Source organism: Nelumbo nucifera, chromosome 8 (genome assembly GCF_055504915.1).
Source record: "Nelumbo nucifera cultivar China Antique chromosome 8, China Antique-T2T, whole genome shotgun sequence".
NCBI lineage: Eukaryota > Viridiplantae > Streptophyta > Magnoliopsida > Proteales > Nelumbonaceae > Nelumbo > Nelumbo nucifera.
In genome coordinates, this window is record NC_142656.1 from 36492314 (window position 1) to 36636492 (window position 144179).

The 144179-nt window shown below is 42.3% G+C and overlaps 1 pseudogene; it reads right to left on the reverse strand.

Moving 5' to 3' along the window:
• Positions 1-34494: 34494 nt before the first annotated feature.
• On the reverse strand, positions 34495-105450 carry LOC148789868 (uncharacterized; annotated as a pseudogene).
• Between the last annotated feature and the right edge of the window lie 38729 nt (positions 105451-144179).

Sequence of the window (144179 nt, forward strand, 5' to 3'; positions counted from 1 at the left end):
ATTACATTCAAGATTTTAGATCTGATAAGACTCTCTCCTTGGAGATTACATTCGAGATTTGAACTCTTAACTCTTGAATTCGAGTTGGGCTGCTTTAAAACTTGGGCTGCTTCAAGGTACTTCTGCGAGTTGGGCTTAAGTTGTGAAATGGGCCTGGCTGCGAACTTGCTCCGACTTTGGGCTCATTTTCGTACTCGATTCGGACCTAATCTGTCAAAACCCAAAACATAACAGGCCTTTCTTTCATCTTTCTAATGCTTCTTGACTTGTCCAATTCAGAGTCAGGAATTGAGAGTTAGGCCCAGATTACTGATTGTCGCTGAAACTGTGCAAAATCACCCGATTTGCCCTATTTTCTTCCTATTGACCTGAATTGAAATACAAGAGTAATGAGTCCATTTGAGTGCTAAATAAATGTAAAAGAGTGAATATTAGGGGAAGGCAAAAACTCAAGTAACACAAAAGAAACCAACTACTGATTTTCAATCTTTCTTTTTCTGTACATGAGGCCTAGTTCATTGCATGTTTTAGTCCAGACTTGGTAACCTTCCCTCATTATATCTCTTTCTCCCCTTCCTCTCATCCAAGAGTGATTGCAAATCATCATTCCCCATGGTCCCAGGTTAAATCGATAGTCTAGGAGACAAGCCTTCCTGACTGAAGCATCCTTAGCTGAATGGGTACCCATTGCCTTAACAAACCAATACAGCTAGATTCACTTACCTTTCTTTGTTTCTTAAGCCAAAACAAGGTGTGCTTATTGCCATAAGCTTGCTATGTCACACATCTCCACCACTTAGTATGAATTCCTAGGATCTGAAGGTGAGAATGGGGTTGGGGTTCTAGGGTGAGTGCATTTTATGCTCCATCTCACCCTTGCCTTCATTTCAAGATGTGGGTGCATTTTATGCTCCATCTCACACTTGTTTTTGTTTCTAGATGTGAGTGCATTTTATGCTCCATCTCACATTAGTCACGATTTTATTTTCATTTTTTTTTTTGCACAAGAATCACAGGGTTTTGCCGCCTGATCCATGAATTCATTGATTGTAGTTTCAATATGCCTAACACAGCAAGTTCTAGAATAATCAACCCATGTTTGTGTTAGACAGTTGTATGCCCTTAGCTTCAATCAGAATTATGTACATTATGAATTTATCGTAAATGAATAAAGTACACATTTGATTCATGTTCCTATGGTGTGTTTTTTTGTAATACCCTTAAACTGGACACTTAATGAGACTTGTGCTAATTTAGAATGTTCACAGCCATTGGGTAAATTTGGGAGATTTATCCTGCCAAGGCTGACACTGGTGTGCAGCCATCTTTTGGGGTGGCTTGTCTCAGCTACCAGGGTGAGACCCGAAGCACATGCAGTGTAGGATTAATAGAACTTTTGAACCGGACCAGATTTCCAGTATTGCCATGGACCTTGGAGATAGATGGGAAAAATTGGAAAGTTACACCTAACCCCTAGAATCGATTATGATACTGAAGGGATGGGATATCCATCATGTGGATGCCCAAGTCTTGGGGAAGGGACAGGGCGAATTTCAAAAATTTCTCCCATCTTTGCAGGGAATCAAATTCCATATATTTGAAAAACATGTTTTTCAAGGATCAATCTTGAATCAAGAACCAAACCAGATCAGAACCAAAAGGAGTAGGAGGAAGGATGTACCTGATACAGAGAAGCAATATCTCCCAATGGAGGTGTTTACGCCCAAGGAAGGATCCAAAATCTGCTCCCACTGAAGATGGCGCAGTGCAGGATGGAGCAGAATCAGCAATGTTCTTCCAAAAGAACTTGACCCTTCACAAGAATCAACTGGATGGCTTGTGAGTACAGCTCCAACCAATCTTTTCCCAAAAGATTGGAATCAAGATCAGATCTTGATTTCTCCCAAGAATTGGAGATCAAAATGAAGGTGATGGTGGCGGCAGGAAGGAGGTGGCAAGAGAGAATTCGCAGGGTGCAAAAATCTCTCTTCTTGTGATCTTCACCTCTGAAGAGAATTGAACATCAATCACTAACTATGTATCGCCCCTTTCTTTCTTTCATAATCTTAAAGGGATCAGCTCCTAATCCCATTAGGAGTTGCTAATCCAAATCATATTTGGATTAGAAGTCCCTTTAAGTGATAAGGGATAACCCTTATCTTATCTACAGATCAGATCAGCCATCTCCTAATCTAATTAGGAGGTTTCCAGATCTAAATCTCATTTAGATCTTGGACTCTCTAAGTGGATAGGGTCTAGGCCTAATCTTATCAGCTGATCCATCTCAGAATTTGCCCCTTTAAGTGATTGATCAAATCAGCCCAGTTCGAAATGGGATTAAGGCCCATTTAAGGTTGTGTACTCACTTAGCCTTCCAAACTGCTGCCCAGTTGGGCTTCCTTGTATGGCGTGGGACCCAAACATTGATCTACACATCAGCCACATGGGTTTAGCCCAGCCTTTGTTACAAGGCCTGGCCGAATATACTGTTATGGGTAGTGCACCCCGTGAAACCCATCTTGAGGGCTCTATGAGAGAGTGCATCCCCGATCATTACCTTTGTCCAACAAAGGGGCTGATCCTGTCACTATGATCACCCACTCAGATGAATTCTCAGACTGTCCCAACATACCCAATCAAAGATTGGTACATCAAAGACAACCCAATCCAATACCTAGTGTAGTATCATAATCGAGTCTAGGGGTCAGGTGTAACTTTCCAGTTTTGCCCATCTATCTCAAAGGTCTAGGGCAATACTAGAAATCTGGTCCGGTTTAGAGGTTCTATTAATCCTACACTGCATGTGCTTCGGGTTTCACCTTAGTAGTTGAGACAAGCCACCCCAACAGTTGGCCGCACATCAGTGTTAGCCTTGGTAGGAAAAATCTCCCCAGACTTACCCAATGGATATGAACATTCTAAACTAACACAAGTCTCATTAAGTGTCTAGTTTAAAGGTATTACACAGAAACACACCACATGAACATAAGTCAAATGTGTACTTTATTCATTTACAACTGTCTAACAGCTCCCACTTGCACTTAGGTCCAATCTGGTATAAGTCGGAGTCCCATACATTCCACGTGTTTCTCGAACACATTCTGTGTCAGTGGCTAGGGGTCTGCCACATTCTCTGCTGATGCTACCTCTTAACATCAACTTCCCGTAGGTCCAGTGTTGTCACAGAATAGTGGAATGGGTGATGTGCTGAATTCAATATTCAGGAATGAATACCTTCATTCATAAGGCAGCCTCACTTTTGGCAATGTGTTCAGCTTGAGTTGTGGACTGTTAATTTGCTACTTAGGACCCCTATTTGCTGAAATTCAAGAAATAGCACACGATCCTATTGTGAAAACATATCCAGATGTAGACTTTCTATCATCCGGATCCGACTGGAAATCCGCATCTGTATACCCTTGGATCTGTAGTGAACTACCATCGAATACCATACAAAACTCGTTTGTCCTTCAAAGGTACTTAAGTATGCATTTCACAGCAGTCCAATGCTCCTGCCCTAGGTTGGCTTGGAATCTGCTTACTACACTCACTGCCTGAGAGATGTCAGGACGAGTGCACAGCATGGCATACATGATGCTCCCTACAGCTGAAGCATAGGGAACGTCATTCATGCTCTCGATCTCCTCAGTGGTCTTTGGAGACATCTTCTTGGAGAGATTGACTCCATGCCTGAAAGGAACATTTCCTTTCTTGGAGTTTTCCATGTTGTATCTCTTGACTATTTTGTCAATATAAGCAGATTGGGATAATACTATTATCCGCTTCGATCCATCTCTATAGAGTCGAAGACCCAGTATATAGGAGGCTTCTCCAAGGTCTTTCATGGAGAATTGCTGTGATAGCCATACTTTTATTGTAGTTAACATTCCTACATCATTCCCAATGAGTAGAATGTCATCTACATATAGACCAAGAAGGTAACCTTATCTCCACTGAACTTCCTGTAGACACACGGTTCATCCGGATTCTGCTCAAAGTCAAACGATTTGACAGTAGAGTCAAAACGGATGTTCCAACTTCTAGAAGCTTGCTTAAGTCCATAAATGGATCTATTAAGTTTACATACCATGTTTTCTTGACCTGCAGCAATGAAGTCTTGCGACTGCTGCATATAGATATCTTCAGTAAGATCTCCATTCAGGAACGCAGTTTTGACATTCATCTGCTAAATCTCATAGTCATAGTAAGCTGCTACAGCTAACAGGATCCTAATGGATTTAAGCATGGCCACGGGCGAAAAGGTTTCCTCATAATCCATGCCTTCTTTCTGAGTGTATCCTTTCGCCACCAAACGAGCTTTGTAGGTCTCAACCCTGCCATCGGTGCCCTTCTTCCTCTTCTAGATCCATTTGCAACCAATTGCTTTTACCTTGGAGGGCGGATCCACTAGAGTCCAGACTCCATTGGTCTCCATTGAGTCCATCTCAGCTTTCATGGCATCTACCCATTTAAGGGAGTCTATGTCCAACATAGCTTCCGTATAAGTTACGAGATTCTCTTCACTAGTCAAGGTTTCGACCAAGTAACTATCCTAATCATAACCAAAACTGACTGGTGGCCTGGACACCCGGGTAGATCTTCTAGGTTGGTCACTAACTGGAACTTGTGGGACACCTCCCATTGCATCTGGGCTCTCCTCATCAAGAACAATTTCCTGAAGAAGATTGTCCAAGATGTAGTCATTTTCCACGAATTGCGCATTCCGACTGCAGAACACCTTCTGCTCACTTGGATCATAGAATAGGTAGCCCACTAAGCCCTTTGAGTAGCCTACGAATAGGCAACGACTGGTCTTGGATTCCAATTTGTTCGGATTAGTTCTTTTAACGTGAGCCGGACAATCCCAAATCTTCAAGTGTCGTACACTTGGTTTCTTTCCGATCCAAAGCTCATAGGGAGTCTTAGGAACTGATTTGGTTGGAACCCGGTTCAACACGTATATCGCAGTCTCTAATGCGTATCCCCAAAAGGATGTGGGAAACTTTGAATGGATGAGAAGTGACTGGACAATATCTAATAGGGTCCTATTCCTCCTCTCTGAAACACTGTTAAGTGGTGGTGTAGCAGGAGGAGCTAACTGTGATATTATCCCGTTTACCTTCAAGTAGTCCCTAAATTTGCTAGAGAGATATTCGCCGCCTCGATCTGATCGAAGGGACTTAATTTCTCTCCCTTAACTATTTCTCGACCTCTTGTCTAAACTCTTTGAACTTTTCAAAGGATTCAGATTTATGTCTCATTAGGTACACGTAACCATACCGAGAATAGTCATCGGTGAAAGTAATGAAATACACGTGTTGGTTACGGGTCCTAACACTCAGGGGACCACATACATCAGTATGTATAAGGTCAAGCATGCCTGTACATCTTTCAGGCTTACCGATAAATGGCCTCTTTGTCATCTTACCCTGAAGGCAAGGCTCACAAGTGGGACGATCTTCTACAGTTAGAAAATCCAAAGGACCATCCTCTACCAGTCTTGTGATTCGGTCAATACCGATATGGCCAAGTCGGTATTGCCACAGGCACGTGGGATTAACTATATCGCGTGCTCTTTTCTTGGGGATTTCGGCCGACGTAGTTTCGGCTATGTTAGTTTCTAGAGAAGGATGTAGAACATAGAGACCATTCTCCAGTTCCCATACGCGATGAATTTATTATTTCTTTTAATAGTAATCGTATTACTGAAAAAGATAGAATATCCATCTGCACACAGTTTTGAGACAGAAATCAAATTTCTTCTTAGATTTTGCACAAAAAGACAATCTTTAAGTACAATATTTCCTTCTCTAAATTTTAATTCTACGGTGTCTATTGTCGTACCTGCAATGCTTGCAGAAGTCCCCAAGTAGAGCATCACTTCTCCATCATTCAGCCTTCTGCTTGCCTTGAACCCCTGTAGTGAGTTACACGCATGAGTTGAAGCCCCAGAGTCAACACACCAGGACGTAGAAGCCACCAATAAGTTAGTTTCTATGAAACAAGATTCGAAATTACCTTTCTTGGATTCTAGGTACTGAGGACAGTTCCTCTTCCAGTGGCCGGTGTGTTTGCAGAAGTGACATGCATCTGCTGTCCTGTCCTTCTTCTGCTTCTTGGGCTTGGTAGTCTTTTTCTGGGGCTTCTTTGCCTTTCTCTTCTTCTTGCCCGTTTTGTTAGCTTCAACAAGCATCACCACAGGCTCATCCTTCTTAAGTAAGTCCTCGGCCCTTTGCAACATGTTGCTCAGCTCTTGGACGCTGACATTCAGCTTGTTCATATTGTAGTTTAATATGAACCCATTGAATTAAGAGGGCAAGGAGTTCAGAATGGCATGTACTTGAGTGCCAACATCTGAGTGTTCATGAACATTTTCAAGACCTTCTACCGAGTAGAACGGTTCTGCTCGTCGTACATTATTTTCAGACTATCCAATATGTCCTTAGCGAGTTCGATCTGATCGAACTGCCTCTGTATTGATTTGTCCAAAGAAGCAACGACATAGCAGCAGGCTAGGGAGTTTTTATCCTCCCAAACTTGGAATTCTCTCCTACGAGCTTCAGAAGCCCATGTTCAAATCATAGACATGGATTTTAATCTATGTTCCATTCCCATTTGTTCATCTCTGATTTTTCCCTCCTGCTCAGGGACGGAGACAGCGACTTGTCTCTAGAAATGTGGGGAACCACATAGGGTGCATGGAGCCAACTGTTTCAGCTGCCAAACCCCACCACCTTTCTGTTAAGGATCATATCCACTCATCATATGAGTTTTCCCTTTGGCCTCTGTCAGACAAGGTTCAAAGCCGTTTTCAAGTAAACCTTTCTGTCCAGTGAGTGCTCACCCATCATATTCGTGAACGCCAAGGTACCGTGAGAGAGTTTCCATTTTCTGGTGAAGTCGCTCCCACATCGGTCTATGACACCCCTATCATCTTATGAAACACTTAGACAAGCCCAACAGCAAATGGATAGCCCATTTTTTGGTGCGTTTCCTCATTACTGAAGAACCCTTCCTCATGCTAATGATGGAAGGCCTTTAGAGAGTTCATCACATGAATCTCCCTATCACGTGCACTCATATTTACTGGAGGGAACAAGAATTACGCCCTAGTTTATTTTAGGTCAAGCCAGAGCGGCTCCCACTGACTTTCACAAAGCCAGATTTTGGTGGGCCTTAAACGGCTAGGGTTCCGCATGTAACCTCTTCAGGAGGTGTGGGGCCCACCATTGAAGGAGGTCATCCAATGAACAAAAGGGACACCATGGCAATGATGTGCAATCAGCCATGGTGTGCACAAGAGCCACTATCGAATCTGCATGGGCCAAGCACTTATGGCCCATGAACGTAGCACTTCACACATCCATACATCACATGCAGGGAGGAATTGATCCAATCAATTAATTATCTGTGAAAGCCCATTTGAAGCCCATTTTAATCCATAATATTAACAATTAATATCAGGGTTACCCAGTTCGGCCCATATAGTTTGTTCTTTTGAAGTGGGCTTTTAGCAGTTTTAAGAATTTAAAACTGGGCCTTATAGGTTGGGCCAAATTAAATATCCAATTAATTATCAATCCTTAGGCCCATATGAACAAAAATGAGGGCTGATATACAGCCTTAATCGAACCCTAGATTCGGTTCAAACAATTTGAACCAATATTGGTTCGAATGGGTCTAGGGTTTGATTTTTAATTAAATCTTAAATTCAAGAAAATAATTTCAAATTAAAGAACTGATAAAAGAAAACAAGAATGAATCAATCCAGGGTTGTTCGTACAATCCATCCTGCAAAACAGAGGTTAGATCACAAAATGCAGTTTCACAAACTGCAAATCGCAGGTAGCGAATGTCCCATCTGCGAAATCTCCTTCCTTGTGCCGCCATCTTCGATCCAAAAAGAAAATGAATAGAAAACCTAATTTCTATTATATTTACATCAGATTGAATACCTAATACTTTTAGTCTAAAAATAAAAAAAAATTATTTACAGACCAAATGTAATGAATAAGTCAAGAAACTGCAAATCTTGCAGGTTCCCAGTGCAAACCAAGAATTCAATCTCCTTTTGTACGAACAACCCATAAATCAAGAAAATCATAAAGAACTATTCTAAACAATAATCAAATTTATATAAAATTAATTTCAGATTATTCGCCCATTAACTTTGGGTACAAATTTCCCAAAACCCATATTTGCGCAAATCGGGTAGAACACCTTCTGCCCATTTGCGTAGGTTCAGATCTGAATTAAATTGATTCAAGATTTGAACCAAGGCTCTGATACCACTGAAGGGATGGGATATCCATCACATGGATCCCAAGTCTTGTAGAAGGGACAGGGCGAATTTCAAAAATTTCTCCCATCTTTGCAGGGAATCGAATTCCCTATATTTGAAAAGCATGTTTTTCAAGGATCAATCTTGAATCAAGAACCAAACCAGATCTAAACCAAAAGGAGTAGGAGGGAGGATGTACCTGATACAGAGAAGCAATATCTCCCAATGGAGGTGTTCACGCCCAAGGAAGGATCCAAAATCTGCTCCCACTTAAGATGGCGCAGTGCAGGATGGAGCAGAATCAGCAATGTTCTTCCAAAAGAATTTGACCCTTCACAAGAATCAACTGGACGGCTTGTGAGTATAGCTCCAACCAATCTTTTCCCAAAAGATTGGAATCAAGATCAGATCTTGATTTCTCCCAAGAACTGGAGATCAAACTGAAGGTGATGGTGGCGGCAGGAAGGAGGTGGCAAGAGAGAATTCGCAGGGTGCAGAAATCTCTCTTCTTGTGATCTTCAGCTCTGAAGAGAATTGAACATCAATCACTAACTGTGTATCGCCCTTTTCTTTCTTTCATAATCTTAAAGGGATCAGCTCCTAATCCCATTAGGAGTTGCAAATCTAAATCATATTTGGATTAGAAGTCCTTTAAGTGATAAGGGATAACCCTTATCTTATCTACAAATTAGATCAGCCATCTCCTAATCTAATTACGAGGCTTCCAGATTTAAATCTCATTTAGATCTTGGACTCTCTAAGTGGATAGGGTCTAGGCCCAATCCTATCAGCCGATCCATCTCAGACTTCGCCCCTTTAAGTGACTGATCAAATCAGCCCAGTTCGAAATGGGCTTAAGGCCCATTTAAGGTTGTGTACTCACTTAGCCTTCCAAACTACTACCCAGTTGGGCTTCCTTGTATGGCGTGGTACCCAAACATTGATCTACACATCAGCCACATGGGTTCAGCCCAGCCTTTGTTACAAGGCTTGGCCGAATACACTGTTATGGGCAGTGCACCCCCTGAAACCCATCTTGTGAGCTCTATGGGCCCAACACTTACCCTAAATGGTCCCTGGGCCAAGCCACCTTGTAACACCCAGGGACTGTGGTCTGATGCAAGATTAGCCCATTTCGAACTGGGCTATTTTATTAGTTAATAAAGGGGTGAATTCTGAGATGGATTAGCAGATAGGATAGGGTCTTGACCCTATCCACTCATAGAGTCCAGATCTGAATGTGATTCAGATCTAGAAACCTCCTATTGAGATTAGGATAAAGCTAATCTAATCTGCAAATAAGATAAGGGTTTATCCCTATCACCTAAAGAGAAGTCTTATCCAAATATGATTTGGATAAGCTGCTCCTAAATGGATTAGGAGCTGATCTTTTAGGTTAACAAAAGAAGGGGGCGGCAGCCTAAGAGACACATCAGATTTCCTTTAGTGCTGAAAACAAGAAGAGAGAATTCTGCACCCTGCGAATACTCTCTTGCCGCCTTCCTGTTCTTGCCGCCCTGTTTGCTAGTTTGATCTCCAGTTGTGGGAGAAGACAAGATTGGATCTTGACATCAGTTCTTTAAGAAAGGATTGAAAGGAAGTTGTGCTCACGTACCATCCTGCTGATTCTTGAGATGGACAGAGTTCTTGGAGAAGAACACTGCTGATTCTACTCCATCCTGCACTGCGCCATCTTCAGTGGAAGCAGTTTTTGGATCCTTCCTTGGGCATGAAGACCTCCGTTGGGAGATACTACTTCTCTGTATCAGGTATAATTCTCTCCTACTCCTTTTGGTTCAGATCTGATTCAGTTTAAGGTTCAAGAATGATCCTTGAAAATATGATTATCTAAATAGGGAATGCGATTCCCAGTTGAAGGGAGAAAATTTTTGAAATTCGCCCCCTTATTCCGCAATCTTTGGGCGTCCATAGGATGGATCTCTCATCCCTTCACAATCTCCTCAGAAGTCTTGGGAGACATCTTCTTGGAGAGAGTGACTCCATGCCTGAAAGGATCATTTCCTTTCTTGGAGTTTTCCATGCTGTATCTTTTGACTATTTTGTCAATGTAAGCAGATTGGGATAATCCTATTATCCGCTTCGATCTATCTCTATAGAGTCGAAGACCCAGTATATAGGAGGCTTCTCCAAGGTCTTTCTTGGAGAATTGCTGTGAAAGCCATACTTTCACTGTAGTTAACATTCCTACATCATTCCCAATGAGTAGAATGCCATCTACATACAGAACCAAGAAGGTAACCTTATCTCCACTGTACTTTCTGTAGACACAGGGTTCATCCGGATTCTGCTTGAAGTCAAACGATTTGACAGAAGAGTCAAAATGGATGTTCCAACTTCTAGAAGTTTCCTTATGTCCATAAATGGATCTATTAAGTTTACATACCATGTTTTCCTGACCTGCAGCAATGAAGCCTTGCGGTTGCTGCATATAGATATCTTCAGTAAGATCTCCATTCAAGAATGCAGTTTTGAAATCCATCTGCCAAATCTCATAATCATGGTATGCTGCTATAGTTAATAGGATCCTAATGGATTTAAGCATAGCCACAGGCGAAAAGGTTTCCTCATAATCGATGCCCTCTTTTTGAGTGTACCCTTTCGCCACTAGACGAGCTTTGAAGGTCTCAACCCTACCATCAGGGCCCTTCTTCCTCTTGTAAATCCATTTGCAACCGATTGCTTTTACCCCGGAGGGCGGATCTACCAGAGTCCAGACTCCATTGGTCTCCATCGAGTCCATCTCTGCTCTCATGGCCTCCACCTACTTATGGGAATCTATGTCCAACATAGCTTCCACATAAGTCACGGGATCCTCCTTACTAGTCAAGGTTTCCACCAGGTAACTATCTTGGTCATAACCATAATCGGTTTCCAAGAACTGTGCATTTCGACTGCAGAACACCTTCTGATCACTTGGGTCATAGAATAAGTAACCCACAGAGCCTTTTGGGTAGCCTACAAATAGGCAATGGCTGATCTTGGATTCCAACTTGTATTCACTTGTTCTTTCAACATGTGCCAGACAACCCCAAATCTTCAAGTGTCTGACACTTGTTTTCTTTCTGGTCCAAAGTTCATATGGAGTATTCGGAACCGATTTTGTTGGAACCTGATGCAGCATGTAAATTACATTCTCTAATGCGTAACCCCAAAATAATGTGGGTAACTCTGAGTGTATGAGAAGTGACCGGACCATATCTAATAAAGTCCTATTCCTCCTCTCTGAGACACCGTTAAGTTGTGGTGTAGCAAGAGGAGATAACTATGCTACTATCCCATTGTCCTTTAAGTAGTCCCTAAATTCACAGAGAGATACTCGCCACCTCGATCTGATCGAAGAGCTTTAATTTCTCTCCCTAACTGTTTCTTGACCACTTGTCTGAACTCTTTGAACTTTTCAAACGATTCAGATTTGTGTGTCATTAGGTACACGTAACCATATCGTGAAAAGTCATTGGTGAAGGTGATGAAATACACGTGTTGATTCCGTGTTCTAACACTCAGGGGACCACATACATCAGTATGTATAAGGTCAAGTGTGTCTGTACATCTTTCAGGCTAATCGTTAAATGGCCGTTTCGTCATCTTGCCATGCAGGCAAGGCTCACAAGTGGGAAGATCTTCTACAGTTAGAAAATCCAAAGGACCATCCTTTACCAACCTTGTCATTCGGTCAACACCGATTTGGCCAAGTCAGTAATGCCACAAGCATGTGGGATTAACGGTATCTCGGGCTCTCTTCTTGGGGATTTCAGCCAACGTAGTTTTGGTTATGTTAGTTTCTAGAGAAGGATGTAGAAAATAGAGACCATTCTCCAGTTCCACGTATGCGATGAATCTGTTATTTTTTTAATAGTAATCATATTACTAAAGAAGACAGATTAACCATCTGCACATAGTTTTGAGACAGAAATCAAATTTCTCCTTAAATTTTGAACATAAAGACAATCTTTCATTTCAATAGTTCATTCCCTAAAATGTAACTCAACGGTTCCTATGGCCGCGGCTGCAACAGTTGCAGTAGTCCCAAAGTAGGGCGTGACTTCTCCTTCACTCAACCTTCTGCTTACCTTGAACCCCTGCAGTGAGTTACACGCATGAGTTGAAGCCCCAGAGTTAATACACCAGGACATAGAAACTACCAATAAGTTGGTTTCTATAACACAAGATTCGAGATTACTTTTCTTGGATTCCAGGTAGGCAGGACAGTTCCTTTTCCAGTGGCCGGTCTTCTTGCAGAAGTGACAACCATCCGATGTCTTGTCCTTCCTCTACTTCTTGGGTTTGGCAGCCTTCTTCAGGGGCTTTCTCTTTGCCTTCCTTTTCTTGCCTGATTTGCCAGTTTCAACAAGCATGGCAAAGGGCTCATCCTTTTTAATCAATTCTTCGGCCCTCTACAACATATTGCTGAGTTCCTGCAAGCTGACGTTCAGCTTGTTCATGTTGTAATTCATGATGAATGGATTAAATGATGGAGGCAGAGATTTGAGAATAGCGTCGATCTATGTTACCAGATCCAGCCCGGATCCAAGAGCCTCTAGTTCATTGATATAACCCATCACTCGGAGACAATGGTCGTGAACTTGTTGTCACTTGGACATCTGCGCGGTCATGAATGTTTCAAGACCTTCTACCGAGTAGAACAATTATGCTCTTCATACATTATCTTGAGACTGTCCAATACGACCTTATCAAGTTCGATCTGATTGAACTGCCTCTGAATTGGATTGTCCAAAGAGGCAATGATATAGCAGCAGGCAAGGGAGTTTCTCTCTTCTCATTCTTGGTATTCTCTTCTCCGGGCCTCAGAAGCCCTATCTCCCGGATGATCCAAGGCAAATTTCTTGGATACCTTGTCCAATTTCTCAGAGGTTAAGACCAACATAAGGTTCCTGTACTAGTCGGCATAGTTTGGGCTCTTCAGCTTGTTGTCATCAAGCAGCTTTGCAAATTTTCCGTTTGTCATTTTCTGATAAAAGAGCAAACATTAGTCCACAACCTAATTTGATTCATTTTCATTACATAGATATGGATTTTAATCTACGTTCCATTTCCATTTATTCATCTCTGAGATTTCCCTCATTTCTCAGTGACGGAGACCATGGGTTGTCTTTGGAAATGTGGGAAATCACATAGGGTGCATGGAGCCAACTGTTTCAACTACAAAACCCCCCCACCTTTCTATGAAGGATCATATCCACTCATCATATGAGTTTTCCCTTTGGCCTCTGTCAAACGAGGTTCAGAGCCATTTTCAGGTAAACCTTTCTGTCCAGTGAGTGCTTACCCATCATATTCATGAATGCCAAGGTACCGTGAGAGAGTTCCCATTTTCTAGTGAAGCCCCTCCCACATCGGTCTATGACGCCCCGATCATCTTATGAAACACTCCGACAAGCCCAACAGCAAATGGATAGCTCTTTTTCTAGTGCGTTTCCTCATTACTAAAGGACCCATCCTCATGCTAATGATGGAAGGCCTTTAGAGAGTTCATCATATGAATCTTGCTATCACATGCATTCATATTAGCTGGAGGGAACAATCAATTACGCCCTAGTTTGATCTTGGTCAAACCCAAGTGGCTCCCACTGACTTTCATAAAGTCAGATTTCGGTGGGCCCAAATCGGCTAGGGTCTCGCACGTAACCTCTCCATGAGGTGTGGGGCCCACCACTGAGGGAGGTCATCCAATGACCAAAAGGGACACCATGGCAATGATGTGCATTCAGCCATGGTGTGCGCAAGAGCCACTGTCGATTGATCATGGACCATGTATGTAGCATATCACACATCCATACATCACATGCAAGGATAAATTGATCCAATCAATTAATTATCTATAAAGCCCATTTGAAGCCCATTTTAAATACATAATATTAACCATTAATATTATCTTGGTATATGGGCCGAATTAGGGTTGATGGGTTCGGCCCATATAGCTTTATCCGTAGAGTGGGCTTTTAGCGGTTTTAACCATTTAAAACTGGGCCTTCATAGGTTGGGCCGAATTAACCATTTAACTAAATATCAATCCTCAAGCCCATTAGTGGGAAAATTAGGGCTGACTTTCAGCCTTGATTGAATCCTAGATTTGGTCCAAACAATTTGAACCAATCTCGGTTCAAATGGGTCTAGGGTTTGATCTTTAATTATGTTAGACAGTTTTTGTATGCCCTTAGCTTCAATCCGATTTGATGTACTTTTGTTATTTAGTGGAAATAAATAAAGTGCATGTTTGATTCATGTTGTTTGGTTTAATTCTATGTAAGACCCTAAAACTGGACACTAATAGAGACTCATGTTAGTTTTAAATGTTCATAGCCATTGGATAAGTCTGGGGAGATTTATCCGGCCAAGGCTGATACTGGTGTGCCACCAAGTGTTGGGATGGCCTGTCTCGGCCACCAGGGTAAGACCCAAGGCACATGCAGTATGGGATTACTCGAAACCTTGAACCGGACCAGATTTCCAATATTGCCCTGGACCTTGGAGATAGATGGGCAAAACTGGAAAGTTACACCTGACCCCTAGACTCGATTATGACACTTCACTAGATGTCGGATCGGGCTGTCTTTGATATGCCAATCAGTGAGATCCTTAGATGGGGATCAAAACCTGGGTATGTTGGGACAGTTTAAGAATTCATCTGAGTGGGTGATCATAGTGACAGGATCAGCCCCTTTGTCGGACAAAGGGTAATGATCGGGAATGCACTCTCTCTGATGGAAACCAAACTACCGGCAGTTGATTTCAATCGTTGGAATTTTGTTTTGCAAAATTAATATATATATATATATATATGTACGGTTTCGAATTGTTTGCAAATGGTTTTAATTCCCGGGATCCATGTGAGTGGAGAGTGCGGCACTATTCCTTGCAGCCGAGGGAGAGGTTAAGTGTAAGACCATTAAGGGCCGAGGGAGAGGTTAATTGAAATCAATTCCCGGGATCTTGTCGGGCAGTGCTTGATCATTAAGGGCTGAGAGGTTAAGTGTAAGACCATTTAGGGTAGTACCTGATGGGCTAATCTTGCACCTGCCCATAGTCCCTGGGTTTTTATAAGATGGCTTGGCCCAGGGACCACTTAATGTAAGTGTTGGGCCCATAGGGTCCATATGATGGGCTCAGGGGTTTACTGAGTCTTTCAGTGAATTTGGCTAGGCCTTGTATTAAAGGCTAGGCCGAACCCATGTGACTGGTGTGTAGATCAATGCTTGGGTCCCATGCCATACAAAGAAGCCCAACTGGGCAGCAGATTGGAAACTAGTTAAAACACTGAACATCTAATGGGCCAAAAGTCCATTTCGAGCTGGGCTGATATGATCACCCATCTATGGGGCGAATCTGAGATTAATGTCAGTAAAAGGATTGGGCCTTTAACCTTATTCACTCCAGGAGACCAAATTCAAATTAGATTTGAATTTTGTAACCTCCTGATTAGATTTGGAGTAAACTAACTTAATCTACAGATAGGATTAGGATAATCCCCTATCCAAATACAGATTTGGATAGAGATAACTCCTAATTATGAGGTTTCTTAATCAAGAAGAAAGGAGGAGAAAAACAAGAGAATATACATCAGAATTCAAACTAGGGTTTTGGTGAAAGAAAACTCCCTACAAATTGAGATTAGATCTCATTCATACTCCGAAGAGAAGAAAAGCAGTTCAGCCATCTTCATCCCTGGAGTTCTCCTCCTGCCGCCACCATTAACTATTGCAAGATTCGATCTTTGTAACAATAGGAAGTCAAGAAATCAGTTCTTGACATCAGTCTTGCAAGAAAGACTAAAGAAGATTCGGTGTTCCGGAGGATTCTTGCGAAGGATCCAATGTGTAGGACGCACCCTACTAGTTCCGTTCCATCCGCAGCTGTGTCATCTGCAGTAGGAGCGGATCTTGGTTTCTATTTTGGGCATGAACACCAATTTTGGGAGATACTGCTTCTCTGGATCAGGTATAATCTTCCCTTTTACCTTGTGGTTCAGATCTGGTTTGATTATGGTTCAAATAAGATCCTTGAATATGGTATTCTAAATTTAGGGAATACGATTCCCAGTTGGAGGAAGGTAGGAAATTTTTGAAATTTGGCCACCCATTCCGCAACCTTTTTGGCGTCCATTAGATGGATCCTACCATTCCTTCAGTGTATCAGAGCCACAGGTTCGAATCTTGAACCAAAAGAAAATCAGATCTGACCCTGCGCAGATGGATAGAAATTGTTCTTACAAGATTTGCACAGATTACTTTCTTTTTCTTTTCAAGAAATTGTTTCTTGTTAAGGGCGATTGATCTGAAATTAATTTTGTTAAATCCAAAATTTATTTAGAATTGTTCTTTATTTATTTTGATTTAATGGACTGTTCGAACCTGGAGATCGCAGTGCAGATTTGGCGCAGATGGTCTGCGCACCCTTTTTCCTTTCTATTTATTTATTTCATATAATTCGGTTTGTAAATAATTTTTTTTATTTTCTAGACTGAATGTATAGGATTTGATCAAGAATGTAATTAATTAATAGAAATAGGATTTCTGTTATTTATTTTATTGATTAAAGAAGAAGGAAGAAGATGGCGGCGCTGGAGATTTGTAGATGGAGAAATCGCTTCCTGCGATTTGCAATTTGTGAAACTGCAACATTGGAGATTAACCTCTGTTTTGCAGGTGGTACAAACAGTCCATAATTGATTTGTGTTTGTTTAAAATTCAAGATTATTAATTTCAGATCTTTCATGAATTAATTCTTGAATTGAAAATCAGTTTTGGACCATTTTCGGACTGGATTGGACCAAAACTGTTTGGACCGAATCTGGGTTTCAAAGGGGACTGTTTTTCAGTCCATATTTCTCACACTTGCTGTTCCAAATCTGATGTTCAATTACAGGGATTAATTCGGCCCACCTGTAAAGCCCAGTTTTAAAGGGTTAAAACTACAAAAGCCCATTATTGTGAGATAAGCTGTATGGGCCGAACTGCTAATTGTGATTCAGCCCATACACCTAGTAAACATTAATTGTTAATGATTTAGATTTTAAATGGGCTATTCGATCGGCTTTACAGCAGTTAATTGATTGGATCAATTCCTCCTTTACATGCGATGTATGAATGTTTGATGTGCTGTGACCATGAGCCATAAGCACTTGGCCCATGAAGACTCGTTAGTGGCTCTTGCGCACACCATGGCTGAATGGACATCATTGCCATGGTGTCCCTTAAGGTCATTAGATGAACTCTCTTTGTTTGGTGGGCCCCACAACCCTGAAAAGGGATGCGTACGGAACCCCTAGCCGATTAAGGCCCACCAGAAATTTGACTTTATGAAAGTCAGTGGGTGCCACTCTGGTTTGACCTAAATTAGAACTAGGGCGTAATTTCGTTCCCTCTAGCAAATATGAATGCATGCGATAGGGAGGATAAGAACCGGGTGATAGGGCTTCTGAGGCCCTATCCCGGAACATCCGGGTGATAGGGCTTCTGAGGCCCGTAGGAGGGACTACCAAGATAGGGAGAATAAGAACTCCCTAGCCCGCTGCTTTGTCATTGCCTCATTAGACAACTCAATACAGAGGCAGTTTGATCAGATCGAACTAGCCAAGGACATATTGGACAGTCTAAGAACAATGTCTGAAGAGCAGAACCGTTCTACTCGACAGAAGGTCCTGAAATTGTTCATGACCGCGCAGATGTCCAAAGGGCAGAAAGTTCATGACCATTGTCTTCAGATGATGGGATACATTAACGAACTAGAAGCTCTTGGATCCGGGCTAGATCTTGGCACGCAAGTGGATGCCATCCTAAATTCTTTGCCCTCTTCCTTCAATGCGTTCACAATGAACTATAATATGAATAAGCTGAATGTCAGTGTCCAGGAACTCAGCAATATGTTGCAGAGAGCCAAGGATCTACTCAAGAAGGATGAGCCTGTGGTTATGCTTGCCGAACCTAACAAATCGGGCAAGAAAAAGAGAAAGGCAAAGAAGCCCCAGAAGAAAGCTGCCAAACCTAAGAAGCAGAAGAAGAACAAGGCATCTGATGTCTGTCACTTCTGCAAGCAGACCGGCCACTGGAAGAGGAATTGTCCTACCTACCTAGAATCTAAGAAAGGTAACATCGAAACTTGTGTCATAGAAACTAATATGTTAGTTACTTTTGTGTCCTGGTGTGTTGACTCCGGGGCTTCAACTCATGCGTGTAACTCACTGCAGGGGTTCAAAGTTAGCAGAAGATTGAGTGAAGGCGAAGTGACACTATTTCTGGGAACAACTACAAGTGTTGCAGCTGCGCAATAGGAACCATAGAATTAGTTTTTAGAGAAGGAGTACTTGTGCTTAAAGATTGTCTTTATGTACAGAACTTGAGAAGAAATTTAATTTCTGTTTCTAAACTGTGTGCTGATGGATATACTGTTTATTTTAGTAATATGATTACTATTAAACGGAATAACAAATTCAATGCATGCGGGGAACTAGAGAACGGTCTCTATGTTCTACATCCTTCTCTGGAAACTAACTTAACCGAAACTACGTCGGTCAAAAATCCCAAGAAAAGGAATCGTGATACAGTAAATCTCACGTGCCTCAAGCATTACCGACATGGCTATATCGGTGTTGACCGAATCACAAGGTTGGTAAAGGTTGGTCCTTTGGATTTTCTAACCATAGAAAATCTTCCCACTTGTGAACCTTGCCTTCAAGGTAAGATGTCTAAGCGGCCATTTGACGGTAAGCCTGAAAGATCTGAAGGCACACTTGACCTAATACATACTGATGTATGTGGTCACCTGAGTGTTAGGACATGGAATCGACACGTGTATTTCAACACTTTTACAAATGATTTTTCACGATATGGTTATGTGTACCCAATGAGACATAAGTCTGAATCCTTTGAAAAGTTCAAAGTGTTCAGACAGGAAGTCGAGAAATAGTTAGGGAGAGAAATTAAGGCCCTTCGATCAGATCGAGGTGGCGAGTATCTCTTTGACGAATTCAGGGACTACTTAAAGGACAATGGGATAGTGCCACAATTAGCTCCTCCTGCTACACCTCAACTCAATGGTGTTTCAGAGAGGAGGAATAGGACCTTGTTGGACATGGTCCAGTCACTTCTAGTACGCTCAGAATTACCCACATCCTTTTGGGGATACGCATTAGAGACTGCTATCCATGTGCTGAATCGGGTTCCAACCAAATCAGTTCCGAAAACTCCATCTTCGTCCCTGGAGTTCTCCTCCTGCCGCTGCCATTCACTATTGCAAGACTCGATCTTTACAACAATAGGAAGTCAAGAAATCAGTTCTTGGCATCAGTCTTGCAAGAAAGACTGAAGAAGATTCGGTGTTCAGAGTTTCCAGAGGATTCTTGCAAAGGATCCAGTGTGTAGGACGCACCCTGCTAGTTCCATTCCATCCATAGCTGTGTCATCTTCAGCAGGAGCGGATCTTGGTTTCTTCTTTGGGTGTGAACACCAACTTTGGGAGATACTGCTTCTCCGGATCAAGTATAATCCTCCCTTTTACCTTGTGGTTCAGATCTGGTTCGATTATGGTTCAAATAAGATCCTTGAATATGGTATTCTAAATTTTGTAATACGATTCCCAGTTGGAGGAAGGTAGAAAATTTTTGAAATTCGGCCACCCATTCCGCAACCTTTTTGGCGTCCATTAGATGGATCCTACCATTCCTTCAAATTAAATCTTTAATTTAAGAAAATAATCTGAAATTAAATACAGATAAAGAAAAGCAATAATCAGTCTCATAGGGCTGTTTGCACATTCCATACTGCAAAACAGAGGTTAGATCACTAGTTGCAGTTTCATAAACTGCTAATCGCAGATTGCAATTCTCCCATGTACGAAATCTCTTTCTCTGCGTCGCCTTCTTCGGTCCAAAATAAAATAAATAGAAATCCTAATTTCTATTAATAATTACATCAGATCGAATACCTATACATTCAGTCTAAAAAATAAAAAAAAAATATTTTACAGACCAAAAGTAATAAAACAATCCATAAACTGCAAAAATGCAGGTTCCCTGCGCAAATAAAGATTTCGATCTCTTTTTGTACGAACAGCCCATAAATCAAGAAAATCATAAAGAACAATTCTAAACAATAATTAGATTTATATAAAAATTAATTTCAGATTACTCGCCCATAATTTTGGGCTGATCCTGTCACTATGATCCTGTCACTATGATCACCCACTCAGATGAATTCTCAGAACGTCCCAACATACCCAGGTTTTGACCCCCGCTAAGGATCTCATTGATTGGTACATCAAAGATAGCCCAATCCGACACCTAGTGCAGTATCATAATCGAGTCTAGGGGTCAGGTGTAATTTTCCAGTTTTGCCCATCAATCTCCAAGGTCCAGGGCAATACTGGAAATCTGGTCCAGTTCAAAGATTCAAATAATCCTACACTGTATGTGCCTAGGGTCTCACCCTAGCAGCTGAGACAGGCCACCCCAACCGACTTGGTGGCACAACAGTGTCAGCCTTATCATGATAGGTCTCCCCAGACCAACCCACTGGCTGTGAACATTCTAAACTAACACGAGTCTCATTAAGTGTCCAGTTTAAGGGTATTACATAGAAACATATCAAGAGAACATGAATCAAATATGCACTTTTATTCATTTACAATAAACTCATAAAGTACATCATTCTGATTGAAGCTAAGGGCATACAAAATTGTCCAACAGCTTCTAGATGTTGAAAAGTCTGATTTGATTCAACGGTCAAACAATTTGATTTTGAGCAGAATCTAGATGAACCCTGTGTTTATAGAAAGACAGTGGGACATAAAGTTACATTTATGATTCTATATGTAGATGACATTCTACTCATTAGGAATGACATAGGAATGTTGACTACTGTGAAGGTATGGCTTTTGTAGCAATTCTCTATGAAAGATCTTGGAGAAGCCCCTTACGTCTTGGAACTTCGACTCTATAGAGATAGATCGAAGAGGATAATTCAATTATCCCAATCTACTTATGCTGACAATATCATCAACAGAGACAACATGTAGAACTCCAAGAATGGATTCATTCCTTTCATGCATGGAGTCACTCTCTCCAAAGTAATGTCACCTACGACCCTTGGAGAGATAGACGATATGAGAAAGGTTCCCTATGCCTCAAACATAGGGAGCATCATGTATGTTGTAAACTCGGTCAGACATTGCTCAAGCTATTAGTGTCAACACCTAATTTTTGCTCAGCTCCTTTACCTTACATCTTTGTTCTTGTTCCCAAACTTAAAAATCATTGAGATATGTCATCTACCATACCCCATCCCAAAATCATGACATACAATCATAGAAACCTAAATTCCTTACAAGATTTAACAACTTAATATTCCAACCGCACAAAGAATTATAATCCTAATGATCAAATCTCTCTCAGTAATTCCAAAACCCTAAATTAACCCACCCATTCAATTTCAACTATAAATTCCCTCATTTCCTTCCGAAACTAGCAAGGTTCCAAGTTGAAACCTTAATCTATGTTAAATCTTTCAATTCAAATTTCTGATCAAAGATCCATTTTTTCCATAAAATTAGAGATGATTAGTATGAAGGGATGGGAGATCCATCATATGAATAGCCGAATCCTGTAGGAAGGTTGGGCGAAATTGAAAAAAATTCTTTACTCCCACTTGGGAATCCTATTCCCAATTTAGAAAAATGCATTTTCAAGGTTCGTTCTTGTAACCAAACCAGACAAAATCTGAAACCAAAATAAGGGAGAGATATACTTGATATGGAATCCATGCAAGAACGCTCCTCATAATGTAGGTGTTCATGCCCAAAGAGGGTACCAAAGCCTCCCTCCACTGAAGATGATAGCTTAGGGTGAGGCAGGATCAGCAGGTAGTTCTTCACCAAGAACTTGTGATTCTTCAGCAAGAATCGAATAGGACAGTGAACACAACTTCTAGATTGTTTCTTCTAGAAAGAAACAATATCAAGATCCAATCTTGATCCAATCCAAGAACAGGAGATCGAATAGGGTGGGGCGGCAAGATCTGGAAGAAATAAAGCAAAAGGCAAGAGCAGTCTAACTGTGTTGTCTTCTCTCTATATTCAGCGAATGTATCTTTGAAGGTTCGCCTAGCTCTCTTATTTATATCCTTAAAGAGAAAATTTCCTAATCCCATTAGGTGTTTCCTAATCCAAATCTTTTATTTGGATCTGGACTCTTTAAGTGATAAGGATAATACCTTATCTTATCTACAGATAAAGATCAGCCTTCCTAATCAAATTAGTAGTTCCTTTGATCCAAATCCTTATTTGGATTTGGACTGTTTAAGTGGATAAGGATAATCCCTTATCTTATCTGCTGATCCAAATCCCAGATCCACCCCTATTTAATTAATCTAATTAACCTAGTTCGAAATGGGCTTTTAGGCACATTAAGCTTTCAGGCTCACTTCCTCTTTAATGCTGGCTAGCTTGCCTCTATTTGTATGGCGTGGGACCCTATCATTGATCTACACATCAGCCACATGGGTTCAACCTAGCCTCTGTTACAAGGCCTAGCCGAATTCACTGCTGAATGTAGTGAACCCCTGAGTCCATCACTATGGGCTCTTAATGGGGCCAACATTTACACTAAATGGTCCTTGGGTCTAGCCATCTTATGAAGGCCCAAGGACTTAGGGCAGATGTAAGATGAGCCGATCAGGTATAACCCTCAATGGTCTTACACTTAACCTCTTAGTCCATAATGAGCAAACCCTATCCGACAAGAAAGGACCTCTCCTTCGGCTGCAAGGTACAGTGCTGCACAACCTTAGCAACCTTGTCTAAAATAAAACCTAATTTTTTCTATAGAAAAACCTAATTTTTCTATTATTACATCATATCAAATTCCTATACAATTTGTCTAAAATAAAAAATTTTTTACAAACCAGAATTGAATAGAATAGAAATCGCAGGGTGTGCCAACCTTGGCACCATAAAGATTCAATCTCCATCACATGTGCAGCCCAAAAATTCAAGAAAAATTCATAGAACAATTCTATAAGTTTCAGAGAATAATAAAGTCTTATTTTCTAGATCAACTGCCCATAATATGGGAACCAATTCCCAGAAAAAAGTGTTAATTGCACAAATCGAGTAGAACGCCTTCTGCCCATTTGCGTAGATTCTGATCTGTTCTCTTTTGGTTCAAGACTTGAACCTGGCTCTGATACCACTGAAGGGATGGGAGATCCATCATATGGATGGTCGAACCCTATAGGAAGGTTGGGCGAAATTTCAAAAATTTCTTTACTCCCACTTGGGAATCCTATTCCCAATTTAGAAGACTACATTTTCAAGGTTCATTCTTGTAAACAAACCAGACCAAATCTGAAACCAAAATAAGGGAGGGATATACTTAATATGGAGTCCAGGCAAGAATACTCCTCCCAACATAGGTGTTTACACCCAAAGAGGGTACCAAATCCTCCCTTCACTGAAGATGACACAGCTTAGGGTGAGGCAAGATCAGCATGTAGTTCTTCACTAAGAACTAGTGATTCTTTAGCAAGAATCGAATAGGACAGTGAGCATAGCTTCTAGATTGTTTCTTCTGAAAAGAAACAATATCAAGATCTAATCTTGATCCAATCCAAGAAATGGAGATCGAACAGGGTGGGACGGCAAGAGCCGGAAGAAATAGAGCAAAAGGTAAGAGCAATCTAACTGTGTTGTCTTCTCTCTGTATTCATCGAATGTATCTTTGGAGGTTCACGTTGCTCTCTTATTTATAGCCTTAAAGAGAATTTCCTAATCCCATTAGGAAATCCTAGGGTTTTGACAGGCGCCAAGATCACTTTAGCTCTCCCAATCTCGTTCCTAACTCATAGATAAGTATAAGCAACTCTAAAATATATGTTTCCTACCATCCAAGAACACTTGGAATCGAACTACCAACGAGGATCACCTTCAACATGCATTTTGGAGTCCATCTTAGTTGTTGGAAATTGTTTGTCAAGGATACACTCGAGAGGTAATCCTCTCAGCTTATCTTGTTTTTGTTTTTGCTTGATATTTAGTAATTTTTATTTGATTTCTAAGTCATTTCTTTGATTTTTGTTATGGTAAGGTTAAGGGATTTTAAGGTTCATGGAAGGATTCTTTGGTTTTATCAGTGATAACTTTGTATTTTGATGCCTTTAGAGCATCATTTCAGGGGTATTTTAGACCTTAGACTAGATAATCTGCACCATTTTTCTAGTTAAATTCAATATTGTGACCTCTAAGGGTCCCTATGCAAATTCTTAGTAAAAACTAGGAAAATTATAGAGTTTCCTGCAGATTTTGGGAAGCTGGTGCAAATTCCAACTAAGAGATCGGGTGTTTCTATGAAAAACTGAGCACAGGAGAGCGCTTCCTATCTACTAAACCCAGATAGGCGCCATTCCTATAAAATAACTCTCTTTGAAGCCCCAGGCACCTCCCCCTCATCTCTTTATCTCCTAGCCATCCCCACCTTTCACTGCAACCTCTTTCTAATCTCAACCATCCAAGCCTTAGCAGCCCTTCATACCCTTAGATCTCTCTATAGACAGCATCCTAGCCTTACACCTCACTCCTTAAACCTTAACCAATCACCTTAGGGCATTAGACAATAATGCCCTTAACTCCAATCAGATTGATGTATCTTTTGACATTTATTATAAATGAATAAAGTACATAATTGATTCATGTCATTGTGGTGTGTTTCTGTGTAATACCCTTAAACTGGACACTTATGAGACTCGTGTTAGTTTAGAATCATCATAGTCGTTAGATAGATCTGGGGAGATTTATCCTACCAAGGCTGACACTGATGTGCCGCCAAGTTGGTTGGGTTGGCTTGTCTCAGCTGCCAAGGTGAGACCTGAGGTACATGCAGTGTGGGTTTTCTTGAAACCTTGAACCAGACCAAATTCTAGTATTGCCCGGGACCTTGGAGACAGATGGGCAAAACTGGAATGTTACACCTGACCCCTAGACTCGATTATAGTACTGCACTAGGTGTCGGATTGGGCTATCTTTGATATGCCAATTAGTGAGATACTTAGAGGGGGTCAAAACCTGGGTATGTTGGGACAGTCTGAGAATTCACATGAGTGGGTGAATATAGTGATAGGATCATCCCCTTTGTCAAACAAAGTAAATGATCGGGCAATGCACTCTCTTTGATGGAAACCTAAACTGCCGGTAGTTGATTTCAAACGTTGAAATTTGTTTTTGCAAAATATATTTATATAAAGATATACATATATATATATTTTGATTTCAAAATGTTTGCAAAAAGGTTTTAATTCCCGGGATCCATATGAGTAAAGAGTGCAGCTGTTCCTTGTAGCCGAGGGAGAGGTCCTCTCTTATCAGGCAGTGTTTGATCATTATGGGCTGAGAGGTTAAGTCTAAGACCATTGAGAGTAATGCTTGATAGGCTAATCTTGCATCTGCCCACAGTCCTTGGGTTTTCATAAGGTGGCTAGACCCAATGACCATTTAGTGTAAATGTTGGGCCCATTAAGAGCCCATGGTGATGGACTCAGGGGTCCACTATCTCCTACAGTGAATTCGGCCAGTCCTGTTAGACAGTTTTGTATGCCCTTAGCTTCAATCAGAATGATGTACTTTATGAGTTTATTGTAAATGAATAAAAGTGCATATTTTGATTCATGTTCCCTTGGTATGTTTCTGTGTAATACCCTTAAACTGGACACTTAATGAGACTCGTGTTAGTTTAGAATGTTCACAGCCAGTGGGTCGGTCTAGGGAGACCTATCCTGACAAGGCTGACACTGTGGTGCCATCAAGTCAGTTGGGGTCCCTAATTTCCGGGAGTAGAAATTTCAAGAAGGTAAGGTATCCCAAATTTTCATCAGATTTCCCTAATCCCCCCACACTTAAGTTATAAATTGTCCCCAATGTATGTGATTATGCAAAGTAGAAGGATTTGGGGGTACTTGCCTGTTTGTCTTGTTGGGTTCCTACTAAACACAAAAAACAAAACCAAACAAAATAACAAAATTAACTAAACACAATGGGTTGCCTCCCACAAGTGCAATTGTTTAACGTCGTTATGCTCGACGTCCTCTTTTTGCTCCTTTAATCCAATGAATACCGAGGAATGTCCAACGAGATGTCTACCATAGAGAGGACATTTGCATCATCGTGGAACAACTTCAATCGATGTCCATTCACCAAGAAGATCTTACCTGTGTCAAGATTTTTGATCTCTACTGCACCATAGGGAAAAACATTAGTCACAGTAAACGGACCCATCCACTTGGAACGCAACTTACCTGGCATGAGTTGAAGTCGAGAATTATACAATAAGACCTTTTGTCCAATTTTAAATTGTTTTCTTAAGAGTGCATTGTCATGGAACGATTTGGTCTTTTCTTTTTAGATTCTTGAATTCTCGTATGCCTCTAACCGCAACTCTTCCAGCTCTTGCAACTGGAGCTTCCTTTCCTTCCCGGCTTCTTCCATATTCATGTTGCATTGCTTGATTGCCCAATAGGCCCTATGTTCAATTTCCACCGGCAAGTGGCAAGATTTGCCAAAAATTAACTTGTAAGGGGACATACCTATTGGGGTCTTGTAAGCTGTCCGATATGCCTAGAGAACATCATCTAGACGTAGGTTCCAATCCTTCCTTCCTGGATTCACCATCTTTTCCAAGATGGACTTTACCTCTCTATTGGAAATTTCAGCTTGCCCGTTAGTCTAGGGATGATAAGCAGTGGCAATTCGGTGATGCACCCCATATCTTCTCAACAAGGCTTCAACTGTTCTATTGCAAAAATGGGTCCCTTGATCGCTTATGATGGCTCGAGGAATGCCAAACCTACTGAAGATGTTAGACATTATAAACCCTACAACACATTTAGAATCATCAGTTTTGGTGGCTTTGGCTTCCACCCATTTTGAGACATAATCGACTGCCAAAAGTATGTAAGAAAAACCAAAAGAGGGGGGAAAGGGTCCCATGAAATCAAAGCCCCAAACATCAAATATTTCACATATAAGAATGGGGGTTTGGGGCATCTCATTCCTGCGAGATAGTGTACCTATTTGTTGACAATTTTCATAGTTTTTACAAAACAAGTAGGCATCTCTAAATAGGGTGGCCCAATATAGCCCACTATCCAAGACTTTTCGAGCAGTCCTCTTTGGCCCAAAATGGCCCCCACAAGCATAATTATGACAAAACCTTAAAATCGATATCTGCTCCTCAGGGACACATCTCCTAATCATTTGGTCAGAATAAAGTTTCCATACGTAGGGTTCGTCCCATACATAATATTTTGCCTCATACCTGATTTTATTCTTTATGGATCTACTAAGGTCATTAGGCAAAATTCCCATGACCAAGTTATTCACAATGTCAGCATACCATGAAGTCATACCTCTCATGTGGATCAACTGCTCTGATGAGACCAAAAAGACCCCTATTTCTATCATCTAATATTCACTCTTTTATATTTATTTAGCACTTAAATGGACTCATTACTCTTGTATTTCAATTCAGGGCAATAAAGAAGGAAATTGGAAAAAAATAGGGTAAATCGAGTGATTTTGCACAGTTTCGGCGACAGTCAGTAATCTGGGCCTAACTCTCAATTCTGGAATCCAAATTGGACAATTCAAGAAGAATTAAAAAAATGAAAGGAAGGCCCACAACTTTAATGTTCTGGGTTTTGATAGATTCAGCCCGCATCAAGTATGAAAACGAGCCCAAAGTCGGAGCAAGTTCGCAGCCAGGCCCATTTCACAACTTAAGCCCAACTCGCAGAAGTACCTTGATGCAGCCCAACTCGAATTCAAGAGTTAAGAATCCGAATTTCGAATGTAATCTCCAAGGATAGAGTCTTATCAGATCTAAAGTCTTGAATGTAATCCTAGAGAGATAAGAAGATTGATAATAGATCATTAGATAAGAGATAGGATAGGATTAGTTCAAAGAAGATCAAGACTCCCTAAAGATAAGGTGATCTCCTAGGAGTTGGAAAACAGCCCTCTTCTTTGGCTTTATAAAGAGGGGGGTGAACCAGCTCTAGCATCACTCACTCTCAGATCCAAGAGATCATCAAGAAGACCAAGAAGCTCAAGAAGGCAGTTCGGCTATGAAGAAGAAAAGCATGGAGATTGCGCAGATCATGAACAGCTAAGCTTCTTTTTCTGGTTCAAGGGGGGAGGTTCGATTGTGTCATTGTGAGGTTCTATAGGTAATTTACTTTCTTGCTTTTTAATTCAAGTATTCATTGATTCTTGTGTTGATTTTTATTGGATGTTGATGTTAATTAGTTTGATAAACTTATATTCCTATCACTATCCATGATTTCGGTGTTCCGTAATTGTCACGAATAATGGTACAAGTAGCAATTAGGTTGATATCTTTTTGGGTCAATTGTTCGTGACAGCCTTTGGCCAATGTTTTAACATGGTTCAACCTAAAGGAATCGATGGAACAAAATTCAGTAATTGTAGCTATTTTGGTTTAACTATTTTCACAAATCTTAATGCTATCATTATTTAACATGGAACGCTATCATACCTAGTTGAGTGGTGATAAGTGTTGATCGAATGCTAGGTTTGGTCAACTGAATTAGGAAAACACAAGGTTTATTATGGCTATCCTAACAAATCTACGGTTAAATGCTTGAATTGCAAGAAGGCTGAAATGTACCTAGGATCGATGGCCAATCGATTCAACCCGAACCCTTGAACCAAAATTCGGTAAGACTAATTTTCTCTTGTTTGTTTAGTTTGTTAATCTTTTAATTTTAGTTATTAAATTTTCCCACACAATTACTTTATCCATTTGGCTAAGAGATTACTGATTTACTCCCTGTGGAATTCGACCTAGTACCACTTTCACTACAAATATTTTATTGTGGGACTAGTACTAATTTTGAGGGCTTCGACAAACCCGTCAAAATTTTGGCGTTGTTTCCGGGGAGCAACTTTAATTTCTTAGCTATTACCTTCTTTTTGTTAACCTTCTTGTTTTATGACTCATGCTTCTCAACGAGGTGAACTCAAGTACAACCTCGAAATTGAGAGGACCACCCATCGTTTAAGGAAGGAGGCAAAACAAAGGAAGGATTGTTCACCTAAAAGGGTGAACTCAGATTGTGATTTATCTGCTTGTGATCTACCCATCTTCGAAGAAGAAGAAAGAATGGCTGACAGAGAGAGGACATTAAGGGAATTGGCTGCACCGATTATGAACCAACAACCCTTATGCATAACGTATCCCACTTTTGAGGTAGCCTTTGAACTCAAATCTGGTTTGATTCAACTATTGCCTATATTTCATGGTTTTCTAGGTGAGGACCCTCATAAGCATCTAAAGGAATTCCATGTCGTCTGTTCAAGCATGAAGCCCTAAGGTATGACCGAGGACCAGGTAAAACTCATAGCCTTTCCATTTACTTTAAGAGATAAAGCAAAGGATTGGTTGTATATTCTTCCTCCCAGTTCAGTACGCACAAGGGATGAGATGAATAGGATATTCTTGGACAAATATTTTCCTGCATCCCGGGCTGCAAATATAAGAAAAGAAATATGTGGAGTTTGGCAATTTGCTAGTGAGACACTTTATGAATATTGGGAAAGATTTAAACAACTTGTTGCTAGCTGTCCACATCACCAAATACCCGAACAACTGTTAATCCAATACTTCTACGAAGGGCTGCAGCCCATGGATAGAAGTATGGTCGATGCAGCCAGTGGAGGAGCCTTGGTGAACAAGACACCTGAAGCGGCCAGGGAGTTAATCTCCAACATGGCCAAAAATTCACAGCATTTCAGTGCAAGGACAGATGGTACCATTAGAAGGGTTAATGAGGTAAGCCACGTAAATTTAGAAAATCAGATTTCTGACCTAGTTGCTTTGGTAAGACAACTCGCTGTAGGACAATTTCAAACTGCCAGGGTGTGTGGTATCTGTTCGATTCCTAGACATCCTACGAACATGTGTCCATCACTACAGGATGGGTCGATTCAGCAAGTGAGTGCCATAGGAGGATTCCCGGGCCAGCCCCAACGAAAGTATGATCCCTACTTCAATTATTATAATCCGGGCTGGAGAGATCACCCAAACCTAAGCTACGGGAACCAAGGAGGACAGCAGCAATACCAGCCCCATTTTTTCAGTCGACAGCCCGAGTTTTCAACACCCATCACAGCGCAAGGCCAACCCCCGAATTCAGGTACGTCATTAGAAGATATGGTTAAGGCTCTAGCTACTAATACTCAGCAATTTCAGCAGGAAACAAGAGCCAGGATTCAGAATTTGGGGAATCAAATCAGCCAACTTGCCACTTCCATTGGCAAGTTGGAGGCGCAGAGATCCGGGAAACTACCATCACAAACGGTAGTCAACCCCAAGGAGAATGTAAGTGCAGTGGTGCTGAGAAGCGGGAAGGAACTGCAGGTAGAACCCACCTCACCAAGGAAGGTGGATAAAAGACAAGAAGAAGAGGAGATATAGGACTCAAACGAAAGCCCCATTAAGGTAGGAGTTGGAGAGAACATTTCAGCTGTGATCAAGAGGACCTTACCAGAAAAACATGTTGATCCAGGTTTGTTCACCCTACCTTGTGTGATTGGCAATAAGCAAATCGAGCATGCCATGCTAGACTTAGGTGCATCTATCAATGTCCTGCCATACTCGATTTACTATGCTTTGAGATTAGGTCCTTTAAAGGAAACTAAAGTTGTTATCCAATTAGCTGATCGTTCTAACGCCTACCCAGAAGGAATTGTTGAGAATGTAATGGTGCAGGTTAACAATTTAATTTTCCCAGCTGATTTTTACATTCTGAAGATGAAGGAGAACACGATCGAAGGTTCAGCCCCACTTCTATTAGGCAAGCCATTCATGAAAACGACCAAGACCAAAATAGATGTGGATGAGGGTACCCTCTCCGTCGAATGGGATGGAGAGACTGTTAAATTTAATATTTTTGAAGCTATGAAGAAGCCAATTGAAGACCATTCGATCTATTCGGTTGACACTTTTGATCCAACTGTGCAGGAAATTTTTGAAAAAGAGGAGTTAGAATCGAGTGCACAATTGGATACGAAGGCCCCTATTCCAGATTTGAACCCGTCCATGATGGATGGAAGGGGAGCACACCGGAGGCTGCAACCACGAGAGTTAGGGTAGCAAGGGAGAACGTCGAGCATAACGATGTTAAACAATTGCGCTTGTGGAAGGCAACCCATTGTGTTTAGTTAATTTTGTTATTTTGTTTGGTTTTGATTTTTGTGTTTAGCAGGAACCCAACAAGACAAATAGAGAAGTACCCCCAAATCCTTCTACTTTATGCATAATCACATACATTGGGGACAATGTATAACTTAAGTGTGGGGGGATTAGGGAAATCTGATGGAAATTTGGGATACCTTACCTTCTTGAAATTTCTGCTCCCGGAAACTTATTCTTGAACGATTTCAACTTATCAGGAATCATGTGCTTAGGCTGAATAGATAAGATAGGATGCAAGCATGACTAACTGAATCTTTCTTGGCTGCATATGGTACCTCATGATTTTAATCGATCAATAGGCAAGATGCATAAGGGTTTGATTGATTTTCACATAATTATCTATCAAACATGGGTTGATTATTCTAGAACTTGCTGTGTTAGGCATATAGAGACCACGATCAATGAATTCATGGATCAGGCGATGAAACCCTGTGATTCTTGTGAAAAAAAAAAGAGGGGCAGTTTGAAACTAAAATCGTGACTAATGTGAGATGGAGCATAAAATGCACTCACATCTAGAAACAAAAACAAGTGTGAGATGGAGCATAAAATGCACTCACATCCAGAAATGAAAGCATGTGTGTGATGGAGCATAAAATGCACTCACATCTAGAAACAAAAACAAGTGTGAGATGGAGCATAAAATGCACTCACATCTACAAATGAAAGCAAGTGTGAGATGGAGCAAAAAATGCACTCACATCTTGAAAAGAAGGCAAGGGTGGGATGGAGCATAAAATGGACTCACCCTAGAACCCCAACCCCATTCACACCTTCAGATCCTAGGAATTCACATTAAGTGGTGGAGATGTGATACATAGAAAGCTTATGGCAATAAGCACACCTTGTTTTGATTCAAAGAAAAGTAATTGCATCTGGCTGAATTGGTTTGTTAAAAGCAATGAGCACCCGTGTAGTCCAAGGAGTTTCAGCCCTGGAAGGCTTGTCTCCTTGACTATAGATTTAACTTGGGACCATGAGGAATGGTGATTTGCGATCACTCTTGGACAAGAAAAAGGGAAGAAAGAGATGAAAAGGGAAAGGTTACCAAGTCTGAACTAAAGCATGAAATGAACCAGGCCTCATGTAGAGAAAAAGAAAGATTGAAAATCAATAGTTAGTCTCTTATGTGTTACTTGAGTTTTTGCCTTGCCCGAGGATGGTCAAAGTTTAAGTGTGGGGGGATTTGATGAGACCAAAAAGAACCCTATTTCTATCCTCTAATATTCACTCTTTTATATTTATTTAGCACTTAAATGGACTCATTACTCTTGTATTTTGATTCAGGGCAATAAAGAAGGCAATTGGAAGAAAACAGGGCAAATCGGGTGATTTTGCACAGTTTCAGCGACAATCAGTAATCTGGGCCTAACACTCAATTCCGGACTCCGAATTGGACAATTCAAGAAGCATTAAAAAGATGAAAGGAAGGTCCACAACTTTTATGTTCTGGGTTTTGATAGATTCGGCCCGAATCGAGTACGAAAATGAGCCCGAAGTCGGAGCAAGTTCGCAGCCAGGCCCATTTCACAACTTAAGCCCAATTCGCAGAAGTACCTTGATGCAGTCCAAGTTTTAAAGCTGCCCAACTCGAATTCAAGAGTTAAGAGTCTGAATTTCGAATATAATCTCCAAGGATAGAGTCTTATCAGATCTAAAGTCTTGAATGTAATCCTAGAGAGATAAGAAGATTGAGATTAGATCATTAGATAAGAAATAGGATATGATTAGTTCAAAGAAGATCAAGACTCCCTAAAGATAAGGTGATCTCCTAGAAGGAGTTGGAAAACAGCCCTCTCCTTTGGCTATATAAAGAGGGGGGCGAACCAGCTCTAGCATCACTCACTCTCAGATCCAAGAGATCATCAAGAAGACCAAGAAACTCAAAAAGGCAGTTCGGCTATGGAGAAGAAAAGCATGGAGATTGCGCAGATCATGAACAGCTAAGCTTCTTTTTCTGGTTCAAGGGGGGAGGTTCGATTGTGTCATTGTGAGGTTCTGTAGTTAATTTACTTTCTTGCTTTTTAATTCAAGTATTAATTGATTCTTGTGCTGATTTTTTTGGATGTTGATGTTAATTAGTTTGACAAACTGAATTAAGGTTGATATTCCTATCGCTATCCATGATTTCGGTGATCCATAATTGTCACGAATAATGGTACAAGTAGCAATTAGGTTGATATTTTTTTGTGTCAATTGTTCGTGACAGCCTTTGACCAATGTTTTAACATGGTTCAACCTAAAGGAATCGATGGAACTAAATTTAGTAATTGCAGCTATCTCAATTATTGTTATTTTGGTTTAACTGTTTTCACAAATCTTAATGCTATCATTGTTTAACATGGAACGCTATCGTACCCAGTTGAGTGGTGATAAGTGTTGATCGAATGCTAGGTTTGGTCAACTGAATTAGGAAAACACAAGGTTTATTATGGCTATCCTAATAAATCTAAGGTTAAATGCTTGAATTGCAAGTATGCTGAAATGTACCTAGGATCGATGGCCAATCGATTCAACCCGAACCCTTGAACCAGAATTCGATAAGACTAATTTTCTCTTGTTTGTTTAGTTTGTTATTCTTTTAATTTTAGTTATTAAATTTTCCCACACAATTACTTTATCCATTCGGCTAAGAGATTACTGATTTGCTCCCTATGGGATTCGACCTAGTACCACTTTCACTACAAATATTTTATTGTGGGACTAGTACTAATTTTGAGGGCTTCGACAAACCCGACATGCTCATTAGGAAACAACTCATAGATGGGAGAGGAGTCCTCATCTTTCACCAACCTACTTAGGTGATCAGCCACCGAATTCTCAGCTCCCCTTCGATCCTTGATTTCTAGATCGAACTCTTGGAGCAAGAGTATCCACCTTATCAGCCTCGGTTTTGACTCCTTCTTTGCTAGTAGGTATCTCAAAGCTGCATGGTCAGAAAAAACAATCACTTTAGAGCCAAGCAAATATCACCTAAATTTGTCTAAAGCAAACACAATAGCTAATACCTCTTTTTCAGTGGTTGTGTAATTGCTCTGTGCAGCATTCAACGTTTTGGAAGTATAGTGAATGACATGGCTCTTCCCATTTATTCGCTGCCCTAGATCAGCCCCTACTGCATAATTGCTTGCATCCGTCATGATCTCAAAAGGCAAGTTCCAATCAGGTGGTTGAATGATGGGTGCAATGGTTAATAAATTTTTAAGCTTGTTAAATGCTTCCTTGCACTCATCATCAAAATCGAAAGGCACATCTTTTTGTAGCAAACTGGACAATGGCAGGGCAATTTTTGAAAAATCTTTGATGAACCTATGATAAAAGCCTGCATGTCCAAGAAAAGAGCGAACCTCCCTAACATTTGTAGGGTAAGGTAAACTCACAATCAAATCAATTCTTGCCTTGTCGACTTCTATTCCTCTGTCTGAAACTACATGTCCCAACACAATAACCTCCTTCACCATAAAATGACATTTTTCATAGTTTAAGACAAGATTTGTTTCCACACACCTATTCAGAATTTTACTTAAACTATTCAAGCAGTCATCAAACGAATCACCTTTAACAGTAAAATCATCCATGAACACTTCAATGCATTTTTCAATAAAATCAGAAAATATGCTCATAATGCATCTTTGAAAAGTGCCCGGAGCATTACACAAACCAAAGGGCATTCGTCTGTAGGCGAAGGTGCCGAATGGACAAGTGAATGTCGTTTTCTCTTGGTCCTCCTGCGCAATAACAATCTGATAATACCCAAAGAATCCAATGAGAAAACAGAAGAAAGCCTTACCTGCCAGCCTCTCTAGCATCTGATCAATGAAGGGTAGGGGAAAATGGTCCTTTCGAGTGGCCAAGTTGAGTTTTCGAAAATCTATTACCATTCGCTTGCCACCTTGTACCCTCATGGGAATTAGTTCATTATTTTTATTTTTTACTACAGTCATCCCAGTTTTCTTAGGCACAACATGAATAGGACTTACCATTTGCTGTCTGAAATTGGATAAATTATCCCTTCATCTAATAATTTAAGCACCTCTTTCATTACTACCTCTTTCATTATCGGGTTGAGTTTTTTTCGTGGTTCTCTAACCGGTTTGGCATCATCTTCCAAATGGATCCTATGCATGCAAATCGAGGGGCTGACCCCTTTTATGTCAGCTAGGGTCCAGCCAATCGCCTCCTTATGGTCCTTTAGGACTTCGATGAGTCTCTCCTCTTGCTCCTCAGTCAACCCTTTTGCAATGATCACAGGCAGTGTCTCTTTTTTGCCCAAGTAGGCATATTTTAGGTGATTAGGTAGGTTCTTTAGTTCCAGCTCCAGAGCCTGCAAAATAGAGGGCAGCAGCTGTTAGACAGTTTTGTATGCCCTTAGCTTCAATCAGAATGATGTACTTTATGAGTTTATTGTAAATAAATAAAGATACATATTTGATTCATGTTCCCTTGGTATGTTTCTGTGTAATACCCTTAAACTGGACACTTAATGAGACTCGTGTTAGTTTAGAATGTTCACAGCCAGTGGGTCGGTCTGGGGAGACCTGTCCTGACAAGGCTGACACTGTGGTGCCACCAAATCGGTTGGGGTGGCCTGTCTCAGCTGCTAGGGTGAGACCCTAGGCACATACAGTGTAGGATTAATTGAATCATTTAACTGGACCAGATTTCCAGTATTGCCCTGGACCTTGGAGATTGATGGGCAAAACTGGAAAGTTACACCCGACCCCTAGACTCGATTATGATACTGCACTAGGTGCCGGATTGGGCTATCTTTGATGTACCAATCAGTGAGATCCTTAGCGGGGGTCAAAACCTGGGTATGTTGGGACAGTCCGAGAATTCATCTGAGTGGGTGATCATAGTGACAGGATCAGCCCCTTTGTCGGACAAAGGTAATGATCAGGGATGCACTCTCACTAATGGAAACCAAGACTGCCGGCAGCCGATTTCAACCATTGAGATTTGTTTTGCAAAATATATTTTATATAAGATATAAAAGTATATATATATGGTTTCTAAAAAGTTTGCAAAAGGTTTTAATTCCCGGGATCCATATGAGTGGAGAGTGCAACACTGTTCCTTGCAGCCGAGGGAGAGGTCCTCTCTTGTCGGGCAGTGTATGATCATTATGGGCTGAGAGGTTAAGTGTAAGACCATTGACGATAATACCTGATGGGCTAATCTTGCATCTGCCCACAGTCCCAGGGTGTTACAAGGTGGCTTGGCCCAGGGACCTCTTAGGGTAAGTGTTGGGCCCGTAGAGCCCATTTGATGGGTTTCAGGGGGTGCACTGTCTTTAACAGTGTATTCGGCCATGCCTTGTAACAAAGGCTGGGCTGAACCCATGTGGCTGGTGTGTAGATCAATGCTTGGGTCCCACGCCATACAAGGAAGCCCAACTAGGCAGCAGTTAAGAGGGTTAAGTGAGCACATAAGCTTAATGGGCCTAAAGCCCATTTCGAACTGGGCTGTTTCTTTAGTTAATAAAGGGGCGAAATCTAACGTGGATCAGTTAATAGGATTGGGCTTAGACCCTATCCACTTAGAGAGTCCAAGATCTAAATAAGATTTAGATCTGGAAACCTCCTAATCAGATTAGGAGATGGCTGATCTGATCTCCAGATAAGATAAGGATTATCTCTTATCACTTAAAGGGACTTCTAACCCAAATGTGATTTGGATTAGCAACTCCTAATCTCATTAGGAGCTGATCCCTTTAAGACTATAAAAGAAGGGGGCGGCAACCTAAAAAACACACAGATCATCAGGTTTCCTTTAGTGCTGAAATCAAGAAGAGAGAATTCTGCTCCCTGCAAATACTCTCTTGCCGCCTCCCTATTCTTGCCGCCCTATTTGCCAGTTCGATCTCCACTTGTGGGAGAAGTCAAGATTGGATCTTGACATCAGTCCTTTGAGAAAGGATTGAAAGGAAGTTGTGCTCACGTACCATCTTGCTGATTCTTGCGAAGAACACTGCTGATTCTGCTCCACCTGCACTGTGCCATCGTTAGTGGGAGCAGTCTTTGGATCCTTCCTTCGGTGTGAACACCTTCGTTGGGAGATATTACTTCTCCGTATCAGGTATAATCCTTCCCACTCCTTTTTGGTTCAGATCTGGTTCAGTTTATGGTTCAGAATTGATCATTGAAAATATGTTTTTCTAAATGGGGAATACGATTCCCAGTTGAAGGGAGAGAAAAATTTTTGAAATTCGCCCCTTATTCCGCAATCTTTTCTGTGTCCATAGGATGGATCTCTCATCCCTTCAGCAGCCTTGTGTGAGAAACCTTTGATTGAACATCAGAAGTACTTACCTCCTATTCAGGTTCCGGAGTATCATAGGATGCATCGATCTCCTCCTCCCTGTCTGATTGTGCCTTATATTCCAGCTCATCGTCCAAGTCCTCCTCTCCAAAGACTTCCTGCACAATCGAATCGATAGTATCAATAGAGCAGATCGAATGACACTCACTAGGATATTTCATTGCATCAAAAATATTAAATTTTACAATCTCTCCGTCAAACTCGACGGAGAGGGTAGCCTCGTCTACATCTATTTTGGTCTTGGCCGTTTTCATGAATGGCTGACCTAATATAAGTGGGGCTGAACTTGTGGCTGTGTCTTCTTCCATCTTCAGGATGTAAAAATCAGCTGGAAAGATCAAATCGTTAACCTGCACTAATACATCCTCAACAATCCCTTCTGGGTATGCATTAGAACGATTAGCCAATTGAATAACAACTCTAGTCTCTTTTAAAGGACCTAGTCTCAATGCACAGTAAATCGAGTATGGCATGACATTAATAGATGCACCTAAGTCCAGCATGGCACGCTCGATTCGTTTATTGCCAATCACACAGGGTAGGGTAAACATACCTGGATCAGCACGCTTTTCTGGCAGGGTCCTCTTGATCACGGCTGAAACGTTCTCTCCCACTCTTACCTTTTCATCAATTCTTAGCCTCCTCTTGTTAGTGCATAACTCTTTCAAAAATTTTGCATATTTAGGGATTTGTTTTATTGCATCTAGAAAGGGAATGTTGATCTCCACCTTCCTAATGGTTTCTAATACTTCTTGTTCATATTCCTCTTTCTTTGAACTTGCCAACCTGCTAGGAAAAGGTGGTACAACATTAGTAACCTTAGGGAGAGGGGGGTCCGATTTTATCTCAAAGGGGTTGTAGTTTGACCCTTGTCCTTCCTCTTCTTTGGCTGCCTTCGTTGGTGAACTTGGTTGGGACTGCAACTCTCTTCCGCTTCTCAACACCACCGCACTTGCATTCTCTTTCAGATTAACTACCATTTGTGAGGGTAGTTTCCTAGAGTTCTGCGCCTCCAACTTGCTGATGGAAGTGGCAAGTTGGCTAATTTGGTTCCCCAAATTCTGAATGCTAGCTCTCGTTTCCTGCTAAAATTGCTGAGTATTAGTAGCGAGAGCCTTAACTATATCATCCAAAGACATACCTGAATTCGGGGGTTGGCCTTGCACTGTGATGGGTGTTGAAAACTGGGGCTGTCGATTGAAAAATTGGGGCTGCGATTTCTGCTGTGCCCCGGGAATCCTCCCACGGCATTGACTTAGGATGTCCAGGGATCGAAAAATTGGGGCTGCGATTTCTGCATCGGGCCATCTTGTAATGGTGGACACATGTCCGTAGGAAGTCCAGGGATCGAACAGATACCACACACCCTGACAATTTGTAACTGTCCTGCTGTGAGCTGCTTAACCAAAGAAGTTAAATCAGAAATCTGGTTTTCTAAATTTGCATGGCTTACCTCGTTAACCCTTCTAATGGTACCTTCTGTCCTTGTACCGAATTACTGAGAATTTTTGGCCATATTGGAGATTAATTCCCTGGCCGCTTCAGGTGTCTGCTTCACTAGAGCTCCTCCCCTGGCTGCATCGACTATACTTCTACCCATGGGCTGAAGCCCTTCATAGAAGTATTGGATTAACAATTGTTCAAGAATTTGGTGGTGTGGACAACTAGCAACAAGTTGCTTAAACCTTTCCCAATATTCATATAATGTCTCACCACCAAATTGCCGAACTCCACATATTTCTTTTCTTATATTCGCAGCCCGGGACGCAGGAAAATATTTATCTAAAAATATCCTATTCATTTTATCCCATGTGTGTATAGGACATTGGTGCAGCCAACTCCCTTAATGTCCTCTCTCTGTCAGCCATTCATTATACTTCTTCGAAGATGGGAAAATCACAAGTGGGTAGATCAAAATCTGAGTTCACCCTTTTAGGTGAACGATCCTTCCTTTGCTTCGCCTCCTTCCTTAAACGACGGGTGGTCCTCTCAATTTCGGGGTTGTACTGAATTTCACCTTGTTGAGAAGCACGAGTCATAAACAAGAAGGTTAACAAAGAAGGTAATAGCTAAGAAATTAACGTTACTCCCCGGCAACGGCGCCAAAATTTTGACGGGTTTGTTGAAGCCCTAAAAATTAATACTAGTCCCACAATAAAATATTTGCAGTAAAAGTGGTACTAGGTTGAATCCCACAGGGAGCTAAACAATAATCTCTTAGCCGAATGGATAATATAATTTGCAGTAAAACAGTTAGACAGTTTTGTATGACCTTAGATTCAATCAGAATGATGTACTTTATGAGTTTATTGTAAATGAATAAAGATACATATTTGATTCATGTTCCCTTGGTATGTTTCTGTGTAATACCCTTAAACTGGACACTTAATGAGACTCGTGTTAGTTTAAAATGTTCACAGCCAGTGGGTCGGTCTGGGGAGACCTATCCTGACAAGGCTGACACTGTGGTGCCACCAAATCGGTTGGGGTGGCCTGTCTCAGCTGCCAGGGTGAGACCCTAGGCACATACAGTGTAGGATTAATTGAATCTTTGAACTGGACCAGATTTCCAGTATTGCCCTGGACCTTGGAGATTGATGGGCAAAACTGGGAAGTTACACCTGACCCCTAGACTCAATTATGATACTACACTAGGTGTCGGATTGGGCTGTCTTTGATGTACCAATCAGTGAGATCCTTAGCGGGGGTCAAAACCTGGGTATGTTGGGACAGTCCGAGAATTCATCTGAGTGGGTGATCATAGTAACAGGATCAGCCCCTTTGTCGGACAAAGGTAATGATCGGGGATGCACTCTCTCTGATGGAAACCAAGACTGCCGGCAACCGATTTCAACCGTTGAGATTTGTTTTGCAAAATATATTTTATATAAGATATAAAAGTATATATATGGTTTCTAAAATGTTTGCAAGAAGGTTTTAATTCCCGGGATCCATATAAGTGGAGAGTGCAACACTGTTCCTTGCAGCCGAGGGAGAGGTCCTCTCTTGTCGGGCAGTGTATGATCATTATGAGCTGAGAGGATAAGTGTAAGACCAGTGAGGATAATGCCTGATGGGCTAATCTTGCATCTGCCCATAGTCCCTGGGTGTTACAAGGTGGCTTGGCCCAGGGACCACTTAGTGTAAGTGTTGGGCCCATAGAGCTCATTCGATGGGTTTCAGGGGGTACACTGTCTTCAACAGTGCATTCGGCCAGGCCTTGTAACAAAGGCTAGGCTGAACCCATGTGGCTGATGTGTAGATCAATGCTTGGGTCCCACGCCATACAAGGAAGCCCAACTGGGCAGCAATTTGGAAGGTTTTTGAGTACATAACCTTAATGGGCCTTAAGCCCATTTCGAACTGGGCTGATTTGATCAGTCATTTAAAGGGGGCGAATTCTGAAGTGGGTCAGCTAAAAGGATTGGGCTTAGACCCTATCCACTCAAAGAGTCCAAGATCTAAATAAGATTTAGATCTGGAAACCTCCTAATTAGATTAGGAGATAGCTGATCTGCTTTGCAGATAAGATAAGGATTATCCCTTATCACTAAGGGACTTCTAACCCAAATATGATTTGGATTAGCAGCTCCTAATCTGATTAGGAGCTGATCCCTTTTGAGATTATAAAAGGGGAAGGGGGCGGCAGCCTACTACACAACAACATCAACAGCATTCTTCTCTTAAAGAAAGAGAGATTGAGAGATTTCCTGCATACTGCGAATTCTCTCCTGCCGCCACCTTCCTGCCTTTGCCATTCCTTCAGTTCGATCTCCAAATCTTGGGAGCAATCAAGATTGGATCTTGATTTCAATCTTTTAGGGAAAAGATTGGTTGGAGCTATACTCAAGTCGTCCAGTTGATCCTTACGAAGGATCAAGTTCTTTTGAAGAACGTTGCTGATTCTGCTCCACCCTGCACTGCGCCATCTTCAGTGGGAGCAGATTTTGGATCCTTCCTTGGGCGTGAACACCTCCATTGGGAGAAAGTATTTCTCCGTATCAGGTATAATCCTCTCCCACTCCTTTTGGTTCAGATCTGGTTCAGTTTATGGTTCAAGATTGATCATTGAAAATATGATTTTCTAAATAGGGAATACGATTCCCAGTTGAAGGGAGAGAAAAATTTTTGAAATTCGCCCCTTATTCCGCAATCTTTGGGCGTCAATAGGATGGATCTCTCATCCCTTCAGTGGTATCAGAGCCAGGTTCAAATCTTGAACCAGTTTGTTTCAGTTCTGAACCTGCGCAAATGGGCAGAAGGTGTTCTACCCGATTTGCGCATATATGGGTTTTGGGAAATTTTGTTCCCAAAATTAATGGGCGAATAATCTGAAATTAATTTTATATAAATCTGATTATTATTTAGAATTGTTCTTTATGATTTTCTTGATTTATGGGCGGTTCGTACAAGAGGAGATCGAAATCTTGGTTTGCGCAGGGAACCTGCAAGATTTGCAGTTTCCTGATTTATTTATTACATTTGGTCTGTAAATAATTTTTTTTTATTTTTAGACTCAATGTATAGGCATTCGATCTGATGTAATAATTAATAGAAATAGGATTTCTATTTTATTTTATTTTGGATCGAAGATGGCGGCACAGAAAGGGAGAATTCGCAGAGAAGAAGATTTCGCAAATGGGAGAATCGCTATCTACGATTTGCAGTTTATGAAACTGCATTCTGTGATCTAACCTCTGTTTTGCAGGATGGATTGTGCGAACAGCCCTGATTTACTGATTGTTGTTTTTCTTTTATCAGTAATTAATTTCAGATTATTTTCTTGAATTATAGATTTAATTAAAAATCAAACCCTAGACCCATTCGGACCAAGACTGGTTCAAACTGTTTGGACCAAATCTAGGGTTTAATCAAGGCTGAAAGTCAGCCCTAATTTTCCCACTAATGGGCCTAAGGATTGATATTTAATTGAATGGTTAATTCGGCCCAACCAGCAAAGGCCCAGTTTTAAACAGTTAAAATTGCTAAAAGCCCACTTAACCCTTAAAGCTATATGGGTTGAACCGTTCGGCCCATATACCTAGATAATGTTAATGGTTAATATTATGGATTTAAAATGGGCTTTACAGATAATTAATTGATTGGATCAATTTATCCCTGCATGTGATGTATGGATGTGTGATGTGCTACGTACATGGGCCATAAGTACTTGGCCCATGCTCAATCGACAGTGGCTCTTTCGCACACCATGGCTGAATGCACATCATTGCCATGGTGTCCCTTTTGGTCATTGGATGACCTCCCTCTGTGGTGGGCCCCACACCTCATCATGAGGTCTCATGCGGAACCCTAGCCGATTTAGGCCCACCAAAATCTGGCTTTATGAAAGTCAGTGGGAGCCACTTTGGTTTGACCTAAAGATAAAACTAGGGCGTAATTATCTGTTCCCTCCAGATAATATGAGTGCATGTGATAGGGAGATTCATATGATGAACTCTCTAAAGGCCTTCCATCATTAGCACGAAGATGGGTCCTTCAGTAATGAGGAAGTGGGAGGGGCTTGTCTAAGTGTTTCATAAGATGATAGGGGCGTCATAGACCGATGTGGGAGGGGCTTCACCAGAAAATGGGAACTCTCTCACGGTACCTTGGCGTTCACGAATATGATGGGTAAGCACTCACTGGACAGAAAGGTTTACCTGAAAACGGCTCTGAACCTTGTCTGACAGAGGCCAAAGGGAAAACTCATATGATGAGTGGATATGATCCTTCACAGAAAGGTGGTGGGGTTATGCAGCTGAAACAGTTGGCTTCATGCACCCTATGTGATTTCCCACATTTCCAGGGACAACCCGTAGTCTCCGTCACTGAGAAAGGCGTAATTATCCATTTGCTGTTGGGCTTGTCTAAGTGTTTCATAAGATGATAGGGGCGTCATAGACCGATGTGGGAGGGGCTTCACCAGAAAATGGGAACTCTCTCACGGTACCTTGGCGTTCACGAATATGATGGGTAAGCACTCACTGGACAGAAAGGTTTACCTGAAAACGGCTCTGAACCTTGTCTGACAGAGGCCAAAGGGAAAACTCATATGATGAGTGGATATGATCCTTCACAGAAAGGTGGTGGGGTTATGCAGCTGAAACAGTTGGCTTCATGCACCCTATGTGATTTCCCACATTTCCAGGGACAACCCGTAGTCTCCGTCACTGAGAAAGGCGGGAAATCTCAGAGATGAATAAATGGAAATGGATCGTAGATTAAAATCCATATCTATGAAATGAACATGAATCGAATAAGGTCGTGGACTGATGTTTGCTCTTTTATCAGAAAATGGCAAACGGATCTTTTGCAAAGCTACTTGATGACAACAAGTTGAAGGGCCCAAACTATGCTGACTGGTATAGAAACCTTATGCTGGTCCTTGCTTCTTAAAAACTTGATAAAGTGGCAAAGAATCCTGCCCCGGAGCGTCCGGGAGATAGGGCTTCTGAGGCCCGAAGGAGAGACTATCAAGAATGGGAGGAGAAAAACTCCCTTGCCCGGTGTTATATCATTGCCTCCTTAGACAATCCAATTCAGAGGCAGTTTGATCATATCGAACTTGCTAAGGACGTGTTGGACAGTCTTAGGACAATGTACGAAGAGCAGAATCGTTCTACTCGGCAGAAGGTCTTGAAACAGTTCATGACCGCGCAGATGACCAAGGGCCAACAAGTTCACGACCATTGTCTCCGGATGATGGGCTATATCAACGAACTGGAGGATCTTGGATCCGGGCTGGATTTGGTAACTCAGATCGATGCTATTCTCAACTCTCTGCCTCCATCCTTTAATCCATTCATCATGAATTATAACATGAACAAGCTGAACGTCAGCTTGCAGGAACTCAGCAATATGTTGCAGAGGGCCGAAGAATTGATTAAAAAGAATGAGCCCATTGCCATGCTTGTTGAAACTGGCAAATCGGGCAAGAAAAGGAAGGCGAAGAGAAAGCCCCAGAAAAAGGCTGCCAAACCCAAGAAACAGACGAAGGACAAGGCATCAGATGCCTATCAATTTTGCAAGAAGACCGGCCACTGGAAAAGGAATTTTCCTGCCTACCTGGAATCCAAGAAAGGTAATTTCGAAACTTGTGTTATAGAAACCAATTTGTTGGTAGCTTTTGCGTCCTGGTGTATTGACTCCGGGGCTTCAACTCATGCATGTAACTCACTGCAGGGGTTCAAGGTAAGCAGAAGGCCGAGTGAAGGAGAAGTCACACATTACTTGGGGACTACTGCAACTGTTGCAGCCGCGGCCATAGGAACCGTGGAACTATTTTTTAGAGAAGGAATAATTGTACTGAAAGATTGTCTTTACGTACAAAATTTAAGAAGAAATTTGATTTCTGTCTCAAAACTGTGTGCAGATGGTTATTCTGTCTTCTTTAGTAATACGATTACTATTAAAAGAAATAACAGATTCATCGCATACGGGGAACTGGAGAACGGTCTCTATGTTCTACGTCCTTCTCTAGAAACTAACATAACCGAAACTACATCGGTTGAAAACCCCAAGAAGAGAGCCCGTGATACAATTAATCCCACGTGTCTGTGGCATTACCGACTTGGCCACATCGGTGTTGACCGAATGACAAGGTTGGTAAAGGATGGTCCTTTGGATTTTCTAGCTGTAGAAGATCTTCCCACCTGTGAGCCTTGCCTACAAGGCAAGATGACGAAACGGCCATTTGACGGTAAGCCTGAAAGATGTACAGGCACACTTGACCTAATACATACTGATGTATGTGGTCCCCTGAGTGTTTGGACCAAATCTGGGTTTCGAAAGGGGCTGTTCTCAGTCCAACTGTCTCACACTTTTGTTCCAAATCTGATGTTCAATTACAGGGATTAATTCGGCCCACCTGTAAAGCCCAGTTTTAAAGGGTTAAAACTGCAAAAGCCCATTATTGTGAGATAAGCTGTATGGGCCGAACTGCTATCTGCGATTCAGCCCATACACCTAGTGGACATTAATCGTTAATGACTTGGTTTTTAAATGGGCCGTTGAATGGGCTTTACAGCAATTAATTGATTGGATCAATTCCTCCATTACATGTGATGTTTGGATGCTTGATGTGCTGCGACCATGGGCCATAAGTACTTGGCCCGTGATGACTCGTTAGTGGCTCTTGCGCACACCATGGCTGAATGCACATCATTGCCATGGTGTCCCTGAAGGTCATTGGATGACCCCCCTCTTTGCCTGGTGGGCCCCACAACCCTGAAAAGGGATGCGTACGGAACCCCTAGCCGATGAAGGCCCACCAGAAATCTGACTTTATGAAAGTCAGTGGGAGCCACTTTGGTTTGACCTAAATTAGAACTAGGCCGTAATTTTGTTCCCTCCAGCAAATATGAATGCAAGTGATAGGGAGATCCATATGATGGACTCTCTAAAGGCCTTCCGTCATTAGCACAATGATGGGTCCATCAGTAATGAGGAAACGCACCATAAAATTGGGCTATCCATTTGCTGTTGGATCTGTTAGAGTGTTTCATAAGATGATAGGGGCGTCATAGACCGATGTGGGAGGGGCTTCACCAGAAAATGGGAACTCTCTCACGGTACCTTGGCGTAACCTGAATATGATGGGTGTGCACTCACTGACAGAAGGGTTTACCTGAAAACGGCTCTGAACCTTGTCTGACAGAGGCCAAAGGGAAACTCATTTGATGAGTGGATATGATCCGTCACAGAAAGGTGGTGGGGTTATGCAGCTGAAACAGTTGGCTTCACGCACCCCATGTGATTTCCCACATTTCCAGAGACATTTCGTCGTCTCCGTCACTGAGATAGGAGGGAAATCTCAGAGATGAACAAATGGGAATGGAACATAGATTAAAAGCCATATCTATGTAGGTAAACATGAATCAAACTAAGGTTGTGGACTAATGATTTTGCTGTTTTATCAGAAAATGGCAAACGGTCAATTTGCAAAGCTTCTAGACGATAACAAGCTTAAGGGCCCAAACTATGCCGACTGGTACAGAAATCTTATGCTGGTCCTAACTTCTGAAAAGTTAGACAAGGTAGTGAAAAATCCTGCCCCGGAACGTCCGGGTGATAGGGCTTCTGAGGCCCGTAGGAGGGACTACCAAGATTGGGAGGATAAGAACTCCCTAGCCCGCTGCTTCATCATTGCCTCATTAGACAACTCAATACAGAGGCAGTTCGATCAGATCGAACTTGCCAAGGACATATTGGACAGTCTAAGGACAATGTATGAGGAGCAGAACCGTTCTACTCGACAGAAGGTCCTGAAATTGTTCATGACCGCGCAGATGACCAAAGGGCAGAAAGTTCATGACCATTGTCTTCGGATGATGGGATACATCAACGAACTTGAAGCTCTTGGATCCGGGCTAGATCTTGGCACGCAAGTGGATGCCATCCTAAATTCTTTGCCCTCCTCCTTCAAAGCGTTCACTATGAACTACAATATGAATAAGCTGAATGTCAGCGTCCAGGAACTCAGCAATATGTTGCAGAGGGCCGAGGATTTACTCAAGAAGGATGAGCCTGTGGTTATGCTTGCTGAAGCTAACAAATCGGGCAAGAGAAAGAGAAAGGCAAAGAAGCCCCAGAAGAAGACTACCAAACCCAAGAAGCAGAAGAAGAACAAGGCATCTGATGTCTGTCACTTCTGCAAGCAGACCGGCCACTGGAAGAGGAACTGTCCTACCTACCTGGAATCTAAGAAAGGTAATATCGAAACTTGTGTCATAGAAACTAATATGTTAGTTACTTCTGTGTCCTGGTGTGTTGACTCCGGGGCTTCAACTCATGCGTGTAACTCACTGCAGGGGTTCAAAGTTAGCAGAAGGCTGAGTGAAGGTGAAGTGACACTATTCTTGGGAACAACTGCAAGTGTTGCAGCTGCGGCAATAGGAACCGTAGAATTAGTTTTTAAAGAAGGAGTCCTTGTACTTAAAGATTGTCTTTATGTACAGAACTTGAGAAGGAATTTAATTTCTGTTTCAAAATTGTGTGCTGATGGATATACTGTTTACTTTAGTAATATGATTACTGTTAAACGGAATAATAAATTCATCGCATGCGGGGAGCTAGAGAACGGTCTCTATGTTCTGCATCCTTCTTTGGAAACTAACTTAACCGAAACTACGTCGGTCGAAAATCCCAAGAAAAGGACTCGTGATACAGTAAATCTCACGTGCCTCTGGCATTACCGACTTGGCCACATCGGTGTCGACCGAATCACAAGACTGGTAAAGGATGGTCCTTTGGATTTTCTAACCGTAGAAAATCTTCCCACTTGTGAACCTTGCCTCCAAGGTAAGATGACTAAGCGGCCATTTGGCGGTAAGCCTGAAAGATGTGCAGGCACACTTGACCTAATACATACTGATGTATGTGGTCCCCTGAGTGTTAGGACACGGAATCAACACGTGTACTTCATCACCTTTACAGATGATTTTTCACGATATGGTTACGTGTACCTAATGAGACATAAGTCTGAATCATTTGAAAAGTTCAAAGAGTTCAGACAGGAAGTCGAGAAACAGTTAGGGAGAGAAATTAAGGCCCTTCGATCAGATCGAGGTGGCGAGTATCTCTCTGACGAATTCAGGGACTACTTAAAGGCCAATGGGATAGTGTCACAACTGGCTCCTCCTGCTACACCTCAACTCAACGGTGTTTCAGAGAGGAGAAATAGGACCTTATTAGACATGGTCCGGTCACTTCTCGTACGCTCAGAATTACCCACATCCTTTTGGGGATACGCATTAGAGACTGCTATCTACGTGCTGAATAGGGTTCCAACCAAATCAGTTCCGAAAACTCCATATGAGCTTTGGACCGGAAGGAAGCCAAGTGTGAGACACTTGAAGATTTGGGGTTGTCCTGCACACGTTAAAAGAACAAGTGCGGACAAGTTGGAATCTAAAACCAGCCGTTGCCTGTTTATAGGCTACCCAAAGGATTCGGTGGGTTATCTATTCTATGACCCAAGTGAGCAGAAAGTGTTCTGCAGTCGAAACGCCCGATTCTTAGAATCCGATTACATCCTGGACACCCATCGTCAGGAAATAGTTCTTGATGAGGAGAGCTCAGGAGCAGTGGGAGATGACCCACAAGTTCCAGGTAATGACCAACCTAGAAGGTCCACCCGGGTATCCAGACCACCAGTCCGATATGGTTATGACCAGGATAGTTACCTGGTGGAAGCTTTGACTAGTGAAGAGGATCCCGTGTCTTACGCGGAAGCTATGTTAGACATAGACTCCCAGAAGTGGGTGGGGGCCATGAGAGCCGAGATGGACTCAATGGAGACCAATGGAGTCTGGACTCTAGTGGATCCGCCCTCCGGGGTAAAAGCAATTGGTTGCAAATGGATCTACAAGAGGAAGAAGGGCCCCAATGGCAGGATTGAGACCTTTAAAGCTCGTTTGGTGGCGAAAGGGTATACTCAGAAAGAAGGCATCGACTATGAGGAAACCTTTTCACCGGTGGCCATGCTTAAATCCATTAGGATCCTGCTAGCTGTAGCAGCGTACCATGATTACGAGATTTGGCAAATGGATGTCAAAACGGCGTTCCTGAATGGAGATCTTAGTGAAGATATCTACATGCAGCAGCCGCAAGGCTTCATTGCTGCTGGTCAGGAACACATGGTATGTAAACTTAATAGATCCATATATGGACTTAAGCAGGCTTCTAGGAGTTGGAACATCCGTTTTGATTCTGCAGTCAAAACGTTTGACTTTGAGCAGAATCCGGATGAGCCCTGTGTTTACAGGAAATCCAGTGGGGATAAGATCACCTTTTTAGTCTTGTATGTGGACGATATCCTACTCATTGGGAATGATGTAGGAATGTTGACTTCGGTCAAGGTATGGCTATCACAGCAGTTCTCCATGAAAGATCTTGGAGAAGCTTCATACATACTGGGTCTTCGACTCTATAGAGATAGATCGAAGAGGATAATTGGATTATCCCAGGCTGCTTACATTGACAAAATTGTCAAAAGATACAGCATGGAAAACTCCAAGAAAGGAAACGTTCCTTTCAGGCACGGAGTCACTCTCTCCAAGAAGATGTCTCCCAAGACTTCTGAGGAGATTGAGAGCATGAGAGACGTTCCCTATGCCTCAGCTGTGGGGAGCATCATGTATGCCATGTTGTGCACTCGCCCGGACATAGCTCAGGCGGTGAGTGTGGTAAGCAGATTCCAGGCAAACCCAGGACAGGAGCATTGGACTGCTGTGAAGAAAGAGTTTTGTCTGGTATTCGATGGTAGTTCACTGCAAGTTCTAGGGTATACCGATGCCGATTTCCAGTCGGATCCAGATGATAGAAAGTCTACATCTGGGTATGTTTTCCCGATAGGATCGTGTGCTGTTTGCTGGAAAAGCAGCAAACAGGGGTCCACTGCAGACTCCACAACCGAGGCCGAGTACATTGCCGCAAGTGAAGCTGCCAAGGAAGCCGTGTGGATGAAGAAATTCATACACGAATTGGGAGCGATTCCATCCAGCACATCACCCATCCCGTTGTTGTGTGACAACAATGGAGCGATCGCCCAGGCTAAAGAGCCTCGGGCCCACTCGAAGTCAAAGCACATCGAGAGGAAGTACCATGTACTGCGGGAGATCGTTGGTAGAGGGGACGTCCTAATTCAAAAGGTAGCATCAGCGGATAATGTGGCAGACCCATTGACTAAGCCACTGACACAGAAGGTGTTTGAGAAACACGTGGAAAGTATGGGACTCCGGCTTGTACCAGATTGGACCTAAGTGCAAGTGGGAGCTGTTAGACAGTTTTGTATGCCCTTAGCTTCAATCATTTTGATGTACTTTTGTTGTTTAGTGGAAATAAATAAAGTGCATGTTTGATTCATGTTGTTTGGTTTAATTCTGTGTAAAACCCTAAAACTGGACATTTGTAGAGACTCATGTTAGTTTTAAATGTTCACAGCCGTTGGATAAGTCTGGGGAGATTTATCCTGCCAAGGCTGATACTGGTGTGCCACCAAGTGTTGGGATGGTCTGTCTCAGACATCAGGGTAAGACCCGAGGCACATACAGCATGGGATAACTTGAATCCTTGAACCGGACCAGATTTCCAGTCTTGCCCTGGACCTTGGAGATAGATGGGCAAAACTGGAAAGTTACACCTGACCCCTAGACTCGATTATGACACTTCACTAGGTGCTGGATCAGGCTGCCTTTGATATGCCAATCAGTGAGATCCTGAGTGGGGATCAAAACCTGGGTATGTTGGGGCAGTTTGAGAATTCATCTGAGTGGGTGGTCATAGTGACAGAATCAGCCACTTTGTCGGACAAAGGGTAATGATCGGGAATGCACTCTCTCTGATGGAAACCAAACTGCCGGCAGTTGATTTCAATCGTTGGAATTTTGTTTTTGCAAAATTAATATATTTACATATATATGTACGGTTTCAAAATGTTTGCAAATGGTTTTAATTCCCGGGATCCATGTGAGAGGAGAGTGCGGCACTGTTCCTTGCAGCCGAGGGAGAGGTCCTCTCTTGTCGGGCAGTGCTTGATCATTAAGGGCTGAGAGGTTAAGTGTAAGACCATTTAGGACAATACCTGATGGGCTAATCTTGCACCTGCCCACAGTTCCTGGGTTTTTATAAGATGGCTTGGCCTAGGGACCACTTAATGTAAGTGTTGGGCCCATAGGGTTCATACGATGGACTCAAGGGGTTCATTGAGATTTTCAGTGAATTTGGCTGGGCCTTGTATTAAAGGCTGGGCCGAACCCATGTGGCTGGTGTGTAGATCAATGCTTGGGTCCCACGCCATACAAAGAAGCCCAACTGGGCAGCAGATTGGAAACTAATTAAACACTGAATACTTAATGGGCCTAAAGCCCATTTCGAAGTGGGCTGATATGATCACCCATCAATGGGGCGAATTTGAGATTGAAGTTAGCAAAAAGGATTGGGCTCTTAGCCTTATCCACTCTTAGAGACCAAATTCAAATCAGATTTGAATCTGGTAACCTCCATATAAGATCAGGAGTAAGCTAACTCTATCTGGGAAAAGGATTAAGATTATCCCCTATCCAAATACTGATTTGGATTGGGATAACTCCTAATTAGGAGATTTCTTAATCAAGAAGAAAGGAGGAGATTTCGAATGTACCAAGAGGGAGAGAAATCAGATTTCGATCCAAGGGGTTTTGGTAAGCAAGAAGGGTTCCTGCGATTTGAGATTAGATCTCATACTCTCCAGAAAAGAAAACAGTTCAGCCTTTTCGTTTCTGGAGATCTCCTCCTGCCGCCGCCATCTGCATTGTTGCAAGATTTGATCTTTGCAGAAAAGAAAGTCAAGAAACCAGTTCTTGACATCAGTCTTGCAAGAAAGACTGAAAGAATTCAGTGTTTAGTACATCCAGGGGATTCTTGTGAAGGATCCAGTGTGTAGGACGCACCCTGCTGGTTCTGTTCCATCCACAGCTGTGTCATCTTCAGCAGGGACAGATCTTGGAGCATTCTTTGGGCGTGAACACCAACTTTGGGAGATACTGCTTCTCCGGATCAGGTATAATCCTCCCATTTATCTTTTGGTACAGATCTGGTTTGATTAGGGTTCAAGTAGATCCTTGAATATTGTATTCTAAATTCAGGGAATATGATTCCCAGTTGGGAGAAGGTAGGAAATTTTTGAAATTCGCCCCACCCATTCCGCAACCTTCATGGTGTCCATTAGATGGATCCTACCATTCTTTCAGTTACTTGGTGGAAACCTTGACTAGTGAGGAGGATCCCGTGACTTACGCGGAAGCTATGTTGGACATAGATTCCCAGAAGTGGGTGGAGGCCATGAGGGCAGAGATGGACTCAATGGAGACCAATGGAGTCTGGACTCTAGTAGATCCGCCCTCCGGGGTAAAGGCAATCGGATGCAAATGGATTTACAAGAGGAAGAAGGGCCCCGATGGTAAAGTTGAGACCTTCAAGGCTCGTCTAGTGGCGAAAGGGTACACTCAGAAAGAGGGCATCGATTATGAGGAAACCTTTTCGCCTGTGGCCATGCTTAAATCCATTAGGATCCTGCTAGCTGTAACAGCATACCATGATTATGAGATTTGGCAGATGGATGTCAAAACTGCATTCCTGAATGGAGATCTTGCTGAAGATATCTATATGCAGCAGCCGCAAGGCTTCGTTGTTGCAGGTCAGGAAACCATGGTATGTAAACTTAACAGATCCATTTATGGGCTTAAGCAAGCTTCTAGAAGTTGGAACATCCGTTTTAACTCTGCTGTCAAATCGTTTGACTTCGAAAAGAATCCGGATGAACCCTATGTCTACAGGAAGTACAGTGGGGATAAGGTTACCTTCTTGGTTCTGTATGTAGATGACATTCTACTCATTGGGAATGATGTAGGAATGTTAACTACGGTGAAAGTATGGCTTTCACAGCAATTCTCCATGAAAGATCTTGGAGAAGCCTCCTATATACTGGGTCTTCGACTCTATAGAGATAGATCGAAGCGGATAATAGGATTACCCCAATCTGCTTACATTGACAAAATAGTCAAGAGATACAGCATGGAAAACTCCAAGAAAGGAAACGTTCCTTTCAGGCACGGAGTCACTCTCTCCAAGAAGATGTCTCCTAAGACTTCTAAGGAGATTGATGGCATGAAAGACGTCCCTTATGCCTCAGTCGTAGGGAGCATCATGTATGCCATGCTGTGCACTCGTCCTGACATAGCTCAGGCAGTGAGTGTAGTAAGCAGATTTCAGGCCAACCCAGGGCAGGAGCATTGGACTGCTGTGAAAAACATACTTAACTACCTTCGAAGGACAAAAGAGTTTTGTCTGGTGTTCGACGGTAGCTCACTACAGATCCAGGGGTTTACAGATGCCGATTTCCAGTCAGACCCAGATGATAGAAAGACTACATCTGGATATGTTTTCATGATAGGATCATGTGCTGTTTGCTGGAAAAGCAGCAAATAGGGGTCCACTGCAGACTCCACGACCGAGGCCGAATACATTGCCGCAAGTGAGGCTGCCAAAGAAGCTGTGTGGATGAAGAAGTTCGTTCACGAGTTGGGAGTTGTTCCGTCCAGCACATCACCCATTCCATTGTTGTGTGACAACAATGGAGCCATTGCTCAGGCTGAGGAGCCACGAGCACACTCGAAGTCGAAGCACATCGAGAGGAAGTACCACGTACTGCAGGAGATTGTTGGTAGAGGGGACGTCCTGATTCAGACGGTAGCGTCAGCGGAAAATGTAGCAGACCCATTGACAAAGCCACTATCACAGAAAGTGTTTGAGAAACACGTGGAAAGCATGGGACTCCGGCTAGTACCTGATTGGACCTAAGTACAAGTGGGAGCTGTTAGACAGTTTTGTATGCCCTTAGCTTCAATCAGAATGATGTACTTTATGAGTTTATTGTAAATGAATAAAGATACATATTTGATTCATGTTCCCTTGGTTTGTTTCTATGTAATACCCTTAAACTGGACACTTAATGAGACTCGTGTTAGTTTAGAATGTTCACAGCCAGTGGGTCGGTCTGGGGAGACCTATCCTGACAAGGCTGACACTGTGGTGCCACCAAGTCGGTTGGGGTGGCCAATCTCAGCTGCCAGGGTGGGACCCTAGGCACATACAGTGTAGGATTAATTGAATCTTTGAACTGGACCAGATTTCCAGTATTGCCCTGGACCTTGGAGATTGATGGGCAAAACTGGAAAGTTACACCCGACCCCTAGACTCGATTATGATACTACACTAGGTGTCGGATTGGGCTGTCTTTGATGTACCAATCAGTGAGAACCTTAGCGGGGGTCAAAACCTGGGTATGTTGGGACAGTCCGAGAATTCATCTGAGTGGATGATCATAGTGACAGGATCAGCCCCTTTGTCGGACAAAGGTAATGATCGGGGATGCACTCTCTCTGATGGAAACCAAGACTGCCGGCAACCGATTTCAACCGTTGAGATTTGTTTTGCAAAATATATTTTATATAAGATATAAAAGTATATATATGGTTTCTAAAATGTTTGCAAGAAGGTTTTAATTCCCGGGATCCATATAAGGGGAGAGTGCAACACTGTTCCTTGCAGCCGAGGGAGAGGTCCTCTCTTGTCGGGCAGTGTATGATCATTATGAGCTGAGAGGTTAAGTGTAAGACCATTGAGGATAATGCCTGATGGGCTAATCTTGCATCTGCCCACAGTCCCTGGGTGTTACAAGGTGGCTTCGCCCAGGGACCACTTAGTGTAAGTGTTGGGCCCATAGTGCTCATTTGATGGGTTTCAGGGGGTACACTGTCTTCAACAGTGCATTCGGCCAAGCCTTGTAACAAAGGCTGGGCTGAACCCATGTTGCTGATGTGTAGATCAATGCTTGGGTCCCACGCCATACAAGGAAGCCCAACTGGGCAGCAATTTGGAAGGTTTTTGAGTACATAACCTTAATGGGCCTTAAGCCCATTTCGAACTGGGCTGATTTGATCAGTCATTTAAAGGGGGCGAATTCTGAAGTGGGTCAGCTAAAAGGATTGGGCTTAGACCCTATCCACTCAGAGAGTCCAAGATCTAAATAAGATTTAGATCTGGAAACCTCCTAATTAGATTAGGAGACAGCTGATCTGCTTTGCAGATAAGATAAGGATTATCCCTTATCACTAAGGACTTCTAACCCAAATATGATTTGGATTAGCAGCTCCTAATCTGATTAGGAGCTGATCCCTTTTGAGATTATAAAAGGGGAAGGGGGCGGCAGCCTACTACACAACAACATCAATAGCATTCTTCTCTTAAAGAAAGAGAGATTGAGAGATTTCCTGCATACTGCGAATTCTCTCCTGCCGCCACCTTCCTGCTTTTGCCATTCCTTCAGTTCGATCTCCAGTTCTTGGGAGCAATCAAGATTGGATCTTGATTTCAATCTTTTAGGAAAAAGATTGGTTGGAGCTGTCCTCAAGTCGTCCAGTTGATCCTTACGAAGGATCAAGTTCTTTTGAAGAACGTTGCTGATTCTGCTCCACCCTGCACTGTGCCATCTTCAGTGGGAGCAGATTTTGGATCCTTCCTTGGGCGTGAACACCTCCATTGGGAGAAAGTATTTCTCCGTATCAGGTATAATCCTCTTCCCACTCCTTTTGGTTCAGATCTGGTTCAGTTTATGGTTCAAGATTGATCCTTGAAAATATGATTTTCTAAATAGGGAATACGATTCCCAGTTGAAGGGAGAGAAAAATTTTTGAAATTCGCCCCTTATTCCGCAATCTTTGGGCATCCATAGGATGGATCTCTCATCGCTTCAGCTAAACAATAATCTCTTAGCCGAATGGATAATATAATTGAGTGGGAAAATTTAATAACTTAATTTAAAAGAAAAAGAAAGCAATAACAAACTAAACAAATAAGAGAAAATCAGTCTTACCGAATTCTGGTTCAAGGGTTCGGGTTGAATTGATTGGCCATCGATCCTAGGTAAATTTCAGCATTCTTGCCATTCAAGCATTTAACCTTAGATTTATTAGGATAGCCATAATAAACCTTGTGTTTTCCTAATTCAGTTGACCAAACCCAGCATTCGATCAACCCTTATCACCACTCAACTGGGTACGATAGCATTCCATGTTAAACAGTGATAGCATTAAGATTTGTGAAAACAGTTAAACCAAAATACCAATAATTGAGATAGCTGCAATTACTGAATCTTGTTCCATCGATTTCTTTAGGTTGAACCATGTTAAAACATTGGTCAAAGGATGTAATGAATAATTGACACAAAAAGATATCAACCTAATTGCTACTTGTACCATTATTCATGACAATTACGGATCACTGAAATCATGGATAGCAGTAGGAAAATCAACATTAATTCAGTTTGTCAAACTAATTAACATCAACATCCAATAAAGATATGCATAAGAATTAATGAATACTTGAATTAAAAAGCAAGAAAATAAATTAACTACAGAACATCACGATGACACAATCGAACCTCCCCCTTTGAACCAGAAAAAAGAAGCTTAGCTACTCATGATCTGCGCAATCTCCATGCTTTGCTTCTCCATAGCCGAACTACTTTCTTGAGCTTCTTGGTCTTCTTGATGATCTCTTGGATCTAAGAGTGAGTGATGCTAGAGCTGGTTCGCCCCCCTCTTTATATAGCCAAAGGAGAGGGCTGTTTTCCAACTCATTCTAGGAGATCATCTTATCTTTAGGGAGTCTTGATCTTCTTTGAACTAATCCTATCCTATCTCTTATCTAATGATCTAATCTCAATCTTTTTATCTCTCTAGGATCACATTCAAGACTTTAGATCTGATAAGACTCTATCCTTTGAGATTGCATTCGAAATTCGGACTCTTAACTCTTGAAGTCGAGTTGGGCTGCTTTAAAACTTGGGTTGCTTCAAGGTACTTCTGCGAGTTGGGCTTAAGTTGTGAAATGGGTCTGGCTGCGAACTTGCTCCGACTTCGGGCTTGTTTTCGTACTTGATGCGGGCTGAATCTATCAAAACCCAGAATACAAGAGTTGTGGGCCTTCCTTTCATCTTTTTAATGCTTCTTGAATTGTCCAATTCGGAGTCCGGAATTGAGAGTTAGGCATAGATTACTGACTATCGCCGAAACTGTGCAAAATCACTCGATTTGCCCTATTTTTTTCCAATTGCCTTCTTTATTGCCCTGAATCGAAATACAAGAGTAATGAGTCCATTTAAGTGGTAAATAAATATAAAAGACTGAATATTAGATGATAGAAATAGGGTTCTTTTTGGTCTCATCAGTCGAGCAGGGTATGATCATTATGGGCTGAGAGGTTAAGTGTATGACCATTGAGGATAATACCTAATGGGCATCTTGCATCTGCCCACAGTCCCTGGGTGTTACAAGGTGGCTTGGCCCAGAGACCACTTAGGGTATGTGTTGGGCCCAAAGAGCCCATTTGATAGGTTTCAGGGGGTGCACTGTCCATAACAATGTATTCGGTCTGGCCTTATAACAAAGGCTGGGCCGAACCCATGTGGCTGATGTGTAGATCAATGCTTGGGTCCCATGCCATACAAGGAAGCCCAACTGGGTAGAAGTTAGGAAGGTTAAGTGAGCACATAAGCTTAATGGGCTTAAAACCCATTTTGAACTGGGCTATTTAATTAGTCAATTATGGGGCGAATTCTGAGATGTATTAGCAGATAGGATAGGGTCTTGACCCTATCCACTCAGAGAGTCTAGATCTGAATGTGATTCAGATTTAGAAACCTCCTAATGAGATTAGGAGGAAGCTGATCTAATCTTCAAATAAGATAAGGGTTTATCCTTATCACCTAAAGTGAAGGCTGATCCAAATATGATTTGCATAAGCAGCTCCTATTTGGATGAGGAGTTGATCTTTCCAGGTTAACAAAAGAAAGAAGGGGGCGGCAGCTTTAAGCAGACATAGATTGAGATCCTCTTGAGTTCTGAAATCACAAGAAGAGAGAATTCTCCACCCTGCAAATACTCTCTTGCCGCCTCCTTACTGCCGCCGCCATTACCTTCAATTCGATCTCCAGTTCTTAGGAGAAATCAAGATCTGATCTTGATACCAATCTTTTGGGAAAAGATTGATTGGAGCTGTACTCACAAGCCATCCAATTGATTCTTGCGAAGGGTCAAGTTCTTTTGGAAGAACATTGCTGATTCTGCTCCATCCTGCACTGTGCCATCTTCACTGAGAGCAGATTTTGGATCCTAACTTGGGCATGAACACAACCATTGGGAGATACTATTTCTCCGTATCAGGTACATCTTCCCTCCTACTCCTTTTGGTTCAGATCTGGTTTGGTTCATGGTTCAAGATTGATCCTTGAAAAATATGTTTTTTTAAATAGGGAATGTGATTCCCAGTTGAAGGGAGACAAAAATTTTTGAAACTCGCCCCCTTATTCTGCAAGATCTGGGCGTCCATATGATGGATCTCTCATCCCTTCATTGGTATCAGAGCCATAGATAGAGTCCAGATCTGAATCACATTCAGATCTAGAAACCTCCTAATGAGATTAGGAGAAAGCTAATCTAATCTGAATGTGATTCAGATCTAGAAACCTCCTAATGAGATTAGGAGAAAGCTAATCTAATCTGCAGATAAGATAAGGGTTTATCCCTATCACCTAAAAGGGGTCTTATCCAAATATGATTTGGATAAGCAGCTCCTAATTGGATTAGGAGCTGATCTTTTAGGTTAACAAAAGAAGGAGGGGGCAGCAGCCTTTAGGAGACACACAATCAAATTTTCTTCAGTGCTGAATTCACAAGAAGAGAGAATTCTGCACCCTGAGAATTCTTTCTTGCCGCCTCCTTGTTCTTGCTGCCTTGTTTTGCCAGTTCGATCTCTACCAGTGGGAGAAGTCAAGATTTGATCTTGACATCAGTTCTTGGAGGAAGAATTGATAGGAAGCTATGCTAACGTTGTTAGACAGTTTTGTATGCCCTTAGCTTCAATCCGATTTGATGTACTTTTGTTATTTAGTGGAAATAAATAAAGTGCATGTTTGATTCATGTTGTTTGGTTTAATTCTGTGTAAGACCCTAAAACTGGACACTTATAGAGACTCGTGTTAGTTTTAAATATTCACAGCCGTTGGGTAAGTCTGGGGAGATTTATCCTACCAAGGCTGATACTGGTGTGCCACCAAATCTTGGGATGGCCTATCTCAGCCACCAGGGTAAGACCCAAGGCACATGCAGTATGGGATTACTTGAATCCTTGAACCAGACCAGATTTCCAGTGTTGCCCTGGACCATGGAGACAGATGGGCTAAATTGGAAAGTTACACCTGACCCTAGACTCGATTATGACAATTCACTAGGTGTCGGATCGAGCTGTCTTTGATATGCCAATCAGTGAGATCCTTAGATGGGGATCAAAACCTGGGTATGTTGGGACAGTCTGAGAATTCATCTGAGTGGGTGATCATAGTGAGAGGATCAGCCCCTTTGTCGGACAAAGGCTAATGATCGGGAATGCACTCTCTTTGATGGAAACCAAACTACCGGCAGTTGATTTCAATCGTTGGAATTTTGTTTTGCAAAATTAATATATTTATATATATATGTACGGTTTCGAATTGTTTGCAAATGGTTTTAATTCCCGGTATCCATTTGAGTGGAGAGTGCGGCACTGTTCCTTGCAACCGGGGGAGATGTCCTCTCTTGTCGGGCAGTGCTTGATCATTAAGGGCTGAGAGGTTAAGTGTAAAACCATTTAGGGTAGTGCCTGATGGGCCAATCTTGCACCTGCCCACAGTCCCTGGGTTTTTATAAGATGGCTTGGCCCAGGGACCACTAAATGTAAGTGTTGGGCCCATAGGGTCCATATGATGGGCTCAGGGGTTTATTGAGTCTTTTAGTGAATTCGGCTGGGCCTTGTATTAAAGGCTGGGTCGAACCCATGTGGCTGGTGTGTAGATCAGTGCTTAGGTCTCATGCCATACAAAGAAGCCCAACTGGGCAGCAGATTGGAAACTAGTTAAACACTGAACATCTATTGGGCCAAAAGCCCATTTCGAGCTGGGCTGATATGATCACCCATCTATGGGGCGAATCTGAGATTAATGTTAGTAAAAGGATTGGGCCTTTAACCTTATCCTCTCCAGGAGACCAAATTCAAATTAGATTTGAATCTGGTAACCTCCTAATAAGATCATTAGTAAACCAACTTAATCTGCAGATAGGATTAAGATAATCCGTTATCCAAATACAAATTTGGATTGGGATAACTCCTAATTAGGAGGTTTCTTAATCAAGAAGAAAGGAAGAGAAAAACTAGAGAAAATACATCAGAATTCGAACTAGGGTTTTTGAAAAAGAAAACTCCCTACGAATTGAGATTAGATCTCATTCATACTCTAGAGAGAAGAAAAGCAGTTCAGCCATCTTCGTCCCTGGAGTTCTCCTCCTGCCGCCGCCATTCACTGTTGCAAGATTCGATCTTTGCAACAATAGGAAGTCAACAAATCAGTTCTTGACATCAGTCTTGCAAGAAAGACTGAAGAAGATTCTGTGTTCAGAGTTTCTAGAGGATTCTTGCGAAGGATCTAGTGTGTAGGATGCACCCTGCTGGTTCTGTTCCATCCACAGCTGTGTCATCTTCAGCAGGAGCGGATCTTGGTTTCTTCTTTGGGCGTGAACACCAACTTTGGGAGATACTGTTTCTCCGGATAAGGTATAATCCTCCCTTTTACCTTGTGGTTCAGATCTGGTTCGGTTATGGTTCAAATTAGATCCTTGAATATGGTATTCTAAATTTAGGGAATACGATTCCCAGTCAGAGGAAGGTAGGAAATTTTTGAAATTCGGCCACCCATTCTGCATCCTTTTTGGCATCCATTAGATGGATCCTACCATTCCTTCAGTGGTATCAGAGTCAGGTTCGAATCTTGAACCAAAAGAAAATCAGATCTGACCCTGCGCAGATGGATAGAAATTGTTCTTACAAGATTTGCGCAGATTACTTTCTTTTTTTTCAAGAAACGGTTTCTTGTTAAGGGCGATTGATCTGAAATTAATTTTGTTAAATCCAAAATTTATTTAGAATTGTTCTTTATTTATTTTTATTTAATGGACTGTTCGAACCTGGAGATCGCAGTGCAGATTTGGTGCAAATAGTTTGCGCACCCTTTTTCCTTTCTATTTATTTATTTCATTTAATTCGGTTTGTAAATAATTTTTTTTATTTTCTAGACTGAATGTATAGGATTTGATCAAGAATGTAATTAATTAATAGAAATAGGATTTCTGTTATTTATTTTCTTGATTAAAGAAGAAGGAAGAAGATGGCGGTGCTGGAGATTTGCAGATGGAGAAATCGCTTCCTGCGATTTGCAATTTGTGAAACTGCAACATTGGAGATTAACCTCTGTTTTGCAGGTGGTGCGAACAGTCCATATTTATTTGTGTTTGTTTAAAATTCAAGATTATTAATTTCAGATCTTTCATGAATTAATTCTTGAATTGAAAATCAGTTTTGGACCTTTTTTGGACTAGATTGGACCAAAACTGTTTGGACCGAATTTGGGTTTCAAAGGAGACTGATTTTTCAGTCCATATTTCTCACACTTGCTGTTCCAAATCTGATGTTCAACAACAGGGATTAATTCGGCCCACCTGTAAAGCCCAGTTTTAAAAGGGTTAAAACTGCAAAAGCCCATTATTGTGAGATAAGCTGTATGGGCCGAACTGCTAACTGCGATTCAGCCCATACACCTAGTAAACTTTAATTGTTAATGATTTAGTTTTTAAATGGGCTATTCGATGGGCTTTTACAGTAGTTAATTGATTGGATCAATTCCTCCTTTACATGCGATGTTTGGATGTTTGATGTGCTACAACCATGAGCCATAAGCACTTGGCCCATGAAGACTCGTTAGTGGCTCTTGCGCGCACCATGGCTGAATGCACATCATTGACATGGTGTCCCTTAAGGTCATTAGATCACCCCTCTTTGTTTGGTGCACCCCACAACCCTGAAAAGGGATGCGTACGGAACCCCTAGCCGATTAAGGCCCACCAGAAATCTGACTTTATGAAAGTCAGTGGGAGCCACTCTGGTTTTGTTAGACAGTTTATTATGCCCTTAGCTTCAATCAGAATGATGTACTTTATGAGTTTATTGTAAATGAATAAAGATACATATTTGATTCATGTTCCCTTGGTATGTTTCTGTGTAATACCCTTAAACTGGACACTTGGTATGTTTCTGTGTAATACCCTTAAACAGTGCAGCCAACTCCCACAACCCTGAAAAGGGATGCGTACGGAACCCCTAGCCGATTAAGGCCCACCAGAAATCTGACTTTATGAAAGTCAGTGAGAGCCACTCTGGTTTGACCTAAACTAGAACTAGGGTGTAATTTCGTTCCCTCCAGCAAATATGAATGCATGCGATAGGGAGATCCATGTGATGGACTCTCTAAAGGCCTTCCATCATTAGCACAATGATGGAAATCTTGGTTTGCGCAGGGAAATCCAACCACATGGACTCTCTAGAATTGTTCTTTATGATTTTCCTGATTTATGGGCTGTTCGTACAAGAGGAGATCGAAATCTTGGTTTGCGCAGGGAACCTGCAAGATTTGCAATTTCTTGATTTATTTGTTACATTTGGTCTGTAAATAATTTTTTTTATTTTCTAGACTCAATGTATAGGTATTCGATCTGATGTAATTATTAATAGAAATAGGATTTCTATTTATTTTAATTTTGGATCGAAGATGGCGGCGCAGAAAGGGAGATTTCGCAGAGAAGAAGATTTCGCAGATGGGAGAATCGCCATCTGCGATTTGCAGTTTGTGAAACTGCATTCTGTGATCTAACCTTTGTTTTGCAGGAAGGATTGTGCGAACAGCCCTGATTTACTGATTGTTGCTTTTCTTTTATCAGTAATTAATTTCAGATTATTTTCTTGAATTAAAGATTTAATTAAAAATCAAACCCTAGACCCATTCGAATCAAGATTGGTTCAAACTATTTGGACCAAATCTAGGGTTTAATCAAGGCTGAAAGTCAGCCCTAATTTTCCCACTAATGGGCCTAAGGATTGATATTTAATTGAATGGTTAATTCGGCCCAACCTGTAAAGGCCCAGTTTTAAACAGTTAAAACTGCTAAAAGCCCACTTAACCCTTAAAGCTATATGGGTTGAACCGTTCGGCCCATATACCTAGATAATGTTAATGGTTAATATTATGGATTTAAAATGGGCTTCAAATGGGCTTTACAGATAATTAATTGATTGGATCAATTTATCCCTGCATGTGATGTATGGATGTGTGATGTGCTACGTACATGGGCCATAAGTACTTGGCCCATGCTCAATCGACAGTGGCTCTTTCGCACACCATGGCTGAATGCACATCATTGCCATGGTGTCCCTTTTGGTCATTGGATGACCTCCCTCAATGGTGGGCCCCACACCTCATCATGAGGTCTCGTGCGGAACCCTAGCCGATTCAGGCCCACCAAAATCTGGCTTTATGAAAGTCAGTGGGAGCCACTCTGGTTTGACATAAAGAACTAGGGCGTAATTATCTGTTCCTTCCAGATAATATGAGTGCATGTGATAGGGAGATTCATATGATGAACTCTCTAAAGGCCTTCCATCATTAGCACGAAGATGGGTCCTTCAGTAATGAGGAAACGCACCAGAAAATGGGCTATCCATTTGCTGTTGGGCTTGTCTAAGTGTTTCATAAGATGATAGGGGCGTCATAGACCGATGTGGGAGGGGCTTCACTAGAAAATGGGAACTCTCTCATGGTACCTTGGCGTTCACGAATATGATGGGTAAGCACTCACTGGACAGAAAGGTTTACCTGAAAACGGCTTTGAACCTTGTCTGACAGAGGCCAAAGGGAAAACTCATATGATGAGTGGATATGATCCTTCACAGAAAGGTGGTGGGGTTATGCAGCTGAAACAGTTGGCTTCATGCACCCTATGTGATTTCCCACATTTCCAGAGACAACCCGTAGTCTCCGTCACTGAGAAAGGAGGGAAATCTCAGAGATGAATAAATGGAAATGGATCGTAGATTAAAATCCATATCTATGAAATGAACATGAATCAAAATTAGGTCGTGGACTGATGTTTTCTTTTTTATCAGAAAATGGCAAACGGATCATTTGCAAAGCTACTTGATGACAACAAGTTGAAGGGCCCAAACTATGCTGACTGGTATAGGTACCTTATGCGGGTCCTTGCTTCTGAAAAACTTGACAAAGTGGCAAAAATCTTGCCCCGGAGCGTCCGGGAGATAGGGCTTCTGAGGCCCGAAGGTGAAACTATCAAGAATGGGAGGAGAAAAACTCCCTTGCCCAGTGTTACATCATTGCCTCCTTGGACAATCCGATACAGAGGCAGTTCGATCAGATCGAACTTGCCAAAGACATATTGGACAGTCTCAGGACAATGTATGAAGAGAAAAATCGTTCTACTCGACAAAAGGTCTTGAAACAGTTCATGACCACACAAATGTCCAAGGGTCAACAAGTTCACGACCATTGTCTTCGGATGATGGGATACATCAACGAACTGGAGGCTCTTGGATCCGGGTTGGACCTTGCAACCCAGATAGATGCTATCCTTAACTCTTTGTCTCCTTCCTTTAATCCGTTCATCATGAACTATAACATGAACAAGCTGAATGTCAGCTTACAAGAGCTCAGCAATATGTTGCAAAGAGCTGAAGAACTGATTAAAAAGGATGAGCCTGTAGCCATGCTTGTTGAAGCTGGCAAGACAGGCAAGAGAAAGAGGAAGGCAAAGAAGCCTCAGAAGAAAGCCACTAAAAGCAAGAAGCAGAAGAAAGACAAAGCATCGGATGCCTGTCACTTCGGCAAGAAGACCGGCCACTGGAAAAGGAATTGTCCTGCCTACCTAGAATCCAAGAAAGGTAACTTCGAAACTTGTGTTATAGAAACCAATTTATTGGTAGCTTCTGCGTCCTGGTGTATTGACTCCGGGGCTTCAACTCATGCGTGTAACTCACTGCAGGGGTTCAAGGTAAGCAGAAGGCTGAGTGAAGGAGAAGTAACACTCTACTTGGGGACTACTGCAACTGTTGCAGCCGCGGCCATAGGAACCGTGGAATTATGATTTAGAGAAGGAATAATTGTACTGAAAGATTATCTTTATGTACAAAATTTAAGAAGAAATTTGATTTCTGTCTCAAAACTGTGTGCAGATGGTTATTCTGTCTTCTTTAGTAATACGATTACTATTAAAAGGAATAACAGATTCATCGCATACGGGGAACTGGAGAACGGTCTCTATGTTCTACATTCTTCTCTAGAAACTAACATAACCGAAACTACGTCAGTTGAAAACCCCAAGAAGAGAGCCCGTGATATAGTTAATCCCACGTGTTTGTGGCATTACCGACTTGGCCACATCGGTGTTGACCGAATTACAGGGTTGGTAAAGGATGGTCCTTTGGATTTTCTAGCTGTAGAAGATCTTCCCACCTGTGAGCCTTGCCTACAAGGCAAGATGATGAAATGGCCATTTAATGGTAAGCCTGAAAGATGTACAGGCACACTTGACCTAATACATACTGATGTATGTGGTCCCCTGAGTGTTAGGACACGAAATCAACGCGTGTATTTCATCACCTTCACAGATGATTTTTCACGATATGGTTACGTGTACCTAATGAGACACAAGTCTGAATCCTTTGAAAAGTTCAAAGAGTTTAGACAAGAGGTCGAGAAACAGTTAGGGAGAGAAATTAAAGCCCTTCGATCCGATCGAGGTGGCGAATATCTCTCTGACGAATTCAGGGACTACTTAAAGGACAATTGGATAGTATCACAATTACCTCCTCCTGCTACACTACAACTTAACGGTGTTTCAGAGAGGAGGAATAGGGCCTTATTAGATATGGTCCGGTCGCTTCTCAAACACTCAGAGTTACCCACATCCTTTTGGGGTTACGCATTAGACACTGCGATTTACGTGCTGAATCGGGTTCCAACCAAATCGGTTCCGAATACTCCATATGAACTTTGGACCGGAAAGAAACCAAGTGTCAGACACTTGAAGATTTGGGGTTGTCCAGCACACGTTAAAAGAACGAGTGCAGACAAGTTGGAATCTAAGACCAGCCGTTGCCTATTTGTAGGCTACCCAAAAGGCTCTGTAGGTTACCTTTTCTATGACCCAAGTGAGCAGAAAGTGTTCTGCAGTCGAAATGCGCAATTCATTGAAACCGACTATATCCTGGACACCCATCGTCAGGAAATTGTTCTTGATGAGGAGAGCTCAGGAGCAGTGGGAGCTGTCCCACAAGTTCCAGGTAGTGACCAACTTAGAAGATCCACTCGGGCATCCAGGCCACTAGTCCGTTATGGTTATGACCAGGATAGTTACCTAGTGGAAACCTTGACTAGTGAGGAGGATCCCGTGACTTACGCGGAAGCTATGTTGGACATAGATTCCCAGAAGTGGGTGGAGGCCATGAGGGCAGAGATGGACTCAATGGAGACCAATGGAGTCTGGACTCTAGTAGATCCGCCCTCCGGGGTAAAGGCAATCGGTTGCAAATGGATTTACAAGAGGAAGAAGGGCCCCAATGGTAAAGTTGAGACCTTCAAGGCTCGTCTAGTGGGGAAAGGGTACACTCAGAGAGAGGGCATCGATTATGAGGAAACCTTTTCGCTTGTGGCCATGCTTAAATCCATTAGGATCCTGCTAGGTGTAGCAGCATACCATGATTATGAGATTTGGCAGATGGATGTCAAAACTGCATTCCTGAATGGAGATCTTACTGAAGATATCTATATGCAGCAGCCGCAAGGCTTCATTGCTGCAGGTCAGGAAAACAGGGTATGTAAACTTAACAGATCCATTTATGGGCTTAATCAAGTTTCGAGAAGTTGGAACATCCGTTTTAACTTTGCTGTCAAATCGTTTGACTTCGAGCAGAATCCGGATGAACCCTGTGTCTACAGGAAGTACAGTGAAAGTATGGCTTTCGCATGTTGATGACATTCTACTCATTGGGAATGATGTGGGAATGATGTGGGAACTTTAACTACGGTGAAAGTATGGCTTTCGCAGCAATTCTCCATGAAAGATCTTGGAGAAGCCTCCTATATACTGGGTCTTCGACTCTATATAGATAGATCGAAGCAGATAATAGGATTATCCCAATCTGCTTACATTGACAAAATAGTCAAAAGATACAGCATGGAAAACTCCAAGAAAGGAAATGTTCCTTTCAGGCACGGAGTCACTCTCTCCAAGAAGATGTCTCCCAAGACTTCTAAGGAGATTGATGGCATGAAAGACGTTCCTTATGCCTCAGCCGTAGGGAGCATCATGTATGCCATGCTGTGCACTCGTCCTGACATAGCTCAGGCAGTGAGTGTAGTAAGCAGATTTCAGGCCAACCCAGGGCAGGAGCATTGGACTGCTGTGAAAAACATACTTAAGTACCTTCGAAGGACAAAAGAGTTTTGTCTGGTGTTCGACGGTAGCTCACTACAGATCCAAGGGTACACAGATGCCGATTTCCAGTCAGACCCAGATGATAGAAAGTCTACATCTGGATATGGTTTCACGATAGGATCGTGTGTTGTTTCCTGAATGTCAGCAAACAGGGGTGCTAAGTAGCAAATTAATAGTCCACAACCCAAGCCGAAAGCATTGCCGTAAGTGAGGCTGCCTTATGAATGAAGGTGTTCATTCCTGAATTTGGAATTCAGCACATCACCCATTCCACTGTTGTATAACAACGCTGGACCTACGGGAGGATAGTGTAAAGAGGTAGCGTCAGCGGAGAATGTGGTAGACCCATTGACTAAGCCACTATCACAGAAAGTGTTTGAGAAACACGTGGAAAGCATGGGACTCCGGCTAGTACCTGATTGGACCTAAGTGCAAGTGGGAGCTGTTAGACAGTTTATTATAACCTTAGCTTCAATCAGAATGATGTACTTTATGAGTTTATTGTAAATGAATAAAGATACATATTTGATTCATGTTCCCTTGGTATGTTTCTGTGTAATACCCTTAAACTGGACACTTAATGAGACTCGTGTTAGTTTAGAATGTTCACAGCCAGTGGGTCGGTCTGGGGAGACCTATCCTGACAAGGCTGACACTGTGGTGCCACCAAGTCGGTTGGGGTGGCCTGTCTCAGCTACCAGGGTGAGACCCTAGGCACATACAGTGTAGGATTAATTGAATCTTTGAACTGGACCAGATTTCCAGTATTGCCCTGGACCTTGGAGATTGATGGGCAAAACTGGAAAGTTACACCCGACCCCTAGACTCGATTATGATACAACACTAGGTGTCGGATTGGGCTGTCTTTGATGTACCAATCAGTGAGATCCTTAGCGGGGGTCAAAACCTGGATATGTTGGGACAGTCCGAGAATTCATCTGAGTGGGTGATCATAGTGACAGGATCAGCCCCTTTGTCGGACAAAGGTAATGATCGGGGATGCACTCTCACTGATGGAAACCAAGACTGCCGGCAGCCGATATCAACCGTTGAGATTTGTTTTGCAAAATATATTTTATATAAGATATAAAAGTATATTTGTATGGTTTCTAAATTGTTTGCAAGAAGGTTTTAATTCCCGGGATCCATATTAGTGGAGAGTGCAACACTGTTCCTTGCAGCCGAGGGAGAGGTCCTCTCTTGTCGGGCAGTGTATGATCATTATGGGCTGAGAGGTTAAGTGTAAGACCATTGAGGATAATACCTGATGGGCTAATCTTGCATCTGCCCACAGTCCCTGGGTGTTACAAGGTGGCTTGGCCCAGGGACCTCTTAGGGTAAGTGTTGGGCCCGTAGAGCCCATTTGATGGGTTTCAGGGGGTGCACTGTCTTTAACAGTGTATTCGACCAGGCCTTGTAACAAAGGCTGGGCCGAACCCATGTGGCTGATGTGTAGATCAATGCTTGGGTCCCACGCCATACAAGGAAGCCCAACTGGGCAACAGTTAAGAGGGTTAAGTGAGCACATAAGCTTAATGGGCCTAAAGCCCATTTCGAACTTGGCTGCTTATTTAGTTAATATAGGGGCGAAATCTGAAGTGGATCAGCTAATAGGATTGGGCTTAGACCCTATCCACTTAGAGAGTCCAAGATCTAAATAAGATTTAGATCTGGAAACCTCCTAATCAGATTAGGAGATGGCTGATCTGATCTCTAGATAAGATAAGGATTATCCCTTATCACTTAAAGGGACTTCTAAACCAAATATCATTTGGATTAGCAACTCCTAATCTGATTAGGAGCTGATCCCTTTAAGACTATAAAAGAAGAAGGGGGCGGCAGCCTTTAGTGACACAATACACACAGATCATCAGGTTTCTTTGGTGCTGAAATCTAGAAGAGAGAATTCTGCTCCCTGCAAATACTCTCTTGCCGCCTCCCTGTTCTTGCCGCCCTGCTTTCCAGTTTGATCTCCACTGGTGGGAGAAGTCAAGATTGGATCTTGACATCAGTCCTTTGAGAAAGGATTGAAAGGAAGCTGTGCTCACGTGCCATCTTGCTGATTCTTGCGAAGGACAGAGTTCTTGGAGAAGAACACTGCTGATTCTGCTCCACCTGCACTGCGCCATCTTCAGTGGGAGCAGTCTTTGGATCCTTCCTTGGGCGTGAACACCTTCGTTGGGAGATATTACTTCTCCGTATCAGGTATAATCCTTTCCACTTCTTTTTGGTTCAGATCTGGTTCAGTTTATGGTTCAGAATTGATCCTTGAAAATATGATTTTCTAAATGGGGAATACGATTCCCAGTTGAAGGGAGAGAAAAATTTTTGAAATTCGCCCCTTATTCCGCAATCTTTTGGGCGTCCATAGGATGGATCTCTCATCCCTTCAGGTTTGACCTAAACTAGAACTAGGGCGTAATTTACTATTCCCTCCAGCTGATATGAGTGCATGTGATAGGGAGATTCATATGATGAACTCTCTAAAGGCCTTCCATCATTAGCATGAGGATGGGTCCTTCAGTAATGAGGAAACGCACCAGAAAATGGGCTATCCATTTGCTGTTGGGCTTGTCTGAATGTTTCATAAGATGATAGGGGCATCATAGACCAATGTGGGAGGGGCTTCACTAGAAAATGGGTAAGCACTCACTGGATAGAAAGGTTTACCTAAAAACGGCTCTGAACCTTGTCTGACAGAGGCCAAAAGGGAAACTCATTTGATGAGTGGATATGATCCGTCATAGAAAGGTGGTGGGGTTATGTAGCTGAAATAGTTGGCTTCACGCACCCAATGTGATTTCCTACATTTCCAGAGACATTACGTCGTCTCCGTCACTGAGAAAGGAGGGAAATCACAGAGATGAACAAATGGGGATGAAACATAGATTAAAATCCATATCTATGTAAGTAACTTGAATCAAACTAAGGTTGTGGACTAATGTCTTTGCTGTTTCATCAGAAAATGGCAAACGGTCAATTTGCAAAGCTGCTAGACGATAACAAGCTTAAGGGCCCAAACTATGCTGACTGGTACAGAAATCTTATCCTGGTCCTAACTTTCGAAAAGTTAGACAAGGTGGTGAAAAATCCTGCCCCGGAACGTCTGGGTGATAGGGCTTTTGAGGCCCGTAGGAGGGACTACCAAGATTGGGAGGATAAGAACTCCCTAGCCCACTGCTTTGTCATTGCCTCAATAGACAACTCAATACAGAGGCAGTTCGATCAGATCGAACTAGCCAAGGACATATGGGACAGTCTAAGAACAATGTATGAAGTGTAGAACCGTTCTACTCGACAGAAGGTCCTGAAATTGTTCATGACCGCGCAGATGTCCAAAGGGCAGAAAGTTCATGACCATTGTCTTCGGATGATGGGATACATTAACGAACTAGAAGCTCTTGGATCCGGGCTAGATCTTGGCAAGCAAGTGGATGCCATCCTAAATTCTTTGCCCTCTTCTTTCAATACATTCACAGTGAACTATAATATGAATAAACTGAATGTCAGCATCCAGGAACTCAGCAATATGTTGCAGAGAGCCAAGGATCTACTCAAGAAGGATGAGCCTATGGTTATGCTTGCCGAAGCTAACAAATTGGGCAAGAAAAAGAGAAAGGAAAAGAAGCCCCAGAAGAAACTTGCCAAACCTAAGAAGCAGAAGAAGAACAGGGCATCTGATGTCTGTCACTTCTGCAAGCAGACCGGCCACTGGAAGAGGAATTGTCCTGCCTACCTGGAATCTAAGAAAGGTAACATCGAAACTTGTGTCATAGAAACTAATATGTTAGTTACTTCTGTGTCCTGGTGTGTTGACTCCGGGGCTTCAACTCATGCGTGTAACTCACTGCAGGGGTTCAAAGTTAGCAGAAGATTGAGTGAAGGCGAAGTGACACTATTTTTGGGAACAACTTCAAGTGTTGCAGCTGAGGCAATAGGAACCGTAGAATTAGTTTTTAGAGAAGGAGTACTTGTGCTTAAAGATTGTCTTTATGTATAGAACTTGAGAAGAAATTTAATTTATGTTTCTAAACTGTGTGCTGATGGATATACTGTTTTTTTTAGTAATATGATTACTGTTAAACGGAATAACAAATTCATCGCATGCGGGGAAGTGGAGAACGGTCTCTATGTTCTACATCCTTCTCTGGAAACTAACTTAACCGGAACTATGTTGGTCAAAAATCCCAAGAAAAGGAATCGTGATACAGTAAATCCCACGTGCCTCTGGCATCACCGACTTGGCCATATCGGTGTTGACCGAATCACAAGACTGGTAAAGGATGGTCCTTTGGATTTTCTAACCGTAGAAAATCTTCGCACTTGTGAACCTTGCCTTCAAGGTCAGATGTCTAAGTGGCCATTTGATGGTAAGCCTGAAAGATCTGAAGGCACACTTGACCTAATACATACTGATGTATGTGCTCCCCTGAGTGTTAGGACACGGAATCAACATGTGTATTTCATCACTATATGGTTACGTATAACTAATGAGACATAAGTCTGAATCCTTTGAAAAGTTCAAAGAGTTTAGACAGGAAGTCGAGAAACAGTTAGGGAGAGAAATTAAGGCCCTTCGATCAGATCGAGGTGGCGAGTATCTCTCTGACGAATTCAGGGACTACTTAAAGGACAATGGGAGAGTGTCACAATTAGCTCCTCCTGCTACACCTCAACTCAACGGTGTTTCAGAGAAGTGGAATAGGACCTTGTTGGACATGGTCCGGTTACTTCTCGTACACTCAGAATTACCCACATCCTTTTGGGGATATGCATTAGAGACTGCTATCTACGTGCTGAATCGGGTTCCAACCAAATCAGTACTGAAAACTCCATAAGAACTTTGGACCGAAAGGAAGGCAAGTGTAAGACACTAGAAGATTTGGGGTTGTCCTGCACACGTTAAAAGAACAAGTGCAGACAAGTTGGAATCTAAAACTAGCCGTTGCCTGTTTATAAGCTACCCAAAGGATTCGGTGGGTAATCTATTCTATGACCCAAGTGAGCAGAAAGTGTTCTACAGTTGAAACGCCCAATTCTTAGAATCCGAATACATCCTGGACACCCATCATCAGCAAATAGTTCTTGCTGAGGAGAGCTCAGGAGCAGTGGGAGATGTCCCACAAGTTCCAGATAATGACCAACCTAGAAGGTCCACCCGGGTATCCAAACCACCAGTTCGATATGGTTACGACCAGGATAGTTACTTGGTGGAAGCCTTGACTAGTGAAGAGGATCCCGTGACTTACGCGGAAGCTATGTTAGACATAGACTCCTAGAAGTGGGTGGAGGCCATGAGAGCTGAGATGGACTCGATGGAGACCAATGGAGTCTGTACTCTAGTAGACCCGCCCTCCGGGGTAAAAGCAATTGGTTGCAAATGAATGTACAAGAGGAAGAAGGGCCCCGATGGCAAGATTGAGACCTACAAAGCTCGTTTGGTGGCGAAAGGGTATACTCAGAAGGAAGGCATCGATTACGAGGACACCTTTTCGCCCGTGCCCATGCTTAAATCCATTAGGATCCTGCTAGCTGTAGCAGCGTACCATGACTACGAGATTTGGCAAATGGATGTCAAAACCACGTTCCTGAATGGAGATCTTAGTGAAGATATCTACATGTAGTAGCCGCAAGGCTTCATTGCTACTAGTCTGGAACACATGGTATGTAAACTTAATAGATCCATATATGGACTTAAGCAGGCTTCTAGGAGTTGGAACTTCCGATTTGATTCTACAATCAAAACGTTTGACTTTTAGCAAAATCCGGATGAGCTCTGTGTTTACAGGAAATCCAGTGGGGATAAGATCACCTTTTTGGTGTTGTACGTGGACGATATCCTACTCGTTGGGAATGATGTAGGAATGTTGACTTCGGTCAAGGTATGGCTATCACAGCAGTTCTCCATGAAAGATCTTGGAGAAGCTTCATACATACTGGGTCTTCGACTCTATAGAGATAGATCGAAGCGGATAATTGGATTATCCCAAGCTGCTTATATTGACAAAATTGTCAAAAGATACAGCATGGAAAACTCCAAGAAAGGAAACGTTCCTTTCAAACACAGAGTCACTTTCTCCAAGAAGATGTCTCCCAAGACTTCTGAGGAAATTGAGAGCATGAGAGACGTTCCCTATGCCTCAGCCGTAGGGAGCATCATGTATGCCATGCTGTGCACTCGCCCGGACATTGCTCAGGCGGTGAGTGTGGTAAACAGATTCCAGGCAAACCCAGGGCAGGAGCATTGGACTACTGTGAAGAACATACTCAAATACCTTCGAAGGACAAAAGAGTTTTGTCTGATATTCGATGGTAGTTCACTACAAGTTCTAAGGTATATTGATGCCAATTTCCAGTTGGATCCAGATGATAGAAAGTCTACATCTGGGTATGTTTTCACGATAGGATCGTGAAATGTTTGTTGGAAAAGCAGCAAACAGGGGTCCACTGCAGACTCCACAACCGAGGCCAAGTACATTGTCGCAAGTGAAGCTGCCAAGGAAGCCGTGTGGATGAAGAAATTCACACACGAATTGGAAGCGATTCCATCCAGCACATCACCCATCCCATTGTTGTGTGACAATAATGGAGCGATCGCCTAGGCTAAAGAGCCTCGGGCTCACTCGAGGTCAAAGCACATCGAGAGAAAGTACCATTATTGCGGGAGATCGTTGGTAGAGGGGACGTCCTATTTCAGAAGGTAGCATCAGTGGATAATGTGAGAGACCCATTGACTAAACCATTGACAGAGAAGGTGTTTGAGAAACACGTGGAAAGTATGGGACTCCGCTTGTACCAGATTGGACCTAAGTGCAAGTGGGAGCTATTAGACAGTTTTGTATGCCCTTAGCTTCAATCCGATTTGATGTACTATTGTTATTTAGAGGAAATAAATAAAGTTTATGTTTGATTCATGTTGTTTGGTTTAATTCTGTGTAAGACCCTAAAACTGGACACTTATAGAGACTCGTGTTAGTTTTAAATATTCACAGCCGTTGGATAAGTGTGGGGAGATTTATCCTACCAAGGCTGATATTGGTGTGCCACCAAATGTTGGGATGGCCTGTCTCAGCCACCAGGGTAAGACCCAAGGCACATGCAGTATGGGATCACTTGAATCCTTGAACCGGACCAGATTTCCAGTATTGCCTTGGACCTTGGAGACAGATGGGCAAAATTGGAAAGTTACACCTGACCCCTAGACTCGATTATGACATTTCACTAGGTGTCGGATCAGGCTATCTTTGATATGCCAATCAGTGAGATCCTTAGATGGGGATGAAAACCTGGGTATGTTGGGATAGTCTGAGAATTCATCTGAGTGGGTGATCATAGTGATAGGATCAGCCCCTTTGTCGGACAAAGGGTAATGATCGAGAATGCACTATCTCTGATGGAAACCAAACCGCCGGTAGTTGATTTCAATCGTTGGAATTTTGTTTTGCAAAATTAATATATTTATAATATATTTATATATGTACAGTTTCAAATTGTTTGCAATTGGTTTTAATTCCTGGGATCCATGTGAATGGAGAGTGCGGCACTGCTCCTTGTAGCCAAGGGAGAGGTCCTCTCTTGTCGGGCAGTGCTTGATCATTTAGGGTAGTACCTGATGGGCTAATCTTGCACTTGCCCACAGTCCCTGGGTTTTTATAAGATGGCTTGGCCCAGGGACCACTTAATGTAAGTGTTGGGCCCATAGGGTCCATATGATGGACTCAGGGGTTTACTAAGTTTTTCAGTGAATTCGGCTGGGCCTTGCATTAAAGGCTGGGCCGAACCCATGTGGCTGGTGTGTAGATCAATGCTTGGGTCCCACACCATACAAAGAAGCCCAACTGGGCAGCAGATTGGAAACTAGTTAAACACTGAACATCTAATGGACCAAAAGCCCATTTCGAGCTAGGCTGATATGATAACCCATCTATGGGGCGAATTTGAGATTAATGTTAGTAAAAGGATTGGGCCTTTAACCTTATCCACTCCAGGAGACCAAATTCAAATTAGTTTTGAATCTGGTAACCTCCTGAAATTCGGCCACCCATTCCGCAACCTTTTTGGCGTCCATTAGATGGATCCTACCATTCCTTCACAATCTTGAACCATAAACTTAACCAGATCTAAACCAAAAGGTGTAGGAGAGGATTATACCTGATACGGAGAAATAATATCTCCCAACGAAGGTGTTCACGCCCAAGGAAGGGTCCAAAAACTGCTCCCACTGAAGATGGCGCAGTGCAAGATAGAGCAAAATCAGTAGTATTCTTCTCCAAGAATTCTATTCTTTGCAAGAAACAACAGGATGGCACGTGAGCACAGCTTCCTTTCAATTCTTTCTCAAAGAACTGATGTCAAGATCAAATCTTGACTTCTCCCACAACTGGAGATCAAACTGGATGTCTGGTGGCTGCAGGAAGGAGGTGGCAATAAATATCTTTACAGGGATTGCAGAAATCTTTCTTCTATGATTTTAGCTCTGAAGAGGATCTGATTATGTGATCCTTCTAAAGGCTGCCGCCCCCTCCTTCTTTTGTAACCCCAAAAGATTAGCTCCTAATCCAATTAGGAGCTGCTGATCCAAATCATATTTGGATCAAACCTCTCTTTAGGTGATAAGGATAAACCCTTATCTTATCTGTAGATTAGATCAGCCTTCTCCTAATCTCATTAGGAGGTTTCTAGATCTGAATCATATTCAGATCTGGACTCACTGAGTGAATAGGGTTAAAACCCTATCCTATCTGCTGATCCATCTCAGAATTTGCCCATATTTAACTTATTAAATAAGTCTAGTTCGAAATGGGCTTTAGGCCCATTAAGATTATGTGCTCAGTAAACCTTCCTAACCGCTGCCCAGTTGGGTTTCCTTGTATGGCATGGGACCCAAGCATTGATCTACACAATTGCCACATGGGTTCGGCCTAGCCTTTGTTACAAGGCCTGGCCGAATATAATGTTAAGGACAGTGCACCCCCTGAAACCCATCACCCAACACTTACCCTAAGTGGTCCCTGAGCAGTGGGAGATGTCTCACTCGGCTGTAAGGAATAGTGTTGCACTCTCTACTTATATGGATCCCGGGAATTAAAACCCTTTTGCAAACATTTTTAGAAACCATAATATATATACTTTTATATCTCATATAAAATATACTTTGCAAAACAAACCTCAACGATTGAAATTGGCTGCCGGTAGTCTTGGTTTCCATTAGTGAGAGTGCATCCCCAATCATTACCTTTGTCTGACAAAGGGGCTGATCCTATCACTATGATCACCCACTCAGATGAATTCTCAGACTGTCCCAACATACCCATGTTTTGACCCCCGCTAAGGATCTCACTGATTGGTACATTGATGAGACTTAGAAGAACCATACTTTGTCCCCTTAATTTCATCATTTTACACTACTTTAGCACTTAAATGCACTCATTACTCTTGTATTTCGATTCAGGGCAATAAAGAAGGCAATTGGAAGTAAACAAGCCAATTCGGGTGATTTTGCACAGTTTCGGCAACAGTCAGTGATCTGGGCCTAACTCACAATTCCGGACTCCGAATTGGGCAATTCAAGAAGCATTAGAAAGCAGAAAGAAAGGCCCACAACTTTTATGTTTTGGGATTTGACTGATTCGGTCCGCATCGAGTACGAAACCGGGCCCGAAGTCGGAGCAAGTTCGTAGTCAGGCCCATTTAACAGCTGAAGCCCAACTCGCAGAAGAACTTGGAAGCAACCCAAGTAGCAGAGAAGCCCAACTCGGATGCAAGAGTCTAGAGTCCTAATTCGAATGTAATCTCCCAAGAAGGAGAGTATCTTATTAGATCCAAACTTTGAATGTAATCCTATAAGGATAAGAAGGTGGGGGATTAGATAAGAGATAGGATAGGATTAGTTCAAAAAAGATCAAGACACCCTAAAGATAAGATGATCTCCTAGAAGGAGTTGGAAAGAAGCCCTCTCCTATGGCTATATAAAGAGGGGGGTGAACCAGCTCTAGCATCACTCACTCTCAGATCCAAGAGATCATCAAGAAAACCAAGAAGCTCAAGAAGGTAGTTCGGCTATGGAGAAGAAAAGCATGGAGATTTCGCAGATCATGAGCAGCTAAGCTTCTTTTTCTGGTTCAGGGGGGGAGGTTCGATTGTGTCATTGTGAGGTTCTGTGGTTAATTTATTTTCTTGCTTTTTAATTCAAGTATTCATTGATTCTTGTGCATATTTTTATTGGATGTTGATATTAATTAGTTTGACAAATTGAATTAATGTTGATTTTCCAACTGCTATCCATGATTTCGGTGATCCATAATTGTCACGAATAATGGTACAAGTAGCAATTAGGTTGATATCTTTTTGGGTCAATTGTTCGTGACAGCCTTTGGCTAATGTTTTAACATGGTTCAACCTAAAGGAATCGATGGAACAAAATTCAGTAATTGTAGCTATTTTGGTTTAACTGTTTTCACAAATCTTAATGCTATCATTATTTAACATGGAACGCTATCATACCTAGTTGAGTGGTGATAAGTGTTGATCGAATGCTGGGTTTGGTCAACTGAATTAGGAAAACACAAGGTTTATTATGGCTATCCTAATAAATTTAAGGTTAAATGCTTGAATTGCAAAAATGCTGAAATGTACCTAGGATCGATGGCCAATCGATTCAACCCAAACCCTTGAACCAGAATTCGGTAAGACTGATTTTCTCTTGTTTAAGTTGCTATTTATTTTCTTTTCTTTTAATTTCAGTATTTAAATTCTCTCACTCAATTACATTACCCATTCAGCTAAGAGATTATTGATTTGCTCCCCGTGGGATACAACATAGAACCACTTTTACTGCAAATATTTTATTGTGGGACTAATATTAATTTTGAGGGCTTCGACAAACCCGTCATGCATCAAAGATAGTCCAATCCGGCACCTAGTGCAGTATCATAATCAAGTCTAGGGTTCGGGTGTAACTTTCCAGTTTTGCCCATTAATATCCATGGTCTAGGGCAATACTGGAAATCTGGTCCAGTTCAAAGATTCAATTAATCCTACACTGTATGTGCCTAGGGTCTCACCCTGGGAGCTGAGACAGGCCACCCCAACCGACTTGGTGGCACAATAGTGTCAGCCTTATCTGGATAGGCCTCCCCAAACCGACCCACTGGCTGTGAACATTCTAAACTAACACGAGTCTCATTAAGTGTCCAGTTTAAGGGTATTACATAGAAACATACCAAGGGAACATTTATCAAATATGCACTTTTATTCATTTACAATAAACTCATAAAGTACATCATTCTGATTGAAGCTAAGGGCATACAAAACTGTCCAACATATATATCATATATAAATTTTGCAAAACAAAATTCCAACGATTGAAATCAACTGTCGATAGTTTGGTATGAATTTCTTCATCCACATGGCTTCCTTGGCAGCTTCACTTGCAGCAATGTACTCGGCCTCGGTTGTGGAACTGTAGTGGACCCCTATTTGCTGCTTTTCTAGCAAACAACACACGATCCTATCATGAAAACATACCCATATGTAGACTTTCTATCATCTGGATCCAACGGCAAATCGGCATCAGTATACCCTAGAACTTACAATGAACTACCATCGACTACCAGACAAAACTCTTTTTTCCTTCGAAGGTATTTGAGTATGTTCTTCACAGTAGTCTAATGCTCTTGCCCTGGGTTGGCCTAGAATCTGCTTACCACATTCACCGCCTGAGCAATGTCCGGGCGAGTGCACAACATGACATACATGATGCTCCCTATGGCTGAGGCATAGGGAACGTCTCTCATGCCCTCAATCTCCTCAGAAGTCAAACATTTTGATGGAAGAATCAAAATGGATGTTCCAACTCCTAGAAGACTGCTTAAGTCCATATATGGATCTATTAAGTTTATATACCATGTGTTCCTAACCAGCAGCAATGAAGCCTTATGACTGCTCCATGTAGATATCTTCACTAAGATATCTATCTGCCAAATCTCGTAGTCATGGACTGTTGCTACAGCTAGCAGGATCCTAATGGATTTAAGCATGGCCACGGGCCAAAAGGTTTCCTCATAATTGATGCCTACTTTCTGAGTATACCCTTTCGCCACCAAACGAGCTTTGTAAGTCTCAATCATGCCATTGGGGCCCTTCTTCCTCTTGTAGATCCATTTGCAACCAAATGCTTTTACCCCAGAGGGCGGATCTACTAGAGTCCAGACCCCAATGGTCTTCATCGAGTCCATCTCAACTCTCATGGCCTCCACCCACTTCTGGGAATCTATGTCTAACAAAGCATCTGCGTAACTTACGGGATCCTCCTCACTAGTCAAGACTTCCATCAGGTAACTATCTTGGTCAAAACCATATCAGACTGGTGGCCTAGATACCCGAGTGGATCTTCTAGGTTGGTCACTCCCTAGAACTTGTGGGACATCTCCCACTGCTCCTGGGCTCTCCTCATCAAGAATTATTTCCTAACGATGGGTGTCCAGGATGTAATCGCTTTCTAAGAATTGGGCATTTCGAGTGCAGAACACTTTCTGCTCACTTGGGTCATAGAATATTTAACCCACCGAATCTTTTGGGTAGCCTATAAATAGGCAACGACTAGTTTTGGATTCCAACTTGTCTGCACTCGTCCTTTTAACGTGAGTAGGACAACCCCAAATCTTCAAGTGTCTTACACTTGGCTTCCTTCCGGTCCATAGTTCATATGGAGTTTTTGGAACCAATTTGGTTGGAACCCGATTCAGCACATAGATAGCAGTCTATAATGCATATCCCCAAAAGGATGTGGGTAATTCTGAGCGTACAAGAAGTGGCCGGACCATGTCCAACAAGGTCCTATTCCTCCTCTCTGAAACACCGTTGAGTTGAGGTGTAGCAGGAGGAGCTAATTGTGACACTATCCTATTGACCTTCAAGTAGTCCTTGAATTCGTCAGAGAGATACTCGTCACCTCGATCCGATCGAAGGGCCTTAATTTCTCTCCCTAACTATTTCTCGACTTCCTGTTTAAACTCTTTGAACTTTTCAAAGGATTCTGACTTGTGTCTCATTAGGTACACGTAACCATATCGTGAAAAATCATCTGTAAAGGTGATGAAATACACGTGTTGGTTCTGTGTCCTAACACTCAGGGGACCACATACATCAGTATGTATTAGGTCAAGTGTGCCTACACATCTTTTAGGCTTACTGTCAAATGGCTGCTTAGTCATCTTACCTTGGAGGCAAGGCTCACAAGTGGGAAGATTTTCTATGGTTAGAAAATCCAAAGGACCATCCTTTACTAGTCTTGTGATTCGGTCAACACCGATGAGGCCAAGTCGGTAATGCCATAGGCACGTGGGGCTTACTGTATCATGAATCCTTTTCTTGGGATTTTTGATCGACGTAGTTTCGATACATAAAGAGTAATTCTAAAGACTAATTCTTTGGTCTTTAGAAACAGAAATTAAATTTCTTCTCAAGTTCTGTACATAAAGACAATCTTTAAGTACAAGCACTCCTTCTCTAAAGACTAATTCTGTGGTTCCTATTACCGTAGCTGCAACACTTGCAGTCATTCCCAAGAATAGTGTCACTTCGCCTTCACTCAATCTTCTGCTAACTTTGAACCCCTACAGAGAGTTACACGCATGAGTTGTAGCCCCGGAGTCAACACAGCAGGACACAGAAGTAACTAACAAATTAGTCTCTATGACACAAGTTTCAATGTTACCTTTCTTAGATTCCAGGTAGGCAGGACAATTCCTCTTCCAATGGCCGGTCTGCTTGTAGAAGTGACAGACATCCTTGGCTCTTTGCAACATATTGCTGAGTTTCTAGATGCTGACATTCAGTTTATTCATATTATAGTTCACTGTGAATGTATTGAAAGAAGAGGGCAAAGAATTTAGGATGGCATCCACTTGCTTGCCAAGATCTAGCCCGGATCCAAGAGCTTCTAGTTCGTTAATGTATCCCATCATCCGAAGACAATGGTCATGAACTTTCTGCCCTTTGGACATCTGCGCGGTCATGAACAATTTCAGGACCTTCTGTCGAGTAGAACGGTTCTACACTTCATACATTGTTCTTAGACTGTCCCATATGTCCTTGGCTAGTTCGATCTGATCGAACTGCCTCTGTATTGAGTTGTCTATTGAGGCAATAACAAAGCAGTGGGCTAGGGAGTTCTTATCCTCCCAATCTTGGTAGTCCCTCCTACGGGCCTCAAAAGCCCTATCACCCAGATGTTCCGGGGCAGGATTTTTCACCACCTTGTCTAACTTTTCGAAAGTTAGGACCAGGATAAGATTTCTGTACCAGTCAGCATAGTTTGGGCCCTTAAGCTTGTTATCGTCTAGCAGCTTTGCAAATTGACCGTTTGCCATTTTCTGATGAAACAGCAAAGACATTAGTCCACAACCTTAGTTTGATTCAAGTTACTTACATAGATATGGATTTTAATCTATGTTTCATCCCCATTTGTTCATCTCTGTGATTTCCCTCCTTTCTCAGTGACGGAGACGACGTAATGTCTCTGGAAATGTAGGAAATCACATTGGGTGCGTGAAGCCAACTATTTCAGCTACATAACCCCACCACCTTTCTATGACGGATCATATCCACTCATCAAATGAGTTTCCCTTTTGGCCTCTGTCAGACAAGGTTCAGAGCCGTTTTTAGGTAAACCTTTCTGTCCAGTGAGTGCTTACCCATCATCTTCAAGTTACGCCAAGGTACCGGGATAAAGTTCCCATTTTCTGGTGAAGCCCCTCCCACATCGGTCTATGATGCCCCTATCATCTTATGAAACATTCAGACAAGCCCAACAGCAAATGGATAGCCCATTTTCTGGTGCGTTTCCTCATTATTGAAGGACCCATCCTCATGCTAATGATGGAAGGCCTTTAGAGAGTTCATCATATGAATCTCCCTATCACATGCACTCATATCAACTGGAGGGAATAGTAAATTACGCCCTAGTTCTAGTTTAGGTCCAACCTGAAGGGATGAGAGATCCATCCTATGGACGCCCAAAAGATTGCGGAATAAGGGGCGAATTTCAAAAATTTTTCTCTCCCTTCAACTGGGAATCGTATTCCCCATTTACAAAATCATATTTTCAAGGATCAATTCTGAACCATAAACTGAACCAGATCTAAACCAAAAAGAAGTGGAAAGGATTATACCTGATACGGAGAAGTAATATCTCCCAACGAAGGTGTTCACGCACAAGGAAGGATCCAAAGACTGCTCCCACTGAAGATGGCGCAGTGCAGGTGGAGCAGAATCAGCAGTGTTCTTCTCCAAGAACTCTGTCCTTTGCAAGAATCAGCAAGATGGTACGTGAGCACAGCTTCCTTTCAATCCTTTCTCAAAGGACTGATGTCAAGATCCAATCTTGACTTCTCCAACAAGTGGAGATCGAACTGGCAAACAAGGTGGCAAGAACAGGGAGGCGGCAAGAGAGTATTTGCAGGGAGCAGAATTCTCTCTTCTTGATTTCAGCACTAAAGAAAACCTGATGATCTGTGTGTGTTTTAGGCTGCCGCCCCCTTCTTCTTTTATAATCTTAAAGGGATCAGCTCCTAATCAGATTAGGAGTTGCTAATCCAAATCACATTAGGGTTAGAAGTCCCTTTAAGTGATAAGGGATAATCCTTATCTGGAGATCAGATCAGCCATCTCCTAATCTGATTAGGAGGTTTCCAGATCTAAATCTTATTTAGATCTTGGACTCTCTAAGTGGATAGGGTCTAAGCCCAATCCTATTAGCTGATCCACTTCAGATTTTGCCCCTTTATTAACTAAATAAACAGCCCAGTTCGAAATGGGCTTTAGGCCCATTAAGCTTATGTGCTCACTTAACCCTATTAACTGCTGCCCAGTTGGGCTTCCTTGTATGGCGTGGGACCCAAGCATTGATCTACACATCAGTGACATGGGTTCGGCCCAGCCTTTGTTACAAGGCCTGGCCGAATACACTGTTAAAGACAGTGGACCCCCTGAAACCCATCAAATGGGCTCTACGGGCCCAACACTTACCCTAAGAGGTCCCTGGGCCAAGCCACCTTGTAACACCCAGGGACTGTGGGCAGATGCAAGATTAGCCCATCAAGTATTATCCTCAATGGTCTTACACTTAACCTCTCAGCCCATAATGATCACACACTGCCCGACAAGAGAGGACCTCTCCCTCAGCTGCAAGGAACAGTGTTGCACTCTCCACTCATATGGATCCTGGGAATTAAAACCTTCTTGCAAACATTTTAGAAACCATATATATACTTTTATATCTTATATAAAATATATTTTGCAAAACAAATCTCAATGGTTGAAATCGGCTGCCGGCAGTCTTGGTTTCCATCAGTGAGAGTGCATCCCCGATCATTACCTTTGTCCGATAAAGGGGCTGATCCTGTCACTATGATCACCCACTCAGATGAATTCTCGGACTGTCCCAACATACCCAGGTTTTGACCCCCGCTAAGGATCTCACCGATTGGTACATCAAAGATAGCACAATCCGACACATAGTGCAATATCATAATCGAGTCTAGGGGTCGGGTGTAACTTTCCAGTTTTGCCCATCAATCTGCAAGGTCCAGGGCAATACTGGAAATCTGGTCCAGTTCAAAGATTCAATTAATCCTACACTGTATGTGCCTAGGGTCTCACCCTAGCAGCTGAAACAGGCCACCCCAACCGACTTGGTGGCACTACAGTGTCAGCCTTGTCAGGATAGGTCTCCCCAGACCGACCCACTGGCTGTGAACATTCTAAACTAACACGAGTCTCATTAAGTTTCCAGTTTAAGGGTATTACATAGAAGCATACCAAGGGGACATGAATCAAATATGTATCTTTATTCATTTACAATAAACTCATAAAGTACATCTTTTTGATTGAAGCTAAGGGCATACAACACTATCTAACAGCTCCCACTTGCACTTAGGTCTATTCAGGTACTAGTCGGAGTCCCAGGCTTTCCACGTGTTTCTCAAACACTTTCTGTGATAGTGGCTTTGTCAATGGGTCTGCTACATTTTCCACTGACGCTACCTTCTGAATCAGGACGTCCCCTCTACCAACAATCTCCCGCAGTACGTGGTACTTCCTCTCAATGTGCTTCGACTTCGAGTGGGCTCGTGGCTCCTTAGCCTGAGCAATGGCTCCATTGTTGTCACACAACAATGGGATGGGTGATGTGCTGGACGGAACAACTCCTAATTCGTGAACGAACTTCTTCATCCACACAGCTTCTTTGGCAGCCTCACTTGCGGCAATGTATTCAGCCTCGGTCGTGGAGTCTGCAGTGGACCCTTGTTTGCTGCTTTTCCAGCAAATAGCACACGATCCTATCGTGAAAACATATCCAGATGTAGACTTGCTATCATCTGGGTCTGATGGGAAATCGGCATCTGTAAACCCTTGGATCTGTAGTGAGCTACCGTCGAACACCAGACAAAAGTCTTTTGTCCTTCGAAGGTACTTAAGTATGTTTTTCACCGCAGTCCAATGCTCCTGCCCTGGGTTGGCCTGAAATCTGCTTACTACACTCACTGCCTGAGCAATGTCAGGACGAGTGCACAACATGGCATACATGATGCTCCCTACGGCAGAGGCATAGGGAACGTCTATCATGCCATCAATCTCCTCAGAAGTCTTGGAAGACATCTTCTTGGAGAGAGTGACTCCGTGCTTGAAAGGAACATTTCCTTTCTTGGAGTTTTCCATACTGTATCTTTTGACAATTTTATCAATGTAAGCAGATTGGGATAATCCTATTATCCGCTTCGATCTATCTCTATAGAGTCGAAGACCCAGTATATAGGAGGCTTCTCCAAGATCTTTCGTAGAGAATTGCTGTGAAAGCCATACATTCACCGTAGTTAGCATTCCTACATCATTCCCAATGAGTAGAATGTCATCTACATATAGAACCAAGAAGGTAACCTTATCTCCACTGAACTTCCTGTAGACACACGGTTCATCCGGATTCTGCTCAAAGTCAAACGATTTGACAGCAGAGTCAAAACGGATGTTCCAACTTCTAGAAGCTTGCTTAAGTCCATAAATGGCTCTATTAAGTTTACATACCATGTTTTCTTGACCTGCAGCAATGAAGCCTTGTGGCTGCTGCATATAGATATCTTTAGTAAGATCTCCATTCAGGAATGCAGTTTTGACATCCATCTGCCAAATCTCATAATCATGGTATGCTGCTATAGCTAGCAGGATCCTAATGGATTTAAGCATGGCCACAGGTGAAAAGGTTTCCTCATAATCGATGCCTTCTTTCTTAGTGTACCCTTTTGCCACAAGACGAGCTTTGAAGGTCTCAATCCTGCCATCGGGGTTTCAACTAGGTAACTATCCTGATCATAACCATAACAGATTGGTGGTCTGGATGCCCGAGTGGATCTTCTAAGTTGGTCACTACCTGGAACTTGTGGGACATCTCCCACTGCTCCTGAGTTCTCCTCATCAAGAACAACTTCCTGACGATGGGTGTCCAAGATATAGTCGGTTTCCAAGAATTGTGCATTTCGACTGTAGAACACTTTCTGCTCACTTGGGTCATAGAAAATGTAACCTACAGAGCCTTTTGGGTAGCCTACAAATAGGCAACGGCTGGTCTTAGATTCCAACTTGTCTGCACTCGTTCTTTTAACGTGTGCTGGACAACACCAAATCTTCAAGTGTCTGACACTTGGTTTCTTTCCGGTCCAAAGTTCATATGGAGTATTCGGAACCGATTTGGTTGGAACCCAATTCAGCACGTAAATCGTAGTCTCTAATGCGTAACCCCAAAAGGATGTGGGTAACTCTGAGTGTATGAGAAGTGACTGGACCATATCTAATAAGGTCCTATTCCTCCACTCTGAAACACCGTTAAGTTGTGGTGTAACAGGAGGAGCTAATTGTGATACTATCCCATTGTCCTTTAAGTAGTCCCTGAATTCGTCAGAGAGATATTCGCCACCTCGATCTGATCGAGGGGCATTAATTTCTCTCCCTAACTGTTTCTCGACCTCTTGTCTAAACTCTTTGAACTTTTCAAATGATTCAGACTTGTGTCTCATTAGGTACACGTAACCATATCGTGAAAAATCATCTGTGAAGGTGATGAAATACACGTGTTGATTTCGTGTCCTAACAATCAGGGGACTACATACATCAGTATGTATTTGGTCAAGTGTGCCTGTACATCTTTCAGGCTTACCGTTAAATGGCCATTTCGTCATCTTGCCTTGTAAGCAAGGCTCACAGGTGGGAAGATCTTCTACAGTTAGAAAATCCAAAGGACCATCCTTTACCAACCTTGTGATTCGGTCAACACCGATGGGGCCAAGTCGGTAATGCCATAGACACGTGGGATTAACTGTATCACGGGCTCTCTTCTTGGGGATTTCAGTCGACGTAGTTTCGGTTATGTTAGTTTCTAGAGAAGGATGTAGAACATAGAGGCCGTTCTCCAGTTCCCCGTATGCGATGAATCTGTTGTTTCTTTTAATAGTAATCGTATTACTAAAGAAGACAGAATAACCATCTGCACACAGTTTTGAGACAGAAATCAAATTTCTTCTTAAATTTTGTACATAAAGACAATCTTTCAGTACAATTGTTCATTCTCTAAAATATAATTCCACGGTTCCTATGGCCGCGGCTGCAACAGTTGCAGTAGTCCCCAAGTAGAGTGTGACTTCTCCTTCACTCTGCCTTCTGCTTACCTTGAACCCCTGCAGTGAGTTACACGCATGAGTTGAAGCTTCGGAGTCAATACACCAGGACGTAGAAGCTACCAACAAATTGGTTTCTATAACACAAGTTTCGAAGTTACCTTTCTTGGATTCCAGGTAGGCAGGACAATTCCTTTTCCAGTGGCCGGTCTTCTTGCAGATGTGACAGGCATCCGATGCTTTGTCTTTCTTCTGCTTCTTGCTTTTTGTGGCTTTCTTCTGAGGCTTCTTTGCCTTCCTTTTTCTCTTGCCTGTTTTGCCAGCTTCAAAAAGCATGGCTACAGGCTCATCCTTTTTAATCAGTTCTTTAGCTCTTTGCAACATATTGCTGAGCTCTTATAAGCTGACATTCAGCTTGTTCATGTTATAGTTCATGATGAACGGATTAAAGGAAGGAGGCAAAGAGTTAAAGATAGCATCTATCTGGGTTGCAAGGTCCAGCCCGGATCCAAGAGCCTCTAGTTCATTGATGTATCCTATCATCCGAAGACAATGGTCGTGAACTTGTTGACCCTTGGACATTTGTGTGGTCATGAACTGTTTCAAGACCTTTTGTCGAGTAGAACGATTATGCTCTTCATACATTGTCCTGAGACTGTCCAATATGTCTTTGGCAAGTTCGATCTGATCGAACTGCCTCTGTATCGGATTGTCCAAGGAGGCAATGATGTAACACCGGGCAAGGGAGTTTTTCTCCTCCCATTCTTGATAGTCTCTCCTTCGGGCCTCAGAAGCCCTATCTCCCGGACGCTCCGGGGCAGGATTCTTTGCCACTTTGTCAAGTTTTTCAGAAGCAAGGACCAGCATAAGGTTTCTATACCAGTCAGCATAGTTTGGGCCCTTCAACTTGTTGTCATCAAGTAGCTTTGCTAAGGATCCGTTTGCTATGGATTTTAATCTACGATCCATTTCCATTTATTCGTCTCTGAGATTTCCCTCCTTTCTCAGTGACGGAGACCACGGGTTGTCTCTGGAAATGTGGGAAATCACATAGGGTGCATGAAGCCAACTGTTTCAGCTGCATAACCCCCCCACCTTTCTGTGAAGGTTCATATCCACTCATCATATGAGTTTTCCCTTTGGCCTCTGTCAGACAAGGTTCAGAGCCGTTTTCAGGTAAACCTTTCTGTCCAGTGAGTGATTACCCATCATATTCGTGAACGCCAAGGTACCGTGAGAGAGTTCCCATTTTCTGGTGAAGCCCCTCCCACATCGGTCTATGACGCCCCTATCATCTTATGAAACACTTAGACAAGCCCAACAGCAAATGGATAGCCCATTTTCTGGTGCGTTTCCTCATTACTGAAGGACCCATCTTCGTGCTAATGATGGAAGGCCTTTAGAGAGTTCATCATATGAATCTCCCTATCACATGCACTCATATTATCTGGAGGGAACAGATAATTATGCCCTAGTTTTATCTTTAGGTCAAACCAAAGTGGCTCCCACTGACTTTCATAAAGCCAGATTTTGGTGGGCCTAAATCGGCTAGGGTTCCGCACGAGACCTCATGATGAGGTGTGGGGCCCACCACTGAGGGAGGTCATCCAATGACCAATAGGGACACCATGGCAATGATGTGCATTCAGCCATGGTGTGCGAAAGAGCCACTGTCGATTGAGCATGGGCCAAGTGCTTATGACCCATGTACGTAGCACATCACACATCCATACATCACATGCAGGGAAAAATTCATCCAATCAATTAATTATCTGTAAAGCCCATTTGAAGCCCATTTCAATATTAACCATTAATATTATCTAGGTATATGGGCCGAATGGTTCAACCCATATAGCTTTTAAGGGTTAGGTGGGCTTTTAGTCGTTTTAACTGTTTAAAACTGGGCCTTTATAGGTTGGGCCGGATTAACCATTTAATTAAATATCAATCCTTAGGCCCATTAGTGGGAAATTAGGGCTGACTTTCAGCCTTGATTAAACCCTAGATTCGGTCCAAACATTTTGAACCAATCTTGGTTCGAATGGGTCTAGGGTTGGATCTTTAATTAAATCTTTAATTCAAGAAAATAATCTGCAATTAATTACTGATAAAAGAAAAACAACAATCAGTAAATCAGGGTTGTTCGCACAATCCATCCTGCAAAACAGAGGTTAGATCACAGAATGCAGTTTCACAAACTGCAAATCGCAGATGGCGATTCTCCCATCTCCCAAAACTTCTTCTCTGCAAAATCTCCCTTTCTGCGCCACCATCTTTGATCTATAATTAAAATAAATAGAAATCCTATTTCTATTAATAATTACATCAGATCGAATACCTATACATTGAGTCTAGAAAATAAAAAAAAATTGTTTACAGACCAAATGTAATAAATAAATCAAGAAACTGCAAATCTTGCAGGTTCCCTGCGCAAACCAAGATTTCAATCTCCTCTTGTACGAACAACCCATAAATCAAGAAAATCATAAAGAACAATTCTAAATAATAATCAGATTTATATAAAATTAATTTCAGATTATTCGCCCATTAATTTTGGGAACAAAATTTACCAAAACCCATATCTGCACATATCGGGTAGAACACCTTCTGCCCATTTGCGTAGGTTCAGATCTGAAACTAGATGGTTCAAGATTTGAACCATGGCTCTGATACCACTGAAGGGATGAGAGATCCATCCTATGGACACCCAAAAGATTGCGGAATAAGGGGCGAATTTCAAAAATTTTTCTCTCCCTTCAACTGGGAATCGTATTCCCCATTTAGAAAATCATATTTTCAAGGATCAATTCTGAACCATAAACTGAACCAGATCTGAACCAAAAAGGAGTGGAAAGGATTATACCTGATACGGAGAAGTAATATCTCCCAACGAAGGTGTTCATGCCCAAGGAAGGATCCAAAGACTACTCCCACTGAAGATGGCGCAGTGCAGGTGGAGCAGAATCATCTGTGTTCTTCTCCAAGAACTCTGTCCTTTGCAAGAATCAGCAAGATGGTACGTGAGCACAGCTTCCTTTCAATCCTTTCTCAAAGGACTGATGTCAAGATCCAATCTTGACTTCTCCCACAAGTGGAGAACGAACTGGCAAACAAGGCGGCAAGAACAGGGAGGCGGCAAGAGAGTATTTTGCAGGGAGCAGAATTCTCTCTTCTTGATTTCAGCACAAAAGAAAACCTGATGATCTGAGTGTGTTTTAGGCTGCCGCCCCCTTCTTCTTTTATAATCTTAAAGGGATCAGCTCCTAATCAGATTAGGAGTTGCTAATCCAAATCACATTTGGGTTAGAAGTCCCTTTAAGTGATAAGGGATAATCCTTATCTGGAGATCAGATCAGCCATCTCCTAATCTGATTAGGAGGTTTCCAGATCTAAATCTTATTTAGATCTTGGACTCTCTAAGTGGATAGGGTCTAAGCCCAATCCTATTAGCTGATCCACTTCAGATTTTGCCCCTTTATTAACTAAATAAACAGCCCAGTTCGAAATGGGCTTTAGGCCCATTAAGCTTATGTGCTCACTTAACCCTATTAACTGCTGCCCAGTTGGGCTTTCTTGTATGGCGTGGGACCCAAGCATTGATCTACACATCAGCCACATGGGTTTGGCCCAGCCTTTGTTACAAGGCCTGGCCGAATACACTGTTAAAGACAGTGGACCCCCTGAAACCCATCAAATGGGCTCTACGGGCCCAACACTTCTAGTTTTGCCCATCAATCTGCAAGGTCCAGGGCAATACTGGAAATCTGGTCCAGTTCAAAGATTCAATTAATTCTACACTGTATGTGCCTAGGGTCTCACCCTGGCACCTGAGACAGGCCACCCCAACCGACTTGGTGGCACTACAGTGTCAGCCTTGTCAGGATAGGTCTCCCCAAACCGACCCACTGGCTGTGAACATTCTAAACTAACACGAGTCTCATTAACTGTCCAGTTTAAGGGTATTACACAGAAACATACCAAGGGGACATGAATCAAATATGTATCTTTATTCATTTACAATAAACTCATAAAGTACATCATTCTGATTGAAGCTAAGGGCATACAATACTGTCTAACACCTTCACAGAAAGGTGGTGGGGTTATGCAACTGAAACAGTTGGCTTCATGCACCCTATGTGATTTCCCACATTTCCAGAGAAAACCCGTAGTCTCCGTCACTGAGAAAGGAGGAAAATCTCAGAGACGAATAAATGGAAATGGGTCGTAGATTAAAATCCATATCTATGAAATGAACAAGAATCGAATTAGGTCACGGACTGATGTTTGCTCTTTTATCAGAAAATGGCAAACGGATCATTTGCAAAGATACTTGATGACAACAAGTTGAAGGGCCCAAACTATACTGACTGGTATAGGAACCTTATGCTGGTCCTTGCTTCTGAAAAACTTGACAAAGTGGCAAAGAATCCTGCCCCGGAGCATCCGGGAGATAGGGCTTCTGAGGCCCGAAGGAGAGACTATCAAGAATGGGAGGAGAAAAACTCCCTTGCCCGGTGTTACATCATTGCCTCCTTGGACAATCCGATACAGAGGCAGTTCGATCAGATCGAACTTGCCAAAGACATATTGGACAGTCTCAGGACAATGTATGAAGAGCAGAATCGTTCTACTCGACAAAAGGTCTTGAAACAGTTCATGACCACACAAATGTCCAAGGGTCAACAAGTTCATGACCATTGTCTTCCGATGATGGGATACATCAACGAACTGGAGGCTCTTGGATCCGGGTTGGACCTTGCAACCCATATAGATGCTATCCTTAACTCTTTGCCTCCTTCCTTTAATCCATTCATCATGAACTATAACATGAACAAGCTGAATGTCTGCTTACAAGAGCTCAGCAATATGTTGCAAAGAGCTGAAGAACTGATTAAAAAGGATGAGCCTGTAGCCATGCTTATTGAAGCTGGCAAAACAGGCAAGAGAAAGAAGAAGGCAAAGAAGCTTCAGAAGAAAGCCACTAAAAGCAAGAAGCAGAAGAAAGACAAAGCATCGGATGCCTGTCACTTCTGCAAGAAGACCGGCCACTGGAAAAGGAATTGTCCGGCCTTCCTGGAATCCAAGAAAGGTAACTTCGAAACTTGTGTTATAGAAACCAATTTGTTGGTAGCTTCTACGTCCTGGTGTATTGACTCCGGGGCTTCAACTCATGCGTGTAACTCACTGCAGGGGTTCAAGGTAAGCAGAAGGCTAAGTGAAGGAGAAGTAACACTCTACTTGGGGACAACTGCAACTGTTGCAGCCGCGGCCATAGGAACCGTGGAATTATGTTTTAGAGAAGGAATAGTTGTACTGAAAGATTGTCTTTATGTACAAAATTTAAGAAGAAATTTGATTTCTGTCTCAAAACTGTGTGCAGATGGTTATTCTGTCTTCTTTAGTACTATTAAAAGAAACAACAGATTCATCTCATACAGGGAACTGGAGAACGGTTTCTATGTTCTACATCCTTCTCTAGAAACTAACATAACCGAAACTACGTCGGCTGAAATCCCCAAGAAGAGAGCCCGTGATACAGTTAATCCTACGTGTGTGTGGCATTACCGACTTGGCCACATCGGTGTTGACCGAATCACAAGGTTGGTAAAGGATGGTCCTTTGATTTTCTAGCTGTAGATGATCTTCCCACCTGTGAGCCTTGCTTACAAGGCAAGATGACGAAACGGCCATTTAACGGTAAGCCTGAAAGATGTACAGGCACACTTGACCTAATACATACTGATGTATGTGGTCCCCTGAGTGTTAGGACATGAAATCAACACGTGTATTTCATCACCTTCACAGATGATTTTTCACGATATGGTTACGTGTACCTAATGAAACACAAGTCTTAATCCTTTGAAAAGTTCAAAGAGTTTAGACAAGAGGTCGAGAAACAGTTAGGGAGAGAAATTAAAGCCCTTCGATCAGATCGAGGTGGTGAATATCTCTCTGACGAATTCAGGGACTACTTAAAGGACAATGGGATAGTATCACAATGAGCTCCTCCTGCTACACCACAACTTAACGGTGTTTCAAAGAGGAGGAATAGGACCTTATTAGATATGGTCCGGTCGCTTCTCATACACTCAGAGTTACCCACATCCTTTTGGGGTTACGCATTAGAGGCTGCGATTTACGTGCTGAATCGGGTTCCAACCAAATCGATTCCGAATACTCCATATTAACTTTGGACCAGAAAGAAACCAAGTGTCAGACACTTGAAGATTTGGGGTTGTTCAGCACACGTTTAAAGAACGAGTGCAGACAAGTTGGAATCTAAGACCAGCCGTTGCCTATTTGTAGGCTACCCAAAAGGCTCTGTAGGTTACCTTTTCTATGACCCAAGTGAGCAGAAAGTGTTCGGTAGTCGAAATGCGCAATTCTTGGAAACCGACTATATCCTGGACACCCATCGTCAAGAAGTTGTTCTTGATGAGGAGAGCTCAGGAGCAGAGGGAGATGTCCCACAAGTTCCAGGTAGTGACCAACTTAGAAAATCCACTCGGGCATCCAGGCCACCAGTCCGTTATGGTTATGATCAGGATAGTTACCTGGTGGAAACCATGACTAGTGAGGAGGATCCCGTGACTTACACGGAATCTATGTTGGACATAGATTCCCAGAAGTGGGTGGAGGCCATGAGAGTAGAGATGGACTCAATGGAGGCCAATGGAGTCCGGACTCTAGTAGATCCACCCTCCGGGGTAAAAGCAATCGGTTACAAATGGATTTACAAGAGGAAGAAGGGCCCCGATGGCAGGATTGAGACCTTCAAGGCTCGTCTAGTGGCGAATGGGTACACTCAGAAAGAAGGCATCGATTATGAGGAAACCTTTTCGCCTGTGGCCATGCTTAAATCCATTAGGATCCTGCTAGCTGTAGCAGCATACCATGATTATGAGATTTGGCAGATGGATGTCAAAACTGCATTCCTGAATGGAGATCTTACTGAAGATATCTATATGCAGTAGCCGCAAGGCTTAATTGCTGCAGGTTAGGAAAACATGGTATGTAAACTTAATAGATCCATTTATGGACTTAAGCAAGCTTCTAGAAGTTGGAATATCCGTTTTGACTTTGCTGTCAAATCGTTTGACTTCGAGCAGAATCCGGATGAACCCTGTGTCTATAGGAAGTTCAGTGGAGATAAGGTTACCTTCTTGGTTCTAAATGTAGATGACATTCTACTCATTGGGAATGATGTAGCAATGTTAACTACAGTTAAAGTATGGCTTTCGCAGCAATTCTCCATGAAAGATCTTGGAGAAGCCTCCTATATACTGGGTCTTCGACTCTATAGAGATAGATCGAAGCGGATAATTGGATTATCCCAATCTGCTTATATTGACAAAATAGTCAAAAGATACTGCATGGAAAACTCCAAGAAAGGAAATGTTCCTTTCAGGCACGGAGTCACTCTCTCCAAGACGTTCCCTATGCCTCTGCCGTAGGGAGCATCATGTATGCCATGCTGTGCACTTGTCCTGACATTGCTCAGGCAGTGAGTGTAGTAAACAGATTTCAGGCCAACCCAGGGCAGGAGCATTGGACTGCTATGAAAAACATACTTAAGTACCTTCGAAGGACAAAAGAGTTTTGTCTGGTGTTCGACGGTAGCTCACTACAGATCCAGGGGTTTACAGATGCTGATTTCCAGTCAGACCCAGATGATAGAAAGTCTACATCTGGAAATGGTTTCACGATAGGATCGTGTGTTGTTTCCTGAATGTCAGCAAATAGGGGTACTAAGTAGCGAATTAATAGTCCACAGCCCAAGCCGAAAGCATTGCTGTGTGTGAGGCTGCCTTATGAATAAAGGTGTTCATTCCTAAATTTGGAATTCAGCACATCACCCATTCCACTGTTGTATGACAACGCTGGACCTACGGGAGGATAGTGTAAAGAGGTAGCATCAGCGGAAAATGTAGCAGACCCATTGACAAAGCCACTATCACAGAAAGTGTTTGAGAAACACTTGGAAAGCATGGGACTCCGGCTAGTACCTGATTGGACCTAAGTGCAAGTGGGAGCTGTTAGTCAGTTTTGTATGCCCTTAGCTTCAATCAGAATGATGTACTTTATGAGTTTATTGTAAATGAATAAAGATACATATTTGATTCATGTTCCCTTGGTATGTTTCGGTGTAATACCCTTAAACTGGACACTTAATGAGACTCGTGTTAGTTTAGAATGTTCACAGCCAGTGGGTCGGTCTAGGGAGACCTATCCTGACAAGGCTGACACTGTGGTTCCACCAAGTTGGTTGGGGTGGCCTGTCTCAGCTGCCAGGGTGAGACCCTAGGCACATACAGTGTAGGATTAATTGAATCTTTGAACTGGACCAGATTTCCAGTATTGCCCTGGACATTGGAGATTGATGGGCAAAACTGGAAAGTTACACCCGACCCCTAGACTCGATTATGATACTGCACTAGGTGTCGGATTGGGCTATCTTTGATGTACCAATCAGTGAGATCCTTAGCGGGGGTCAAAACCTGGGTATGTTGGGACAGTCCGAGAATTCATCTGAGTGGGTGATCATAGTGACAGGATCAGCCCCTTTGTCGGACAAAGGTAATGATCGGGGATGCACTCTCACTGATGGAAACCAAGAATGCCGGCAGTCGATTTCAACCATTGAGATTTGTTTTGCAAAATATATTTTATATAAGATATAAAAGTATATATATGGTTTCTAAAATGTTTGCAAAAGGTTTTAATTTCCGGGATCCATATGAGTGGAGAGTGCAACACTGTTCCTTGTAGCTGAGGGAGAGGTCCTCTCTTGTCGGGCAGTGTATGATCATTTTGGGCTGAGAGGTTAAGTGTAAGACCATTGAGCATAATACCTGATGGGCTAATCTTGCATCTGCCCACAGTCCCTGGGTGTTACAAGGTGGCTTGGCCCAGGGACCTCTTAGAGTAAGTGTTGGGCCCGTAGAGCCCATTTGATGGGTTTCAGGGGGTGCACTGTCTTTAACAGTGTATTCGGCCAGGCCTTGTAACAAAGGCTGGGCCGAACCCATGTGGCTGATGTGTAGATCAATGCTTGGGTCCCACGCCATACAAGGAAGCCCAACTGGGCAGCAGTTAAGAGGGTTAAGTGAGCACATAAGCTTAATGGGCCTAAAGCCCATTTCGAACTGGGCTGTTTATTTAGTTAATAAAGGGGCGAAATCTGAAGTGCATCAGCTAATAGGATTGGGCTTAGACCCTATCCACTTGGAGAGTCCAAGATCTAAATATGATTTAGATCTGGAAACCTCCTAATCAAATTAGGAGATGGTTGATCTGATCTCCAGATAAGATAAGGATTATCCCTTATCACTTAAAGGGACTTCTAACCCAAATGTGATTTGGATTAGCAACTCCTAATCTGATTAGGAGCTGATCCCTTTAAGATTATAAAAGAAGGAGGGGGCGGCAGCCTAAAACACACACAGATCATCAGGTTTTCTTTAGTGCTAAAATCAAGAAGAGAGAATTCTGCTCCCTACAAATACTCTCTTGCCGCCTCCCTGTTCTTGCCGCCCTGTTTGCCAGTTCGATCTCCACTTGTGGGAGAAGTCAAGATTGGATCTTGACATCAGTCCTTTGGGAAATGATTGAAAGGAACCTGTGCTCACGTACCATCTTGCTGATTCTTGCGAAGGACAGAGTTTTTGGAGAAGAACACTGCTGATTCTGCTCCACCTGCACTACGCCGTCTTCAGTGGGAGCGGTCTTTGGATCCTTCCTTGGGCGTGAACACCTTCGTTGGGAGATATTACTTCTCTGTATCAGGTATAATCCTTCCCACTCCTTTTTGGTTCAGATCTGGTTCAGTTTATAGTTCAGAATTGGTCCTTGAAAATATGATTTTCTAAATGGGGAATACGATTCCCAATTGAAGGGAGAGAAAAATTTTTGAAATTTGCCCCTTATTCCGCAATCTTTTGGGCGTCCATAGGATGGATCTCTCATCCCTTCACCTTAATCGGCTATGGTTTCCGCACGCATCCCTTTTCAGGGTTATGGGGCCCACCAAGTAAGAAGGGGTCATCCAATGACGTAAGGGACACCATGGCAATGATGTGCATTCAGCCATGGTGTGCGGAAGAGCCACAATCGAGTCATCATGGGCCAAGTGCTTATGGCCCATGGTCGGAGCACATCAAACATCCAAACATCACATGTAAAGGAAGAATTGATCCAATCAATTAACTGCTGTAAAGCCCATTGAACAACCCATTTAAAATCCATAACATTAACAATTAATGTCAATTAGGTATAATACTTGAATTAAAAAGCAAGAAAATAAATTAACTAGAGAACCTCACAATGACACAATCGAACCTCCCCCCTTGAACTAGAAAAAGAAGTTTAGCTGCTCATGATCTGCACAATCTCCATGCCTTGCTTCTCCATAGCCGAACTGCTTTCTTGAGCTTCTTGGTCTTCTTGATGATCTCTTGGATCTTGGAATGAATGATGCTAGAGCTGGTTCGCCCCCCTCTTTATATAGCCAAAGGAGAGGGCTGTTTTCCAATTCCTTCTAGGAGATCATCTTATCTTTAGGGAGTCTTGATCTTCTTTGAACTAATCCTATCCTATCTCTTATCTAATGATCTAATCTCAATCTTCTTATCTCTCTAGGATTACATTCAAAACATTAGATCTGATAGGACTCTCTCCTTGGAGATTACATTCGAGATTTGGACTCTTGACTCTTGAATTCGAGTTGGGCTGCTTCAAGGTACTTCTGCGAGTTGGGCTTAAGTTGGGAAATGGGCCTGGCTACAAAATTGCTCTGGCTTCGGGATCATTTTCGTAGCGGGCCAAATCTGTCAAAACCCAGAACATAAAAGTTGTGGGCCTTCCCTTCATCTTTCTAATGCTTCTTTAATTGTCCAATTCGGAGTCCGGAATAGAGATTAGGCCTAGATTACTAACTGTCACCGAAACTGTACAAAATCACCCGATTTGCCCTGTTTTCTTCCAATTGCCTTTTTTATTGCCCTGAATCGAAATTCAAGAGTAATGAGTCCATTTAAGTGATAAATAAATGTAAAAGAGTGAATATTAGGGGATAAAAATAGGATTCTTTTTGGTCTCATCAAATCCCCCCACACATAAACTTTGCCCGTCCTCGGGCAAAGCAAAATCTCAAGTAACACAAAAGAAACCAACTACTGATTTTCAATCTTTCTTTCTCCCCTTCTTCTCGTCCAAGAGTGATCGCAAATCACCCTTCCTCATGGTCCCAGGTTAAATGGACAGTCAAGGAGACAAACGTTCCCGGCTGAAACTCCCTGCCTGAACGGGTACTCATTACTTTTAACGAACCAATACAGCTAGATTCACTTACCTTTCTTTGTTTCTTAAGCCAAAACAAGGTGTGCTTATTGCCATAAGCTTGCTATGTATCACATCTCCACCACTTAGTATGAATTCCTAGGATCTGAAGGTGAGAATGGGGTTGGGGTTCTAGGGTGAGTGCATTTTATGCTCCATCTCACCCTTGCCCTCTTTTCAAGATGTGAGTGCATTTGCAGATAGGGATGAGCAAGGTCGTTCTCCATAGGGATTGGGTGGATTTATTTCCAAGTAGATGGATTAAGGGGGGTTGTAAAGCTAAGGAAAATAAGAAAATAGCAGAAAATAACAGAAAACAAAGATTAAATCGATGGGAGATGGCTTCCGGTTGAAGGGACAAGTTCAGCTTTGATTCGTAGCATTGATCCTTGATGCAAAGATAGATTCATATGCTTATGAATAAATTGGTTATAGCTATTAACAAGCTCTAACAGCCAGCCTCTACTCATATTATTCGACAACCAAAACAAGCTCTTTGATTGCTTCCCTTATTAATAGGCAGTCCTAAACAAGTTCTTAGAATTTAACCTATTAATAGCATTAAGAGGGGAGAGACCCAATTCTGGTCAGCGATCTCAGAAGCTCGGATCGTTTAAACCAGATCATATATTTTCCTAACATAGATCAAAAAATTTTTTGCAATCAATTTATATTAGTTGCCACCATGATCGAAACTACCAATCATATACGAAACTGGAGGTTCAATCGGCCATGGATTATTTCCATTGAATGAGCAAGGGGCCCTTCTTGCTTAATCAACAAAAATAATCCTCACAGTTAATTTGCAGAAAACATATGAATACCCATAAACAATGAACTAAAATAAAAATCAATTAGATCTCACAATGCTTACAAAATCAAGGCTTCCCTAACCCTTCAACCAGAAATAAAAACTTACAGACACCTCATGATGAAAACGCAGCTTCCAGATGAGAAAGGGGCGAACTCTTGCTTCTTCCTCCTTGATTGCTGATTTCTCTCTCTGAAGGCTGAATCTCTCTTGGAGGAAATTGATGCCTTGGGTGCTGGTCCGCCCCCCCTTTATATAGATTTGGGGAGAGGGCTGCTCTCCGACTCCCTTAAGGAGATTATCCTCAAACTGGAAAGTCCTAGTCTAAATTGAACTTATCCTACCTAACTCTTATCCCTTATCTTTCTAGGATTACAACTTGAGAATTTAAATCTGATAAAACTCTTTTATTGAGATCACATTCAACTTCTATTCTAATGGGACTCTTGGATCTTGAATTCGAACTGGGCTTTTCTAACAATTCGGGCTTGCTTCAAGACTCTTCTACGAAATGGGCTTCAGCTTGTGAAATGGGCCTTGCTATGAAATTGATCCGACATTGGGCCCGAATTCGTCTTCGATGCGTATCGATTCTATCAAAACCCAAAACATAAAAGTTGTGGGCCTTTTCCTTTTCTTTCTAGTGCTTCTTGAAATATCCAAATCGGAGTCCGGAATTGAGAGTTATGCCCATAGCACTGATCGGTGCCGAAACTGTGCATAAACATCCGATTAGCCTTATTTTCTTCCAATCGCCTATCTGCTTGCCCTGAATCATAATACAAGAGTAATGAGTCCAATTAGGTACCAATTAAGTGCAAAATACTAAATATTGAGGGGTAATGATATGACAAATTTTATTCTTATCAAATCCCCCCACACTTAAACCTTGCCCGTCCTCGGGCAAGTCAAAATTCAAGTAAAAATAGAACAAGAACTAACTAGCTATCCTACCAATTTTTAAACTCAACTCTCCTTCATCTTTCTCCACAAATATTCTTGGTTAATTATTGTGAATTGTTAAATCAACACAACCGAGTCATACACGACTCATTCATCAGTCAATCCAGTTTTTGCTACTACAAACTAGGTAGTAAATCAGGGAAAACCTTTTTATCTTTTCTCACTTTTTATTTTCTTTTTCTCTCTTCTGAAGAAGTGAGTGCATTTTATGCTCCATCTCACTTTTGGATTACTTGGTCAGTAGGTGCATTTTATGCTCCATCCTACTGTTTGAATTATTTGGTCAGTAGGTGCATTTTATGCTCTATCCTACTATTTGAATTACTTGGTCAGTAGGTGCATTTTATGCTCCATCCTACTATCAGATGACTTGGCTGGTAGGTGCATTTTATGCTCCATCCTACCATTTGTAGCAATGGTAAAGTATTTGCCCTGTTTACTTAAACCTGAATTTAGGACTAGCTAAAAAGGCAATGGCATCAGAAAGGTCATGTACTCCTTAATTGTGCCTCATTACTAGGTCCACAAGAATTTTCCCTAAATATTGTTTCAACTGAAATGAAACTATTAAAGCCTGTACCCCCCCCCACACTTAAGACTTAATAAAAGGTGGAAACTAAAAGGAAAACAAGTGGAGAGAGAAAAAAAAAAGGAACAAACTTCCCTGATGCGGTGGAAGGTGGGTGGGGAGACAGAGTTTCATGCCCTTACTCTGCATAGGTCAGGCTTTCGAGGGGTACCTCTTCCACATTGTATACCTGAAATCCTTCATAGAAGGGTTTTAGACAATGCCCATTTACCTTGAACCTTTTGTCTATGGTTGGACTCTGAATCTCAACTGCTCCATAAGGTAAGATGTTAGTAACAGTGAAAGGTCCAACCCACCGAGATCGCAACTTACCAGGGAAGAGTTTAAGCCTAGAATGGAAAAGAACTTTCTGGTCAACAACAAAATCTTTCCTTGAGATCGTCTTGTCATGGAAGGCTTTTGTCTTTTCCTTGTAGATTCGAGAGCTCTCATAAGCATCATTGCGGATCTCTTCTAGTTCTTGTAGCTTCAACTTCCTCTATTCTCCTGCCTCATCCATGCGCATGTTGCATTGTTTGACCGCCCAGTATGCTTTATGTTCCAATGCCACAGGGAGATGACATGGCTTGCCGAATACCAAACGGTAAGGAGACATACCTATAGGAGTTTTATAGGCTGTGCGGTAGGCCCATAGTGCATCATTGAGTCTTAGACTCCAATTCTTCCTTCTAGAGTCAACCATTTTTTCAAGTATGGACTTTATCTCCCTATTGGACACTTCGGCTTGTCCACTTGTTTGTGGGTGGTATGAAGTGGAAATTCGATGGGTGATATTGTATTTCTTGAATAGAGCTTCCACCACTCGGTTGCAAAAGTGAGTGCCTCAGTCACCTATTATCGCCCTAGGCATTCCGAACCTGGAGAAAATGTGGGATTTGACAAAATCTACAACAACCTTAGCATGATCAGTCCGGGTAGCTTTAGCTTCCACCCATTTCGAAACATAGTCTACAGCTAGTAGGATGTAAACATTAACGAAAGAGAAAGGGAATGGGCCCATGAAATCTATACCCCATACATCAAATATTTCACATATCAGTATAGGTGTAAGTGGCATTTGGTCTTTATGGCTTAAATTACCTGTCTTTTGGCATTGTTCACAGGCCTTGCAGAACTTATAAGCATCACGAAATAGGGTAGGCCAAAATAATCTGCACTCTAGTATCTTACGTGCTGTCCTCTTTGGGCCAAAATGGCCCCCACAGGCATATGAATGGCAGAAGTGAAGAATGGAGGGGATTTCGGGGTCAGGCACGCACCTTCGAAGGACCTGATCGGAGCATTGCTTCCACAGATATGGGTCATCCCAGATGTAGTACTTGGCATCGCTTCTTACCTTATCCCTTTGAGCTCTTGTCAATTCTCCTGGTATGGTTCTAGTAACCAAATAATTAACTATATCTGCATACCATGGAGTTCCTTCTTGAATCGCGAAAAGGTGCTCATCTGGGAACTCGTCTTTCAAGGGTGTTGCCTCTTCACTTGTAGTCAGCCTACTAAGATGGTCTGCAACCAAATTTTCTGCACCCTTCTTGTCGCGGATTTCGAGGTTAAATTCTTACAGCAGGAGAATCCAGCGGATAAGCCTCGGCTTTGCTTCTTTCTTGGCGAGCAAATATTTTAGGGCTGCATGATCAGAATAAACAATCACCTTAGTACCCAATAAATATGAACGGAATTTTTCTAAGGCAAAAACTACAGCCAAGAGTTCCTTCTCTATTGTTGAATAATTGCATTGGGCAGCATCAAGGGTCCTCGAAGAATAATATATTGCCTGAGCGGCTCTTCAAACCCTCTGTCCCAGAACAACACCGATGGCATAATTGCTTGCATCGCACATAATCTCGAAGGGAAGATCCCAATTCGGTGGCTGGATGACTGGGGCTGAAGTCAATGATTCTTTCAGCTTATCAAAGGCTGCCCTGCACCCTTCATCAAAATCAAACATCACATCTTTTTGGAGTAAATTACATAAGGGGCGAGTTATCTTGGAGAAATCCTTGATGAATCTCCGATAGAATCCTGCATGTCCAAGGAAAGAATGAACTTCCCGAATGTTCGTGGGATAGGGCAGGGACTTAATAACATCTACTTTTGCTTTATCAACTTCGATTTCCTTAGAAGAGACTACATGCCCTAGAATGATGCCCTGGTCGACCATGAAATGGCATTTTTCATAATTCAGCACGAGGTTCTTTTCTATACACCTTTCAAGAGAATCCCCATACACTGTGAAGTCGTCCATAAATACCTCTATAATGCTTTCCACATAATCTAAAAATATACTAACCATACATCTTTGGAATGTGGCGGGAGCATTGTAGAGACCAAATGGCATGCGTCGATAAGCAAAGGTACCGAAGGGGCAGGTGAAGGTAGTCTTTTCTTGGTCCTCAGGTGCAACTGGAATTTGATGAAACCTTGAATAACCATCAAGACAACAATAATGAGATTTGCTAGCTAGTCTTTCAAGCATTTGATCGATAAAAGGGAGCAGGAAGTGGTCTTTTCGGGTTAATGAATTCAGCTTCCGGTAATCTATACAAACCCGCCACCCATTATGAATTCGGGTAGGCACTAACTCACCGTCTTGATTTTCGACCACCGTCATACCTGTTTTCTTCGGGACTACTTGTATCGGACTTACCCACTTACTGTCTGATATGGGATAGATTATCCTGGCATCTAGAAGTTTTAAAACTTCTTTCTTCACTACCTCCATCAGCGGTGGATTTAATCGGCGTTGGGCTCCGATTGTAGGTTTGGAGTCTTCTTCCAAGAGTATTTTGTGCATGCAAGTAGATGGGTTTATCCCCTTGATATCAGCTACAGTCCATCCGATTGCTTCCTTGCATTCCTTAAGTGCTTGAATTAGTTTCCTTTCTTCCAGTGCATCGAGTTTGGAGGAAACTATCACAGGTAGTGTCTCCCCCTTACCTAGGAACATGTACTTTAGGTGCTTTGGTAATGATTTCAGCTCCAGCTGGGGTGCCTGCACAATAGATGGAAGGAGCCTTGTGTGAGATAGGGGCAAACTAATGAAAGAAGATTTATGAGAAAATTCAAAAGAGTTCAGTTCAGAAGTCAAAGTTTGCAGTTCTGAATTCAGCATAAACTTCTGCTCTGCTCGTTGTCATTGATCAGGCCCATTGTTAAGTGCAACTCTCAGTGTGTCTTCATCTTCTAGCTCAAAAGTCTGCTACACTAAAGAGTCAATAACATCTATAGAGAAAATAGAATGCACATCATTAGGGTATCTCATGGCATCATAGATATTAAATTTAATGATCTCACCATCGAATTCCGTGGTAAATGTCCCCTTATGCACATCGATTTTTGTTTTGGACATCTTAAGAAAGGGTCTTCCTAGCAAAATTGGGGTCGAGTTGGAAGAGTTATCTTCTTCCGTGTCGATCACATAAAAATCAGCAGGAAAGACCAAATTATTAACTTGGACTAGGACATCCTTTAAGACTCCCTTCGGGTATGTAGTAGACCGATCAGCAAGTTCTAAGATCACGCCCGTTTCTTTTAATGGTCCGAGATTCATGGTTGTATAAATAGAATGGGGCATGACATTTATTGAAGCTCCTAGGTCTAGCATAGCTTTTTCGATCTGGACATTTCCTATCTTACAGTGAATGGTAAACATACCTGGATCCTTGCATTTAGGGGGTAGTCTTTTCTGGAGAATGGCTGAAACATTTTCTCCTATTTGGACCTTCTCATCGCCTTTCAGCCTTCTCTTAGTAGTGCACAGCTCCTTGAGAAATTTGGCATAGCGTGGTACTTGCTTAATTGCATCAAGGAGGGGGATATTTACCTCAACCTTGCGGAAGGTCTCGAGAATGTCTTTGTCTTGCTCCTCCTTCTTGGATTTTGCGAATCGACTAGGGAAAGGTGGAGCGATGACTATGGATTGGGGTGGCTTTCCACTTGAATCCGTTTGGGATGGTGTCTCCTTTCTGGTTGAATCTTTTGATGCTTTTTGATAGGGTTCATTCAGTTCCTTCCCGCTTCTCAACATGATAGCGCTAGCATTTTGTTTCGGGTTGGTCGTGGTCTGAGAAGGTAGCCTCCCTGATGATTGGGATTCTGTTTGACTCATAGCTGTCGCTAGTTGGCTGACTTGATTCTCCATGTTTTGGATACTTGTCCTCGTCTCCTGTTGAAATTGTTGAGTATTAGTTGCAAGGGCTTTCACAATTTCATCGAGAGACATACCTGAGTTGGGAGAGGCTGAATATGGTGGAGCCGGCGGCCTGGTTTATGTTGGAAGCCGAAGGGCTTGGTTCCATAGTTTAGGTTGGGATGATCCCTCCATCCTGCATTGTAGGTGTTTGAGTAGGGATCGTATCTCTTTTGCGGGAATCCTCCAACAGCATTAGCTTGTTCGTAAGGTTCATTTTGAAGCATAGGGCACATGTCAGTTGGATGTCCCGGAGTTGAGCAAATTCCGCAAGCCTTCACCGTTTGTGTATTACCTGTGGCGATTTGACAGACAAGAGAGTGGCTTGCAATTTTCTGTTCTAGGGAGGAGATGTTTACCTCATTAGTATGAGTTGTTGGAGGGTTGAGCCTATAGCCAAACTGTTGAGAGTTGGCTGCCATGTTTGAGATCAACTATCTTGCTTGTGTAGGCATTTTATTCACCAACACTCCTCCGCTTGCTGCATCGATCATACTCCTATCCATTGGTAGTAACCCTTCGTAAAAATATTGGATAAGGAGCTGGTCTGGAATTTGATGTTATGGACAGCTGGCACACAGTTGCTTGAATCTCTCCTAGTATTCGTAGAGAGTTTCCCCATTGAATTGTCTTATGCCACATATCTCCTTTCTGATGTTAGCAGCTCGAGAGGCAGGGAAGAACTACTCAAGGAATTGCCTTTTCATATCATTGAAGGGATGAGAGATCCATCCTATGGATGCCCAAAAGATTACGGAATAAGGGGTGAATTTTAAAAATTTTTCTCTTCCTTCAACTGGGAATCTTATTCCCCATTTAGAAAATCATATTTTCAAGGATCAATTCTGAACCATAAACTGAACCAGATCTGAACCAAAAAGGAGTGGGAAGGATTATACCTGATACGGAGAAGTAATATCTCCCAACGAAGGTGTTCACGCCCAAGGAAGGATCCAAAGACTGCTCCCACTGAAGATGGCGCAGTGCAGGTGGAGCAGAATCAGCAGTGTTCTTCTCCAAGAACTCTGTCCTTCGCAAGAATCAGCAAGATGGTACGTGAGCACAGGTTCCTTTCAATCCTTTCTCAAAGGACTGATGTCAAGATCCAATCTTGACTTCTCCCACAAGTGGAGATCGAATTGGCAAACAGGGCGGCAAGAACAGGGAGGCGGCAAGAGAGTATTTGCAGGGAGCATAATTCTCTCTTCTTGATTTCAGCACTAAAGAAAACCTAATGATCTGTGTGTTTTAGGCTGCTGCCCCCTTCTTCTTTTATAATCTTAAAGGGATCGGCTCCTAATCAGATTAGGAGTTGCTAATCCAAATCACATTTGGGTTAGAAGTCCATTTAAGTGATAAGGGATAATCCTTATCTTATCTGGAGATCAGATCAGCCATCTCCTAATCTGATTAGGAGGTTTCCAGATCTAAATCTTATTTAGATCTTGGACTCTCTAAGTGGATAGGGTCTAAGCCCAATCCTATTAGCTGATCCACTTCAGATTTCGCCCCTTTATTAACTAAATAAACAGCCCAGTTCGAAATGGGCTTTAGGCCCATTAAGCTTATGTGCTCACTTAACCCTCTTAACTGCTGCCCAGCTGGGCTTCCTTGTATGGCGTGGGACCCAAGCATTGATCTACACATCAGCCACATGGGTTCGGCCCAGCCTTTGTTACAAGGCCTGGCCGAATACACTGTTAAAGACAGTGCACCCCCTGAAACCCATCAAATGGGCTTTACGGGCCCAACACTTACCCTAAGAGGTCCCTGGGCCAAGCTACCTTGTAACACCCAGGGACTGTGGGCAGATGCAAGATTAGCCCATCAGGTATTATCCTCAATGGTCTTACACTTAACCTCTCAGCCCATAATGATCATACACTGCCCGACAAGAGAGGACCTCTCCCTCGGCTGCAAGGAACAGTGTTGCACTCTCCACTCATATGGATCCCGGGAATTAAAACCTTTTGCAAACATTTTAGAAACCATATATATACTTTTATATCTTATATAAAATATATTTTGCAAAACAAATCTCAATGGTTGAAATCGGCTGCCGGCAGTCTTGGTTTCCATCAGTGAGAGTGCATCCCCGATCATTACCTTTGTCCGACAAAGGGGCTCATCCTGTCACTATGATCACCCACTCAGATGAATTCTCGGACTGTCCCAACATACCAAGGTTTTGACCCCCGCTAAGGATCTCACTGATTGGTACATCAAAGATAGCCCAATCCGACACCTAGTGCAGTATCATAATCGAGTCTAGGGGTCAGGTGTAACTTTCCAGTTTTGCCCATCAATCTCCAAGGTCCAGGGCAATACTGGCAATCTGGTCCAATTCAAAGATTCAATTAATCCTACACTGTATGTGCCTAGGGTCTCACCCTGGCAGCTGAGACAGGCCACCCCAACCGATTTGGTGGCACCACAGTGTCAGCCTTGTCAGGATAGGTCTCCCCAGACCGACCCACTGGCTGTGAACATTCTAAACTAACCCGAGTCTCATTAAGTGTCCAGTTTAAGGGTATTACACAGAAACATACCAAGGGAACATGAATCAAATATGTATCTTTATTCATTTACAATAAACTCATAAAGTACATCATTCTGATTGATGCTAAAGGCATACAAAACTGTCTAACAATCATTCCACGTGGTGATGGAACCGGAGGGTAGGTAGTACAGCCAATCCTTAGCCTTATCAGCTAGTGAGAAAGGAAAGGCGCGCAGTTTGATCTGTTCCTCAATAACACCCGGAGGGTAGGTAGTACAGCCAATCCTTAGGCTACGTGGAATTCTTTTAGGTGCTTGTGAGGGTCTTCGCCTGTAAGTCCACGAAAAGTGGGGAGTAAGTGTATAAGACCTGATTTAAGTTCAAAGGGTACCGCTAGATCTGCATATTCGGTGTAGAGAGGTTGTTGGTGCAGATCCGATGCAACTAGCTCTCTAAGGGTTCTTTCTTCGTTGTTGGCCATGACTTCTTCTTCAGAATGGTTGGATGGCTCAACGATTTCTGCAGCCGACTTCTCTCTGGAAGTGGGGAGTGATGTTGATTGATTGCGGCGTTGCTTGGCTTCTTTCCTCAAGCGGCAAACTGTGTTCTTGATCTCAAGGTCGTAGTGGAGTTCACCTACACGAGAAGAGCAAGGCATAAACCAAACAAAAGGAAATAAACCTAGTTAGGACGCCAATCCCCGGCAACGGCGCCAAAATTTGGTGGGTGCCAAACCCAACCAAAGATAAATAGTCTTGCTCTAGGTTAATAATTTGCAGATAGTGATGAGCAAGGTCGTTCTCCATAGGGATTGGGTGGATTTATTTCCATGTAGCTTGATTAAGGGGGGTTGTAAAGCTAAGGAAAATAAGAAAATAGCAGAAAATAACAGAAAACAAAGATTAAATCGATGGGAGATGGTTTCCGGTTGAAGGGAAAAGTTCAGCTTTGATTCGTAGCATTGATCCTTGATGCAAAGATAGATTCATATGCTTATGAATAAATTAGTTATAGCTATTAACAAGCTCTAACAGCCAGCCTCTACTCTTATTATTCGACAACCAAAACAAGCTCTTTGATTGCTTCCCTTATTAATAGGCAGTCCTAAACAAGTTCTTAGAATTTAACCTATTAATAGCATTAAGAGGGGAGAGACCCAATTTTGGTCAGCGATCTCACAAGCTCGGATCATTTAAACCAAATCATATATTTTCCTAACATAGATTGAAAAATTTTTTGCAATCAATTTATGTTAATTGCCACCATGATTGAACCTACCAATCATATACGAAACTGGAGGTTCAATCGGCCATGGTTTATTTCCATTGAATGAGCAAGGGGCCCTTCTTGCTTAATCAATAAAAATAATCCTCACAGTTAATTTGCAGAAAACATATGAATACCCCTAAACAATGAACTGAAATAAAAATCAATTAGACCTCACAATGCTTACAAAATCAAGGCTTCCCTAACCCTTCAACCAGAAATAAAAACTTACAGACACCTCATGATGAAAATGCAGCTTCCAAATGAGAAAGGGGCGAACTCTTGCTTCTTCCTCCTTGATTGTTGATTTCTCTCTCTGAAGGCTGAATCTCTCTTGGAGGAAATTGATGCCTTGGGTGCTGGTCCGCCCCCCCTTTATATAGATTTGGGGAGAGGGCTGCTCTCTGACTCCCTTAAGGAGATTATCCTCAAACTGGAAAGTCCTAGTCTAAATTGAACTTATCCTACCTAACTCTTATCCCTTATCTTTCTAGGATTACAACTTGAGAATTTAAATCTGATAAAACTCTTTTATTGAGATCACATTTAACTTCTACTCTAATGGGACTCTTGGATCTTGAATTCGAACTGGGCTTTTCTAATAATTCGGGCTTGCTTCAAGACTCTTCTGCGAAATGGGCTTCAGCTTGTGAAATGGGCCTTGCTGCGAAATTGATCCGACATTGGGCCCGAATTCGTCTTCGATGCGGATCGATTCTGTCAAAACCCAAAACATAAAAGTTGTGGGCCTTTTCCTTTTCTTTCCAGTGCTTCTTGAAATATCCAAATCGGAGTCCGGAATTAAGAGTTATGCCCATAGCACTGATCGGTGCCGAAACTGTGCAAAAACATCCGATTAGCCTTATTTTCTTCCAATCGCCTATCTGCTTGCCCTGAATCGAAATACAAGAGTAATGAGTCCAATTAGGTACCAATTAAGTGCAAAATACTAAATATTGAGGGGTAAAGATATGACAAATTTTATTCTCATCCGTAACTCACTACAGGGGTTCAAGGTAAGCAGAACGCTGAGTGAAGGAGAAGTCACGCTCTACTTGGGGACTACTGAAACTGTTGCAGCCGCGGCCATAGGAACCGTGGAGTTACTTTGTAGAGGAGGAACTATTGTACTGAAAGATTGTCTTTATGTGCAAAATTTAAGGAGAAATTTGATTTTTGTCTCAAAACTTTGTGCAAATGGTTTTTCTGTCTTCTTTAGTAATAGGATTACTATTAAAAGAAATAACAGATTCATCGCATACGGGAAACTGGAGAATGGTCTCTATGTTCTACATCATTCTCCAGAAACTAACATAACCGAAAGCTCATTTGGTAAGGTTGAGACCTTCAAAGCTCATATGGATTTACAAGAGGAAGAATTGCCCCGATGGTATGGTTGAGACCTTCAAAGCTCATTTGGTGGCGAAAGGGTACACTCAGAAAGAGGGCATCGACTATGAAGAAACCTTTTCGCCTATGGCCATTGTTAAGTCCATTAGGATCCTGCTAGCTATAGCAGCATACCATGATTTTGAGATTTGGTAGATGGATGTCAAAACTGCATTCCTGAATGGAGATCTTACTGAAGATAATTATAGGCAGCAGCCGCAAGGCTTCATTGCTGCAGGTCAGGAAAACATGGTATGTAAACTTAATAGATCCATTTATGGACTTAAGCAAGCTTCTAGAACTTGGAACATCTGTTTTGACTCTGCTGTCAAATCATTTGACTTCAAGTAGAATCCGGATGAACCCTGTGTTTACAAGAAGTACAGTGGAGATAAGGTTACCTTTTTGGTTTTGTATGTAGATGACATTCTACTCATTGGGAATGATGTAGGAATGTTAACTACGGTGAAAGTATGGCTTTCACAGCAATTCTCCATGAAAGACCTTGGAGAAGCCTCCTATATACTGGGTTTTCTACTCTATAGAGATAGATCGAAGTGGATAATAGGATTATCCCAATCTGCTTACAGTGACAAAATAGTCAAAAGATACAGCATGGAAAACTCCAAGAAAGGAAATGTTCGTTTCAGGCATGGAGTCACTCTCTCCAAGACTTCTGAAGAGATTGATGGCATGAAAGACGTTCCCTATGCCTCTGCCATAGGGTGAAAGAATGGTAGGATCCATCTAATCAATGCCATAAAGATTGCAGAATGGGTGGGCGAATTTCAAAAATTTTCCTACCTTCTCTCAACTAGGAATCGTATTCCCAAAATTTAGAATACAATATTCAAGGATCCTACTTGAACCATAATCGAACCAGATCTGAACCAAAAGGGAAGGGAGGAATTATACCTAATCCAGAGAAGCAGTATCTCCCAAAGTTGGTGTTCACGACCAAAGAGGACACCAAGATGTGGAACGGAACCAGCAGAGTGCGTCCTACACACTGGATCCTTCGCAAGAATGCTCTAGAACCTCTAAGCACCAAATCTTTTTCAGTCTTTTCTGCAAAGCTGATGTCAAGAACTGAATTCTTGATTTCTTTCTTGTTCAATGATTGAATCTTGTTAGAAAGAATGGCGGTGGCTAGAGGAGAACTCCTCGGACGAAGATGGCTGAATAGGTTCTCTTCTTTCTGGAGTGTGTATGAGATCCAATTTCAATTCGCAGGATGCTTTGCTGCACAAAACCCTAGGTTTGAAATCTGAATATCTCTCTTATGGTTTCTCCTCTTTTCTTCTTGATTAAGAAACCTCCTAATTAGGAGTTATCCCAATCCAAATCAGTATTTGGATAGGGGATGATCTTAATCCTATCTGCAGATTAAGTTAACTTACTCCTGATCTTATCAGGAGGTTACCAATTTCAAATCTAATTTGAACTTGGTCTCTTAGAGTGGATAAGGTTAGAGGCCCAATCCTTCTACTAACTTAAATCCCAGATTCACCCCATAGATGGGTGATCATATCAGCCCAGCTCGAAATGGGCTTCTGGCCCATTAAGTGTTCAGTGCTTAACTAGTTTCCAATCTGCTGCCCAGTTGGGCTTCTTTGTATGGCGTGGAACCCAAGCATTGATCTACACACCAGCCACATGGGTTCGGCCCATCCTTTATCACAAGGCCTAGCCGAATTCACTAGAAAAACTCAGAGAACCCCTAAGCCCATCACATGGACCCTATGGGCCCAACACTTACATTAAGTGGTCCCTGGGCCAAGCCATCTTATAAAAAACCCAGGGACTATGGGCAGGTGCAAGATTAGCCCATCAAGTATTATCCTAAATGGTCTTTCACTTAACCTCTCAGCCCTTAATGATCAAGCACTACCTGACAAGAGAGGACCTCTCCCTCGGCTGCAAGGAACAGTGGCGCACTCTCCACTCACATGGATCCCGGGAATTAAAACCATTTGGAAACATTTTGAAACTATACACATATATATATATATATTAATTTTGCAAAAAAAAATTCCAACGATTAAAATCAACTGCCGGTAGTTTGGTTTCCATCAGAGAGAGTGCATTCCCGATCAATACCTTTGTCCGACAAAGGGGCTGATCCTGTCACTATGATCACCCACTCAGATGAATTCTCAGACTGTCCCAACATACCCAGGTTTTGATCCCCACAAAGGATCTCACTGATTGGCATATCAAAGATAGCCTGATCCAACACCTAGTGAAGTATCATAATCGAGTCTAGGGGTCAAGTGTAACTTTCCAGTTTTGCCCATTTGTCTCCAAGGTCCAGGGCAACCCTGGAAATCTGGTCTGGTTCAAGGATTCGAGTAATCCCATACTGCATGTGCCTTGGGTCTTACCCCGGTGGCTGAGACAGGCCATCCCAACACTTGGTGATATACCAGTATCAGCCTTGGTAGGATAAATCTCCCCATTCTTATCCAATGGGTGTGAACATTTAAAACTAACACGTATCTCATCAACTGTCCAGTTTTTGGGTCTTACACAGAATTATTGTTAGACAGTTTTGTATGCCCTTAGCTTCAATCAAACTGATGTACTTTATGAGTTTATTGTAAATGAATAAAAGTGCAAATTTGATTCATGTTCCCTTGGTATGTTTTTGCGTAATACCCTTAAACTAGACACTTAATGAGACTCGTGTTAGTTTAGAATGTTCACAGCCAGTGGGTCGGTCTGGGGAGACATATACTGACAAGGCTGCCACTGTGGTGCCACCAAGTCGGTTGGGGTGGCCTGTCTCAGCTGCCAGGGTGAAACCCTAGGCACATACAGTGTAGGATTAATTGAATCTTTGAACTGGACCATATTTCCAGTATTGCCCTGACCTCTCATCCCTTATTGAATCTTTGAAATTCGCCCCCTTATTCCGCAATCTTTGGGCGTCCATAGGATGGACCTCTCATCCCTTCACCTGGGTCAAGCCTCCTTGTAACACCCAGGGACTGTGGGCAATGCAAGATTAGCCCATCAGGTATTATCCTTAATGGTCATACACTTAAACTCTCAGCCCATAATGATCATACACTGCTCGACAAGAGAGGACCTCTCCCACGGCTGCAAGGAACAATGTTGCACTCTCTACTTATATGGATCCCGGGAATTAAAACCTTCTTGCAAACATTTTAGAAACCATAATATATATACCTTTATATCTCATATAAAATAGATTTTGCAAAAACAAAGCTCAACGGTTGAAATCGGCAGCCGACAGTCTTGGTTTCCATCAGTGAGAGTGCATCCCCGATCATTACCTTTGTCCGACAAAGGGGCTGATCCTGTCACTATGATCACTCACTCAGATGAATTCTTAGACTATCCCAACATACCCAGGTTTTGACCCCCACTAAGGATCTCACTGAATGGTACATTAAAGACAGCCCAATCCGACACCTAGTGCAGTATCATAATCGAGTCTAGGGGTCGGGTGTAACTTTCCAGTTTTGCCCATCAATCTCCAAGGTCCAGGGCAATACTGGAAATCTGGTTCAGTTCAAAGATTCAATTAATCCTACACTGTATGTGCCTAGGGTCTCACCTTGGCAACTGAGATAGGCCACCCCAACCGACTTGGTGGCACCATAGTGTCAGCCTTATCAGGATAGGTCAACCTAGACTGACCCACTGGCTGTGAACATTCTGAACTAAGGTGAGTCTCATTAAGTGTCCATTACACAGAAACATACCAAGGGAACATGAATCAAATATGCACTTTTATTCATTTACAATAAACTCATAAAGTACATCATTCTGATTGAAGCTAAGGGCATACAAAACTGTCTAACACCAGGGATGGGTTTCAGGGGGTGTGTTGGGCCCATAGAGCCCATAAGATGGGTTTCAGGGGGTGCACTATCCATAACAGTGTATTCGGCCAGGCCTTGTAACAAAGGCTGGGCTGAACCCATGTGGTTGATGTGTAGATCAATGTTTGGGTCCCATGCCATCCAAGGAAGCCCAACTGGGCAGCAGTTAGGAAGGTTAAGTGAGCACATAAGCTTAATGGGCTTAAAGCCCATTTTGAACTGGACTATTTTATTAGTTAATAATGGGGCGAATTCTAAGACTAATTAGTAGATAGGTTAGGGTCTTGACCCCATCCACTCATAGAGTCCAGATCTGAATGTGATTCAGATCAAGAAACCTCCTAATGAGTTTAGGAGAAAGCTAATCTAATTTGCAGATAAGATAAGGGTTTATCCTTATCACCTAAAGAGAAGGCTGATCCAAATATGATTTGGATAAGCAGCTCCTAATTGGATTAGGAGCTGATCTTTTTAAGTTAACAAAAGAAAGTGAGGGGTGGCAGCTTTTAGAAGACACAGATTCAGATCCTCTTGAGTGCTGAAATCACAAGAAGGGAGAATTTCGCACCCTACGAATACTCTCTTGCCGCCTGCTTATTGCCAACGCCATTACCTTCAGATCGATCTCCAGTTCTTGGGAGAAATCAAGATCTGATCTTGATACCAATCTTTTGGGAAAAGATTGATTGGAGTTGTACTCACAAGCCATCCAGTTGATTCTTGCAAAGGGTCAACTTCTTTTGGAAGAACATTGCTGATTCTGCTCCATCCTGCTCTGCGCCATCTTCAATGGGAGCAGATTTTGGATCCTTCCTTGGGCATGAACACCTCCATTGGGAGATACTGTTTCTCCGTATTAGGTACATCCTCCCTCCTACTCCTTTTGGGTCAGATCTGGTTTGGTTCATGGTTCAAGATTGATTCTTGAAAAATATGTTTTTCTAAAAAGGGAATGCGATTCCCAGTTGAAGGGAGAGAAAAATTTTGAAATTTGCCTCCTTATTCCACAAATTTTGAAATTTGCCTCCTTATTCCGCAACATGAATCAAACATGCACTCTATTTATTTACACTAAATATCAAAAGTACATCAAATCGGATTGAAGCTAAGGGCATACAAAACTGTCTAACAGCTCCCACTTGTACTTTGGTCCAATCTGGTACAAGCCGGAGTCCCATACTTTCCACGTGTTTCTCAAACACCTTCTGTGTCAGTGGCTTAGTCAATGGGTCAGCCACATTATCCACTGATGCTACCTTCGAGTGGGCCCGAGGCTCAAAAGCCTGGGCGATCGCTCCATTGTTGCCACACAACAACGGGATGGGTGATGTGTTAGATGGAATCACTCCCAATTCGTGCATGAATTTCTTTATCCACACAGCTTCCTTGGCAGCTTCACTTGCGACAATGTACTCGGCCTCGGTTGTGGAATCTGTAGTGGAACCCTGTTTGCTGGTTTTCCAGCAAACAACAAATGATCCTATCATGAAAACATACCCAGATGTAGACTTTCTATCATCTGGATCCGACTGGAAATTGGCATCAGTATACCCTAGAACTTGTAGTGAACTACCATCGAATACTAGACAAAACTATTTTATCCTTCAAAAGTATTTGAGTATGTTCTTTACAACAGTCCAATGCTCCTGCCCTGGGTTGGCCTGAAATCTGCTTACCACACTCACCGCCTGGGCAATGTCCACGCGAGCGCACAACATGGCATACACGATGCTCCCTACGGCTGAGGCATAGGGAACTTCTCTCATGCCCTCAATCTCCTTAAAAGTCTAGGGAGACATCTTCTTGGAGAGAGTGACTCCGTGCCTGAAAGAAACATTTCCTTTCTTGGAGTTCTCCATGCTATATCTTTTTACAATTTTGTCAATGTAAGCGGCCTGGGATAATCCAATTATCCGCTTCGATCTATCTCTATAGAGTCGAAGACCCAGTATATATGAAGTTTCTCCAAGATCTTTCATGGAGAACTGATGTGATAACCATACCTTGACTGAAGTCAACATTCCTACATCATTCCCAATGAGAAGGATATCGTCCACGTACAACACCAAAAAGGTGATCTTATCCCCACTGGACTTCCTGTAAACATAGGGCTCATTCGGATTCTGCTCAAAGTCAAACGTTTTGATGGCAAAATCAAAATGGATGTTCCAACTCCTAGAAACTTGCTTAAGTCCATATATGGATCTATTAAGTTTACATACCATGTGTTCCTGACTAGCAACTATGAAGCCTTGCGGCTACTGCATATAGATATCTTCACTAAGATCTTCATTCAGGAACACGGTTTTCACATCCATCTGCAAAATCTCATAGTCATGCAATGCTGCTACAGCTAGCAGGATCCTAATGGATTTAAGCATGGCCACTGGCGAAAAGGTTTCCTCATAATTGATGCCTTCTTTCTGAGTATAACCTTTCGCCACCAAACGAGCTTTGTAGGTCTCAATCCTGCCATCGGGGCCCTTCTTCCTCTTGTAGATCCATTTGCAATCAATTGCTTTTACCCCAGAGGGTGGATCTACCAGAGTCCAGACTCCATTGGTCTTCATCGAGTCCATCTCAACTCTCATGGCCTCCACCCACTTTTGGGAATCTATGTCTAACATAGCTTCCGCGTAAGTTACGGGATCCTCCTCACTAGTCAAGGCTTCCACCAGGTAACCATCCTGGTCATAAATATATTGGACTGGTGGCCTGGATACCCGAGTGGATATTCTAGGTTGGTCACTACCTAGAACTTGTGGGACATCTCCCACTGCTCCTGAACTCTCCTCATCAAGAACTATTTCCTGACGATGGGTGTCCAGGATGTATTCTGTTTCTAAGAAATGGGCGTTTCAAAGAACCAATTTCAAGAACCAATTTCTTGATTTCTTTCTTCTTCAAAGATCGAATCTTGTAAGAAAGAAATGGCGGCGGCTGGAGGAGAACTCCTGAAGTGAAGGTGGCTGAAATTTTCATCTCTTCTTTCTGGAGTGTGTATAAGATCTAATCTCAATTCGCAAGATAATTTCTTAAACAAAACCCTAGGTTCGAAATCTGATTATCATCTCTTAGGGTTTCTCCTCTTTTCTTCTTGATTAAGAAACATCCTAATTAGGAGTTACCCTAATCCAAATCAGTATTTGGATAGGGGATGATCTTAATCCTATCTGCAAATTAAGTTAGCTTACTCCTGATCTTATCAGGAGGTTACCAGATTCAAATCTGATTTGAATTTGGTCTCCCAGAGTGGATAAGGTTAAAGGCCCAATCCTTTTGCCAACTTTAATCCCAGATTCGCCCCATAGATGGCTGATCATATCAGCCCCGCTCGAAATGGGCTTTTGGCCCATTAAGTGTTCAGTGCTTAAATAGTTTCCAATCTGCTGCCCAGTCGGGCTTCTTTGTATGGCATGGGACCCAAGCATTGATCTACACACCAGCCACATGGGTTCGGCCCAGCCTTTATTACAAGGCCTAGCAGAATTCACTAAGAAGCCCAGTAAACCCCTGAGCCCATCAAATGGACCCTATGAGCCCAACACTTACACTAAGTGGTCCCTGGGCCAAGCCATCTTATAAAAACCCAGGGACTTGAAAGAATGGTATGATCCATCTAATGGACGCCATAAAGATTGCGGAATGGGTGGGCGAATTTCAAAAATTTTCCTACCTTCTTCCAATTGGGAATCGTATTCCCTAAATTTAGAATACAATATTCAAGGATCCTACTTGAACCATAATCGAACCAGATCTGAACCAAAAGGGAAGGGAAAGATTATACCTGATCCAGAGAAGTAGTATCTCCCAAAGTTGGTGTTCACGCCCAAAGAGGACATCAAGATCCGCTCCTGCTGAAGATGACACAGCTGTATGTGGAATGGAACCAGCAAAGTGCGTCCTACACACTGGATCCTTTGCAAGAATCCTCTGGAAACTCTGAGCACCAAATCTTTTTCAGTATTTTCTGCAAAACTAATGTCAATAACTGATTTGTTGATTTCTTTCTTCTTCAAAGATTAAATCTTGTCAGAAAAAATGGCGGCAGCTAGAGGAGAACTCCTGGGATGAAGATGGCTGAATAGCTTCTCTTCTTTCTAGAGTGTGTATGAGATCCAATCTCAATTCGCAGGATGCTTCCTTGCCAAAAACCCTTAGGTTCGAAAATCGGATTATCTTCACTTAGGGTTTCTCCTCTTTTAGTCTTGATTAAGAAACCTTCTAATTAAGAGTTATCCCAATCCAAATCAGTATTTGGATAGGGGATGATCTTAATCCTATCTGCAGATTAAGTTAACTTACTCCTGATCTTATCAAGAGGTTACCAGATTCAAATCTGATTTGAACCTGGTCTCCCAGAGTGGATAAGGTTAGAGCCCAGTCCTTCTGCTAACTTTAATCCCAGATTCACCCCATAGATCGGTGATCATATCAGCCCAGCTTGAAATGGGCTTTTGGCCCATTAAGTGTTCAGTGCTTAACTAGTTTCCAATCTGCTGCCCAGTTGGGCTTCTTTGTATGACGTGGGACCCAAGAATTGATCTACACACCAACCACATGGGTTCGGTCCATCCTTTATCACAACACCCAGCCGAATTCATTGAAAGAGCTCAGTGAACCCCTAAGCCTATCACATGGACCCTATGGGCCCAACACTTACATTAAGTGGTCCCTGAGCCAAGCCGTCTTATAAAAAGCCAGGGGAACAGGAGAACGGTCTTGGTTGGTACCGAACCCAACCAAAGATAAATAGTCTTGCTCTGGGTTAATAATTTGCAGATAGTGATGAGCAAGGTCGTCCTCCACAAGGATTGGGTGGATTTATTTCCAAGTAGATGGATTAAGGGGGGTTTGTAAAGCTAAGGAAAACAAGTAAATAGCAGAAAATAACAGAAAACAAAAGATCAAATCGATGGGAGAAAACTTCCGGTCGAAGGGACAAGTTCAGCTTTGATTCGTAGCATTGATCCTTGATGCAAAGATAGATTCATATGCTTATGAATAAATTGGTTATAGCTATTAACAAGCTCTAACAGCCAGCCTCTACTCTTATTATTCGACAACCAAAACAAGCTCTTTGATTGATTCCCTTATTAATAGGCAGTCCTAAACAAGCTCATAGGATTTAACCTATTAATAGCATTAAGAGGGGAGAGACCCAATTCTAGTCAGCAATCTCACAAGCTCGGGTCGTTTAAACCAGATCATATATTTTCTTAACATAGATCAAAAACTTTTTTGCAATCAATCTATGTTAGTTGCCACCATGATCGAACCTACCAATCATATACGAAACTGGAGGTTCAATCGGCCATAGATTATTTCCATTGAATGAGCAAGGGGCCCTATCAAAGAAAATAATCCTCACAGTTAATTCACAGAAAACATATGAATACCCATAAACAATGAACTGAAATAAAAATCAATTAGATCTCACAATGTTACAGAATCAAGGCTTCCCTAACCCTTCAACCAGAAATAAAAACTTACAGACACTTCACGATGAAATCGTAGCTTCCAGATGAGAAAGGGGGGTGAACTCTTGCTTTTTCCTCCTTGGTTGCTGATTTCTCTCTCTGAAAACTGAAGCTCTCTCTTGGAGGAATTGATGCCTTGGGTGCTGGCCAGCCCCCCCTTTATATAGATTTGGGGAGAGGGCTGCTCTCCAACTCTCTTAAGGAGATTATCCTCAAACTAGAAAGTCCTAGTCTAATTTGAACTTATCCTACCTAACTCTTATCTCTTATCTTTCTAGGATTACAATTTGGAAATTTAAATCTAACAAAACTCTTTTATTAAGATTACATTCAACTTCTATTCTAATGGGACTCTTGGATCTTGAATTCGAACTGGTCTTCTTTAACAATTCGGGTTTGCTTCAAGACTCTTCTGCGGAATGGGCTTCAGCTTGTGAAATGGGTCTTGCTGCGAAATTGCTCCGACTTGGGGCCCGAATTCGTCTTCGATTCGGATAGATGCTGCCAAAACCCAAAACATAAACGTTGTGGGCCATTTCCTTTTCTTTTCTGTGCTTCTTGAATTGTCCAAATCGGAGTCCGGAATCGAGAGTTATGGGTCTTGCTGCGAAATTGGGTCTTGCTGCGAAATCATAAACGTTGTGAAATGGGTCTTGCTGCGAAATTGCTCCGACTTGGGGCCCGAATTCGTCTTCGATTCGGACAGATGCTGCCAAAACCCAAAACATAAACGTCATGGGACCCTTTCCTCCCTCTTGTGGTTTTTCTTACATACTTTTGGCAGTCGATTATGTCTCAAAATGGGTGGAAGCCAAAGCCACCAAAATTGATGATTCTAAATGTGTTGTAGGGTTTATCAAGTCTAACATCTTCAGTAGGTTTGGCATCCCTCGAGCCATCATAAGCGATCAAGGGACCAACTTTTGCAATAGAATAGTCGAAGCCTTGTTGAGAAAATATGGGGTACATCACCGAATTGCCACTGCTTATCATTCCTAGACTAACAGGCAAGCTGAAATTTCCAATAGAGAGGTAAAGTCCATCTTGGAAAAGACGGTGAATCCGGTAAGGAAGGATTGGAGCCTACGTCTAGATGATGCTCTCTGGGCATATCGAACAGCTTACAAGACCCCAATAGGTATGTCCCCTTACAGGTTAATTTTTGGCAAATCATGCCACTTGCCGGTCGAAATTCAACATAGGGCCTATTGGGCAATCAAGCGATGAAACATGAATATGGAAGAAGCAGGGAAGGAAAGGAAGCTCCAGTTGCAAGAGCTGGAAGAGTTGAGGTTAGAGGCATATGAAAATTCAAGAATCTACAAAGAAAAGACCAAATCGTTCCACGACAATGTACTCTTAAGAAAACAATTTAAAATTGGACAAAAGGTCTTATTGTATAATTCTCGACTTCAACTCATGCCAGGTAAGCTGCGTTCCAGGTGGATGGGTCCGTTTTTGACTTCAACTCAAAAATCTCGACACAGGTAAGATCATCAAGGTGAATGGACATCGATTGAAATTGTTCCACGAGGATGAAATTGTCTCCTCTACAGTAGACATCTGGTTGGACATTCCACGGTCTTCGTTGGATTAAAGGAGCAAAATGAGGATGTCGAGCATAACGACATTAAACAATTGTGCTTGTGGGAGGCAACCCATTGTGATTTTTTGTTATTTTGTTTAAGTTTTGATTTTTTTTGTGTGTTTATCAAGAACCCAACAAAACAATCAGGGAAGTACCCTCAAATCCTTCTACTTTATGCATAATCACATACATTGGGGACAATGTACAACTTAAATCTGACGGAAAACCCTAGCATGCTTTGATCATCTCTTCTTAACCTTGCCTTTTGGAAACTATATTCTAGAAACTTATCATTGAATGATTGCAACATATCAGGAATCATGAGCCTAGGCTGAATAGATAAGATAGGATGCAAGCATGACTAACTGAATCTTTCTTGGTTGCATATGGACCTCATGATTTTAATCGATCAATAGGCAAGATGCATAAGGGTTTGGTTGATTTTCACATAATTATCTGTCAAATAGGGTTTGATTATTCTAGAACTTGTTGTGTTAGGCATATTGAGACCATGATCAATGAATTCATGGATTAGGCGGCGAAACCCTGTGATTCTTATGATTATTGTGCATAAGAAAAAAAAAGAAAAAAAAATCATGACTAATGTGAGATGGAGCATAAAATGCACTCACATCTAGAAACGAAAGCAATGTGGGATGGAGCATAAAATGCACCCACATCTAGAAATAAAAGCAAGGGTGAGATGGAGCATAAAATGCACTCACCCTAGAACCCCAACCCCATTCTCACCCTCAGATCCTTGGAATTCCACTAAGTGGTGGAGATGTGATACATAGCAAGCTTATGACAATAAGCACACCTTGTTTTGATTTAAAGAAAAGCAATTGCATCTGGCTGAATTGGTTTGTTGAAAGCAATGAGTACCCGTGCAGTCCAAGGAGTTTCATCCCGGGAAGGCTTGTCTCCTTGACTACCGATTTAACTTGGGACCATGCGGAATGGTGATTTGCGATCACTCTTGGACAAGAAAAAGGGGAGGAAGAGATGAAAAGGAAAAGGTTACCAAGACTGGACTGAAGCATGCATTGGACCAGGTCTCGTGGAGAGAAAAAAGAAGAGAGATTCATTAGTTAGGTTCTCTTGTTTTGCTTGAGTTTGCCTTGCCCGAGGACGGGGAAAGTTTAAGTGTGGGGGGATTTGATGAGACTGAAAAGAACCCTACTTTTGTCTCCTAATTTTCATCTTTTTACATTACTTTAGCACTTAAATGAACTCATTACTCTTGTATTTCGATTCAGGGCAATAAAGAAGGCAATTGGAAGAAAATAGGGCAAATCGGGTGATTATGCACAGTTTCAGTAACAGTCAGTAATCTGGGCCTAACTCTAAATTCCGAACTCCGAATTGGACAATTCAAGAAGCATTAGAAAGATGAAAGGAAGACCCACAACTTTAATGTGTTTGGTTTTGACAGATTAGGCCCACATCGAGTAAGAAAACGAGCCCGAAGTTGGAGCAAGTTCGCAGCCAGGCCCATTTCACAACTTAAGCCCAACTCGCAGAAGTACCTTGAAGCAGCCCAACTCGAATTCAAAGAGTCAAAAGTCCAAATCTCAAATGTAGTCTCCAAGGAGAGAGTCTTATCAGATCTAAAGTCTTGAATGTAATCCTAGAGAGATAAGAAGATTGAGATTAGATTATTAGATAAGGGATAGGATAGGATTAGTTCAAGAAGATCAAGACTCCCTAAAGATAAGATGATCTCCTAGAAGGAGTTGGAAAGCAGCCCTCTCCTTTGGCTATATAAAGAGGGGGTGAACCAGCTCTAGCATCACTCACTCTCAGATCCAAGAGATCATCAAGAAGACCAAGAAGCTCAAGAAGGCAGTTCGGCTATGGAGAAGAAAAGCATGGAGATTGCGCAGATCATGAGCAGCTAAGCTTCTTTTTCTGGTTCAAGGGGGGAGGCTCGATTGTGTCATTGTGAGGTTCTGTATTTACTTTATTTTCTTGCTTTCTAATTCGTATTCATTGATTCTTGTTCATATTTTTATTGGATGTTGATGTTAATTAGTTTGGCGAACTGAATTAATGTTGATCTTTCTACTGCTATCCATGATTTCGGTGATTCGTAATTGTCACGAATAATGGTGCAAGTAGCAATTAGGTTGATATCTTTTTGGGTCAATTGTTTGTGACAGCCTTTGACCAATGTTTTAACATGATTCAACCTAAAAGAATCGATGGAACAAGATTCAGTAATTGCAGCTATCTCAATTATTGTTATTTTGGTTTAACTGTTTTAACAAATCTTAATGCTATCACTGTTTAATATGGATGCTATCGTACCTAGTTAAGTGGTGATAAGTGTTGATTGAATGCTGGGTTTGGTCAACTGAATTAGGAAAACACAAGGTTTATTATGGCTATCCTGATAAATATAAGGTTAAATACTTGAATTGCAAGAATGCTGAAATGTACCTAGGATTGATGGCCAACCGATTCAACCTGAACCCTTGAACCAGAATTTGGTAAGACTGATTTTCTCTTGTTTAAGTTGCTATTTATTTTCTTTTTTTTTAATTTCAGTATTTAAATTCTCTCACTCAATTACATTACCCATTCAGCTAAGAGATTATTGATTTTCTCCCTGTGGGATTCGACCTAGAACCACTTTTACCGCAAATATTTTATTGTGGGACTAGTATTAATTTTGAGGGCTTCGACAAACCCGTCACCGACATGGCCATATCGGTATTGACCGAATCACAAGGCTGGTAAAGGATGGTCCTTTAGATTTTCTAACCGTAAAAGATCTTTCCGCATGTGAGCCTTGCCTCCAAGGTAAGATGACAAAATGACCATTTAATGGTAAGCCTTAAAGATGTACAAACACGCTTGACCTCATTTATGTGGTCCCCTGAGTGTTAGGACTCGTAACCAACACGTGTATTTCATCACCTTCACCGGAAAGAAACCAAGTGTCAGACACTTGAAGATTTAGGGTTGTCCTACGCATGTTAAAAGAACGAGTGCGGACAAGTTGGAATCCAAGACTAGTTGTTTCCTATTTGTAGGCTACCCAAAGGATTCGGTGGGTTATCTATTTTATGACCCAAGTGAGCAGAAAGTGTTCTGCAGTCGAAATGCCCAGTTCTTAGAGACTGATTACATCCTAGACACCCATCGTTAGGAAATAGTTCTTGATGAGGAGAGCTCATGAGCAGCAGGAGATGTCCCATAAGTTCTAGGTAGTGACCAACCTAGAAGATCCACCCAGGTATCTAGGCCACCAGTCCGTTATGGTTATGACCAGGATAGTTATTTGGTGGAAGCCTAGACTAGTGAAGAGGATCCCGTGACTTATGCGGAAGCTATGTTGGACATAGATTCCCAGAAGTGGGTGGAGGCCATGAGAGCCGAGATGAACTCAATGGAGGCCAATGGAGTCTGGACTCAAGTAGATCCGCCCTCCGGGGTAAAAGCAATTGGTTGAAAATGGATTTATAAGAGGAAGAAGGGCCTTGATGGCAAGATTGAGACCTACAAAGCTTGTTTGGTGGCAAAAGGGTATACTTAGAAAGAGGGCATTGACTATGAGGAAACCTTTTCATCCATGGCCATGCTTAAATCCATTAGGATTTGCTAGCTATAGCCGCATACCATGACTACGAGATTTGGCAGATGGATGTCAAAACTGCAGTCCTGAATGGAGATCTTTGTGAAGATATCTACATGCAGTAGTCGCAAGGCTTTATTGCTACTATTTAGGAACATAAGGTATGTAAACTTAATAGATCCATATATGGATTTAAGCAAGCTTCTAGGAGTTGGAACATCTGTTTTGACTTTGCCAGCAAATCGTTTGACTTTGAGCAGAATTCGGATGAGCTCTGTGTTTATAGGAAGTCTAGTGGGGATAAGGTCACCTTCATGGTGTTGTATGTGGATGATATCCTATTAATTGGGAATGACGTAGGAATGTTGACTTCGGTCAAGGTGTGGATTTTGCAGCAATTCTCCATGAAAGATCTTGGAGAAGCCTCCTATATACTACGTCTTCCACTCTATAGAGATAGACCGAAGCGGATAATAGGATTATCCCAAACTTCTTACATTAACAAAATTGTCAAAAGGTACAAAACTCCAAGAAAGGAAACGTTCCATACAGGCAAGGAGTCACTCTCTCTAAGAAGATGTCTCCCAAGACTTCTGAGGAGATTGAGGGCATGAAAGACGTTCCCTATGCCTCAGCCGTAGAGAGCATCATGTATGCCATGTTGTGCACTCGCCCTCACATTGCTCAGGTGGTGAGTGCAGTAGGCAGGTTCCAGGCCAACCCAGGAATAGAGCATTGGACTGCTGTGAAAAACATACTCAAATACCTTCAAAAGACAAAAGAGTTTTGTCTGGTATTCGATGGTAGCTCACTACAAATTCAAGGGAAAACTGATGTCGATTTCCCATCAGATCAATATCATAGAAAGTCTACATCTAGGTATGTTTTCATGATAGGATCGTGTGCTGTTTGCTGGAAAAACAGCAAACAGGGGTCCATGGCAGATTCCATGACCGAAGCCTGAAGGGATGAGAGGTCCATCGTATGGACACCCAAAGATTGCGGAATAAGGGGGCGAATTTCCAAAATTTTTCTCTCCCTTCAATTGAGAATCGCATTCCCTATTTTAGAAAATCATATTTTTAAGGATCATTCTTGAACCATAAACTGAACCTGATCTGAACCAAAAGGAGTAGGAGAGAATTATACTTGATACGAAGAAATAGTATCTCCCAATGGAGGTGTTCACGCCCAAGGAAGGATCCAAAATCTGCTCTCACTGAATATGGCGCAGTGCAGGATGGAGCAGAATCAGCAATGTTGTTCCAAAAGAACTTGACGCTTCGCAAGAATCAACTGGATGCCTTGTGAGTACAGCTCTAATCAATCTTTTCCCAAAATATTGGTGTCAAGATCAGATCTTGATTTCTCCCAAGAACTGGAGATCAAACTGAAGGTAATGGCGGCGGCAGTAAGGAGGCGGCAAGAGAGTATTCGTAGGGTGCAGAATTCTTTCTTCTTGTGATTTCAGCACTCAAGAGGATCTCAATCTGTGTATTATAAAAGCTGCTGCCCCCTTCATTCTTTTGTTAACCTAAAAAGATCAGCTCCTAATCCAATTTGGAGCTGCTTATCCAAATCATATTTGGATCAGCTTTCTCTTTAGGTGATAAGGATAAACCCTTATCTTATCTGAAGATTAGATCAGCTTTCCACGTGTTTCTCAAACACTTTCTGTGATAGTGGCTTCGTCAATGGGTCTGCTACATTTTCCGCTGATGCTACCCTGATGAATCAAGACGCCCCCTCTACCAACAATCTCTCGCAATACGTGGTACTTCCTCTCAATGTGCTTCGACTTCAAGTGGGCTCGTGGCTCCTTAGCCTGAGCAATGGCTCCATTGTTGTCACACAACAATGGGATGTGTGATGTGCTGGACGGAACTACTCCCAACTCGTGAACAAACTTCTTCATCCACACGGCTTCTTTGGCAGCCTCACTTGCGGCAATGTACTTCGCCTCGGTCGTGGAGTCTGCAGTGGACCCCTGTTTGCTGCTTTTCTAGCAAACAGCACACGATCCTATCGTGAAAACATATCCAGATGTAGACTTTCTATCATCTGGATCCGACTGGAAATCGGCATTTGTATACCCTTGGATCTGTAGTGAGCTACCATTGAATACTAGACAAAACATTTTTGTCCTTCGAAGGTACTTAAGTATGTTTTTCATAGCAGTCCAGTGCTCCTACCCTGGGTTGGCTTGAAATCTGCTTACTACACTCACTGCCTGAGCAATGTCAGGACGAGTGCACAGCATGGCATACATGATGCTCCCTACGGCAGAGGCATAGGGGAACATCTTTCATGCCATCAATCTCCTCAAAATTCTTGGGAGCCATCTTCTTGGAGAGAGTGACTTCGTGCCTGAAAGGAATATTTCCTTTCTTGGAGTTTTCCATGCTGTATCTTTTGACTATTTTGTCGATGTTAGCAGATTGGGATAATCCTATTATCCACTTCGATCTATCTCTATAGAGTCGAAGACCCAGTATATAGGAGGCTTCTCCAAGATCTTTTATGGAGAATTGCTGTGATCGCCATACTATCACCGTAATTAACATTCCTACATCATTCCCAATGAGTAGAATGTCATCTACATACAGAACCAAGAAAGTAACCTTATCTCCACTGTACTTCCTGTAGACACAGGGTTCATCCGGATTCTGCTCGAAGTCAAACGATTTGACAGCAGAGTCAAAACGGATGTTCCAACTTCTAGAAGTTTGCTTAATCATGGTATGCTGCTTCAGCTAGTAGGATCCTAATGGATTTAAGCATGGCCACAGGCGAAAAGTTTCCTCATAATCGATGCCCTCTTTCTGAGTGTACCCTTTCGCCACTAGACGAGCTTTGAAGGTCTCAACCCTACCATCGAAGCCCTTATTTCTCTTGTAAATCCATTTGCAACTGGTTGCTTTTACCCCGAAAGGCGGATCTACTAGAGTCCAGACTCCATTGGTCTCTGTTGAGTCCATCTCTGCTCTCATGGCCTCCACCCACTTCTGGGAATCTATGTCCAACATAGCTTCCGCGTAAGTCACGGGATCCTCCTCACTAGTCAAGGTTTCCACCAGGTAACTATCCTGGTCATAACCATAACGGACTGGTGGCCTGGATACCCGAGTGGATCTTCTAGGTTGGCACCAGCTGGAACTTGTGGGACATCTCCCACTGTTCCTGAGCTCTCCTCATCAAGAATAACTTCCTGACGATGGGTGTCCAGGATGTAGTCAGTTTCCAAGAATTGCGCATTTCGGTTGCAGAATTCTTTCTGCTCACTTGGGTCATAGAATAGGTAACCTACCGAGCCTTTTGGGTAGCCTACAAATAGGCAACGACTGGTCTTGGATTCCAACTTGTCTACACTCATTCTTTTAACGTGTGCTGGACAACCCCAAATCTTCAAGTGTCTAACACTTGGTTTCTTTCCGGTCCAAAGTTCATATGGTGTATTCGGAACCGATTTGGTTGAAACCCGATTCAGCACGTAAATCACAGTCTCTAATGCGTAACCCCAAAAGGATGTGGGTAACTCTGAGTGTATGAGAAGCGATCGAACCATATCCAATAAGGTCATATTCCTCCTCTCTTAAACACCGTTAAGTTGTGGTGTAGCAGGAGGAGCTAACTGTGATACTATCCCATTGTCCTTTAAGTAGTCCTTGAATTCGTCAGAGAGATATTCGCCACAATGATCTAATCGAAGGGCTTTAATTTCTCTCCCTAACTGTTTCTCGACCTCTTGTCTGAACTCTTTGAACTTTTCAAAGGATTCAGACTTGTATCTCATTAGGTACACGTAACCATATCATGAAAAATCATCTGTGAAGGTGATGAAATACACGTGTTGATTCCGTGTCCTAACACTCAGGGGACCACATACATCAGTATGTATTAGGTCAAGTGTGCCTGTACATCTTTCAGGCTTATCGTTAAATGGCCATTTCGTCATCTTGCCTTGTAGGCAAGGCTCATAGGTGGGAAGATACAGTTAGAAAATGCAAAGGACCATCATTTACCAACCTTGTGATTCGGTCAATACCGATGTGGCCAAGTCGGTAATGCCAAAGACACGTGGGATTATCTGTATCACAGGCTCTCTTCTTGGGGATTTCAGCCGACGTACTTTCGGTTATGTTAGTTTCTAGAAAAGGATGTAGAACATAGAGACTGTTCTCCGGTTCCCCGTATGCGATGAATGTGTTGTTTCTTTAAATAGTAATCGTATTACTAAAGAAGACAGAATAACCATCTGCACACAGTTTTGAAACAAAAATCAAATTTCTCCTTAAATTTTGTACATAAAGACAATCTTTCAGTACAATCGTTCCTTCTCTAAAAAATAACTCCATGATTCCTATGGCCGTGGCTGCAACAGTTGCATTAGTCCCCAAGTAAAGTGCGACTTCTCCTTCACTCAGCGTTCTGCTTACCTTGAACCCCTGCAGTGAGTTACACGCATGAGTTGAAGCCCCAGAGTCAATACACCAGGACGCAGAAGCTACCAATAAATTGGTCTCTATAACACAAGTTTCAAAATTACCTTTCTTGGATTCTAGGTAGGCAGGACAGTTCCTTTTCCAGTGGCCAATTTTCTTGCAAAATTGAGAGGCATCTGATACCTTGTCATTCCTCTGTTTCTTGGGTTTGGTAGCCTTCTTCTGGGGCTTTCTCTTCCCCTTCCTTTTCTTGCCCGATTTTCTAGTTTCAACAAGCATGGCAATGGGCTCATCCTTTTTAATCAATTCTTTGGCCCTCTGCCACATATTGTTGAGTTTCTGCAGTTCGTTGATATAGCCCATCATCTGAAGACAATGGTTGTGAACTTGTTGGCCCTTGAACATCTGCGCAGTCATGAACTGTTTCAAGACCTTATGCCAAGTACAACGATTCTGCTCTTCATACATTGTCTTCAAACTATCAAGTATGTCCTAGGCTAGTTCGATCTGATCGAACTGCCTCTGAATTGGATTGACTAAAGAGGCAATGATATAGTAGTGGGCAAGGGAGTTTTTCTCCTCCCATTCTTGGTATTCTCTTCTCCGAGCCTCGGAAGCCCTATCTCCCGGACGATCCGGGGCAGGATTCTTGGCTACCTTATCCAACTTTTCAGAGGTTAAGACCAACATAAGGTTCTTGTACCAGTCGGCATAGTTTGGGCCCTTCAACTTGTTGTCATCAAGCAATTTTGCAAATGATCCGTTTGCCATTTTCTGATAAAAGATCAAACATCAGTCCATAACCTAATTTGATTCATGTTCATTTCATAGATATGGATTTTAATCTATGTTCCATTTCCATTTATTCATCTCTGAGATTTCCCTCATTTCTCAGTGACGGAGACTACGGGTTGTCCTTGGAAATGTCGGAAATCACTTAGGGTGCATGGAGCCAACTGTTTCAGCTGCATAACCCCACCACCCTTCTGTGAAGGATCATATCCACTCATCATATGAGTTTTCCCTTTGGCCTCTGTCAGACAAGGTTCAGAGCCATTTTCAGGTAAACCTTTCTATTTAGTGAGTGCTTACCCATCATATTCGTGAACGCCAAGGTACCATGAGAGAGTTCACATTTTCTGGTGAAGCCCCTCCCACATCGGTTTATGATGCCCCTATCGTCTTATGAAACACTCAAACAAGCGCAACAGAAAATGGATAGCCCATTTTCTGGTGCATTTCCTCATTACTGAAGGACCCATCCTCATGTTAATGATGGAAGGCCTTTAGAGAATTCATCATATGAATCTCCCTATCACATGCACTCATATTAGCTGGAGGGAACAGTTAATTACGCCCTAATTCTAATTTTAGGTCAAACCAAAGTGACTCCCACTAACATTCATAAAGTTAAATTTCGGTGGGCCTAAATCGGCTAGGGTTCCGCACGTGACCTCTTGATGAGGTGTGGGGCCCACCACTGAGGGAGGTCATCCAATGACCGAAAGGGACACCATGGAAATGATGTGCATTCAGCCATGGTGTGCGCAAGAGCCACTGTCGATTGAGGATGGGCCAAGCACTTATGGCCCATGTAGGTAGCACATCACACATCCATACATCTAATGCAGGGATAAATTGATCCAATCAATTAATCATCCGTAAGGCCCATTTGAAGCCTGATCTAAATCCATAATATTAACCAATAATATTATCTAGGTATATGGGCCGAATGGTTCAGCCCATATAGCTTTAAGTGTTAAGTGGGCTTTTTGCAGTTTTAACTATTTAAAACTAGGCCTTTATAGGTTGGGCCAAATTAACCATTTAATTAAATATCAATCCTCAGGCCCATTAGTGGGAAAATTAGGGCTGATGTTTAGCCTTGATTAAACCCTAGATTTGGTCCAAACAGTTTGAACCAATCTTGGTTCGAATGGGTCTAGGGTTTGATCTTTAATTCAAGAAAATAATCTAAAATTAAATACTGATAAAAGAAAATCAAGAATCAACCATTCAGGGCTGTTCACACAATCCATCCTGCAAAACAGAGGTTAGATCACAGTCTGTAGTTTCATAAACTGCAAATCGCAGATTGTAGTTCTCCCATCTGCGAAATCTCCTTCTCTGCGAAATCTCCTTTTCTGTGCCGCCATCTTCAATCCAAAATTAAAATAAATAGAAATCCTATTTCTATTAATGATTACATTAGATCGAATACCTATGCATTCAGTCTAAAAATAAAAGAAAATTATTTTACAGACCAAATGTAACAAAACAATCCAAAATCTGCAAAATCGCAGGTTTCCTGTGCAATTCAAGATTTCGATCTCCTCTTGTATGAACAGCCCATAAATCAAGAAAATCATAAAGAATAATTCTAAATAATAATCAGATTTATATAAAATTAATTTCAGATAATTCGCCCATTAATTTTGGGAACAAATTTCCAAAACCCTGGCTCTGATACTAACTGAAGGGATGAGAGGTCCATCGTACGGACGCCCAAAGATTGTGGAATAAGGAGGCGAATTTCAAAAATTTTTCTCTCCCTTCAACTGGGAATCGCATTCCCTATTTTAGAAAATCATATTTTCAAGGATCATTCTTGAACCATAAACTGAAGCAGATCTGAACCAAAAGGAGTAGGAGAGAATTATACCTGATACGAAGAAATAGTATCTCCCAATGGAGATGTTCACGCCCAAGAAAGGATCCAAAATCTGCTCTCACTGAATATGGCGCAGTGCAGGATGGAGCAGAATCAGCAATGTTCTTCCAAAAGAAATTGACCCTTCGCAAGAATCAACTGGATGGCTTGTGAGTACAGCTCCAATGAATCTTTTCCCAAAAGATTGGTGTCAAGATCAGATCTTGATTTATCCCAAGAACTGGAGATCGAACTGAAGGTAATGGCGGCGGCAGTAAGGAGGCGGCAAGAGAGTATTCGTAGGGTGCAAAATTCTCTCTTCTTGTGATTTCAGCACTCAAGAGGATCTCAATGTATGTATTATAAAAGCTGTCGCCCCCTTCTTTCTTTTGTTAACCTAAAAAGATCAGCTCCAAATTGGATTAGGAGCTGCTTATCCAAATCATATTTGGATCAGCCTTCTCTTTAGGTGATAAGGATAAACCCTTATCTTATTTGAAGATTAGATCAGCTTTCTCCTAATCTCATTAGGAGGTTTCTAGATCTGAATCACATTCATATCTGGACTCTCAGAGTGGATAGGGTCAAGACCCCATATTTGACTAATTGAATAGCCCAGTTCGAAATGGGCTTTAAGCCCATTAAGCTAATGTGCTCAGTTAACCTTCCTAACTGCTGCCCAGTTGGGCTTCTTTGTATGGCGTGGGACCCAAACATTGATCTACACATCAGCCACAAGGGTTCAGCCCAACCTTTGTTACAAGGCCTGGCCGAATACACTGTTATGGACAGTGCACCCCCTGAAACCCATCTTATGAGCTCTATGGGCCCAACACTTACCCTAAGTGGTCCCTGGGCCAAGCCACCTTGTAACACCCAGGGACTGTGGGCAAATGCAAGATTAGCAAGCCCATCAAGTATCATCCTCATGTTAGACAGTTTTGTATGCCCTTAGCTTCAATCAGAATGATGTACTTTATGAGTTTATTGTAAATGAATAAAGATACATATATGATTCATGTTCCCTTGGTATGTTTCTGTGTAATACCCTTAAACTGGACACTTACTGAGACTCGTGTTAGTTTAGAATGTTCACAGCCAGTGGGTCGGTCTGGGGAGACCTATCCTGACAAGGCTAACACTGTAGTGCCACCAAGTCGGTTGGGGTGGCTTGTCTCAGCTGCCAGGGTGAGACCCTAGGCACATACAGTGTAGGATTAATTGAATCTTTGAACTGGACCAGATTTCCAGTATTGCCCTGGACCTTGGAGATTGATGGGCAAAACTAGAAAGTTACACCCGACCCCTAGACTCAATTATGATACTACACTAGGTGTCGGATTGGGCTGTCTTTGATGTACCAATCAGTGAGATCCTTAGCGGGGGTCAAAACCTGGGTATGTTGGGACAGTCTGAGAATTCATCTGAGTGGGTGATCATTGTGACAGGATCAGCCCCTTTGTCGGACAAAGGTAATGATCGGGGATGCACTCTCACTGATGGAAACCAAGACTGCCGGCAGCCGATTTCAACCGTTGAGATTTGTTTTGCAAAATATATTTTATATAAGATATAAAAATATATATGTATGGTTTCTAAATTGTTTGCGAGAAGGTTTTAATTCCCGGGATCCATATAAGTGGAGTGTGCAACACTGTTCCTTGCAGCCGAGGGAGAGGTCCTCTCTTGTCGGGCAGTGTATGATTAGTATGGGCTGAGAGGTTAAGTGTAAGACCATTGAGGTTAATACCTGATGGGCTAATCTTGCATCTGCCCACAGTCCCTGGGTGTTACAAGGTGGCTTGGCCCAGGGACCTCTTAGGGTAAGTGTTGGGCCCGTAGAGCCCATTTGATGGGTTTCAGGGGGTGCACTATCTTTAACAGTGTATTCGGCCAGGCCATGTAACAAAGGCTGGGCCGAACCCATGTGGCTGATGTGTAGATCAATGCTTGGGTCCCACGCCATACAAGGAAGCCCAACTGGGCAGCAGTTAAGAGGGTTAAGTGAGCACATAAGCTTAATGGGCCTAAAGCCCATTTCGAACTGGGCTACTTATTTAGTTAACAAAGGGGCGAAATCTGAAGTGGATCAGCTAATAGGATTGGGCTTAGACCCTATCCACTTAGAGAGTCCAAGATCTAAATAAGATTTAGATCTGGAAACCTTCTAATCAGATTAGGAGATGGCTGATCTGATCTCCAGATACGATAAGGATTATCCCTTATCACTTAAATGGACTTCTAAACCAAATATGATTTGGATTAGCAACTCCTAATCTGATTAGGAGCTGATCCCTTTAAGACTATAAAAGAAGAAGGGGGCGACAGCCTTTAGACACACAATACACACAGATCATCAGGTTTCTTTGGTGCTGAAATCTAGAAGTGAGAATTCTGCTCCCTGCAAATACTCTCTTGCCGCATCCCTGTTCTTGCCGCCCTGCTTTCCAGTTTGATCTCCACTGGTGGGAGAAGTCAAGATTGGATCTTGACATCAGTCCTTTGAGAAAGGATTGAAAGGAATCTGTGCTCACGTGCCATCTTGCTGATTCTTGCGAAGGACAGAGTTCTTGGAGAAGAACACTGCTGATTCTGCTCCACCTACACTGCGCCATCATCAGTGGGAGCAGTCTTTGGATCCTTCCTTGGGCGTGAACACCTTCGTTGGGAGATATTACTTCTCCGTATCAGGTATAATCCTTCCCACTTCTTTTTGGTTCAGATCTGGTTCAGTTTATGGTTCAGAATTGATCCTTGAAAATATGATTTTTCTAAATGGGGAATACGATTCCCAGTTGAAGGGAGAGAAAAATTTTTGAAATTCGCCCCTTATTCCACAATCTTTTGGGCGTCCATAGGATGGATCTCTCATCCCTTCACCTCAATGGTCTTACAATTAACCTCTCAGCCCATAATGATCATACACTGCCCGACAAGAGAAGACCTCTCCCTCGACTACAAGGAATAGTGTTGCACTCACTACTTATATGGATCCCGGGAATTAAAACCTTCTTGCAACATTTTAGAAACCAGAATATATATACTTTTATATCTCATATAAAATATACTTTGCAAAACAAATCTCAACGGTTGAAATCGGCTGCCAGCAGTCTTGGTTTCCATCAATAAGAGTGCATCCCCGATCATTACCTTTGTCTGACAAAGGGGCTGATCCTGCCACCATGATCACACACTCAGATGAATTCTCAAACTGTCCCAACATACCCAGGCTTTGACCCCTGCTAAGGATCTCACTGATTGGTACATCAAAGACAGCCCAATCCGACACCTAGTGTAGTATCATAATCGAGTCTAGTGATCGGGTGTAACATTCCAGTTTTTCCCATCAATCTCCAAGGTCCAGGGCAATACTAGAAATCTGGTCCAGTTCAAAGATTCAATTAATCCTACGCTGTATGTGCCTACGGTCTCACCCTGGCAGCTGAGACAGGCCACCACAACCGACTTGGTGGCACCACAGTGTCAGCCTTGTCAGGATAGGTCTCCCTAAACCGACCCACTGGCTGTGAACATTCTAAACTAACACGAGTCTCATTAAGTGTCCAGTTTAAAGGTATTACACAAAAACATACCAAGGAAACATGAATCAAATATTCTCTTTTATTCATTTACAATAAACTCATAAAGTACATCATTCTGATTGAAGCTAAGGGCAAACAAAACTGTCTAACAAAGCCGAGTACAATGCCGCAAGTGTAGCTGCCAAAGAAGCTGTGTGGATGAAAAATTTCATTCACGAATTAGGAGTGGTTCCGTCCAGCACATCACCCATCCCGTTAGTGTGTTACAACAATGGAGCGATCACCCAGGCTAAGGAGCCTCGAGCCCACTCGAAGTCAAAGCACATTAAGAGGAAGTACCATGTAGTACGGGAGATTGTTGGTAGAGGGGACGTCTTGATTCAGAGGGTAGCATCAGTGGATATTGTGGCAAACCCTTTGACTAAGCCACTCACACAGAAAATTTTTGAGAAACACGTTAAACGCATCGGACTCCGGCTTGTACCAGATTGGACCTAAGTGCAAGTGGGAGCTATTAAACAGTTTTGTATGCCCTTAGCTCCAATCAGTTTTGATGTACTTTAGACATTTTTGTTAGACAGTTTTGTATGCCCTTAGCTTTAATCCGATTTGATGTACTTTTGTTATTTAGTGGAAATAAATAAAGTGCATGTTTGATTCATGTTGTTTGGTTTAATTCTATGTAAGACCCTAAAACTGGACACTTATAGAGACTCGTGTTAGTTTTAAATGTTCACAGCCATTGGATAAGTCTGGGAAGATTTATCCTGCCAAGGCTGATACTGGTGTGCCACCAAGTGTTGGGATGGCCTGTCTCGGCCACCAGGGTAAGACCCAAGGCACATGTATAAGATGGCTTGGCCCACGGACCACTTAATGTAAGTGTTGGGCCCATAGGGTCCATGTGATGATACTCAGGGGTTCACTGAGTTTTTCAGTGAATTCGGCTGGGCCTTGTAATAAAAGCTGGGCCGAACCCATGTGACTGGTGTGTAGATCAATGCTTGGGTCCTACGCCATACAAAGAAGCCCAACTGGGTAGCAGATTGGAAACTAGTTAAACACTGAACACTTAATGGGCCAAAAGCCCATTTTGAGCTAGGCTGATATGATCACCCATCTATGGGGTGAATCTGAGATTAATGTTAGTAAAAGGATAGGGCCTTTAATCTTATCCACTCTGGGAGACCAAATTCAAAACAGATTTGAATCTGGTAACCTCTTGATAAGATCCGGAGTAAGCTAACTTAATTTGTAGATAGGATTATGATAATCCCCTATCCAAATACAGATTTGGATTGGGATAACTCCTAATTAAGAGGTTTCTTAATCAAGAAGAAAGGAGGAGAAACCCAAGAGAAATATATCAGATTTCGAACCAAGGGTTTTTGTCAAGAAAACTCCCTGCGATTTGAGATAGGATCTCATACTAAACTCTAGAGAGAAGAGAAGCAGTTCAGCCATCTATGTCCCAGGAGTTCTCCTCCAGCCGCCACCATTCCCTCTTGCAAGATTTGATCTTTGCAGCAATAGGGAGTCAAGAAATTTGTTCTTGACATTAGTCTTGCGAAAAAGACTAAGAAAGATTCAGTGTTTAGAGTTTCTAGAGGATTCTTGCGAAGGATCCAGTGTGTAGGACGCACCCTACTGGTTCCGTTCCATCCACAGCTGTGTCATCTTCAGCAGGAGCGGATCTTGGTTTCTTCTTTGGGTGTGAACACCAACTTTGGGAGATACTGCTTCTTCGGATCCGGTATATTCCTCCCTTTTGCTTTTTGGTTCAGATCTAGTTCGATCAGAGTTCAAGTAAGATCCTTGAATATAGTATTCTAAATTCAGGGAATATGATTCCTAGTTGGGAGAAGGTAGGAAAATTTTTGAAATTCGCCCACCCATTCCGCATCCTTTTGGCGTCCATTAAATGGATCCTACCATTCTTGGGTTTGGCAGCCTTTTTCTGGGGCTTTCTCTTCGCCTTCCTTTTCTTGCCCGATTTGCCAGTTTCAACAAGCATGGCAATGGGCTCATCCTTTTTAATCAATTCTTCGGCCCTCTGCATGGCAATGGGTTAGACAGTTTTGTATGCCCTTAGCTTCAATCAGAATGATGTACTTTATGAGTTTATTGTAAATGAATAAAGATACATATTTGATTCATGTTCCCTTGGTATGTTTCTGTGTAAGACCCTTAAACTGGACACTTAATGAGACTCGTGTTAGTTTAGAATGTTTCTGTGTATGTTTTTGCCAACGCTGACACCGGTGTGTTGCCAAATGTTGGGGTGATCTGTCTCTACCACCAGGGTAAGACCCAAGGCGCATGTAGTGTAGGATTACAAAACTGTCTAACAGCTCCCACTTGCACTTAGGTCCAATATGGTACAAGCCGGAGTCCCATTCTTTCCACATGTTTCTCAAACACTTTTTGTGTGAGTGGCTTAGTCAATGGATCTGCCACATTAGGCACTGATGTTACCCTATGAATTAGGACATCCCTTCTGCCATCAAAGGGGCTGATCCCATCAATATGGTACAACCCCGATCATTACCTTTGTCCGACAAAGGGGCGGATCCTATCACTATGATCACCTACTCAGATGACTTCTCAGACTGTCCCAACATACCCAAGTTTTGACCCCCACTAAGGATCTCTCTGATTGGTACATCAAATACAGCCCAATCTGACACCTAGTATAGTATCATAATCGAGTCTAGGGGTCGGGTGTAACTTTCTAGTTTTGCCCATCAATCTCCAAGGTCCAGGGCAATACTGGAAATCTGGTCCAGTTCAAAGATTCAATTAATCCTACACTGTATGTGCCTAGGGTCTCACACTGGAAGCTGAGTCCGGCCACCCCAACCGACTTGGTGGCAAAACAGTGTCAGCCTTATCAGGATAGGTCTCCCCAGACCGACCCACTGGCTGTGAACATTCTAAACTAACACGAGTCTCATTAAGTGTCCAGTTTAAGGGTATTACACAGAAACATACCAAGGGAACATGAATCAAATATGCACTTTTATTCATTTACAATAAGCTCATAAAGTACATCATTCTGATTGAAGCTAAGGGCATAAAAAACTGTCCAATAGCTACCCACTTGCTCTAAGGTCCAATCAGGTACAAGCTGGAGTCCCATGCTTTGCACGTGTTTCTCAAACACTTTCTGTGATAGTGGCTTCGTCAATGGGTCTGCTACATTTTTTGCTGATGCTACCTTCTGAATCAAGACGTCCTCTCTTCCAATAATCTCCCGCAGTACGTGGTACTTCCTCTCGACGTGCTTCAACTTCGAGTGGGCTCGTGGCTCCTTAGCCTGAGCAATGGCTCCATTGTTGTCACACAATAATGGGATGGGTGATGTGCTGGTCGGAACTACTCCCAACTCATGAACGAACTTCTTCATCCACATGGCTTCTTTGGCAGCCTCACCTGCGGCAATGTACTCGACCTCGGTCGTGGAGTCTGCAGTGGACCCCTGTTTGCTGCTTTTCAAGCAAACAACCCACGATCCTATCGTGAAAACATATCCAGATGTAGACTTTCTATCATCTGGATCCGACTGGAAATTGGCATCTGTATACCCTTGGATCTGTAGTGAGCTATCGTCGAATACTAGACAAAACTTTTTTGTCCTTTGAAGGTACTTAAGTATGTTTTTCACAACTGTCCAATGCTCCTGGCCAGGGTTGGCCTAAAATCTGCTTAATACACTCACTGCCTGAGCATTGTCAAGACGAGTGCACAGCATGGCATACATTATGCTCCCTACGGCAGAAGCATAGGGAACGTCTTTCATGCCATCAATCTCCTTAGAAGTCTTGGGAGACATCTTCTTAGAGAGAGTGACTCCGTGCCTAAAAGGAACATTTCCTTTCTTGGAGTTTTCCATGCTATATCTTTTGACTATTTTGTCAATGTAAGCAGATTGGGATAATCCTATTATCCACTTCGATCTATCTCTATAGAGTCGAAGACCCAGTATACAAGAGGCTTCTCCAAGGTCTTTCATGGAGAATTGCTGTGAAAGCCATACTTTCACCGTAATTAACATTCCTACATCATTCCTAATGAGTAGAATGTCATCTACATACAAAACCAAGAAAGTAACCTTATCTCCACTGTACTTCCTGTAAACATAGGGTTCATCCGGATTCTGCTTGAAGTCAAATGATTTGACAGTAGAGTCAAAACGGATGTTGCAACTTCTAGAAGCTTGCTTAAGTCCATAAATGGATTTATTAAGTTTACATACCATGTTTTCCTGACCTGCAGCAATGAAGCCTTGTGGCTGCTGCATATAGATATCTTCAATAAGATCTCCATTCAGGAATGCAGTTTTGACATCCATCTACTAAATCTCATAATCATGGTATGCTGCTACAGCTAGCAGGATCATAATGGATTTAAGCATGGCCACAGGCGAAAAGGTTTCCTCATAATCGATGCCCTCTTTCTGAGTGTACCCTTTCGCCACCAGACGAACCTTGATGGTCTCAACTTTACCATCGGGGCCCTTCTTCCTCTTGTAAATCCATTTGCAACCGATTGCCTTTACCCCGGAGGGCGGATCTACTAGAGTCCAGACTCCATTGGTCTCCATTGAGTCCATCTCTGCCCTCATGGCCTCCACCCACTTCTGGGAATCTATGTCCAACATAGCTTCCGCGTAAGTCACAGGATCCTCCTCACTAGTCAAGGTTTCTACCAGGTAACTATCTTGGTCATAACCATAACGGACTGGTGGCCTGGATGCCCGAGTGGATCTTCTAAGTTGGTCACTACTGGGAACTTGTGGGACATCTCCCACTGCTCCTGAGCTCTCCTCATCAAGAACAACTTCCTGACGATGGGTGTCCAGGATATAGTCGGTTTCAAAGAATTGCGCATTTCAACTGCAGAACACTTTCTGCTCACTTGGGTCATAGAAAAGGTAACCTACAGAGCCTTTTGGGTAGCCTACAAACAGGCAATGACTGGTCTTAGATTCCAACTTGTCTGCACTCGTTCTTTTAACGTGTGCTGGACAACCCCAAATCTTCAAGTGTCTGACACTTGGTTTCTTTCAAGTCCAATGTTCATATGGAGTGTTCGGAATTGATTTGGTTGGAACCCAATTCAGCACATAAATCGCAGTCTCTAATGCGTAACCCCTAAAGGATGTGGGTAACTCTGAGTGTATGAGAAGTGACCGTACCATATCTAATAAGGTCCTATTATTTCTCTCTGAAACACCATTTTGTTGTGGTGTAGCAGGAGGAGCTAAATGTGATAGTATCCCATTGTCCTTTAAGTAGTCCCTAAATTCGTCAGAGAGATACACGCCACCTCGATCTGATCGAAGGGATTTAATTTCTCTCCTTAACTGTTTCTCGACCTCTTGTCTGAATGCTTTGAACTTTTCAAAGGATTCAGACTTGTATCTCATTAGGTACAAGTAACCGTATCGTGAAAAATCATCGGTGAAGGTGATGAAATACACGTGTTGATTGCGTGTCCTAACACTCAGGGGACCACATACATGAGTATGTATAAGGTCAAGTGTGCCTGTACATCTTTCAGGTTTACCATTAAATGGCCATTTTGTCATCTTGCCTTGTAGGCAAGGCTCACAAGTGGGAAGATCTTCTACAATTAGAACATCCAAAGGATAACCTTGTGATTCGGTCTACACCGATATGGCCAAGTCAGTAATGCCACAGGCACGTGGGATTAACTGTAGCACGGGCTCTCTTCTTGGGATTTTAGTTGATGTAGTTTCGGTTATGTTAGTTTCTAGAGAAGGATGTAGAACATAGAGACCGTTCTCCAGTTCCCCATATGCGATGAATCTGTTATTTCTTTTAATAGTAATCGTATTACTAAAGAAGACAAAATAACCATCTGCACACAATTTTGAGACAGAAATCAAATTTCTTCATAAATTTTGTACATAAAGGCAATCTTTCAGTACAATAGTTCCTTCTCTAAAAAGTAACTCCACAGTTCCTATGGTCGCGGCTGCAACAGTTGCAGTAGTCCCCAAGTAGAGAGTGATGGAAGGCCTTAAGAGAGTTCATCATATGAATCTCCCTATCACATGCACTCATATTAGCTGGAGGGAATAGTAAATTACGCCCTAGTTTCATTTAGGTCAAACCCAAGTGGCTCCCACTGACTTTCATAAAGTCAGATTTCAGTGGGCCCAAATCGGCTAGGGTCCCGCACGTAACCTCTCCATGGTGTGGGGCCCACCACTGAGGGAGGTCATCCAATGACCAAAAGGGACACCATGGCAATGATGTGCATTCAGCCATGGTGTGCGCAAGAGCCACTGTCAATTGAGCATGGGCCAAGCACTTAGGCCCATGTACGTAGCACATCACACATCCATACATCACATGCAAGGATAAATTCATCCAATCAATTAATTATCTGTAAAGCCCATTTGAAGCCCATTTTAAATCCATAATATTATCTAGGTATATGGGCCGAATTAGGGTTGATGGGTTCGGCCCATTAAGCTTTATCCGCAGAGTGGGCTTTTAGTAGTTTGAACCATTTAAAACTGGGCCTTTACAGGTTCGGCCGAATTAACCATTTAATCAAATATCAATCCCCAGGCCCAGTAGTGGGAAAAAATAGGGCTGACTTTCAGCCTAGATCAAACCCTAGATTTGGTCCAAACAATTTGAACCAATCGTGGTTCGAATGGGTCTAGGGTTTGATCTTTAATTAAATCTTTAATTCAAGAAAATAATCTGAAACTAAATTCTGATAAAAGAACAATCAAGAATCAGTGTATCAGGGTTGTTCGAACAATTCTTCCTGCAAAACAGAGGTTAGATCACAGGTTGTAGTTTCACAAATTGCAAATCGCAGATTGCAATACTCCCATCTGTGAAATCTCCTTCTCTGCGCCTTTCTTCTTCGATCCAAAATAAAAAAAATAGAAATCCTAATTTCTATTAATAATTACATCAGATCGAATGCCTATACATTCAGTCTAAAAAATAAAAAAAAATTATTTTACAGACCAAATGTAATAAAACAATCCATAAACTATAAAAACGCAGGTTCCCTGTGCAAATCAAGAATTTGATCTCCTCTTGTACGAACAGCCCATAAATAATGAAAATCATGAAGAATAATTCTAAACAATAATCAGATTTATATAAAAATTAATTTCAGATTATTCGCCCATAATTTTGGGAACAAATTTCCCAAAACCCATATTTGTGCAAATTGGGTAGAACGACTTCTGCCCATTTGCACTGGTTCAGATCTGAAACAAATTGGTTCAAGATTTGAACCTGGCTCTGATACCACTGAAGGGATGAGAGATCCATTATATGGACGCCCAAATCTTGTGGAATAAAGGGGCGAATTTCAAAAATTTTTCTCTCCCTTTCAACTGGGAATCGCATTCCCTATTTAGAAAATCATATTTTCAATGATCAATCTTGAACCATAAACTGAACCAGATCTGAATCAAAAGGAGTAGGAGAGGATTATACGTGATATGGAGAAATAATATCTCCCAACGAAGGTGTTCACGCCCAAGGAAGAATATAAAGACTGCTCCCACTGAAGATGGCGTAGTGTAGGATGAAGCAGAATCAGTAGTGTTCTTCTCCAAGAACTTTGTCCTTCGCAAAAAACAACAAGATGGCACGTGAGCACAGCTTCCAATCAATTCTTTCTCAAAGAACTGATGTCAAGAACGAATCTTGACTTCTCCCACAACTGGAGATCGAACTAGATGTCTGGCGGCTGCATCCGGAAGGAGGCGGCAAGAAAGATCTTTGCAGGGATTGCAGAAATCTTTCTTCTGTAATTTCAGCTTTGAAGAGGATCTGATTATCTGATTCTTCTAAAGGCTGCCACCCCCTCCTTTTGTAAACCCAAAGGATCAGCTCCTAATTCAATTAGGATTTGCTTATCCAAATCATATTTGGATTAGATCAACCTTCTCCTAATCTCATTAGGAGAATTCTAGATCTGAATCATATTCAGATCTGGACTCTTTGAGTGGATAGGGTTAAGACCCTATCCTATCTGCTGATCCATCTCAGAATTCACCCATATTTAACTTATTGAGTAAGTCCAGTTCGAAATGGCTTTAGGCTCATTAAGCTTATGTGCTCACTTAACCTTCCTAACTACTAATTAGGAGGTTTCTTAGTCAAGGAAGCATCCTGCGAATTGAGATTGGATCTCATACACACTTCGGAAAGAAGAGAAACTATTCAGCCATATTCATCCCAGGAGTTCTCCTCCAGCCGCCGCCATTTTTTCTAACAAGATTCGATCTTTGAAGAAGAAAGAAATCAAGAAACCAGTTCTTGGCATCAGTTTTGCAGAAAAGACTGAAAAAGATTTGGTGCTCAGAGATTCCAGAGGATTCTTGCGAAGGATGCAGTGTGTAGGATGCACTCTGCTGGTTTCGTTCCACATACAGCTGTGTCATCTTCAACAGGAGCGGATCTTGGTGT